At 42.5% G+C, this 122,560-nt stretch overlaps 1 protein-coding gene across 1 annotated transcript; it reads right to left on the minus strand.

Moving 5' to 3' along the window:
• Nucleotides 1-80,251: 80,251 nt before the first annotated feature.
• pwwp2a (PWWP domain containing 2A) lies at nt 80,252-117,395 on the minus strand (the record flags this gene model as incomplete). Its single annotated transcript, XM_084320678.1, has 2 exons — nt 80,252-88,822; nt 116,212-117,395. 2 exons carry the CDS (start codon nt 117,393-117,395, stop codon nt 86,422-86,424), a joined length of 3,585 nt encoding a protein of 1,194 aa, XP_084176804.1. The 3' UTR covers nt 80,252-86,421.
• Between the last annotated feature and the right edge of the window lie 5,165 nt (nt 117,396-122,560).

The following is a 122,560-nucleotide window of genomic DNA, read 5'->3' on the forward strand; positions in this document are numbered from 1 at the left end:
AACGCCAGTGTAGTGATCTAAACAGAAATATAAAAACATAACAGCCTATAGGCCGCCACAAAACACTAGTTTGACCCCTCTGTCGTCACCACCGGTGAGCTCAGAACGACTTCCGGGTCCCTGCAACATACTATCCCGTTCACCTAAAACATTATACAACTATTTTATAGAAGTCCAATGTGAAAAATTTTAAGTGCCTAACACATCCCCGTAATCCCAAGACACTATCGATCGACCTTATACATTTGAACCTACGCCTATTTGTCCGCCGCATCCTCCGGTCGCCTCAGAGGCTAATACAGTAGCTAACTGCTGCTGTGTTCCACCGGCCCCGAAAAACCGGCGTTATCATTACATTTCCCCACGGCTAACCGGTGACTTAAATTACATAATAATACAACAATATTCTCATACGTACCACCAATCACACCTAACCATAGCCATTCTCCAACCATTCAATCATAACTACTTAACTACAAATAAAAATACAAACCTCCATTCACGCACATATTATCGTCTCTCGAACGTCGCACGACAGCGCAACTAGTAAACACGAGATCAAACGTAATCGCACACACTTTTATACTGAATGTTTAAGCTTACCATAGCTTCATAATCGAATTCCCACTAAGTACTTATCAGTCATCTCGACCGAATGTTTTCTAAGTACTTATTCATTATTACAGCGTACGCAGTTAACTAACACGCCGGTTTTGCTCAAGATTAAAACGGGATCTCCGGACCCAATTCGATACTATGCCTAAGGACGAACATTATATCTTCATTTAATTCGGCCGATTGGTTCCTGCAGATACGTCCTGTCTATCACGCGATCAGTCAGCAAACCATTCATTATTGAGCCTTCATGAACACGCCGGCCCCTACCTTCTATTAATTACTACGTGTTAATCCTGTAATCGCACATACCAAGTTCCCTGATCATGCAGGTGCCAAACTCATCTTTACCATACCTGATTTGCATGTTCTAAATAGCAACAGAGCCCTTCTTATACACAGCTCTCTCCCCATTCAGAACAATCAAATCTTAATCAACCATTACCCGCGCCCTCTTCCTGAGAATAATTTTTAGGGAATTTATATACTCAGAACGCGCCCCTGTCGCACACACCAGATTGACGCGCTTCCTAGCCAGAAAAGCCTTTTATCTGCCGTCATGCGACGCTAATACCATTACACCATGATCAGATAGTCTGTGCACCCAATACGTCATCATATTACAACAATATGAGGTCTTTTAATTACTTCACATAATTCTACATGAAGCAATTGCTTATCCCAACCCCTTGTTGTTCGAACAGAACAGCCCATTCTCCTCCAACACTCACCTCTCTCCCAGGAACGAAGCTCCCGCAGCTGTGTCCCCGTCGTCCGCTGATGAGGTCGATGAGTGAAGGGAAAAAAAAATTCTCGTCCTGGGCCGCCGCTTGTTCATGGGTCGCGACACCAAAATGAAGTAGATTCCCAAGCTAAATAACGGTTCTGCTCTGTATCAGAACCGGGTGGTTAGTACTCTGCGTTGTTTCAATAACTCTAAAGCTCTGTGAATTACTTATTATCTTCTCAGCGGTGCAGGCAGAAGGAATCAGGAGGAAAAGGTTATAACAACAGCTGTTTAATCAAAGTTAAGAGTTGTATACAAATTACAATAAAGAATGCTATAATTGTGATCAAAGACACTATGCCGTCTTGAAAACAACCAGACTAATATTACAGTAAAGAGAATGATAGTTGATAAGTTGTTGATGGTCTTTGTTGTCTGGCTGACAACAAAGCATAGTTTTGTTTTCCCTCCAAAAGCGATGTCCTTTGTTCTTCTGCTGACCTGCCCGCCTTGAGTGTGGATGGGTGGTAAGAGGTGTTGTCCTGTGAGTTGGGTTTCCAGAGTGTCTCTCCCCATCACAACATCTCATTTTATCTCAAGGTCCAGCGTCTCGTGGTGATGACATCATAAGCTGTGGTTTGTCCAATCACCGCCTCTCTATGTTTGAATGCAAACGGAGGCGGTCCTTACACAGTCAACAATATATTCTTTCATTTGTTTCATTCAATCTAACAATCTACCTTAATACATTGCATTATTGATTTCATAACATATATATTTGAATTGTAATTGATCACCTAAACACAGAGATATTATACTTGAACACATTTCTTATCATAGTGACTTATTTTCACTTAACTAATTACCTAGTTTAAGTATGAACTCAGAATTCTTACCCCAATATAAACAAGCCTATTCTATTTATATTTTAACTTACATCATCTGATTTTACACAGTTTAATATGGCTTCAGAATTATTATCCCAATGTAAACACTCCTAATTATATTTCATATCAAAACTAAGTTGTGTGTGTGTGTGTGTGTGTGTGTGTGTGTGTGTGTGTGTGTGTGTGTGTGTGTGTGTGTGTGTGTGTGTGTGTGTGTGTGTGTGTGTGTGTGTGTGATCAGACCTTTGATGGTCCCATGCAGCCATCAGATACCAACTGCATGTGACCTAATCATTGTCTTTGGCAGACCAGTTGGCCCTTTGATGTCTCCTAAAAGGAGACACATGTTTCTCTAGAATTTCCTGCCCTTTGTTCTTACACACCCCCTAAGGGGAAGTAAGTATTACCCCAGCTGCCACTATATGCAAATGCCCTCCTGGAGTGAACACAAGGTCTCGGTAACACACTATGAAACTATAGTTTAAGGGCCAATTGTTTCACTTCGACTGTTGCTACACATTAGTTTGATTTAAAATCCTATTAATGATGATGATCTATGTCTCAAAATCTACCACAATACAAACCTGTAACGCTTGGTGTGCTATTGAAGATGAGAGCACAGTTAGCAGACAAGGGAGAATGAACGTAGGCAGAAACGAGGAGCGATGCTTGAAGAAGGGTGTTTACTTCTTATCCAAACGTAAATACAAAACAACACTACTAATAACACAATGACGGAAAACAAGAAAACAACAAAAGTATACAGGACTCACTAGACATCAACGGGGAAGGCAGGCACGACACGGGGAACACACAGGATACTGGAGGAATGTCGCCACAAGGAAGTGAGGAACTAACAGACACTTAATACCCACACTAATTAATAACAACCAACAACTGGCAGGGCCAGGCCAAAACACAGAATCACAAACACAAAAGCACTGACACACTAAACACAACTAGACACTAAGGCAATGACACACTAAACACAACTAGACACTAAGGCAATGACACACAACAACTCAACAGGGGTGTAACATCAAACACAGACAGGGATGGCCCAGCATAACATAATATTACAAATCATATCAACAATGTGCAACCAACACCAAATGGCCGACCGCACCATCGGGCTTAGGTCAGCAGAGGGAGCAATGTCAGGAGGAGAGCACTGTCCAATGTTATTCTCCTGCCGGTCAGCAGGACCGGCCCTTGGGTCGTAACAGTACCCCCCTCTCAACGGGGGGCTTCCAGACCCCCGAGAACAACGTCCGCACCCAGGCGAGGGAGGAAGCCGGAACCCCGGAGGGGGCCCAAGGAGAGGACCTGGAGACCAGGAGCCGGGAGACAGAGCGAAAACCCCAGGAGGGGCATAGCAGCCAGGGGGGCTGAAAACGGGCGCAGACGCCCGGAGAGGGGTGGAGGGGAAGGGAACAGAGGTCCGGAGAGGGGGGGTGGGGAAGGGAGCAGCGGCCCGACGAGGGGGGGTGGGGACGGGCACCGAGACCCGGGGAGGGGGGCTGGACCTGGGAACAGAGACCCGACGAGGGGGGGTAGGAACGGGAAGGGGAGCTGGACCCCAGAGCAGGATCCCGGACGAGAGCCCCTCCAGCCGCCGGACTAGGAACCGGTTCAGGGGAGACGGAACGGAGGGGCGGCGGCGGCGACCCCCGGAGCAGGACCCAGCGTAGACCACGGCGAAGACCACGGCGAAGACCACGGCGAAGACCAGGACGCCGGTCACGGCGTGGGGGTGGACCAGACAGGAAGCCAGGACCAGTCGAGGAGCCGGAGCCCGGCGTTGCAGCCGGACCAGTTGTAGAGGCTGGGCTGGGCGTGGAGACCAGTCAGGTCTCGGCAGCGATGCGTGGCGTAGAGGCTGGGCTGGTCGTGGAAGCCGGAAGGGGAGTGATGACAGCCGGGGCTACACCGAGCGGAACCAGGCTGGCAGCGACGGCCGGGTCAGCTGTGGAGGCCTCATCTGCTGCACCAGCCATGCAAGCTGTAGCGTCTGTGTCAGCTGGGAGGGTCTGGCTAGCTACAGAGGCTAAGCTAACAGTAGGGCCTGGGTTAGCTGTGGAGGCCTCATCTGCTGCACTAGCCACGCAAGCTGTAGGAGTGACGCTAACGGGCGGAGCTACGCTAGCTGGGGATGCACGGTTAGCTACCAGAGAGATGCTAACGGGCGGAGCTGCGTTAGCTGGGGATGCACGGTTAGCTACCGGAGAGATGCTAACGGGCGGAGCTGCGTTAGCTGGGGACGCACGGTTAGCTACAGGCTCTAGGCTGACCGTGAGTTGAATGCTAGTCGGCTGGCTAGCTGCGGGGGAGAAGCTAGCAAGCGGGACCAGACTGGTGGGTAGGGTACTAGGGATCGGCATAAACCCTTCCATGAGGGCGGAGACGTGGTCGGCCATAACCCGCATCGCAGGCGCCTGTGTCGGGCTCTCTCTTGCAACCCTGTCGATCGTCTGGAGCCAGAACACCCACTTGGCAGGCGTGTACTGCTCCAGATTACCGTCTATCAAGTTTTGAAGGATAACAAAAGTATCTACCACCTTGCCTGCTGTGCGTTTGATTGGTGGCGACATTCTGTAACGCTTGGTGTGCTATTGAAGATGAGAGCACAGTTAGCAGACAAGGGAGAATGAACGTAGGCAGAAACGAGGAGCGATGCTTGAAGAAGGGTGTTTACTTCTTATCCAAACGTAAATACAAAACAACACTACTAATAACACAATGACGGAAAACAAGAAAACGACAGAAGTATACAGGACTCACTAGACATCAACAGGGAAGGCAGGCACGACACGGGGAACACACAGGATACTGGAGGAATGTCGCCACAAGGAAGTGAGGAACAAACAGACACTTAATACCCACACTAATTAATAACGACCAACAACTGGCAGGGCCAGGCCAAAACACAGAATCACAAACACAAAAGCACTGACACACTAAACACAACTAGACACTAAGGCAATGACACACTAAACACAACTAGACACTAAGGCAATGACACACAACAACTCAACAGGGGTGTAACATCAAACACAGACAGGGATGGCCCAGCATAACATAATATTACAAATCATATCAACAATGTGCAACCAACACAAAATGGCCGACCGCACCATCGGGCTTAGGTCAGCAGAGGGAGCAATGTCAGGAGGAGAGCACTGTCCAATGTTATTCTCCTGCCGGTCAGCAGGACCGGCCGTTGGGTCGTAACACAAACCTAATAATACTTGAGTAAAGTACAAATCCCCCAAAACAGTACTTAAGTATTGTAATGAAGTACAATTACTCAAGTACTTTACACCCCTGTCTGTATTTAACATTACCTCAGGATACCACTGTAATTGTAGCAAACGTTGTCTGTATTTAACGTTACCTCAGGATACCACTGTAATTGTAGCAAACGTTGTCTGTATTTAACGTTACCTCAGGATACCACTGTCTATTGTATTAAGTTGGTTAGCTATTTAGCTAATGTTACTAGCATTGGATATCATCAACGCTAGCTGGCTACAGCTCAACACCAGCCATGGGAATACTATTTAATAAATTATGGAGGCTTTTAATCATCAAGGTAAGAGAGGATTTGTCATGATCAACTGAAGGGGTATGCAGGGGCGGACCTTCCTACAGGCGATATAGGCGGTCGCCTAGAGCGCCACCCAGAGGGGGGCGCCAAAAAAAATAATTTTTTTTTATTTTTTTTTCTGTGCAGTTTTGGCGCCCCCCTCTATATCTGCAACCATTATTTTTACATTAAAAAAATTCTAACATAAGGGAAAATGAGCCAAAAATCTAAAACGGTCGGTCGGTCTGAGCCTCAGCTTTAGGTGTTCACAGTCAGAACATGCTAGAGCGCTGTGCATTGATGGGTATCGGTCAAGTGGTTATAGAATTGAACGTTGAGGAAAGAAAGACTAACGTTAGAGAACTATGAAGAAAAAAGCAAAAAAAAAAAAAAAAACATTACAAAAAAATTAAAAAAAAAAAAAAAAAAAAATGCGCAGTGGTGAATCTCGCCTAGGGCGCCAAATGGGCTAGGTCCGCCCCTGGGGGTATGCTATGGAACACTATGTGCTTGCCTTGTACACTTCTAGCCAAGGACATATCTGGACATATAAGACATATGTATCATGTTTATTTTTTTTGTTGGCTGGGTTTTGCATGCGGATTAAGGGAGATGTCAATCTGTTGTCGACGGTGGTAGTACAGGTACTACTCTGTACATGGCATTGTTGTTTTCACACACAGGGTAAGGGAGGTAGCCGTTGATCCTGTTGACCGGCTTCTCTTGTGAGTGAGACAATCTCTTTAGTATTGTCTAAGGTTTTCGTGTGGAGCATTTCCAATTTCCCCTCCATGGGTTGAATGGCCGCTTTTATATCGGCTGTTACCGCCAGGCGGTAAGTCTCAAAGTGCTTCTTGAATTGCTTCTCGAGTAGCTCCGTGAGGAATACCTTGATATCATCCTTGCTAGGACTACTCTGCGTTCCGGGCGTGCTTGGCGATTGAGGTTGTACTCTGTCGGCTACCGGGGACGCAGCTCCGCGCCTAGTCATCCGTTTGCCTGCCATGTTTGTCTCAAAAGTACTATACTGTCGAAATCATCAATCAAAAGGGAAAGGGGAGCAGTTGCAATGTGCAGTGTGCAGTGTTTCAAATGTAGCTAAGACCCTAACCCTATCAAAACAGCAGTCAAAGTGTATATTTTCAGCACTACGTTTGTTTAGCAATGATTTTAAGTGTTATTAGCTAAATATGAGCTTATAAAAATATCTACGCATTGCATCGGAAACCAGATGATTTAGATGCAAGGACAGGAAGCTGTGATGAAATATTTGTAGTCCTAAGAAAGAGACTCAGGGCTTTTGATGGATGTCTAAATTTCATAAAACTACACGGCGTGAATGTCGTGTTTATATCTCACGGTTTGAACAAACGTATTGTCATAAAATACAACGTATATTGTTTATTTACCTTTCTGCGAACGTCTAGGAAAAAGACACGTCTCAAACCTGTAAAATTAAAATGGCGGAGCTATGGACATTATACAAAAGTAACTACTTACAGTAGATTTCATTCACGGTCTTTGCTGCCCTGTAACGGTGGTACTAAATCCAGATTTAACTCTGCCTTTGGAAAGTGGAGATTTGCTCATTATTCTTTATTCAATTTATAATTTATTCTTTGTTGTCCTGATGGAAAATATTTACTATTTAATATTTACGTCCCAAAGGACTTCAAAATTGCGAGAGTGAGACTTCCGGTTCCGATCCGCAGCGCATGGCTGGCTGATTTTATGGAGCTCGGTAACCAAACCACATTAACCCTGATTACGTTTTATTTTTTATACCATTTGATTTTCTTGAAGTTAGAATTATGTCTAAACAGACGCAGAACAAGATGGGAACCCTGAATGACGTGGATAAGGAACTCATCAGGTCGATATTCCGTGAGGAAATGGACGCTATCATGGCTAAGCTAGCCGGCAGGGTAGATGCACTACAGGAGACGGTAACCGCCATAGACGCACGATTAGCCATGGCGGAGGGAGGTATGTCCGCGGTCGTGGAGGTAGCTGAGACCAACGTCGCGGGAATATTATACTTGGAGGACAAACTACGTGATTGTGAGATGAAGTCGGCAGACCTGGAGGACCGTGGTAGAAGATGTAATGTTAGAATATACAGGTTACCGGATGAAACGGAGGAGGACGAACCGATAAAATACCTCGAGGAGATGATACCAAAATGGTTTCCGAAACTGGCTCGCCCCAAGATCGAAAGAGCGCATAGGATCTTCAGACCCGCTACCCAGTTGAAGGGCGAGCGTGCAAACCCTCGCACATTCATATTCTGCTGCCTGAGATTCCAGACGAGACAGCATATATTGAGAGAGGCCAGACTGAAACCTCCGGTGGTGAATGGCCGTACCTTGAGATTCGCCGCTGACTTTAGCGATTACACAGCTAAACGTCGCAGAGCTTTCGCCGGCGCCATGGATCTAGCACGAGAGAGGACGGTGGAGGTATATCTACTATTCCCAGCAACGCTGAAGGTGAAGACGGGATGGGGAGAGGTATCGTGCAACCGTCTATTCAAGTCACCATCCGAGGTGGAGGACTTCATTCGAAAAAGCAACACAGTCACTCCGACTGAGAGGAACAGACCGGCCACGGTGGAGCATACACCGAGCGACGGGCAATGAGGGGCCGACACGGGTACCTGAGGCTGGCTTCACGCGTGGCCTGCTAACATGCTAGCTATCCAAGCTAGCGGCCCTGTAGGAGTGGAGCTGGTTCCACACGTGGGCTGCTAGCATACAAGCTAACCAAGCTAACGACTCCACTGCACGTGAGCTATTAGCACACCGGCTAGCTATCCAGGCCAGCACTATGGTAAACACGTTCGACTGTGGCTTTCTCAATCCTCAGGACGGTAATACTTGACTTCTCTATACGGTACTGTCTCAATCACGAACATGATTACTGACTATTTGAATGTAATTCAGACACCCTGTACTCTTTTTTTTTATCCACTTTTTCTCCCATTTTTCTATATTTTCTCCCATCCCAATTTCGTATCATCCAATTCAACCCTCCCCTGTCACGAACGCTGTTTCTTGCCTCCCACAAGCCGGCTGCAATGTGGACTAAGTCATACATAGCACAAGTCCCCTCCGGTACTTGAGGTAACAGCAGTCGCATCTTTTCACCTGCGCAGCTCGATCTCTCAGTGGCGAGGAGTAACGCGTGGGAGGCTCACGCTGCCCCCGACACTTCCTGATTCTACTGCGCAGGCGCACCAACCGACCTGTAGGAGTCGCTGTCCACAACGCCTGATCCCCACCCATCAGTTTCCCACCCCCTAATACGGCCAATGTGTATTAGTATGAACGACCAGCTAAACTGAAAGCAATGTGGAGCGCTGGGCTCGAACTGTCGAGCCCAGCGTCTCCGCATTCGTGGCGAGCGCCTTGCCCACTACGCCACGTAGCCGCCCAGACACCCTGTACTCTTATCAGTTTTTTCTTTATTCTTTATGTCTTGCCTTTTTTATCATCTAACACTCGAACTATCCATTGAACGGTGCAAGGTTTGTTACGTATGTTTGTTGTCTTTATTCGGCTCTAACCGAGCGGGATGAAGATCACAATTTTCACTCAAACAGACTGAATGTGCTTATGATCCGTCCAACCGAGGGGGTTGATCCCCTTTGCAACAAACTGTATGCGGGTGGCAGATCGAGGCTATCCTACCGCTGCGGACAATACGTGCATTTAACTCTCTTTCTTATCACAGCAGAACACAAGACCATCACCGACGCTGCACTACCTCAACGATGGCAGCACGGTAATGATCGGGGTTTGTTTCCACAGTGGTATTATTTCGACATGTGTTAAGAGTACCTCACTTTAATAAAGTTCAGTTCGGACGAACTATGTTTCATGTGCCTTTATCGTCTGCATAATGTTCTATGCACTGAGCTCTATATAGATATAGATTGATTCTCTCTGTTGAGAGATGGGGGGTTCCCCTATTCCTAATTCGTTACAATATCCAATTCTGGTTAGAATGGTTAAGTTACGTAATGTTTTGGTTGCTGTGACCCGGTCACAGTGCCAAATGATGTTTGATCGACATCGGACAAGATATTTGAGGGGGGGCTGGGGGAGGGGAGGGGGGGATACAGGGATTTTAGTTTTTTATTTCTTTTGGCTCGCTCTACTGTATGTCTGCTCTCGCCCAACAGGACCTTAGCGTGGGGATGTGTATATGTTGTGGTGCTCTACTTCAGGGGGAATCATGTTCAGTCATACTGCAACCTGGTTGGACTATGGCTAATTTAAACATCTTGATCTGGAATTCAGGGGGGCTTAATATTCAACATAAACGCACAAGTGTACTAACATGGTTGAAAAGACAGGAGGTTGATGTGGCTTTGCTGAGTGAAACGCATCTTTTGAACGCTGACAGTGCTAAACTTGCAAACAAATTTTATCATAATATAAGCTCCTCCTCTTTTAGCACTAAATCCCGGGGAGTAGCCATAGTGGCTAAGCGGAAGTTGAATATTAAACTATTAGACGTGTGGTCTGATGCGGAAGGACGAATCACTATAGCGAAGATGGAATACACTAACAGGAAAATTGCTCTTATAGCTGCATATGCCCCTAATGTGTATGACGTGCAATTTTATACTGCACTCACTACAGATATGCTGAAACTACCTGAGTACTCATTTATAGTGGGTGCTGATTTCAATGCCATGTGGGATCCATTGATTGATAAATCCGGAGATGCTGTAACCCATGATCAAAAGCAAGCTGCCGCGGCCCTACGTGGCTGGTCTAAAGACACGGGGGTTATTGATATGTGGCGGTTACTAAACCCAACCTTGCGAGACTACTCTTTTCTCCGCAAGACATAAAACGTTCTCCAGAATTGATTATGTTTTTTCCTCCCCTAGGCTATTCGATAGCTTTGACGTTGACTTGAAGCCCATTGCACTGTCAGACCACAAATACATCCTCCTTAAGGGTTCGCTCAGCAAAATGACGTCTCGTGCCCCTAGATGGCGCTTTAACTCAACGCTGCTGAAGAACGAGGAATTTAACCTACAATTTAAGGAGAAGCTCATTGAATTCTTGCAGTTTAATGCTGGATCGGTACAGGACCCCAGAACTTTGTGGAATGCGGTTAAGCGGTTTATTAGGAGTAATACCACTCTATTCGCTTCCAATCTCCGCAAGGGGCGTCTCTCCAAGTTAGTAGAATTGGAAGAGCTGCATAAAACAATGATGTCTTCTATGCAGCAAAGATACTCTAGCCGACTGGAACTCCAAATTAAAGTGGTGAAAAAGGAGATTAACTCCATTTTAAGACAACAATCTGAATTTCAAATGCACAGAACAAGACAACACTACTACTTTCATGGCTCTAGACCCAGTCACCTACTGGCTATGAAGATACGGGCCAGCGATCAATTTGCAGATATCCCTGCCATTAAGAACCAACAGGGTGAGATAACCACCAACCCCAACAAAATCAACAATACATTTTGCTCGTTTTATTCCGACCTGTACGAGTCGGAAGTGGTCTTTGATCACGCCAAGCTGGAGGACTATCTTAGTCAAATTAACCTACCACAAATCTCAGAGGAGGACGCTAAACGGTTAGCTGAACCTATCACACTAGATGAGCTCAGGGAAGCAATTGCTGATATGCAGCGGGGCAAGGCTCCTGGTTGGGACAGCATTCCACCGGAACTCTATACTGCGTTTTGGGATATACTTGGTCCCTTATTACTTTCAATGATTTTACACTCAGTCGAGGAGGGCAATTTTTCCAGGGATGTCAATATGGCACTTATATCTGTTCTACTCAAGAAAGATAAGGACCCCACCAAATGTGGCAGCTATAGACCCTTAAGTCTCCTCGGAGCCAATCTCAAGCTATATGCTAAGGTGCTAGCCATCCGACTTCAAAAGCATATGACATTTCTGGTTAACCCCGATCAGACCGGCTGGTCACGGATAATATCAGACGGTTACTGCATGTGATTGATGCCAGTAAGGATGTTGCAGCCCCTACGGCTGTCATGTCCTTAGACGCGATGAAGGCCTTTGACAGATTGGAGTGGTCGTATTTATGGGCAGTACTAGGAAGGATGGGATTGGGCGAGGGTTTCATTCACATGATCAAAGTCCTCTACACAGATCCCTCTGCCATGATCTTGACAGGGAAGCTTTGCTCACCACTATTCGCTGTTTCGCACTCTTCTAGACAGGGTTGTCCTCTTAGCCCAGGACTCTTTGCTCTTTCACTCGAAGCTCTAGCTCAGTACATAAGACAATCCTGGGTTATGTCCCCTGTGTCAATTAAGGGCACACATCACCATATCAGCTTATACGCGGATGATGTACTCCTATTTATGCAGAACCCAGCCGTCTCTCTGCCCTATCTTCTCCAAGTAATAGATTACTTTGGCAGTCTATCTGGATTTAAGATCAACTGGCCAAAATCAGCTTTCCTTCCACTCAACGAGACTGCGAAGGCAACCATCCTTCCAGCAAACATACTTACTCATGGTAGAGCACTTTAAATGCCTTGGGATTGAAATATTCCCAACTGTTAACCAGACAGTAAAGTATAACTACTCCAGCTTGGCTGACAGGATTACGAAGGATTTTGACAGGTGGTCCAAATTAAAGAACTCACTACAGGCCCGCGCCTCAATAATTAAGATGAATGTTTTACCCAGAATTTATTTTATCAGCTCCATGCTACCGTTGTCTCCCCCTGTTGGTTACTGGCAAAAACTGCACTCTGCTGCATATAAATTCGTCTGGAATAACAAATGCCCACGCTTAAAGAGATCCACTGCACACTGTAAACTAGACGGGGGTTTAGCATTTCCAGAGTACTTCAAGTATTATTTTCAAGCTTACTCTTTGAGACCTCTTATCACTTGGTTTGACGCTCAAGCGGCTGTGTCCTGGCGTCCATTGGAGGAGGAGATGGTGTCCCCACATAGACTTCAAGATGTCGTGTATACCAACATTTCAATTAAGCAATGCAAATTACGATTTGGCCCTCTGATCACACATGTGATCCAGATTTGGCGTGACACCCAGAAAGCACGCACTAACCACCATAAATGGCACACGCATTCCCCACTATTCAATAACAATTTGCTCCTTATTGGACAACAACCCATTAGAATAGATAGAATAGAAATACTTTTATTATCCCGTGGGAAATTAGACACTGCAAATCGCTCAACATTTAAACATTTAGACAGGACAGGTCACAAATTAGAATAATAACTAGAGCTGGGCCGTTAACGGCGTTAACGTGCTGCGTTAACGCGATACTATTATAAATCTATGCCCACCTCGAATAATAACACAAATCAAATCAAGTTGCCTAGGATAAGAGTAGAGTAAAATAAAATAGGATCAAATGAAATGAAATAAAATATACAGAAATAAATACAGTAAGAATATACTGAGCATACTGAGCATGGGGTAAACAATTTGGTCAATATAATTATAATTTAAATCTAACTAAATGAAATATGAAATATATATTCCAGTATTCAGTGTCACTAGGTGCAATATGCTTTAGGTAGTGTATTGTCCTCCTTGGGTTCCAATAAGACTTAGATCAATGTCTGGCAGCCGTCGCTGCCCCCTGTTGTGGAGCCTGGAGGCCGCTAGTCGCGTCCTCCTGCCACTATTGAGCTGCCGCTCTGTGCTCAGTGATGCAGTGAGGCACAGTGATGCATTATATAGTCTGATGGCTGTTGGAATGAAGGACTTCCTGTGCCGTTCAGTGCTGCATTTGGGTAGTGTGAGCCTAGCACTGAACATGCTCCTCCTGTCAGCCAAGTCTGTGTATACTAGTGATGTGACGATTCATCGATTTGCATCGGTGCGCCGGCATACATGTTCACGATGCAAGTGCACCGGTGGAATAAGTCCGCGTCGGCAAAATGTCAGGCTGAACTCGCGATGCATCTTGTTGTAGCGTCTTTGCATCGGTCAAAAACCGATGCATTGATATAATTTCCTCTCATCCACTTATCAGCAGTGCACTGTGACTGCACACACACACACAGCAGATACTATTGCTTTGCTACTACATAAGGCGAGAGCCGCGTCACAGTTATCAACAAACAGTGGAAGTCGAGGAGACATGAATAGAATTGCTCAACATGCTAACGCTAGTAGCCTCTGGCTAACGCCAGTTAGCCGTTCAGCTAACGCTAAACCAGTGTCTAACTAAAGTGACTCTGCAACACAGTAACATTAGTGAGGAGCGGGGGGGGGTATATTGAAGACGCTTGACAACAGGGGTTCAAAGATAACTTCACATTTATTGGTTATTCATTTCTTAATTATATCGCTTCATGCAATCCATCCAGGCTAGCCGGCTGCCTCCGTGTTGTTGACATAATGCTACGGTCGCATCCTAGTGACCTAGTCTAGTGTGTGACATCATCAACTGTTGATGGCCGCTCAGACGGGGAGGGGCTCTCTCTCTCTCTCTCTCTCTCTCTCTCTCTCTCTCTCTCTCTCTCTCTCTCTCTCTCTCTCTCTCTCTCTCTCTCTCTCTCAAACTGTCAAAAGACAGTTTATGCAAAAGTCTTCTTAGGCACCCAAGAGTTTTTAATTATATAAATTGTCTTACAGTAGATTATTTTATTTTTAATAATAATATAAGCTGCATAAGGAATACAACCAAATCCTCTGTCATACCATAAAATTGTATTATTTATTATTATTATTATTTTGCATCATGTTGAATCGCATCGTATCGCCCCGAATCGCATTATGTTGAATCAAATCGTATCGAATCGTATCGTATCTCAACAGGGGGTGAATCATATCGCATCGCATCGCCCGGTGCTTCAAATGTATCGTTAATGTATCGTATCGTTGGCACCGTATTGAGATGCACATCGCATCGGCCTCAGTGAGGAGATGCACATCCCTAGTGTATAGTGGATGGGTGGGGTTTTCCCTGATGGCCTGGAGCTTAGCGAGGCTCCTCCTCTCCGCCACCCTCGCTAGAGAGTCCAGCTCAACCCCAACCACGCTGCTGGCCTTCCTGACCAGCTTATCCAGCCTGGTTGTGTCCACTGCTCTCAGTCCGCTGCCCCAGCAGGTCACAGCGTACAAGAAGGCGCCCGCCACCACCGACTCATAGAACATCCTCAACATCCTTGTACAGACATTGAAGGATCTCAGCCTTCTGAGGAAGTAGAGTCGGCTCTGGCCCTTCTTGTATAGTGCTTCTGCATGTTTTGACCCGTTCAGTTTGTTGTCGATGTGCACACCGAGGTATTTGTACACCTCAACCATGTCCACATCAACTCCCCTGATGGAAACGGGGGTCACGGGTGCACTCCTCCTCCTCCCCAGCTCCACAACCAGTTCCTTGGTCTTCGCCACATTTAGCTGCAGGTGGTTTTTGTCGCACCATGTGACAAAGTCCGCTACCAGTTCCCGGTATTCCCTCTCGTCACCGTCCTTTATACATCCCACTATCGCAGAGTCATCAGAAAACTTCTGAAGGTGGCAGGACTCTGACCGATAGTGGAAGTCGTTGGTGTAGACAGTGAAGAGGAAGGGAGAGAGGACTGTCCCCTGCGGGGCCCCGGTGTTGCTGACCAGTCTGTCTGACACACAGCTCCGTAGGCGCACGTACTGTGGTCTTCCCGTCAGATAGTCCACAACCCAGGACACCAGGGGGGCCTCTACTTGCATCGCCTCCAACTTCTCACCCAGTAGCCCAGGCCTTATGGTATCGAAAGCACTGGAGAAGTCAAAGAACATGATTCTCACAGTGCTCCCCGGCTTGTCTAGGTGAGTGTAGGCTCGGTTCAGCAGGTAGATGACAGCATCCTCTACCCCCAGTCGGGGCTGGTAGGCGAACTGGAGTGGGTCTAGGTGGGGTTTGGTCACCGGGCGGAGTTGCTCCAGGACTAACCTCTCCATGGTCTTCATTATGTGAGAGGTTAGAGCCACCGGCCTGTAGTCCTTGGACGTGCTGGGACGCGGGCACTTGGGGACAGGGACCACACAGGAGGTTTTCCACAGTGTCGGGACTCTCTGCAGCCTCAGGCTCATGTTGAATATGAGCTGGAGCACATCACACAGCTGAGAGGCACAGGTTTTGAGTACCTTTGGGCTCACCCCATCAGGACCTGCAGCCTTGCCTGCGTGTAACTTGCTCAGCTGTGTACTCACCTGATCTGCAGAGAGCCATACTGTGGGGGTTTCAGGTGTTGGGGGGGGGGGGAGGAGCGGGTCTTCAAGCCGCATGGGGCAGACAGGCTGCACCAGAGATGGGGGGGCGTGGGCAGTTGGGGGGATGGAGGGGGGGGGGGGTTGCTCGTGTTGAAGGGCTGAGAGGTGTGGGGGTGGGCAGGGCAACTGAACTCCATCCACTCCCCTTCCCCCCGCCGGTTTGATGCCGGTTATTGTCTGCATTCCAGACCACACTTGGCTGATGTTGTTGTTCTCCAGCTGCCCTTCCAACTTCCTCCTGTAATTATCTTTGCCCTCACTGAGTTTAATTCTCAGACGCCCCTGAACTCGTTTGACCTCCTCCCTATTGCCTGCATTGAAAGCCCTCTTCTTCTCGTTCAGAAGGGCTTTGATGTCCTTAGTGACCCATGGTTTATTGTTAGGGTAGCAGGTAACAGTTCTAGATGGAACATTGGAGTCCACACAAAAGTTGATTTAGTCTGTGATGCACTATGTGAGCCCATCGATGTCCTCTCCGTGGGGCTCACACAGTGCCTGCCAGTCTGTGACCTCAAAGCAGCCCTGTAGTGCCTCTTGAGCCTCCTCCGACCACCTTCTTACAGTTATTTTGGTCGCAGGCTGTCTTCTGACCAGAGGCACATAACAGGGGTTGAGGTGAACCAGGTTGTGGTCCGACCGGCCCAGCTGTGGTAGTGGTGAGGAGCTGTATGCCTCCTTGATGTTGGCATAAAGCAAGTCCAGGGTCCTGTTCTCCCTGGTGTGGCAGCTGACATATTGTTTAAAGTTTGGTAGTGATTTGTCCAGTTTTACATGGTTAAAATCCCCTGAGATGAGGATTAAAGCCTTTGGGTGTTTCGTCTGAAGACGTGCAATTGCGCCGTGAATGACGTCACACGGGGCCGTCGGGTTTGCCGAGGGGGGGATGTAAACGGCCATCATGATAACGTGGGGGATTTCTCTTGGCAAATAGTATGGTCTGAGTCCTACAGCTAACATCTCTATATCCGGATCACAGTGTCGCTCTTTGATCGTAATATGGCTGGGGTTACACCATCTCTTATTAATAAATAAAGCAAGCCCCCCTCCTTTACGCTTGCCGCTCCCGCGGTTGCGATCAGAGCGCACAATCTGAAACCCGTCTATAGAGACATTGCTATCGGGAATATCTGTGTGCAACCATGTCTCAGAAAAACACATAATGCTACACTCACGGTATTCCTTCTGACTGCCGGTAAGCACGGCCAGCTCATCCATCTTGTTTGCCAGAGACCTCACGTTGCCCATGACGACGGAGGGGAGATATGGTTTAAATCTCCTTCTCTCTCTCCTCGCTTCAGCCCTCTTCTGTCTCGCACGTTGCAGCGCGCCGGCTGGTTGCATAGCGACAACAGCTGATCTCTCGTGTAAACAAAGGACGCTCCGGTCAGCTGTTGTCCGCTCGAGAGTTGAAAGAGTAGTTCCCCCATCAGCCAGATGGACAAAAACTTTTCTAAAACTATTCTAAACTGCATGTCTAGAAGGGCACGACTTAAATAAATAAGGACTAGTGTCCAGGTAAAAAGAATATGTACAATAAAGACGTAGAACTTGACAAAAAGTACAAAACTGGTAGAGCGATCTTAGATATCCTAGATGGGAAGGGAAAGACATCCATACATTGGGGGATATTTTCAATGACTCAGGTATCCGGTCTTTTCAGGACCTATCCAACGGATTTGATCTCCCCAGAAACTCCTTTTTCTTTTATTTACAAATGAGGGCAGCTCTGAAGGCTCATGGAGTCCCATGGGACGCTCCACTAGAGCGACACCGGTTTCACAAATTATTTTATGACAGAGACATCAAGAGGCTTCGTCTCTGACTTTTATCGGCACTTACTTACGTCCTCATATAAAGACCTACCCTTAGATACGATTTGGAGAAAGGATATCCCTGAGTTGGATATAGATTTTGATTGGGATGCAGTCTGGGAAAATATTAGGCTATCATCACGCAACCCAGATCACCAACAGATTCATAAAAATTTTGTTCATAGGACTTATTTGACCCCCAGGCGATTGAACCTAATGGATCTCAGGCCTGACTCTCGATGTACCTTGTGTCCAGACGGTGCCATTAGAACATATATGCATATGTACTGGGAATGCCCTCCTGTGGAGATCTTCTGGGTAAATGTTACCACTCAGTTATCAGAGATTTTCTCTCTAACCATACCGGCCTTGCCTTCTGTTTTATTGGTAAATGATGTTTCTCAATTGCTGGCCTCTGTACATGTAAAGAGACTCATTTTGGCTGGTCTGACGGCTGCCAAAAAGCTGATTGCCTCACGCTGGATACAACCAGATAAGCTATGTTCGAAGGTATGGATTCTCACCTATCTTGATGTTATTTATTTGGAAATTTCCACTGCACGTGTCATAGGTGTTAATGAAGCCAATTTCGCGGTCTGGTTGGCTGTGGTGGAAAAACTAAAAGAACGCATATGACTCTGGAAATTGAGTACTGAATGGGGTATTATGTGGATGTCTCACGTTGGGGTCCTGGGGCGAGAGGGGGGGGGGGGAGAACGAGCGAATATTCATGTATGTTGGTGGTTATGGTGTTTTTTGTAGTTTTGTTTTATTTATTATTTTTCATTCAATGTTGATCCTATGTATATTTTCTGACCCCCTTCTGATCTGGGTCTGGTGATCGTGGGCTCTGGCTGGGATGGGCTGTGGTTCGGGGTCTCTGCGGGTCAAGGCACTAAAGAGGCGTGGTGCTTTGGCTCGCGGGGGGGCCGGGCTGTGGGTCCTCCGGGATTGTGGCTTGCGGTTGCCGGGCCTGGAGGTGGAGGGGGCTCGGTAAGCATTTTTTTATAGTATATATTTTATTTTATTATCCTTTTACTTTGTGACAACTTTATTGTCTAATCATTGTTGTGTTAGTTTATGTTCTTGGATGTCTTTTATGTATTATTGTTATTATTGTGTTGTGTTGTTTCGTGTTTGAAAATTGAAAATAAAAAAGATTTGATAAAAAAAATATATATATTGTGAGAGTGACCCCTCTGCACAAAAAGGGCAGTAAATTAGACCCAGGCAACTACCGCCCTGTTTCTATTCTTACCTCCATCTCGAAAGTCATGGAAAGAATTTTCTACTAACAGGTTGAAAAGTACCTAGCGGAAAAAAATCTAATCTACGAATTCCAATCTGGCTTCAGAACATCCCACTCCACTGACACATGCCTTCTCTATTTGAACGACCACATCAAACAAGAGGTGGACGAGGGCAAATACTGCGGCATGGTCATGCTGGACCTACAAAAAGCCTTCGACACTGTCAATCACTCCATTCTGATTGACAAGCTAAAAGCAATTGGTTTTGATAGTCTATCAGTGAGCTGGATGCAATGCAAATGACATGTCGTCAGCTTGTGACTGCAACTTGTTCTTGTTCGCAGACGACTCAGCCCTGCTGGTCTCTGACAAGAACAAGTTACAGGTTGAAAAAACCCTCAGCTCGAGAACTAGGCAAAATCTGCATATGGCTCGCTGATAACAAACTATCATTACACATGGGCAAAACAGAGTCCATTCTCTTGGGTTCAAATAACAAACTCAGCAAGGCCGACGGCTTCTCAGTTACAGTGGGTGACAATATTGTCACAAGGAAAGATGAAATTACCTACCTGCGTTCCATCCTAGAGGCTAATCAACAAAAAAGGCGAAGCAACGCCTTTACCACCTGAGACAGTTAAGGAAGTTCAGAGTATCTGGGAAGATACTCCAGTCCTTCTACTCCAGAGCTGTAGAGAGCATCTTGACTGGAAACATCACTGCCTGGTATGGAAACAGCACGGCACAGGACAAGAAGGCCCTACAGAGAGTGGTGCGCTCAGCCGAGCGTACCACGGGTATTGCACTACCACCCCTGCAGGTTCTATACAAGAGGTGCAAATCCAGAGCCTGCAGAATAATGAAAGACCCACACCACCCCAACAACAGCCTGTTCAGGCTGCTGAGGTCAGGCAGACGCCTGCGAACACCAGCTACTAGGACAGAGAGACTTCGGCTCAGCTTCTTCCCCCAGGCCATCAGAGCCTTGAACACTGAACTCTCCACACACAAGCACACATGAGCACACACACGACACACACACTGTACATGCTCACACACTAGCAGCCACTTTAACATGAGCAAGCACACACTCATGCTGCACACGCCCACACTTATGGCTAACGTATATTTCTATAATGTAACGTATTTCTGATCGATCGTTCTGAACTTGTATAGTGGAATTTCCCTTCTCTCTGCGTTGTTGACTCTGTTCATTCATTCAATTGGTTCGTTTGCAGGAATTAGGCAGGGACGAGAGCGCTCGGTTCCAACCAGACGATCTGTTTTTATTCATCAATAAAAGCCTCAGATCTTATTCTAAAAGTGGTTTCCAGCTGCTCCCCTATTGACAAGATACAGCTGGATTCCCTAAAGGTTCACAAAGATATTGTTCTCCTCTTCTATGCTGCTGCGAGATCAGAAAAGCCGTCTTCTCCTTTTTGTTGATTCGGGTCGGCCTGGCAACACGCGGCCGGCTCTTTGTTGTTTTGGTTGTCCCTGGCAACACTGCTCTCAGCGATCGTCTGGGGTAGCGTGGGTGCGCTTGTTTTTCCTTCTGCTTTTTCCTCTCTCCAACAGTTCCTGTATTTAAAGACAACAGCCCGCCCCCTTGCCGCGTCGCCCTAGTGACGATCGCTAGGGGCGTCACTTCTTTCTAATTGGCTAAGCTTGACGTCGGCCATTTTGAATCTTAAAGGGGGCTTGTAATTTCTATGTACAGGCTATTTTACCATTTCTTCTCCTTATACGGAAGATTCCAGTTTTAACGGGCCGTCTCTCCTGAACAGAAATAACCCATAAGTTGCTTCCTAATTTAACAGATAAAAGTACTTTGTCATGCTTTTATTGTCCTTAAACTTAGAGATTATTCTTTATTTTGACTAGACAGTTTCTAACAGTCTTTTCTTGAGTTCTTGGGCCTTCTAAATATATCTTTAAACCTAATTATTGATCTTTAACCATGCTTATTGTTTTCTGTCTATTCTAAAGTATTCTTTGACTTAGTTTTAACCTTTTCAAACACTCAAGCATTGTAACCAACTTCTAATTTTAGTCTATAATATATTTTATGTCTAACTTAACTTCTAAAAGATCAATCCGTATCCTTCTAGTCTTAAGATTCTGAATATTTCTGATAATATTCTGTATCTATTACAACTATTTATTGTATTTAAACTAAGGCTGTCAAAGTTATCGCGATATTAACGCGTTAACTCCCGATTCTATTAATGCCACTAATTTTTTTAACTCAAGATTAACTAAATTTTTTTTTTTTTTTTTTTTTCTAGACTTCACTCAGGTGTATTATTGATGCTCTCATTGATACTATGTTTGTTTCTGAAGTGTGTGTGTGTGTGTGTGTGTGTGTGTGTGTGTGTGTGTGTGTGTGTGTGTGTGTGTGTGTGTGTGTGTGTGTGTGTGTGTGTGTGTGTGTGTGTGTGTGTGTGTGTGTGTGTGTGTGTGTGTGTGTGTGTGTGAGATATAGAGAGAGAAGGGGGTGAGAGAGATGAGGAAGGGGCAAGAGAGCTGAGAGAGTGTGTGTGTGGGGGGGTGATTAATCAGCCCTTGTGTGTGTGAATGTAACAAGTTCCTAACGTTTTCTTTTTCCCCTATTATTTCATGCACACTTTATTCATTGTTTTAAATTATTATTTTCTTTTAAGTTATTTTGTGCTTCACTGTTTTGAATTTGATGCAAATTTGCAATGCATGAGGGTCATCCTTTTGTGTTAAATGGCTGCATAAAGCAAGCATTTGTTGACCATTGAAGCCATCATGTTGATAAGAGTATTAAAACTTGGAACTTGAAAAAGATCTGTTTAAGGTAAAACAAATAAAAAAATAAAAATGCGATTAATTTGCGATTAATCGCGAGTTAACTATGGACAATCATGCGATTAATCGAGTTAAATATTTTAATCGTTTGACAGCACTAATTTAAACCTAATTTAATCCAAATTCTGTTCTTCAGCTCATGTCTCTTCAGACAGCGCTCCTCCTACGGCATTTTGTACCCGTAAAAGTAACATGACACTGTCTTTGAAGCTTGCTACACCAAACGGTGTCTCCTACAGGGCCAGCTCCCAACCTTATCTTTATAGCATGCAACTGGCTTATCACTCCTAGTTGGCTTCCTGTGATAACACCGCCTAAGGTCGTTAACTGCTAAAATAGACCTCATGACCCCCGGTCTCTCTGTTTTAAAGATAGTAAGTGACTCTGGTGACCTTCTCCTTTTGCCAGAGAGACAGACAGATAATGTATTCTCTAATCAATGCTACGTTTAGTTACTTTGTCATTTAGCTTTATCACTTGATATTTTCCTAAGAATCTATTGAATGACAGCAGAATATGGCTTATTGGCTATCTTATACCTATGTTTTCTGGGAGTACTCTATTGTATTTTTAGCATGATCTAGTTCCTTGTACCTATTTATCAAGGGTTCTTGGCCAGATATAAATGCAGATGAACTGTTTTCCCTATAACCACTTACAACAGGATTCCCCTGCACGTGTACATTCCTTGGGAGCAGACATGTTTCATTTTGATAATTTACGACAGTCCCCCGTTTGGGGGTTCATACCCACATATAAACCGTATAATTCTAAATTAAACATCTCTGTTTCCTTATATCACCCATATTCCTGCTAACATTTCTTTAAAAATTAAAAAAATACAAAAACCGAAATACCAAAACCCTGTCTTTATGTAATAAAATCATCATTAACTTTTTCCCCAACCCTCGTTAGACTTCTCCCCAGTCACACACACCATCAGTTATTGATATGACTTCAGATGGTAATCAACCAAGAATTAGCTTCCAAATTGATCAGCTTCTCTGTTTATGACTATTTTATCCATGTAATTAGCTTAATGTGTCTAGTTATGCAATGCACTCTGCAAGAAAAGATTAATACATCACACCAAAAAAGATTAACATTCTAAAAAACACGAGGGAGACTTAACCAAGAAAATATATACAATTTTCTTTCTCGGAAAGACCACTTAAGGTCTCTTTTATCCTTAGCTTCAACCCTGTCAGTTATCCTTTATCGAAACCTCTGAGGTCTATTGATAACCCGTTGTGGCCGTGGCCTCTTCATTGGATTTACATTCTTCTACTGTTCTGCATTGACAATACATTTTTCCCAATTTATTTATCTATATATTCCATGGCTTCTTATGTTATTATTCAATTAAATCACCTTTCTCTCATTTATTTTGTGCTGTACTGTATTACTAGATCAAATGTCTCAAGTTCAACACAACACTACTCCACCCCCGTTTGAGAGTGGAATAACAAATTACACAATCATACCTTATTTCCAGACAGGTCCTCGGTCCGGACAGCCCAGCACTGACGGGTCCCATTCACCAACAGACCCTATGCATGGTAACAAACCATAGTCCCCTTAAACACACTTCCTTCACACACTCTGCCAGCCCCCAACAAGCTGTCACAGAGTCCCCCATAAGCCAATTATCAATTACTCATGTCCACACCTTACATTAAAACTATCTGGCCAATGGCGACCAAACATCTACAGAGCTTACCTATGTACAGAGAACCTTGTTTCCCCAACTCTACACCCCACACCAAAACGTGACACAACCTCCCAGATTCTACATCTGGACTCTTAATGAGCGGAAAACAGAATTATGAATCAGCTCTCATCCACTCTCCACGTTTCCAGCCCATCATATAGACATCCCTACCAGTCCCACTGTGTCACCACCAACCTGCTACCCTGACCGGCGAGAGTACCCTCTCAGCCCGTCAGTTCCTAAGATAAAGATAGAGAAAAGAAACGAAAACAAAGAAAAACGCCAAAAAAATATCCCTTCTCTTTTTTATTCTATTCCATCTTATGATTTAATATCTATCTCTATCTCCCTGAGCGTCATAGCGTCTCCTGTGCATTTCCTCATCGTTCTTGTCAGCCTGTGGCCTCTGCAGACACAACCCTTTTACACACTCCCTTTGATTATGCCCCAACAGGACAAGAAGGCCCTACAGAGAGTGGTGCGCTCAGCCGAGCGTACCACGGGTATTGCGCTACCTCCCCTGCAGGCTCTATACAACAAGAGGTGCAAATCCAGAGCCTGCAGGATAATGAAAGACCCCCACCACCCCAATAACAGCCTGTTCCAGCTGCTGAGGTCAGGCAGACGCCTGCGAACTCCAGCTACTAGGACGGAGAGGCTTAGGCTAAGCTTCTTCCCCCAGGCCATCAGAGCCTTGAACAATGAACATTGAGAGACACAGAAACTGAACTATCCACACACAAGCACATACACGACACGCACGCTGAGCACGCTCACACACTAGCAGCCACTTTAACACTCATGCCGCACACACGCACACTTATGGCCAGAGGAAAGGCCACTTAAAGTAGTATAGCATCAGGAACAGTGTATTGCACTACTAAAGCTACCTAGCATGTCCTATATGCTCTGTAAATACTAATGTACAGATACCGAGATGGCACACCATGTACCTGTTTATTGCACTGTTTTATTGGATTCTATTAATATGTTGTACCACTGTATTTTATTGGATTCTATTATATGTTGTACCACTGTATTGCACATCGTCGCGGGCAAGACCAGCCGCATTTCATTGTATACCTGTATGCCGTGACAATTAAAACTCTTGACTTGACTTGACTTGAACATCCCACAGTTCCAGCACGTCTGTCTATGACCCTTTCTTGGTGGGGCGAATCCACAAGCCCCAGGGGCCTCCTGCCTGTGTTCGGATGGCCCTGATACCACCCTTAGCAGGTCTGTCGGGCCCAGGTTCTGTTCTTGCTCTCTGCCATTACCTCCACGGCCTCCTTCTCTTATGGTCTCTCGACCCCCTTTGTTGGCTCTTTGGGCTCGCCACCCTTTACCACATGATCTGGCCATGTGTCCCAGTTCACCACAAAGTGAACATCCCACAGTCCCCGACAGGCTCACACCTCTCCGGTCCTCTCCAGGCAGGTCCTGCTGTATGGAGGAGAGATGCACATACCTGTTCTTTTCTGCCGTTGCCCCTCGGGCCTGTCTTTGGGCGGGGCCTGGAAACTCACCCCTCCTATGGTGTCCATCACCATGCCCTCGCTGCTCAGCTCCCCGTTCAGGTAACGGAGCAAGTGACATCTCTTGTTCACTGAGCCCTCGTTCTGCAGCACGAAACATTACTTCCAAAATTACATCACTCATGATCTCAGTCTGCTCCGCCAGTTCTCTCTCTAGCATTTCCCTCTCGTGTGCGACTTGGTCAACAGTCAGCTGCCTCTCCACCAGGTCTCTACGGACTGTCTCATGTCTTTCGAATGCTTCCGTGAAACGCTCTCTGTCTTTCTGGAGAGAGGCACATTAGCCTCTCTTCCTCCACCCTGGCGCTGGCTGTCTGGCTCCCTGTCACCGGGCCACTCCCCTCATTCTGGCTCTGGTGTTGGGGGAAATCTGGGCATGGGGAACTTGTGGGCTGAGAAAATTGTTCATGTAAATTCCCATACCTGTCGTTGGTCCCATGTCCCCGTGGCTCTGGATCGCTTAATATTGGCCACTCCATCTGCGACCCCAACCCCTGTCCAGTCTCTCTTCCAGCCGCAAGGCCAGGGTGGGCCTCCTGGGACTGCTGTAATAATGCAGTTCTCCTCCGTCTCTTTCTTTCTCCTTTTGTCAATTTGCAGTCACCTGAAATGGTTAATCCAGCGTCGACGGACACTGGTTGGAGTAAAACAGTTGTCTCTGGTTGTCTCTCCTCAATGACCCCCTGTGTTGGAATCAAAGTCATCATTCCAAGTCCCTCTGCCATACTGGTCACCTGAGGGAAGTCCATCACATCCAAATCAATCAAGTTAATTTCAGGTATCAATCCTATTTCGGGAGTGTCTGCAAAGGTTGTCGGCTCTCTCCCCCTATCGGCATTATTTTTTCCTATCGCCCTTTGTGCCTTCTTTTTCTGCTTTTTGTTTTGGTTATGCAGTCTATAGCGACCTCCTTTTTTATACTTAAATACAAGGTTTTGTAAAGGCCTGAATATTTTTAACCATTTCTTTTTCACCTCTATTGTGACATTTCCAATTATTGAAATAGACAGATTGTCAACCTTCGCTATTGTTATTTCATCTAAGCCTTTAGTTGTTCCTATCAACGTTTCACCAAGGTGAACCTGCTGTGTATTCTACATTCTCACCACTTTCAACCACTCCTGCAATATTACCGTTTGAAAAAACAAGTTTCTCTGTGTCTGCCTTATCTTATCACTTGAGTTAAAATCACTCACACTTTCAGATTTTTACCGGTGCAGACAGGGATTGATAATTTTCTTTTTCATTCATACTTATACCAAGGCTCCCATTTAGCCGTTAATCCCCAGTTGGTATTGAAATCGTCAGAGCCTCGTCTGTCCTCGCCGAGCACCTGTCGAGAAAGAAAGAAAAACACACGCACTTAATCTCAGTGGTATTTCCCTTTTCATTCCATCAATATTTTACGCATGGAAATGTCGGGCGTCTCTATACTAATCACACTTAGAGAGATTTGGTGCAATTTATTTGAACATAACGACACGGCCTTAGCTTCGTTTTGTCCGTTGTCCAATCGGAAAACTGGATGTTCCAATCACTTGTCGTGTATCCCCTCACACGAATCTCTGGGGAATACAAATTTGCATCAACCTCGCCCGTCCGTTCCGGTACGCTGATGGTCCTCCTTTAGACAATGAGAATTAGTTCCACAACAGCCTATCAATTTCTAAACCTTTCTGGTGGATATGGTCATTTATCTGTTCAAATTTCTTTTTGCCTTGATGAATTTGTCATTTTGATCCCATAAAATACTTTGAATGACAACATCAGCGTAATGACTATGTGTAAATGTAATGTTAACCTTTTCTTCTTGCTTTTTGTTTGCTTCTCAAAACCTACTATGGGAAATCAAAAATTTACTTCTCCCTATATTACAATCAACATTTACATTTTAACATTTCCTCACATACTTCATACAACATAATTTTCATAATTAATAACCACTTTCCCTCCTTTAACACCACTTTTTGGTGTTAACCTTGAAGTAGCAAAGGCTTCTGTTCTGGTTCAGAACCGGCTGGATCGTCCTCTGCGTTGTGTATGGTTCCCCTAAAAACCTTTGTACTACCAATAAGACCAAATGGTCTTTGTTTGACGACCAGCGGAGCAGCAGGAGAAATGGAGGAGAAGGTGTACTGACAGCTGTTTAATCAAAGTTAAGAGTGTATACAAATTACAATACTGAACACTATAAAAGATTCAAGGTACCGGAGCCCTATGCCGCTCGTCCTTACTAAGAAGACAGATTAAATAATGATAGTTTGATAAGTTGTTGATGGGCTTTGTTCTCTGGCTGATGAACAAAGAAGTCTATTCTCCCTCCAAAAAGTTCTTTGTCTCTTGAGTCTCCTCTGCCACGTCGTCTGCTGTGTGAAAAAGGTGGGGTGTTGTCCTTGTGGTTCCGTGTCAGAGTGTCCTCCCACCGTCACAACACCCGCCTTATATCATAAAGCCTAGAGTCTCTGCGTGATGTCACCAAAGTGACATCATCAGAGGTGTTCCTCCAATCCCAGGCCTCTAAGTTTGAATTTGAAATAGGAGGTTGGCCTCAGCCAGCCAACCCTATATTTCCTTTGTTTTCCAGTCAAAGAACAAACACTGTCTAACTAACATATTACTTTGGTTATTGATCTCACAATATATATATTCGAATTGCAATTGATTACATAAACACAGAGATATCATAATTGAACACAGTCTGTTACCATTAAGCCTAGTTTCAACCTAAGTGAAACTAGTCTTAATATGCAGGGGATTAAGTCTTCAACACAGTTTTTTTGGCTTTCATTGAATAGCTACATGAGGCCTAATCATTCTTTTACCTTACATCAATATCTCTTTTATACAGTTTAGTATGCAACACATTTAAGTATTTTCCAATGTAGTTTCAAACGTGGCCTAATTTCAAACTCTGTGATTCCCCGTCATAAACCTGGCATATTTTATATCATTAGATTCAAGATTCTGTCCACAATATAACAGGATTTTCTGTAGTTCATATTAAATTAATCCAAGTATACCAATAGTCATTTGAAAATGTACTTAGTGTTACAGAGAATGGAGACGCTTGCTCCTCCCCTGGCAGCTGCAGCATGTTGTAATCCTACCCGAGGACCTGGCCTGCCTGTTTAGACCTGGGGCATAAGATACCGGCTTCCTGTGCTATAATCAGCCACAGGACCAGTTTAACAAACCCTTGATCTATTGTTCTGCAGCTGCCAGGGGTTGTATGCAAATGACCTCCTGGTGTGAGCCCACGTCTCTGCAAGCACACACATTCTCTAAACTTGTCCCTCTGGGCACATCAGGTTTAATGATAACCTATTTTTGATTGACATGTTTCTACAAGACTAAAACACATTAGTTTGATTTGAACACCAGTTTCAGGCAACATATATCTAGCTATGGTTACCAAATACTACTACAGTCCACACTTGGATAGAGTTTAACTATCCTTAATTGGCTAGTATTATATGTTAACCATAGATCCCAACTTCTACATATTGCTTTCCACTACCTGGATATAAATAAACCATTTTAAATCATATTACATACAGCATCCCACACTTGGATCTTAAAAATCAACACAACATTATTTTTCTACATCTCTTTCTTATGTATACTTATCATCACCCATAAATCTTTATTTTCAGTCTATTTTCATTATTGTGCGCCATGTGCAGTCTTTGACACTCTCTTTCGTACCAGGATCAATTTCCACTGGTTTCAAGTGGAGGTTTGTCAAATTCTGACTTGGAGCAGTGAGAAGGGGGGGGGGTCAATGTTTTCTGGATTGACCTGGCCCCCCTCCTCATTTCTCAGAGCTGGTGCAGTTCAAGACTGCTGAATGCTACAACCAACTCTGGAAGGTAGAATCAGAAAGCCAGTTGCCTTTCGATCCCACCCCGTCTTCTGTCGAGACCTCGTGCCTCGTGCTGTTACTCGAATAGGGGTATGACCCCCTGCTGTATTGCCAGTTCAGTTGAACCAGGAGCTCTTCCCTCGGGTGTCAGTTGCGTCGATCTTAGGTGGGGTGATTAGATCTCCCCTCTGGCGCTGTCACGGCTGTGAGGAGGTTGTTGTTGTCTCCCGCAGTCGTCGCTGGCTCAACCCCCGTTGACCCTCGGATTAGTGGAAGAGGTTTGATTCTCCCCACCCTCCGCCTGGTCGTTGATAGGGGCGATAGCGGCTCCACCCTTTCGCTTGCTGACACCCTGGTCAATTGCTAAGGCCTTGCAGCCTGTTTGTTGACAGCCGGAGTTGATGATGAGGCCTAGCAGCCTGTCTCCTCGTAGATTGCCTGTCGTTTGGCCTCTCTCGTTCCCCTCCGAAGCCTCCAGACCCGGTCACTGCGTTGGCCGGAACTCTCAACGCTTGAGAGTTAGGCTTCTCCTGGATCTCTTGGTACCCGCAGTGTTGTGATTCCCCATGGACCTCTGGGTAGACACTAGCCAGTGTCCTGGATCAACAGTACCGCTGGAGTCCTTGGTCTCCCTCGTACCACACTCGGATGACTGCTGATTCCCCAATCTCCCATTCGTATCCTGCAGTGAATATATATCGCTTCGGTGGACAGCGCAGGTTACTTCTACCACAACAATTGATTGAGAGTCCATATTTTTCCTCCCTCAGACACTCTTTACTGGTCTGAGTTTGACAACTTTCTTTTCCAAATCATTTATCTATATATTTCATGGCTTCTAGATCGTTAATTTTCAAAATTCAGAAAAATTCACATGGCTCTCATTTTATTATGCTGTCAAAACAGTATAACCCACCACCCTTTGATGTGGAATAAAATTCTAAACATCATACCTTCGTTCTTGGACAGCTGCCTCCGGGCCCGGACAGCCAGTACTGACACGCCCTCTCATCCAGTAGTCCTACACGTACGGCAACAAATCACAGTCCGCCTTAAACACACATCTTCCACATGCTCTGCCAGCCTCTACTAAGCCGTCAGAGTCCCCCACAAGCCAATTATCAATTGCACATGTCCACACCCTACACAAAGACTATTTGGCCAATGGCGACCAAAACCTACTGAGCTTATCAATGTACAGAGAATCATGTTTCCCAACACTTCCACCAACCCCCAGATCCTAGATCCGGATTTTTAATGGGCGGAGAACAAAAATCCATGAACCAGCTCATGTCCATTCACTTTGTTCTCAGTCCATTATATAGACATATACTACCCAGTCCTGCTGTGTCGAGATCACTCCCAGCCTGTCAGGTTTCCTAAGAAAAAATATAGAAAAGAAACAAAAACAAAGAAAAACATGCCCAAAACAATAATTGAAAACAATAAACAAAACCTGTGAGCATTTCTTCTTCAACTCACTCTTAGAAACAAAATTAACCTATTATCTAGGGGCGTATCCACCCTGTATATACTAAGAAACAAAAATGGAAAAATCAAACGAATAAACAAAATGAAAGCTTCCGGCCTAAGTCAGGAATTGCTCGTAACACACTAGGAAAGAAAAAATACGCAGCAATACAATTAAACACCTATATCTATTACTCATGATTGTTGATGTCCATCTATCAATATCATAACAACCTAGGAACAACTATGGGTCTTTTTAATTTCTTAATCATGCAGTCCACCCTTTGACCAATCTGAATGTTGATCAAACATGGATAATCTACTGACCACTAGCTGCCGCAGTGTCACATAATTTCACTGTCTAATATTGTATACCTAATATTAACTGTTTACCATTTGATTTGATGTTCTTGTTAGTCCGATTAGTACACGCATCCGTCAGTTACTCCATCACGCCATATTACTCACACATCCATTTTAGTAACTTCCACTCATAACCTAATCCCCTAACCCCTCTATTTATTTTTTATTCTATTTTTATTCTAATCAGTAGCATATATTTTTTTATTCAATTTATTCAATTTTTATTCTAATCAGTTGTATATATTTTTTTATTCTGCCGGCGGCCTCTGCAGACATGACCTTTGAAAATGACCTATCAGTCCACAGATCCAGCAAACCTGTCCTTGTTCCCTCGGTTGTGGGGCCCGGTGGGCCCCCCGCCTGTAATCGGATGGCCCTGGGGTCATCGGGCCCAGAGTCTGTCCTTGCTCTCTGCCATTACCGCCATGGCTCTCACCTCTGACAGTCCCTTTCTGGTCTCGCCCCCCTTGAGCCTGTTCTGGGGAGAAAACCACATACCTATTTTGTTCAGCCACAGTTCTTTGCGCCTGTTGTTGGGAGGGGCCCGCTATCTGTCCGGGCAACGGGGCACAAGGCATTGCTTGATCACGGCGGCCTAACTCCGACGCCCGAAGCATGATCTCAATAGCTGTACCATCTAGCAGTGCAGTGTCTTTCTCGCCAGTTCTTGTTCCAGTCTCTGAGTCTCGTGTGCGGCTAATTCCGACGCCCGAAGCATGACCCCAATCGCTGTACAATCTAGCAGTACATTCTTTCTCGCCCATTCTTGCTCCAGTCTCTGCGTCCCGTGTGCGGCTTGACCAATCTCCAGTTGTGTCTTCATCAAGTCTCGATGAACTGCCTCGTGTCGTTAGAACGCTGCTATAAACGCTCTCTTTTGTCGTCTGTAGGTCGGCGCCCCTTCCCCCATCTCAGCGCTGGCGGTCTGACTTCCCATCGCTGGGCCCCGCCTCTCATCTTGGCTCTGGTGCTGAGGGGTCCTGGACAGGGGGAGCTTGCGGGCCGTGGACACTGTACTTGATACCGACCTTGGTTTTGCCCGTATCCACCTCCCCTGTTCCCCCATCGAGGGCCTCCTGTTGTGGATAGATAGTCCCGCTCACAGTCTTTAGAAATATGGCCGAGATTCCCGCACCTCCAACACACAATTGACTGTGCTTTGGATCCATTCGCACTCCCTCTTTTGTTTCCACCTCGTCCCTGTGACTGCCAAGGTTTTTTCCTTGGCTTTTGTTGTTGTTCTGGCGCAGGACCCCCCTGTGTTGGAGTTAAAGACATTATTTCCAGTCCCTCCGTCACACTGGTCTCAAGAGGGGAGTCAGTCACATTCAAATCAATCAGGTTAACGTCACTGTTCAATTCGGTCAATGAAACGTCTGCAGAGGTTATCGGCATGCCCCCCCCCATTGGCCTGACTACTGTTGGCCATTTTTATATTGCTTCTATTTATTACACTATGGCTTAATGAACTAGACTATTTGTCCAGTTTTGGTTACCCTATTTTTGCTTCTAATTGCTCCTATCAAAGTTAGTGAATCTGCTCTATATTAATCATTCACACGTGCTCTCATACACTCAAATTCCACCGTTTGGAAAGCAAGTTTCTCTGTATTTAAACTATTTTTACAAACTTGAGTTAATATCACTCACACTGTCAGAGTTATTGGTGCAAACAGGAATTGACAAAACGCTTTGTGTGATACTATACCCAGCCTTTCAACAGTCAATTTCCCCCGTTTGGAGTTTGGAACTGTCAGCACTGCCACCGTCCGCCCTGGAGCAGCTGTGAAGAGAGAAAGAAAAAGCATACACTTAATTATCAGTGGCATTTCCCTTTCACAATCCATCATTTATCTTTAAGCATGGAATGTCGGGCATCTTCTATACTAATATCACTTTAGAGAGCGTTTGTGCAATTTTCTTTCTAATTTTTAACGACACGGCCTTAATTGTTTTCTGTTGTCTCCATCGGAAAACTGGATCTCCCAATCCCGTTGTCATGCTCCTTCTTCACACGACTCTGGGGAACCCTATTTCGCATCAGCCTTTTCCTTCTGTTGATCAATCAGAAATTTGTTATTCACAGCCTATCATTTCTAAACATTTGTGCTGGATATGGTCATTTAGGTGAATAAAATCACTTTAACTCTTATTGCTCTGCAAATGACTATGTGTATCTTTAATTCTAACCTTTCCTTCTATGTGTAGCTTTATTTATTTCTATCTGAGAAAGCCTAAAAATGTATTCCGCTCACATCACATTTTACATACCAGTAATACCCATATTTCACACATAATTTTGCACATAATTACTACACATTCCCCCGTAACACCTAATCTATAGGCAGGGCCGCCTCAGGGGGTGTGCGAGCAGTGCGGTCGCACAGGGCCTCGCGGGAAGGGGGGCCTCGCGAGAAGATTTTTTTTTTTTTTTTTTTTTTTGCGAGGCCCTATGGGGTCTCGCACGAGGCCCCTTTTTATTTTTTTTTATATAAAAATGTAAATAAATATAACGTTATTTAACAATCACTTTCCATCACAGAACGAAAATCTAGTTTTGCTTACAGCAGCAGGTGTCTAAAATCTTTTTTTTTCGTTTTTTTTGCGAGGCCCTATGGCTAGGGTCACGGAAATTAAAATAAATATAAAGTTATTTAACAATCACTTTCGATCACAGAACGAAAATCTAGTTTTGCTTACAGCAGGTGTGACTTACATCATCATGATCCATCATGTTTATATAAACATCACTGTTTATTTTATATATCAAGACAAAAATGACATATGTGAAGTGTCAAAACTATTGAAATGTGTATTATGCTGTATTACTGTATACTGCTGTCTCACCTTAAAACATTTTTCAATCAATCAATCAATCAATCAATCAATCAATCAATCAATCAATCAATCAATCAATCAATCAAATACTACCTCTCAAAGAATGCTCAGTCAACTCAGAGTGTGCACGCTGCACCGTCCACCACCCCTCCCCCCTGCTCACAGCAGGTGGTTGGAAAAATGTATCATTTTGATTGAACTTGCAGACAATGTGTAGCCAGTGGGGGAGGGGTGCGCGACTGTGTGGCGCTGAGTTCACCTCATTTACTGCATGGGGACTGGTGAGGACGGCCCGGGCCGTTTTGATTGATTGATTGATTGAAAAGTTTATTAACAGATTGCAGAGTACAGCTCAAAACATACAATTGTTAAGGGGATGCAGACCAGAGAAAGACTTTCGTCTTGTTTACATCAGGGTCCCCCGTAACACATATTTCTCTGTATCTGATTTTATTTATTTTTAGTTTTTTTTCTCTTTTCCATGGCAGGTTTTTTGTTTGTTTATTGGTAGGCTGGTAGCTATCCTATAGCAATATTGTTATTATTATTATTATTATTACCGTTATTATTGTTATTATTAATATTATTATTATTATTATTATTATTATTATTATTATTATTATTATTATTATTATTATTATTATTATTATTATTATTATTATTATTATTATTATTCAATCATCATGGTCATATTATCATTATTATTTATTATTGTTATCATAGTTATGGTAATGATTATTATTATATTATATATGGTGAAGTAAGGTGCCGTGCACTTGAGCTGACCATTTATATTAAAATAATTATGAAATTTGGAAGAGGGCAGGAAACGTATGTTTTCTTCATCCTGTTTCCTGCAGCGTGATCTATCTATCTGCGCATATAAAAAGCTGCCATTACGCATGTGGTGGTGGTCACTCACAGCAGGTGTGTCAGGTGTGGATGACTCAAGACAAGTGATAAACATTTTTAACACAATGTCGACGACGAGAGAACGAGATAAAGGACGGAAATTTGTCTCTGGGTATTTACAGCGAAACAAGGCAAAAAAAAACGAATGTTCACAAATTCTCAGAAAGGATCATTTGACAAATTTATTACAAAAAACAAGGAAGCAATATCCCCGGGCCCTGCTGCAGGGCCTCGCAGAGGCGGGGGGAAGAAGCGCCCGAGCCAATGCACCAGCCGGGCTCTTCACCAGCCTCCGATGAATAGCAGTGAAGATGAGGATGATGGGATTGGCATTGGCGACAACGACGCATTGGCATGCAGCATGGACATGGTAGGTAGCCACTAGCCAGGTAGCCTGCAGCCGCATAGGGCTGTCTGCGTCACTCACATCTATCTAATTATCTAGCCATTAAGCCAATAAGCCCTGGCACGTGGAGTGGTGTGTATTTCATTGAGCTTGTAATTGTCAGGTCACAGGCCTAATATGAGTTAATCTATTTTCAGAATTTCAGTATAGCCAATATTTGGTGAAGCATTCGTTCGTTTATTTGACGAATGACTGATGATTTATCATGCAGGCAGGCGGCACTGCAGCATGGTAGATATGTCGCAGACAGGCAGCCCTAGCCGGCCATGCGGCTAGGCCTACCTCATTAGCCAACATTTGGGGAAGCATTCGTTCGTTTATTTGACGATGATGATAATAAATAATAATAACAATTTAGTAATATGATTGCCAATAATAATAATAGATTAATAATAACGAAAAATTCGTATGCGTCACATCATCTATCTATCTAGCCGCCATTAAGCGCTGGCACGTGGGGAGTGGTGGCGTGGTGGTGGTATTTAATTTCGCTTGTAATATGCTCCATTTATTTTGGAGACCATTTTGGGAAATTCTGCCTTTGCAACTAGTCTTTATTACCACAAACGAGAGACGGGCCTAATATGAGTTAAGCTATTTTCAGAATATCAGTATAGACAACATTTGGGGAAGCATTCGTTCGTTTATTTGATGATAATAATAACAATTATTATGCCAATAATAATAAAATAATTCGTTAGGCCTAATACTTCATTTTTTCTAAGGTCTTTAATTAATTTACCACAACTGCTACTATTTTCAATAAATATGCTGGCTGCTTGAATATAATTAAGAACACATCTGAATATTGTTGAATAATTGTGTTTTACGTTTTGTTTTTGGAAAAACATGAAAGCCCCTTATATGCAAATAATTAAGCAGGGTTTGAGCAAGCCCCCCTATAAATCATTACGTGACGTCTATTGATTGATTGATTGACACTGTACATTGGAATACTGACAAAGCCATACTTGGTAATTTACTGTACAACTGGGTTAAAGGGGAACTCCAACATTTTGGGAAATTAGCTTATTTAACATCTTCCCTGGAGTTAGACAAGAAGATACATACCTTTTTTGTCTCTGTGTGTGCATTTAGCTTTGGGAATAGACGCTCCGTTAGCATAGCTTAGCTTCATCACTGGAAGTGAGGCAGATCCGTAGCCTTACAGTGTATTGCAAGGTCTGACATTGACCAAACTTGATATGCATGACCTTGGTGGGCTCTAGGTCAACTCCTGAAAAGGGGGTCAATGTCAGACTTTGCAATCAAAAGTTAGGGGGCTAATAACCCTTGCCATAATTTCAGTGCGCCCCCTAACCGCCCCCTAACTTTTGATTGCAAGGTCTGACATTGACCCCCTTTTTCAGGAGTTGACCTAGAGCCCACCAAGGTCATGCATATCAAATTCTGTCAATGTCAGACCTTGCAATACACTGTAAGGCACTGTAAGGCTACGGATTTGCCTCACTTCCAGTGATGAAGCTAAGCTATGCTAACTGAGCGTCTATTCCCAAAGCTAAATGCACACACAGAGACAAAAAAGGTATGTATCTTCTTGTCTAACTCCAGGGAAGATGTTAAATAAGCTAATTTCCCAAAATGTTGGAGTTCCCCTTTAATGTGCACTGTCCCTGGGTAAAAATGTTGAATAACATAACTTACTTAACCCCTCAGGAGGAAGATTCAATTAATAGCAGCGCTGCCCAGCAGCACAAGCGGGTGCCAGCGATGGTCACAGCGAGCGCTGACGATGAGGAGCCAGGGAGGAGCCAGTTTACGGTAAGCAGCCAGGGACTACAGATAAACTAGCTAATTCTGGCACATTTACATGATTGATGTGGAAATGCACTATGTTTGTTAAAGGGGAACTCCAACATTTTGGGAAATTAGCTTATTTAACATCTTCCCTGGAGTTAGACAAGAAGATACATACATTTTTTGTCTCTGTGTGTGCATTTATCTTTGGGAATAGACGCTCCGTTAGCATAGCTTAGCTTCATCACTGGAAGTGAGGCAAATCCGTAGCCTTACAGTGTATTGCAAGGTCTGACATTGACCAAACTTGATATGCATGACCTTGGTGGGCTCTAGGTCAACTCCTGAAAAGGGGGTCAATGTCAGACTTTGCAATCAAAAGTTAGGGGGCTAATAACCCTTGCCATAATTTCAGTGCGCCCCCTAACTGCCCCCTAACTTTTGATTGCAAGGTCTGACATTGACCCCCTTTTTCAGGAGTTGACCTAGAGCCCACCAAGGTCATGCATATCAAATTCTGTCAATGTCAGACCTTGCAATACACTGTAAGGCACTGTAAGGCTACGGATTTGCCTCACTTCCAGTGATGAAGCTAAGCTATGCTAACTGAGCGTCTATTCCCAAAGCTAAATGCACACACAGAGACAAAAAAGGTATGCATCTTCTTGTCTAACTCCAGGGAAGATGTTAAATAAGCTAATTTCCCAAAATGTTGGAGTTCCCCTTTAATGTGCACTGTCCCTGGGTAAAAATGTTGAATAACATAACTTACTTAACCCCTCAGGAGGAAGATTCAATTAATAGCAGCGCTGCCCAGCAGCACAAGCGGGTGCCAGCGATGGTCACAGCGAGCGCTGACGATGAGGAGCCAGGGAGGAGCCAGTCCACGGTAAGCAGCCAGGGACTACAGATAAACTAGCTAATTCTGGCACATTTACATGATTGATGTGGAAATGCACTATGTTTGTTAAAGGGGAACTCCAACATTTTGAGAAATTAGCTTATTTAACATCTTCCCTGGAGTTAGACAAGAAGACACATACCTTTTTTGTTTCTGTGTGTGCATTTAGCTTTGGGAATAGACGCTCTGTTAGCATAGCTTAGCTTCATCACTGGAAGTGAGGCAAATCCGTAGCCTTACAGTGTATTGCAAGGTCTGACATTGACCAAACTTGATATGCATGACCTTGGTGGGCTCTAGGTCAACTCCTGAAAAGGGGGTCAATGTCAGACTTTGCAATCAAAAGTTAGGGGGCTAATAACCCTTGCCATAATTTCAGTGCGCCCCCTAACTGCCCCCTAACTTTTGATTGCAAGGTCTGACATTGACCCCCTTTTCAGGAGTTGACCTAGAGCCCACCAAGGTCATGCATATCAAGTTTGGTCAATGTCAGACCTTGCAATACACTGTAAGGCACTGTAAGGCTACGGATTTGCCGCACTTCCAGTGATGAAGCTAAGCTATGTTAACGGAGCGTCTATTCCCAAAGCTAAATGCACACACAGAGACAAAAAAGGTATGCGTCTTCTTGTCTAACTCCAGGGAAGATGTTAAATAAGCTAATTTCCCAAAATGTTGGAGTTCCCCTTTAATGTGCACTGTCCCTGGGTAAAAATTTTGAATAACATAACTTACTTAACCCCTCAGGAGGAAGATTCAATTAATAGCAGCGCTGCCCAGCAGCACAAGCGGGTGCCAGCGATGGTCACAGCGAGCGCTGACGATGAGGAGCCAGGGAGGAGCCAGTCCACGGTAAGCAGCCAGGGACTACAGATAAACTAGCTAATTCTGGCACATTTACATGATTGATGTGGAAATGCACTATGTTTGTTAAAGGGGAACTCCAACATTTTGGGAAATTAGCTTATTTAACATCTTCCCTGGAGTTAGACAAGAAGATACATACCTTTTTTGTCTCTGTGTGTGCATTTAGCTTTGGGAATAGACGCTCCGTTAGCATAGCTTAGCTTCATCACTGGAAGTGAGGCAAATCCGTAGCCTTACAGTGTATTGCAAGGTCTGACATTGACCAAACTTGATATGCATGACCTTGGTGGGCTCTAGGTCAACTCCTGTAAAGGGGGTCAATGTCAGACTTTGCAATCAAAAGTTAGGGGGCTAATAACCCTTGCCATAATTTCAGTGCGCCCCCTAACTGCCCCCTAACTTTTGATTGCAAGGTCTGACATTGACCCCCTTTTCAGGAGTTGACCTAGAGCCCACCAAGGTCATGCATATCAAGTTTGGTCAATGTCAGACCTTGCAATACACTGTAAGGCACTGTAAGGCTACGGATTTGCCTCACTTCCAGTGATGAAGCTAAGCTATGCTAACGGAGCGTCTATTCCCAAAGCTAAATGCACACACAGAGACAAAAAAGGTATGTGTCTTCTTGTCTAACTCCAGGGAAGATGTTAAATAAGCTAATTTCCCAAAATGTTGGAGTTCCCCTTTAATGTGCACTGTCCCTGGGTAAAAATGTTGAATAACATAACTTACTTAACCCCTCAGGAGGAAGATTCAATTAATAGCAGCGCTGCCCAGCAGCACAAGCGGGTGCCAGCGATGGTCACAGCGAGCGCTGACGATGAGGAGCCAGGGAGGAGCCAGTCCACGGTAAGCAGCCAGGGACTACAGATAAACTAGCTAATTCTGGCACATTTACATGATTGATGTGGAAATGCACTATGTTTGTTAAAGGGGAACTCCAACATTTTGGGAAATTAGCTTATTTAACATCTTCCCTGGAGTTAGACAAGAAGATACATACCTTTTTTGTCTCTGTGTGTGCATTTAGCTTTGGGAATAGACGCTCCGTTAGCATAGCTTAGCTTCATCACTGGAAGTGAGGCAAATCCGTAGCCTTACAGTGTATTGCAAGGTCTGACATTGACCAAACTTGATATGCATGACCTTGGTGGGCTCTAGGTCAACTCCTGAAAAGGGGGTCAATGTCAGACTTTGCAATCAAAAGTTAGGGGGCTAATAACCCTTGCCATAATTTCAGTGCGCCCCCTAACTGCCCCCTAACTTTTGATTGCAAGGTCTGACATTGACCCCCTTTTCAGGAGTTGACCTAGAGCCCACCAAGGTCATGCATATCAAGTTTGGTCAATGTCAGACCTTGCAATACACTGTAAGGCACTGTAAGGCTATGGATTTGCCTCACTTCCAGTGATGAAGCTAAGCTATGCTAACGGAGCGTCTATTCCCAAAGCTAAATGCACACACAGAGACAAAAAAGGTATGTGTCTTCTTGTCTAACTCCAGGGAAGATGTTAAATAAGCTAATTTCCCAAAATGTTGGAGTTCCCCTTTAATGTGCACTGTCCCTGGGTAAAAATGTTGAATAACATAACTTACTTAACCCCTCAGGAGGAAGATTCAATTAATAGCAGCGCTGCCCAGCAGCACAAGCGGGTGCCAGCGATGGTCACAGCGAGCGCTGACGATGAGGAGCCAGGGAGGAGCCAGTCCACGGTAAGCAGCCAGGGACTACAGATAAACTAGCTAATTCTGGCACATTTACATGATTGATGTGGAAATGCACTATGTTTGTTAAAGGGGAACTCCAACATTTTGGGAAATTAGCTTATTTAACATCTTCCCTGGAGTTAGACAAGAAGATACATACCTTTTTTGTCTCTGTGTGTGCATTTAGCTTTGGGAATAGACGCTCCGTTAGCATAGCTTAGCTTCATCACTGGAAGTGAGGCAAATCCGTAGCCTTACAGTGTATTGCAAGGTCTGACATTGACCAAACTTGATATGCATGACCTTGGTGGGCTCTAGGTCAACTCCTGAAAAGGGGGTCAATGTCAGACTTTGCAATCAAAAGTTAGGGGGCTAATAACCCTTGCCATAATTTCAGTGCGCCCCCTAACTGCCCCCTAACTTTTGATTGCAAGGTCTGACATTGACCCCCTTTTCAGGAGTTGACCTAGAGCCCACCAAGGTCATGCATATCAAGTTTGGTCAATGTCAGACCTTGCAATACACTGTAAGGCACTGTAAGGCTATGGATTTGCCTCACTTCCAGTGATGAAGCTAAGCTATGCTAACTGAGCGTCTATTCCCAAAGCTAAATGCACACACAGAGACAAAAAAGGTATGTATCTTCTTGTCTAACTCCAGGGAAGATGTTAAATAAGCAAATTTCCCAAAATGTTGGAGTTCCCCTTTAATGTGCACTGTCCCTGGGTAAAAATGTTGAATAACATAACTTACTTAACCCCTCAGGAGGAAGATTCAATTAATAGCAGCGCTGCCCAGCAGCACAAGCGGGTGCCAGCGATGGTCACAGCGAGCGCTGACGATGAGGAGCCAGGGAGGAGCCAGTCCACGGTAAGCAGCCAGGGACTACAGATAAACTAGCTAATTGATGTGGAAACTGACTGTTTGTTAATGTGCACTGTCCCTGGGTAAACATGTTGAATAACATAACTTACTTAACCCCTCAGGAGGAAGATGCATTGACGACCAGTGACGAAGAGGATGCGGAGCGCAAGGCCCCTATTCATAGCAGCAGCAGAGCGGAGAGTGAAATGGTGGATGCCACCATGATGCAGTATGACGATGTGGGTAATTGGCCAGTGAACTTGAATAGAGAGAGAGATCTGATCATTCGAAGAGGTCCCCAAAAGCTGAAACCAGGATTTTGTTATCCGAAAAACAAAGAAAACAAAAGACACTTTAGCGAGGCTTTCTTAATCCGAAAATTAGCAAATGGGGAAACGAATGAAAGAAAGTGGCTTACCTATTCTAAGAAATTAGACAAAGCATTTTGTTTTTGCTGCAAACTCTTCAGCTTGAACAGTGCAACACAACTATCTGATAAAGGCACCAATGATTGGATTCATATAACTGCTGTACTGAAATCACACGAAACATCCCCAGATTTCAAATGCATTAAAATGGAGAGAGGCAACAACACGATTGGAAACTAATACGGGCATAGATGCGTTGCAACAAAGGGAAATGAACAGAGAGAAAGCGCATTGGCAGGCCGTGCTAACCCGTATTGTTGCAGCTGTTCAATATCTGGCAGAACATAATTTGGCATTTAGAGGAACTAATAAGAAGCTTTATGATGAAAGCAATGGTAACTTTTTAGGCCTCATAGAAATGCTTGCCAAATTTGACCCAACTATGCAAGAGCATGTCAGACGAATTAAAAACAAAGAAACCCATCAGCATTATTTGGGATCTGAAATTCAAAATGAAATCATTCGTATCATGGCTGCAAACGTGAGACATTTCATACTTCACTGCTGTGAACGGAGCCTGGAACTCTGTGGAACTATTTTTTTTCCTGTTCCTTCCTTTATATATTTAATTTATATTATAACTTTTTCATTTAAATTATTAAGGGTCTTGTCATTATTATTATTGCTGTATCTGTCCTGTGATGTCTTGTTTTATTGTTGTGTTAACTATTGTGCTGTGTCTTGAGTTTCATGTAAAAAAAGGAAAATTAAAAAAGGATTTGATTGAAGAAAAACAAAACCCAGTGTCAAGGCTTCATTATAATAATCAAACATGTAACATGTGTGTACAGTTTTTCTCAATTGCTTTGGTGCATTTTTCTGATCAGGATTAAAGTTCTCATAACTGTTACATAGTTCAACCTCCACAACATCATAGTAGCAGTTTCTCATTCCTCCGAACAAATTGCAAATGCTTTTGGACATGCATCAATTGCTTTCATATAATTCTCTGCTGTTATATAACATTATCATTTGCTTATGTCATGTCAGTCAAAATGAACTATACTTAGTTATGAGTTATGACTGCTGAATAGCCATTCCCTATAAAACTAATGGTCCTCTTGAGTCATTACCTACAAAAATGTTGAACTAGTTGTCAAAATCTGTCAATTGTGGTTGAGTGAGCAATACAAAGCGCTGTTATAGAGGATGACTATCTTTAATATGAGTGCTCAGGGGAAATTAAATATGCATGAAACAATTGTACAATGTGCCATTTGACCGGAACAGCGACAAGAGTGAAGGACACCTGGCTGTCACCAGTATAATGTACAGGTAAAACATTTATGTGCGAGTGTTCTATCCTCTAATGTTCAGTGCTGTAAACTACATGAACTGTGCTATTATTTAAGAATACGTTGACTATGCAAAAATATATATATATATATATATTATAAAAAAAAAAAAAAAAAAATATATAGGGGGGGGGGGGGGCTCACGTTTAAATCTCGCACAGGGCCTCGCATTTCTCCCAGGCGGCCCTGTCTATAGGTGTTAGACCCACTTCTCACGAGAAAAGAAATTAATTTTCAGTGACTCATGTCACCGAATTCTCGTGGCTTGGAACAGTGCCGCACAACCTGTTTATTAAACCACAGGCGCAGACACCACCCCCATTTTGAAATCCCTGCAGACCAATGACATCTCACTGGTCTGCCGACTTGTAGCCCACGGCGTCCCCCCCAGTTTGCAACCTGGAACGCGAAACCCCGGGCTTCCTACTCAAGGATATCCAAAGTCCATACAACTCTCAACCACTGCTGCACACACACAGCACCTCCGACTCAAATTAACCACCGCAACCACCTCCACCTAAACAGCCACACATAATATGACTCAATGCGCGCAGCGTGGCAGCGAGCTTCGACGAGCGCACACATGGCGCATCCCCGTCAATGCGCGGAGGCAGTCAGCGAGCCACGACGAGCTGTCTACCACCCACACCACGACGTCCACAGTCCCCGCACCCCCGTTAAACTGAAAAGAAAAATTACACGCCTCATTCATCTACCAACACCGCCATTGCAGGTGCAGCCGAGCAGAGTGACCCCTCACACGCAGGTCCATCTGCGTGGAGAGTCCCTAACCTGTCCTCAAAGCATGCTCCGACTTACGGCCCACCATCATGAACGCAACATCCAAACCACTGGCACGGAGACCTGGTGAGAGCCAGAGAGTATGGCCCACCGCTGGTTGCTACAACATCATCGCCCTGACGCCGGCCAATACCACTACCAGCACTAGAAACCCCCAAAAAATAACAATAAACTGCATTTGAAACCTACAGAGAATAACAATAAACAATAAACAAGTCCAAATAGGAGAGAAAGAGAGAGAGAGAGAAAAAGAGAGAGAGGTGGGGGGCCGAGGGGGGAAGAGAAAATGGAAGAGAGGTGGAGGAGGGCAGGGAGAGAGAGAGAAAGAAGGGGGGGTGAGTGAAGGAGGGATGGAGAGAGAGAGGGGGGGGGAAGAGAGAGGGGGGGGAGAGAGAGAGGACTTTAAGAGAGATTAACACCCCATTGGCCGAAACTACACTAAATACCATATAGCTTGTGCCGCATAAACGGCCAACCCTCTCGTCAAATGACCCCACTCTTAAAGAATGACCTCCCAACCAGGACGGGAGCATCAACCTGTCCCATAGAGAGAAAGAGAGAGTGGGAGAGAGATTGAGGGGGGAGAGGGGAGAGAGAGGGAGAAATAGGGAGAGATGTGGGGAGTGAGGGGGAGGGAGAAAGAGAGGAAGAGAGAGAGAGAGAGTGACAGGTGGGGAGCGAGGGGAAGGGAGGGCGGAGGGGAGAGAGGGAGAGGGTGAGGGAGGGAAGACAGGTGGGGTGAGAGGGGAAAGGAGAGCGGAGGGGAGAGAGGGAGAGGGGGAAGGAGGGAGAGACAGGTGGAGTGAGAGGGGAAGGGAGAGCGGAGGGGAGAGAGGGAGAGGGGGAGGAGGGGAGAGAGAGATAGAGGAAGGGGGGAAGAGAGAGGGGGGGTTGAGGGGGGGAGAGGGAGAGGAGGAGGGGGGTAGGGAGAGAGAGAGAGAGACGTGGGGAGTGAGGGGGAGGGAGAGAGAGAGGAAGGGAGAGAAAGAGAGAGTGAGCTCATACCATCGTAAACTCGCATACCTGACCCAGCCTACCCCAGCTGCACACACACCCCGCATGGGTCACCAGGCCCACCTAACCATAAAGGTGGTTCCCTCACACGCTCTAACCCACAAGCCCCAGCAAATACACACTCATAATAGCGAGAGAGAGTGGTGGGGGGGCGAGGGGGGAAGAGAGAATGGAAGAGAGGTGGAGGAGGGCAGGGAGAGAGAGAGAGGAGAGAGAGAGAGGGAGAGAGAGAGAGAGAGGGGGGGGGGGTTCTAAAAGAGAGACATATTTTCAACCATACTTTCAATGCAACACAGCCACACACGACATAAACTGCACCAGCTAAACGCTTCCTGTATCTGCTTAGGACGGGAGTCTAAATATGCCTCCACCGCCCCCTAGCGCAGTTCCAACCACATCGCTTTGAAAATAATAATCCCTTATAATCATTACCCCTTGCCCCGTCTAAAATGGCTACCACGGCGCTCTACCTAAAATGGCCGTGCATCGCGAGACTTCCCAAGGATCTCGTCATGCTATGTCGTTAGCACAGGTAGCTTAGCATAATAGCTTCGTTAGCTTTAGCCCAGCACAGGTAGCCAGCCCGTCCACCGCTCCACGCACCCCTATGACGTCACAACCGGCGACCGCTTAGCAACATTAGCTCCTTTAGCGCGGCTAGTTAGCATTAGCTTAGCTTCACCCACAACACCATAATAACGTTCCCCAACGGCCCATTGTCCCGTTTCGCCGCGCGGGCCGACACCTCGCAATGTTAACGCAACACCACTTCACCCTACAACAGAACTCAAATCCTCTCAAAACGCCAGTGTACAGATTTAATCAAAAAATAAAAACATTACATCACACAGGCCCTCTCAAAACACTAGCTTGACCCCACCGCCTTCGTTTCCGCAGTGCCCAGGACGACTTCCGGGTCAAATTTTCACTCCATTCGATCCCTTAATACATTAAACAATGACTTTATCCGTGTCGAATTAGAAAATTTTAAAGTGCCTTACACATCCCCGTATCCCACGATACTACCGATCGACCACATACACTCAAAACTACGCCGCCTCGTCACTAGTATCCCCCGGTCGCCCCCTAGGCTAATGTAGCAGCTAACTGCTGCTGTGTTCCAACGGCCCTCGAAAAACCGGCGTTCAACTATTACATTTCCCCACGGCTGTTTGGTCATTAAAATTTCATAATAATACAACAATAAGCTCTTACGTTTCGTCAATCATTCCTAACCCTAGCCATCATTCAAACATACATAATATTGCCACACCTAACCACAAATAAAAACACAAACATCCATTCAGATTTTGACCTCTTGCTATTGTTACCAGAACGTCCGCGCGGCCATTTTAAAAAATTTCGTTTTACTTTATTCAATAACTTCCGCGCGACTATTAAAAACGAGATCAAGTGCAATCGTTCACTTTAACTATACTGAATGTTTAAGATTATAACCAGTCTTTCAACCGAATTGCTACCAAGTACTATTGTTCGCCGGTTATCACGGCGGACGTGCCTCGTAATATGTTCCGGAGTATCACGCACTAAAAAAGAATCTCCCTCGACTTTGGGGCTTCTGTAATCCACAAACTCAATTTGTAGACAACCCCCTCGCCGTCTTGATCTATTTGAAATACACCCTAATGTGGGCATAATCTTCATTTAGTTCGGTCGATATTAAATGCAGAGAGCACGATTCGTCAAATTGAAACAGAAACGGCTGTCTCTGCTTTAACATGTTACAACCTACGTATATTTCCAGCTAGGACCTAACGCCTCATATCACCTGACTCGCTTATTCCCCGTGATCCATAACAAGCCCCCTGTACCATATCGATCGCCTTCCCGCACTTACATCTTCTGATTTACATGATCCAAACAATGTTGAATTAGTGTATTAACGACCCTATGTCCCGCCGATGGATCAGCCCCCCGCCGTTTGCCGTTTGAGTTACGGCTCTAGGCCGGAATCCGTTCCATCCCGCCAGCATAGACACACAATTCACCCATTGTCCCGACACGTAAAAAAATTACCACCACCGCTGCGTCCGGTTCTGAGCTAAATGATTAGGTCTCCATTCCCCAGAATACGCCCTGTCGAATCTTGCCAACAACAGTTTATCGAGTCCACGATTCAATGGACTTTCCAACTCGATGTAGTCCGACGCTTCGACCCGCACTATGATTACAGTAGTTATGCCCCCCCCAACGCCTCACATATCTAATACTATATGAGGTAATATTCTCGGTCAACCCCTGGTTCGAACTGAGCGACCCCATATTCCGCCATTACACTCACCTATTTTTCAGGTTCTGATGCTGTCGAAGTCCTTCGGCAGCTTTTCTGAAATCATCCAGTGTTAGATTGAAGGTCGCCGCTGGTTCCCGGATGGTCGACGGCACCAAATTGAAGTAGCAAAGGCTTCTGTTCTGGTTCTGATAAGATCAGAACCGGCTGGATCGTCCTCTGCGTTGTGAATGGTTCCCCTAAAAACCTTTGTACTACCAATAAGACCAAATGGTCTTTGTTTTACGACCAGCGGAGCAGCAGGAGAAATGGAGGAGAAGAATGTGTACTGGCAGCTGTTTAATAAAAGTTCAGAGTGTATACAAATTACAATAAAGAAAAGATTCAAGGTTCCGGAGCCCTATGCCGCTCGTCCTTACTAAGTAAGCAGATTAAATAAATGATAGTTGATACGTTTTTTATGTTCTTTGTTCTCTGGCTGATGAACAAAGAAAAGTCTGTTCTCCCTCCAAATGTTCTTTGTCTGTTCAGTCTCCTCTGCCGCGTCGTCTCCTGTGTGAAAAAGGAGGGGTGTTGTCCTTGTGGTTCCGTGTCAGAGTGTCCTCCCACCGTCACAACACCCGCCTTATATCATAAAGCCTAGAGTCTCTGCGTGATGTCACCAAAGTGACATCATCAGAGGTGTTTCTCCAATCCCAGGCCTCTAAGTTTGAATTTGAAATAGGAGGTTGGCCTCAGCCAGCCAACCCTATATTTCCTTTGTTTTCCAGTCAAAGAACAAACACTGTCTAACTAACATATTACTTTGGTTATTGATCTCACAATATATATATTCGAATTGCAATTGATTACATAAACACAGAGATATCATAATTGAACACAGTCTGTTACCATTAAGCCTAGTGAAACTAGTCTTAATATGCAGGGGATTAAGTCTTCAACACAGTCTTTTTGGCTTTCATTGAATAGCTACATGAGGCCTAATCATTCTTTTACCTTACATCAATATCTCTTTTATACAGTTTAGTATGCAACACATTTAAGTATTTTCCAATGTAGTTTCAAACGTGGCCTAATTTCAAACTCTGTGATTCCCCGTCATAAACCTGGCATATTTTATATCATTAGATTCAAGATTCTGTCCACAATATAACAGGATTTTCTGTAGTTCATATTAAATTAATCCAAGTATACCAATAGTCATTTGAAAATGTACTTAGTGTTACAGAGAATGGAGACGCTTGCTCCTCCCCTGGCAGCTGCAGCATGTTGTAATCCTACCCGAGGACCTGGCCTGCCTGTTTAGACCTGGGGCATAAGATACCGGCTTCCTGTGCTATAATCAGCCACAGGACCAGTTTAACAAACCCTTGATCTATTGTTCTGCAGCTGCCAGGGGTTGTATGCAAATGACCTCCTGGTGTGAGCCCACGTCTCTGCAAGCACACACATTCTCTAAACTTGTCCCTCTGGGCACATCAGGTTTAATGATAACCTATTTTTGATTGACATGTTTCTACAAGACTAAAACACATTAGTTTGATTTGAACACCAGTTTCAGGCAACATATATCTAGCTATGGTTACCAAATACTACTACAACCTCTTTTGCCACCATCTCACGAGGAAAATTTTTACTTTCAGTGGTTTATACCACCAAATCCCCGTTCTTAGTATAGCGTCCAGCTACCTGTGTCATAAACCACAGAAGCGAACACCACCCTTATCAAAATCCCTACAGACCCTTGATCCCTGAAAGGCCTGCCATCTGCAGCCTAAAGCATCACCTCTCAGTAGCGACTTGAAAGAAAACCTCTAGGCCCTTTGCCAGGATTTCTAAGATCCACACAACTCTCAACCACATCAGCACCCAAACAGGCCAGCGCCCATGTGGCACCCACATTCACATCCATAATAACAACACCTCTACCCAACTAAAAACACATCCATCCAACTAAAAACACACACAACCCGGCGTAAAGCCAACCCCGTTTCCAAACACTCCCCCAACCCCCACTAATACACTTCCAACCCCACAAAATCAACGTACAAACTCAAGCTGAACTCCCCTTTCACCCCAGTGTCATGTGCACAATGAACAACTAGCACCCTAAATCAACACCAGTCTATCGCCCGAGCCAACATCTACTCTACAACCGTTTGAGAGTAAAGGGGCTGTGAGAAGTTTGGAAGGGGGGGCCACCGAAAAAGGAATTACCAAAACCATAATAGGAGGGGGGAGTAGGGGGCTGGTACCTTGTCCAAATGAAAATATATATACCCTGCCCACTCATCAACTGTCCCAAACAAACCTTAAACTAATGTAAAAACATTCCCATCTTAACAAACTCGACTGGACTTTGTACACCCAGATGAATTAAATATCCAACATCCAAAGCTGAATATAACCTCAGGGCCAGTTAGGGAGATGGGGGGCCTCTGAATGGAAAAATTACTTCAACACAACCATGCATTCCACAATCTGAACCGGAACTGGTTAGCAGAGCATCCAATAAAAAAAAGATGTTCCCCCTCCTTTTTCCTCAGATTTTTCTCCCATCCCAATGTTAGTCGTTATGCCAATTCCCAATCCGCTTCCTGGTCACTGCGCACTTACCCCCCACAGTCGGTCTGGGAGAGTGGAGGCTACCACGTGCTTCCTCCGACACACGTCCAGCCAATCAACCGCTTCATTTCACCTGGCAGCGCGGATTCTCACTGAGAGGGCGTAGCGTGTGGAAGGATCACACTATCCCACTTAGATCCTATCCGCGCTTAGCAGGCGCCCCGACCGAACTGTAGGAGTCCCTGTTTACAACGACCCGGACCCACCCCGCCAGCTTCTCCCACCCTCTAATACTGCCAATTGTATTAGTGTGAACGGCCAGCCAAGCTGGTGACAACCCCGGAGCTGTGAGCTGGATTCGAACAGGCGAATCCAGCCGCTCCGGGGTTGGTGACAAACGCAATCTCCGTTACGCCACCTGACTGCCCCCTATCCAATACAACTTGTAATCATTCGAAGGGCAAGTGTTGACGGAGAAAGGGAAAGAGGGGAGGCAGGCAGGGAGGGAGGGAGGGAGGGAAAGAGAGTGAGAGAGAGGGAGGGAGAGACGGAGGGAGGATGGGGGGGGGGCCCTCCCAAACAAATAATTTTACTATATCAATCCTATGCAATCATAATTTAGAATTAACTAGCAGACCTTACAGTACCACCTGGTCCAGTTTACAAACAGGGCTTTAAACATTACACCAGCATTTGCTGCACAACCTTAACTTAAATTAAACACTACTTTGATATGACTAATGGTTCCTGCATGGAGTTTCTAAAAGTTAACACTACCCCTAGGCCTTACTGTAGAGGCACTCCCATTTGAATAAACTCCATTGAGTACCTGGGAGGGAGGGAGGGAGGGAGGGAGGGAGGGAGGGAGGGAGGGAGGGAGGGAGGGAGAGAGAGGAATAAGGGGGGGACAGACACGCAGGGAGGGAGGGAGGGAGATAGAGACGGAGAGAGGGAGGAAGGGAAGGATAACGGGGGGGGACGCAGCCGTCCTTCACAGCAGACAATGTCGCTGTTCACTCCACTCGTCTGATCAACACCGCCCCCTGTCACACTTTACTGTTCACTGTCCTAACAAAAAGCTCAACTCCATCACCCATAATCCATCACCCTTGTATCGACGGCACCGTGGCGCGCATGCGCAGACCGACACATACCGTCTACACTTTCTTAAACATAACCGCCACCCTCCACACTGCTTACTATTGGTTTAAAACCTTCTGTAAAGTCACAACCACACACACACTCACCCGTCCCGTTTTCCCACTACTGCCATCATACTGGGCTAACGACAGATATAGATTGATAACCAGATATGTACATACATTCGTTCTTTATCCACCATCATGCAAACGGGAAAAAACGATAAAAAACTACAAAACTAAAATGGCCGTCACGGTGCTTCCTGTTAAAATGAGGAAGTTACTTTACTAGCACATCGCAAGATTACCGAGAGTTGCACAATGCTACATCGTTAGCACAGGTAGCTTAGCTTATTAGCTTCGTTAGCTTAGCATTATTAGCACCGTTAGCTCCGCATCGCTAGCTCAATTAGTTTAGCCTAGCCATATTATTGTCCGTTAGCCTAGCGTAGCCAGTTAGCTTAGCTTAGCATCAACCCCGTCACCCTAACAACGTCTCCTAAACAGCCTATTGTCCCGTTCTTTCGAGTGGCACAACACACCGCGACGTCAGCGCAACACGGTTCTACCCCGCAACAGAACTTTAAACTCTTTAAGCTCCAACTCACTCCCGATTCCTTCAATATACCTGATATCCCGACGCAACGTCCACATTTAAACCCAATTGCCCTCGCGGCTAACTAGAAGCTAACCCAGCAGCTAAGCTGCGTTCCAACGTCCCTGGGAAAATGAACACACTCTATACAACGGACACTTTCCTATATTGTCTTGCCGCGGCCGTTAGTCACTAGAGTTTCATAACGGTACAACAATAAACTACACACATTGGCACTCACTCTTAATTACTAACAGTCATTCACCAATCATTTCTAACTCCATGTTTTCACTCAATAAGAAACTACAACCCCCAGACTCCTTTTATACAGGAAGTTGCTCTCGGAGTCACTTTAACCGGACATCGCAAGGTCTCGTAGTCAGCCACAAGTAGTAGCATCACGCGAGATCTCGTCACGGGAGTTACGTTATGTTTACAAAAATAACCCACGCACCTCCTTTCATTCCTAACCACTAATCCATACCAAACACATATGTTATCTCACATCACCACAGTTATATACAACTCTTTCATTCAGTAACAGTGTTCCCAGTGCTTTACTTAATGTACTCAATTTGATCCTATTATAGCAACAACCATCGTGGTAACATTCATCATTATCATATAACAACAACATTACGTTTAAGTGCATTTCTTAACCTAAACCCCGCCCGTAATATACAAGTAATGTCCTAACCACAACTCAATGTCCTATTCTAGCTCAATCCTATTTTAGCTCAATGTCCTATTTTAGCTCAATCCTATTTTAGCTGGCCAGCTTAAGTGCTCCTCATTATTCATACACAAACCATGGCTTTTGGAACAACGACCCAAGAGAGAGAATTAGGATACGGTATGTGTCAACTTATGCAAAACACGCCCCTTTTAGTTTGATTGATTGTAGCCACGCCCCTTTTTGGAATTTGGAGCGTTCTGATTGGCCGAGAGGTTTAAGGGGGCGGGACTTAGGGTAGGTTATTTTGAGATGATTTATGACCCCCTAGGGCTTCTCTGATTGGTCTAGGATGTAAGGAGGCGGGACATCCGGTTTTGAGGGAGGGTCATCCGGTTTTCGGAAGGGGAGGAGTTTTTTTTTTATTTTATTTTTTTTTCAAAAAGAGTGTATTCCATGGTTTTACAGAATATGTATTTCTGTATTTCCAAACGTTTTCAGAATATATCATCACAATTAAGTTTTACAAGGTTGAATACATTATGTGTATTCCAAAGTCTTAAGAATATATATTCAGAATAAAAATACAATGTGTGTTTTCTTCAGAAAGTGCATTTATTTCAAATGCTAAATGTAAAATACATTTAGTGTGTTTTCTTCAGAAAGTGCATTTATTTCAAATGTGTGTGTGTTTTCTTAATATCAAATGCTAAATGTAAAATACATTTAGTGTGTTTTCTTCAGAAAGTGCATTTATTTCAAATGGTGAGTGTATCTTAAGAAAGTGCATTTTCTTCCAAATGATGTTTGTATCTTAAGAAATACCCTCTCTCTGTCTGTTTGCTGTTGGTGTGTGTCTCCACTCTGTAGGCTGTGTGTTCTCTCAAATGTCTCTCAGTAGATTGAAATGAAAAGCTGCAGCTTCTCTGAAAATTCTGATAGTGACAAACCCCGTAGATGTCATACGAGGCTGGTGAAAGACTAGGACCAATGAGATGACTCAAAACCATCTGTCAAAAGCAGATTTATGACTCTGCAACTTCCCGTTTCTGTAGAAAAACGGCCCCCAAGGTGTCTGTGTGTGTTTTCTTAATGCCAGATGCCAAATGTCACAATCTTTAGATAAGTGTATTCCAAATTACAAATGTAATGTGTCTAATGTGTTTAAGCAAAAGTCTAAATAAATGTAAAATAAATTGTTTGTATTCCAAATTACAAATGTATGTATGTATATTAGTTTCATGGATAAAGACATAATCTTCACTTGTGTTTAAGCAAAAAGAAAATTACAAATGTAATTTGTAAAATTAAAAGTGCACCATTACATTAGCATGCAAGGGTCTAGGGTTTGAATATTTCGTTAATACAGGTGTTTTATATTATGCACATTAATTATTTTAGAGTTATTATTAAAAGAGTTGGGCTAAAAATATAAAGTACAGAAAAGATCTATGTGTGTCTGTGAGGTGTGTGTCTCTGATCGGGGGTGTGAACAGGGCTCTCTCTTAGGTGCTAAAGCACAGCATGGGAGGCGTGAAGATTAGGGGACAACTCAATACACATTTACAGTCATCATTCAAATGGTTTATATCTTTGTAACATGTACAAGTAATGTATACTCATAGCATATTTTTTAAGATTAAGATCACACATATTTTAAAAGATTCCCCATAAACAGGCATATGTCCTAATAAACTAACCTACACTTTGATGAATATTGTTACACCGCTGACAGAGATGTATTATAATTATAATTTGGATAAAAACGTCAACTAATTGACTAAATGTAAAAGTAATACCAACTAATTGACAGTTTGGGTGGTGATTCTTATTTTCTTATTTCGTAAAACTAAAATTAAAAGGCTACAGATCATAAGACTTATGTCTTGTTTACATCAGAGTCCCCCTTTTTTCAATACATCCAGACATTTAGGACATAGCAGATTTACAAATACAACACTGTTTGTGAAAACAGTCCAGAAAATATATGTCCAAGCTGTTTTAACTGTTTAAATAGGGTATTTCAACCATCTCTTTAATTAAGACTTATTTTGGATATAGATCACTTCAAGGCCTGAATGTCCATACACTGTAGCAATGGTAAGCATGCATTTTCAGGTCAACTTCCCTTACCAACATGCACATCTAACCCCTCTTTTAATGTCACAGTAACCTGAAATAGCACAGAGTGTGGGGAAAAGGCCTTATTCAAAATAAAAAACTTTTAAACTGTACCCATTCTGCAATCTGTTAATAAACTTTTCAATCAATCAATCAATCAATATATGATTAGGTATAAAAGTTAAAGACATGATAGATTAGAGTTGGGGCGAAAATATAAAGTGTTGTAAATATCTGTCTTTTTGAGGATCTGGGTGTGAAAGGATCTGGGTGCTGCAAGGAGGTGTGAAAGATTAGGGACCAAACAACCTCTGTATATTTGCTTGTAATACTCTGCATTTACTCTAAACAAAACTAATAAAGTCTGTATTACAGCTAACTCTTTAAGTTTCAATAGTTTGGATTTAATACATAATTCATTGGTATGTTCTCTTGAATCTACATTGTGAACTATTCTTACTGCTCTCTTCTGTAATATAAATAAGGGCTTTATGTTGCTTTCATACGTGTTACCCCACACTTCCACACAGTAACTCAAATATGGTAGGATGAGTGAACAATATAATATTCGCATAGAATTATAATCAAACACATTCTTTGCCTTGTTCAAAACAAAACACTCTTGGCTACCTTATTTTTTTTATGTACATTATATGTGGCTTCCATGTCATTTTCTCATCCAACATAATCCTTGGATTCCTTTGTCAATACATAATGCCACATTGTCCTTCTCTCGATTAGTAAATATCATACATTTCGTTTTTCCAAATTTAGGGATAGCTTATTGTTATTAAACCATATCTTAAGTTTACACATTTCATTTGTAATTTGGAATACAGAAATTTGTATAGACAGCAAATAAAACAAATTGCAATATGTTTGACACTTCACATATATCATTAATATATAAAAGAAAAAAGTGTGGGCCCCCAGGACCGAACCTTGAGGGACAACACATTCAATATAGTTGGCTCCACCTCAAATGTAATGTTCAGAAAATGTGTATTTTTAGGTCTTTGCTGTTGCTGTCATTTTGACCATCTAGCTAAAAGAGGGGTCAATGATCGCAAATGAATACATGTTAAAAAGGTCTACCAATTGTCAGGCAAGAATGCACTTCTAATATGTTACACACTAGTAATACAGCCATAATATTTCCAAATAGTATTGTTCTAAACAGTGTATTACAAATACAGTGTATTTGTAGCTAATGTAGACAATAGGCAATTATATAATTGTCACCTGAAAACATATTGTTGTCTATTTTCAAGATAGCCACTTAACCAGTTCATCGTCACCCCTCTCACACAGCATGTTTGTAATTTAGAAATTAAAATGTGATGATCAATCGTATCAAATGCTTTTTTTAAGTGTATTTCCTATTCCTATTGTGTAATTCCTTTCATCTACGGTTGTGGTTATTTCTTCATATATATTCATTAAGGCTAAGGCTGTTGATCGATTTGCCCTGAATCCATACTGACTCTCACTCAGAATCTAAGAATCTAAGAATCATGAATCAAGAATCTTTAAAAATTGTGAAAGCAAAGACACAGGCCTATAGTTGGTAAAACTGTGTTTGTCCCCAGATTTAAATAGAGGAATAATAATTATTTGAAAAAATTAATAGCATTTTCCCACAGGGATAAGGTTTATCTTATCTAAGTGTGCTAGTGTTTAATAGTGTATAGGGACATAGTGTGTAATAGTGTAATATTGTCATAGGGTAGTCATATAATAGTATGTAATAGTGTTATATAGTGTAATATTGTGCAAATGTGTAATCATGCAATAGTGTAATAGTGTGTAATACTGCAATAGTTTAATACATTATTTTGTTTCCTCAAACAGACATGTTCATGTAACATGCATCAATCCAGTTTACAGTCACCTTTTCAGTCACCTTTCAGCCAACTGTGTTGAAGATTTGTAGCATGGTCCTAGGATAAACATAAATTATAGACATCTAAAATCATGAAACAGGTCGATTTTTAGTAGATTTAATCAATAGTCAGAAGGATAATGCTATTTTAGTCAAGGGGTGAGATATAGCACCCCCATGACACATCCCTATTTTGTAAGACAAACAGTTTGATGTTGTAATTTCAGTGATTAGGCTCGCTTGCCTGTATACATTTTTTATCAATCTGCTTTTGGTGTATTTTTTAGGTGTTTGGTTATGTTTTTATCTGTCATTTTGATCAGGTCTAGCTAAAAGAGGGGATTTATGATCTCAAATGACTAAGGTTTACCAATTGTCATGCATGAATTTCAACTCTAACGTGTTACATAAGTAAAACAGACTATTTGCAAACAACATTGTTCTAAAACAGTGTATCTACTACAGTGTGTATTTATATTTTAGCTAAATGTAAAAAAAACATGAGAACACAATCCTAGTGAATTCTGAATTTGATGTTTATTGGTTGAATGTCAAGGATAAACATAAATTATAAAACATCTAAAACCATGAAACTGACTGATGCACTTAAAACAGACATGTCAACATCGTTTTTTTACCTGTTTGCATAATGATAAGGTATAAAAACAAAATGCTTCAATACAAATGTATTTTTTAGAAGTTTAGTAATATCAAGCCCCAAATGTATTTTCTTTAACCTGCTCTAAGGTACATTATACAACTCATTTATGAATTACTTTGCAGCGTCTAGTTTTTTTTAGCCCCCCAGAGTTTTATGCTCTCAATATTATGGATATGCATTAAATCCTACACACGATAGGAAATATTCAATCAACTCAAAGATGATGGTTCTAAGGTAAATAAAATGTAATTCAGTCAACATAGTTAGTGTATAGTATGGCTAACATGTATGAAAGTTGTTGATACAATATTATAATTCATAATTCAATTCAAAATAATTACCGGTGAGGTTGTTTGATTTTTGTCCCGATGATTGAAGGAAATTCATTTTAAGAACTATTTAGCATGAAACATCTTAAAGATGTATTTTATTCATTATAACCATGAAAATAATGCAATGTTAGGTTTTACCGTGATTTTAGTGTTCACAGATAGGAATGTATCATTCACATTCAATTATCCAAATGTACTCTGAGTAAAATTTACTCTGTCAAATTTACTCTGTGAAATGTACTCTGCGAAATGTACTCTGCGAAAGTTCCCTGCAATATGCAGGGTTTTACATAGACTACTAGCAAAAACAATTCATATTGTTTCAGTGATGGCCTGGTTGATAGCTACATTATCGACATGTCTTATTTTTTATTCTTATTTCATGGTATAGTGAATCCAGGGGTATAGTGGAGCGATTATATTTTGTTTTTATAATATTTTATAATATCAAAACATGTCTTATGTTCTTATATATCTACAAGTCTTAGAATGCTGTAAAAAGAGTCCTACTAATATATTTCACTTAAAAAACTTGTACAGAAAGATAAATTTCCGACCCCCGGAGCCCTGTCAGAGTGTATACAGGTTCTGTACAGTATACCATATGCAAATCCCATATGGTCTAGCGGTAATGATGCCCTGCTTTCATCAGGGAGACGCGGGTTCGACTCCTGCTATGGGAATAACACTTTTTTCTATACATAACAAATGTGTTGGTATGTTTTATTGTAACTGTTTGACTGTTTGACTGTTTTTAGTGCAACACTACTGTCACCGGCATTTAAGAAGGGTCTAGGGTTATCTCCTCAACACTAGGTTGGAGATGCATTTAAGTCCTATAGTTTTTTCCATACTTTTGCAAGGATATGTATGACTGTGTTGCATTAATTTTATTTTTAAATTTGGTGGACTTTATGGTATTTTATGGTTTATTTATGATTGTGATACTTCTTATTGAATTGTTTACAGAATATGTGTTTAACCAGAGTATAGTAGGACCTTACAAATATGATTTGATCCCAACAACTGGTGACATTTCGAAGTCTTAAAGGGATCACATTCACATAGCTGAATATAGTTGCACAACTGGATAATATTTGTATTATTACTAGGATGAACTTAAAAAAGTTAGAGAAAAGGTAGAATGAAGCGCAGTTGTGTATATTATAAATGTTTTATTAAAGAATATTACAAATCATGCTGCAACCTTTTTTATCAATAATATAAGCGTGTATAACATCAATAATGTGATTAATATCTAAAGTTTCTAAACACTTATGATTTTTCAGCTTAAAAGCCGTAACATCCACTATTACTGTGTATAAACATAACAGGTGTGCTCTGTTAAAATGACCATTCATATGATCTAAAATAGTAACTAAGCCGTTTTCAGATAGAAGACTTTCATCCTCTGAGAGTGTCTCTATCATATATTGCCAATTATTTAACAAGCCTTTATCTCTCACCAGCTTCAACATATTTTCAAAAAGCCTTAAGCGCAGGCTATTGACATTCCCGGTTACAGTGTACAAGTGGGCATCGTTGACTTTATTAGCTATAGCATGCTTTAAAAGCAGTGCGATATCATAGTTTATAGAGGTCGTAATACAGCTGGTAGTCCTACTGAAGAAATTCCCCATTTCCTATGCTACGATCCTGGTACTTTAAACAACAGCTGATATAGGGTGTGTATTTCTGTATGGGGGTGGGGGCGTAGCTGCGGACGGGTGTATATGACTCTATAGATGTGTAGGATAGAAACCTATATATTTAGAGAGTTACCTCTTAGAGAGACCCTAAAAAGAAAAATGGCGGGCAGTCTAGCTACATCTACTGTACGCACGTCAGCCCCAGTAGCGCATTTTAAGGCAGAGTTACTTGCACCATCCAAATTTGGTAGCGTGTTTTATAAAGAGATATGGCCCCTCAGGGATGGGGTACTCGGATTCTGTTATGATGTTAAATTTGAGAGAGTTGTCTTCTACAAGACCTCCTTGGAGAATTTCCAGGGTGTTGGAAGAAGATCTGAGATAGACCTATCGGAGACGGAATTTTGGAAAATGAAAAAAGATTCGTATGAGGCTATGGATGGATTAGTGGGTAGATCGCTTAAGGATGGGGAGATATTCACCCTGGTAATAAGCTCGATAGACTACGGGTATGTGTATTACGGGCGGATATCTATAAAAAGTACTCTGGCTTTTGGTGTAGAGACTAATCTAACCATCTTCTCAAGGTTCCTTAATACAAGTCATGAGTATATCCTTTTCTCAGTACCGGTACCGGCCTGGTTAGAATGTCTACGGACTTGCGGATTGGTTACTAACGAAGGGATTAAGGTGAGGACAGACCTGGTTCATTTAAAAAGACGTCAATTCCCATACACCGACTCAGAGGAGATGGAGTGCGTTTGACCCTCATCGAAGGGGCGGAGGATGGGGCGTGTCAACCCTAAATCCTCCTTTAAAAAGACTTACAGTGCATTTGTAGTTTTAGATAGCAATCATGGCTTTGTATGTGGCACATGAGGCTGATCCTGCTAACTCTGCATTGGATACATTAGATTGCCTGTCTCCACTAAACACGCCTGACGATGTTGAGACACTACCCGCTGGCGGTTATAGATTCATGGACCCTCCTTCACAGCAACCAAACTTTGCTTGGTATGAGGCTGATCCTTCTAAGAATGGATTGGATACACTAGATAGCATGTCTCCACTATACGCTCCAGACGAGGAAGTTGAGACATTACCCGTACCCCTGTATGGTTCAACTAAAACTCCTTCATTGCAAAGCCTCCTAGACAGCTTTAGGACTAGATACAGCCCTCTTACAACGATTTGGGAGACTTCATCGCCGGATTCACCACCGTCAAACCCCGTCAGGTGTACGAATCCTAATAGCCCCTGGTACACGGGTCCTTGGGAGACTTCGTCGCCGGTTTCATCACCGCCAAACCCCGTCAGGCATATGGATGTCCCTCCTAATAGCCCCTGCTACACCCCTCCTAATAGCCCCTGCTACACCCCTCCTACATCAGAATCTGATGTATTCCATCCTGACCCCGAAGAAATACCTATCGTTGATGTAACCAACATAGCATCAGGACTGCCATCCCCAACCGGGGGTATGGTTAAGAGACTGTGTCCTACTAGAAGAAAAACCTTCCACTTCCCAATCAAAGTATCTACTCTTAAAGCCTTAGTGACAGCCGCGGAGCTGTCAGGACAATTGTACATCGATGGGTAACCGGGAATGTCAATAGCCTGCGCTTAAGGCTTTTTGAAAATATGTTGAAGCTGGTGAGAGATAAAGGCTTGTTAAATAATTGGCAATATATGATAGAGACACTCTCAGAGGATGAAAGTCTTCTATCTGAAAACGGCTTAGTTACTATTTTAGATCATATGAATGGTCATTTTAACAGAGCACACCTGTTATGTTTATACACAGTAATAGTGGATGTTACGGCTTTTAAGCTGAAAAATCATAAGTGTTTAGAAACTCTAGATATTAATCACATTATTGATGTTATACACGCTTATATTATTGATAAAAAAGGTTGCAGCATGATTTGTAATATTCTTTAATAAAACATTTATAATATACACAACTGCGCTTCATTCTACCTTTTCTCTAACTTTTTTAAGTTCATCCTAGTAATAATACAAATATTATCCAGTTGTGCAACTATATTCAGCTATGTGAATGTGATCCCTTTAAGACTTCGAAATGTCACCAGTTGTTGGGATCAAATCATATTTGTAAGGTCCTACTATACTCTGGTTAAACACATATTCTTTAAACAATTCAATAAGAAGTATCACAATCATAAATAAACCATAAAATACCATAAAGTCCACCAAATTTAAAAATAAAATTAATGCAACACAGTCATACATATCCTTGCAAAAGTATGGAAAAAACTATAGGACTTAAATGCATCTCCAACCTAGTGTTGAGGAGATAACCCTAGACCCTTCTTAAATGCCGGTGACAGTAGTGTTGCACTAAAAACAGTCAAACAGTCAAACAGTTACAATAAAACATACCAACACATTTGTTATGTATAGAAAAAAGTGTTATTCCCATAGCAGGAGTCGAACCCGCGTCTCCCTGATGAAAGCAGGGCATCATTACCGCTAGACCATATGGGATTTGCATATGGTATACTGTACAGAACCTGTATACACTCTGACAGGGCTCCGGGGGTCGGAAATTTATCTTTCTGTACAAGTTTTTTAAGTGAAATATATTAGTAGGACTCTTTTTACAGCATTCTAAGACTTGTAGATATATAAGAACATAAGACATGTTTTGATATTATAAAATATTATAAAAACAAAATATAATCGCTCCACTATACCCCTGGATTCACTATACCATGAAATAAGAATAAAAAATAAGACATGTCGATAATGTAGCTATCAACCAGGCCATCACTGAAACAATATGAATTGTTTTTGCTAGTAGTCTATGTAAAACCCTGCATATTGCAGGGAACTTTCGCAGAGTACATTTCGCAGAGTACATTTCACAGAGTAAATTTGACAGAGTAAATTTTACTCAGAGTACATTTGGATAATTGAATGTGAATGATACATTCCTATCTGTGAACACTAAAATCACGGTAAAACCTAACATTGCATTATTTTCATGGTTATAATGAATAAAATACATCTTTAAGATGTTTCATGCTAAATAGTTCTTAAAATGAATTTCCTTCAATCATCGGGACAAAAATCAAACAACCTCACCGGTAATTATTTTGAATTGAATTATGAATTATAATATTGTATCAACAACTTTCATACATGTTAGCCATACTATACACTAACTATGTTGACTGAATTACATTTTATTTACCTTAGAACCATCATCTTTGAGTTGATTGAATATTTCCTATCGTGTGTAGGATTTAATGCATATCCATAATATTGAGAGCATAAAACTCTGGGGGGCTAAAAAAAACTAGACGCTGCAAAGTAATTCATAAATGAGTTGTATAATGTACCTTAGAGCAGGTTAAAGAAAATACATTTGGGGCTTGATATTACTAAACTTCTAAAAAATACATTTGTATTGAAGCATTTTGTTTTTATACCTTATCATTATGCAAACAGGTAAAAAAACGATGTTGACATGTCTGTTTTAAGTGCATCAGTCAGTTTCATGGTTTTAGATGTTTTATAATTTATGTTTATCCTTGACATTCAACCAATAAACATCAAATTCAGAATTCACTAGGATTGTGTTCTCATGTTTTTTTTACATTTAGCTAAAATATAAATACACACTGTAGTAGATACACTGTTTTAGAACAATGTTGTTTGCAAATAGTCTGTTTTACTTATGTAACACGTTAGAGTTGAAATTCATGCATGACAATTGGTAAACCTTAGTCATTTGAGATCATAAATCCCCTCTTTTAGCTAGACCTGATCAAAATGACAGATAAAAACATAACCAAACACCTAAAAAATACACCAAAAGCAGATTGATAAAAAATGTATACAGGCAAGCGAGCCTAATCACTGAAATTACAACATCAAACTGTTTGTCTTACAAAATAGGGATGTGTCATGGGGGTGCTATATCTCACCCCTTGACTAAAATAGCATTATCCTTCTGACTATTGATTAAATCTACTAAAAATCGACCTGTTTCATGATTTTAGATGTCTATAATTTATGTTTATCCTAGGACCATGCTACAAATCTTCAACACAGTTGGCTGAAAGGTGACTGAAAAGGTGACTGTAAACTGGATTGATGCATGTTACATGAACATGTCTGTTTGAGGAAACAAAATAATGTATTAAACTATTGCAGTATTACACACTATTACACTATTGCATGATTACACATTTGCACAATATTACACTATATAACACTATTACATACTATTATATGACTACCCTATGACAATATTACACTATTACACACTATGTCCCTATACACTATTAAACACTAGCACACTTAGATAAGATAAACCTTATCCCTGTGGGAAAATGCTATTAATTTTTTCAAATAATTATTATTCCTCTATTTAAATCTGGGGACAAACACAGTTTTACCAACTATAGGCCTGTGTCTTTGCTTTCACAATTTTTAAAGATTCTTGATTCATGATTCTTAGATTCTTAGATTCTGAGTGAGAGTCAGTATGGATTCAGGGCAAATCGATCAACAGCCTTAGCCTTAATGAATATATATGAAGAAATAACCACAACCGTAGATGAAAGGAATTACACAATAGGAATAGGAAATACACTTAAAAAAAGCATTTGATACGATTGATCATCACATTTTAATTTCTAAATTACAAACATGCTGTGTGAGAGGGGTGACGATGAACTGGTTAAGTGGCTATCTTGAAAATAGACAACAATATGTTTTCAGGTGACAATTATATAATTGCCTATTGTCTACATTAGCTACAAATACACTGTATTTGTAATACACTGTTTAGAACAATACTATTTGGAAATATTATGGCTGTATTACTAGTGTGTAACATATTAGAAGTGCATTCTTGCCTGACAATTGGTAGACCTTTTTAACATGTATTCATTTGCGATCATTGATCCCTCTTTTAGCTAGATGGTCAAAATGACAGCAACAGCAAAGACCTAAAAATACACATTTTCTGAACATTACATTTGAGGTGGAGCCAACTATATTGAATGTGTTGTCCCTCAAGGTTCGGTCCTGGGGGCCCACACTTTTTTCTTTTATATATTAATGATATATGTGAAGTGTCAAACATATTGCAATTTGTTTTATTTGCTGTCTATACAAATTTCTGTATTCCAAATTACAAATGAAATGTGTAAACTTAAGATATGGTTTAATAACAATAAGCTATCCCTAAATTTGGAAAAACGAAATGTATGATATTTACTAATCGAGAGAAGGACAATGTGGCATTATGTATTGACAAAGGAATCCAAGGATTATGTTGGATGAGAAAATGACATGGAAGCCACATATAATGTACATAAAAAAAATAAGGTAGCCAAGAGTGTTTTGTTTTGAACAAGGCAAAGAATGTGTTTGATTATAATTCTATGCGAATATTATATTGTTCACTCATCCTACCATATTTGAGTTACTGTGTGGAAGTGTGGGGTAACACGTATGAAAGCAACATAAAGCCCTTATTTATATTACAGAAGAGAGCAGTAAGAATAGTTCACAATGTAGATTCAAGAGAACATACCAATGAATTATGTATTAAATCCAAACTATTGAAACTTAAAGAGTTAGCTGTAATACAGACTTTATTAGTTTTGTTTAGAGTAAATGCAGAGTATTACAAGCAAATATACAGAGGTTGTTTGGTCCCTAATCTTTCACACCTCCTTGCAGCACCCAGATCCTTTCACACCCAGATCCTCAAAAAGACAGATATTTACAACACTTTATATTTTCGCCCCAACTCTAATCTATCATGTCTTTAACTTTTATACCTAATCATATATTGATTGATTGATTGAAAAGTTTATTAACAGATTGCAGAATGGGTACAGTTTAAAAGTTTTTTATTTTGAATAAGGCCTTTTCCCCACACTCTGTGCTATTTCAGGTTACTGTGACATTAAAAGAGGGGTTAGATGTGCATGTTGGTAAGGGAAGTTGACCTGAAAATGCATGCTTACCATTGCTACAGTGTATGGACATTCAGGCCTTGAAGTGATCTATATCCAAAATAAGTCTTAATTAAAGAGATGGTTGAAATACCCTATTTAAACAGTTAAAACAGCTTGGACATATATTTTCTGGACTGTTTTCACAAACAGTGTTGTATTTGTAAATCTGCTATGTCCTAAATGTCTGGATGTATTGAAAAAAGGGGGACTCTGATGTAAACAAGACATAAGTCTTATGATCTGTAGCCTTTTAATTTTAGTTTTACGAAATAAGAAAATAAGAATCACCACCCAAACTGTCAATTAGTTGGTATTACTTTTACATTTAGTCAATTAGTTGACGTTTTTATCCAAATTATAATTATAATACATCTCTGTCAGCGGTGTAACAATATTCATCAAAGTGTAGGTTAGTTTATTAGGACATATGCCTGTTTATGGGGAATCTTTTAAAATATGTGTGATCTTAATCTTAAAAAATATGCTATGAGTATACATTACTTGTACATGTTACAAAGATATAAACCATTTGAATGATGACTGTAAATGTGTATTGAGTTGTCCCCTAATCTTCACGCCTCCCATGCTGTGCTTTAGCACCTAAGAGAGAGCCCTGTTCACACCCCCGATCAGAGACACACACCTCACAGACACACATAGATCTTTTCTGTACTTTATATTTTTAGCCCAACTCTTTTAATAATAACTCTAAAATAATTAATGTGCATAATATAAAACACCTGTATTAACGAAATATTCAAACCCTAGACCCTTGCATGCTAATGTAATGGTGCACTTTTAATTTTACAAATTACATTTGTAATTTTCTTTTTGCTTAAACACAAGTGAAGATTATGTCTTTATCCATGAAACTAATATACATACATACATTTGTAATTTGGAATACAAACAATTTATTTTACATTTATTTAGACTTTTGCTTAAACACATTAGACACATTACATTTGTAATTTGGAATACACTTATCTAAAGATTGTGACATTTGGCATCTGGCATTAAGAAAACACACACAGACACCTTGGGGGCCGTTTTTCTACAGAAACGGGAAGTTGCAGAGTCATAAATCTGCTTTTGACAGATGGTTTTGAGTCATCTCATTGGTCCTAGTCTTTCACCAGCCTCGTATGACATCTACGGGGTTTGTCACTATCAGAATTTTCAGAGAAGCTGCAGCTTTTCATTTCAATCTACTGAGAGACATTTGAGAGAACACACAGCCTACAGAGTGGAGACACACACCAACAGCAAACAGACAGAGAGAGGGTATTTCTTAAGATACAAACATCATTTGGAAGAAAATGCACTTTCTTAAGATACACTCACCATTTGAAATAAATGCACTTTCTGAAGAAAACACACTAAATGTATTTTACATTTAGCATTTGATATTAAGAAAACACACACACATTTGAGCATTTGAAATAAATGCACTTTCTGAAGAAAACACACATTGTATTTTTATTCTGAATATATATTCTTAAGACTTTGGAATACACATAATGTATTCAACCTTGTAAAACTTAATTGTGATGATATATTCTGAAAACGTTTGGAAATACAGAAATACATATTCTGTAAAACCATGGAATACACTCTTTTTGAAAAAAAAATAAAATAAAAAAAAAACTCCTCCCCTTCCGAAAACCGGATGACCCTCCCTCAAAACCGGATGTCCCGCCTCCTTACATCCTAGACCAATCAGAGAAGCCCTAGGGGGTCATAAATCATCTCAAAATAACCTACCCTAAGTCCCGCCCCCTTAAACCTCTCGGCCAATCAGAACGCTCCAAATTCCAAAAAGGGGCATGGCTACAATCAATCAAACTAAAAGGGGCGTGTTTTGCATAAGTTGACACATACCGTATCCTAATTCTCTCTCTGACCCAACTTGCAGACGGAACACTCCAGTTCTGCAAAGTCCCTGCACAAAGACTTTAAACGCAGGAGCCTCTCGGATTTAATCAGAGTTTGTAACTACCTTGTGCTCCCAATATCTTTACAAACCCCGATAACCCCACGCCATTCTCCAATCTACGAGTACTTTTTCCTCCGATTTGATCAAAATACGCAAATCAGAGTCGAATTGTTTCGATGTCTCGCACATCCTGAAGTTTTTGCAACATGTCGCAAAAAATGTCACGAGCATCGATTTAAAACAGTCCATCCTCACGAGTCGGATTCCCACGCTTTCCCTTTAACCTGGCGGCCGCACAATCTGACCCAGTATAGCCTTACTTTACCTTTCTTACTGACTACCATACCATTGTTTAATAGAGGGTTTGCAATTCATCATACTTGTATGGCACTCTTCCCACCCAATGGGGCGAACCCCAGAGCGAGCGGTACACTTCCGATAAGTGGACAGAGCCCCCACCAGCACCCTCTTACCAAACAAAAACATCCCAGTCAGTCCCGTACCATCCTCTTTTTCTACCTATCGGCAGCAGTCTGGATGGCCTTTACCCTATCCACATCGCTACTAGTCCTGTTCAACGCAGGGCTGATAGCGATGTAAATTCATTTCTACCCGTTACACTAATCCTGGGTATTTTCTAATCGAACGCACCTTAATTCCCTAACCCAAATCTGTGCTTCTTAGACATTATCCGTGCGGTCGAGACCAGAACCAAGGTTGTGAATATTGGTTTCTGGTGTCTGCCGACACCAATACATCTCCGGAAGCACGGTAATATTTACAGCAAACCCCATACGGAGACTGCTCGTCCCAAACCAATCTTAGACGCCCCATCTTCCCGTTTACTCACCTTCAAATTCGTTGTTGTATCTCGGCTGATGTTGAAGAAACCGTCGCAGGCTTCGATGAGAGAGAGCGATCCTCAGTCCTCCAAGTAGTAGTGCGTCTTCAATCGGTTTCGTACGAATATACAGCCCGGTGTCACGGTGACATTCAGTGTTGTGCTAGTTACTGAAAAATAGTAACTCAGTTACTTTACTAGTTACTTCATTTCAAAGTAACTTCGTTACTGTACTAGTTACTTACACCCAAAAGTAATGAGTTACTGTGAAAAGTAACTATTTAGTTATTTAAAAAAAAAGATAAAAAAAAAAAGATTGCTCCCGAGTCCCATGCCCTATAGTACTCAAAATCGGTTGATCAACTTGACAGTTTCCATTCACATCACCGAACTCTGCTAAGCAATGTGGTCTAGATACAAACACAAATCTGACACAAACAAATGTTGTCCCGAGTCATATAATAAGAAGTGCGCCGGTTGAAGGAACAGCCTTGATGTCGCCGGAGCGTTTCATTATAACCATTATAATTCAAGGGTACTACGACTATGCTTGCACCTCATGGTACCAAAGCAAAATTACAAACATCACAAAACAAACTGGTCAGACTACTACTTGACCTGAACCCCAGAACCCACCTCACCCCTGCCCACTTTGACAACCTAGGATGGCTTAGAGTAGACGACAGAGTACAGCAACTTGCAATGGGCCTGGTCTACAAGATACACTATACGACCGGGGTACCCATGTACATGTCAAAATACTTTCCAAAGGTCAGTGAATACCACGATCACAACACCAGAGGGAGCTCCACAAATCATGTAAAACCCAGATTCGGCTCAAACAAGGGACTAACGTTTCGCAATTATGCCACAACAATGTGGAACGCCCTACCCAAAGCTAGGGGTAACACTGAACAGTACTGTATATTTGAATACCGTTTATGTCACAAATGTATCAGTACTAAATACCTATGTCCCTATGCCATAAATGTCATGTATGTTGTGTATGTCATAAATGTCTATATGAATTGAAAATGGGGGACCCTGATGGAAACAAGACAAACGTCTTTCTCAGGTCTGCATCCCCTTAACAATTGTATGTATTGAGCCGTACTGTATTGTACCATTCTGCAATCTGTTAAATAAAGTTTTCATTCATTCATTCATTCACCATCTTGCAAGTTGCAACGTTGTTTAAGATATCAATCAAAGCATTGCAACGTTAGAATAGTTAGGATATCAATTGTGCATGAAAGGACTATATTTATATTGTTTGATTAGTATTATGAGATTCCCTGGCAGATTTCGTAAAGTCAAAATCCGTTGATCAACTTGAGTTTCAGTGAACACATTGCACTGACTCACCAAAGTCTGCGGTGGTTGAGATGTAGTAACGTTACGTTAGTCCAGTTGACTCCAGCAGCGCCTCAAACATGTTCTTTATCTCGTTTCCATGTTGTATATTAATTATCTCTCCAAGTAGTTGCTAAATGGTTTGTTAGTTTGTTACTGCGTTCTTTTTATGTCGATTCATAGCGAGCGTTTGTTTTGTTTACAATAGAGAGGGTCTATTTCTTTCCGTAGCCGCATTTCTTGCGCACTTCTGATTGGCCAGTGGCCAGACTCGCCTCGTATCATTCTACGCGGGTGGGGATGAGGATAATAATAATAATCACTACCGCTCGCTATCAATCTACGCCGTATATAACGCAAATAACGCAGTGACGAACCATTCAGTAACGTAAGTAGCGTTACTGAATTTCAAAAGTAATGCGTTAGAGTACTAGTTGCGGCAAAAAGTAACTTCGTTTCTGTAACGCGTTACTTTGTAACGCGTTAGTCCCAACACTGCATTTAACGTATATTTCTATAATGTAACGTATCTCTGATCGATCGTTCTGAACTTGTATAGTGGAATTTCCCTTCTCTCTGCGTTGTTGACTCTGTTCATTCATTCAATTGGTTCGTTTGCAGGAATTAGGCACGGACGAGAGCGCTCGGTTCCAACCAGACGATCTGTTTTTATTCATCAATAAAAGCCTCAGATCTTATTCTAAAAGTGGTTTCCAGCTGCTCCCCTATTGACAAGATACAGCTGGATTCCCTAAAGGTTCACAAAGATATTGTTCTCCTCTTCTATGCTGCTGCGAGATCAGAAAAGCCGTCTTCTCCTCTTTGTTGATTCGGGTCGGCCTGGCTCTTTGTTGTTTTGGTTGTCCCTGGCAACACTGCTCTCAGCGATCGTCTGGGGTAGCGCGGGTGCGCTTGTATTTCCTTCTGCTTTTTCCTCTCTCCGACAGTTCCTGTATTTAAAGACAACAGCCCGCCCCCTTGCCGCTTCGCCCTAGTGACGATCGCTAGGGGCGTCACTTCTTTCTAATTGGCCATTTTGAATCTTAAAGGGGGCTTGTAATTTCTATGTACGGACTATTTTACCATTTCTTTTCCTTTTTTTTTTTTTTTATTATTGCAAAACAAAAATTATTAAAAGTCAGTACTCAACACATAATGCATAATGAAACTAACAGACAAGGTGGCTAAAATGACATGCAAGTACAGAAACAGAAAACAAAAAAAAGTCTATAATAATATTTTAACGTATATAGTGTATATCCAACGAAATTACCAATTATACAAATGCCTTATACAGGATATACCCCTAATACCTATTTTCTAAAACCCTACACACATATGCTCCAGCTCGAACCCCCCCCCTCCCGGACCCCTCCTTGGATAGTACCTCCATTATCCCTCACTCTAACCAGACACTACCATTATAAGCTAGCTTTTATTCTCTCCACCACTTCTAACCACATTGACATTTTGGATTCGTTGAGACCCAGAATTCTTGCTGTAGATATTTCTTGATAAATCACATCGAGATATGTAAGAGACCAAACCTTCCTGCACATTTTTTCCGGTTGAAACCAGCGTGATGCGATCAGTTTTTTAGCTACTGTGATACCCGATAAAACCAATCTCTTTAGCTGTGGATTTACTGCAAACTCAAAAACATCATTCAATAGTAATACAGAGGGGTGTACTGGTATATTCCAAGATACGAGTTTTGATAATTGATGGGTCACATCTTTCCAGAATGCCTTAACTGGTGGGCAGTCCCAATACATGTGCATAAATGTCCCTTCGTCTCCATTTGTACACTGGGAGCATTTTGAGTCTTGTTTAAGGCCCATTCTGTTCAGTCTTACAGGAGTCAAGTATGTCCTGTGAATATAGTTAAGATTGATTTGTTGATGGTCCAGGTTCCTTGATGTAAGACGGACATTTGCCCATGCTTCTTGCCAATCAAAGTCACTTTCCAGGTCTGGTATATCCCTCCTCCAGACAGAGTCTAGTTGGAGGGTTTCATACGAGGACGTTAGTAATTGATTCATTTCTTTTCCTTATATGGAAGATTCCAGTTTTAACGGGCCGTCTCTCCTGAACAGAAATAACCCATAAGTTGCTTCCTAATTTATTGTCCTTAAACTTAGAGATTATTCTTTATTTTGACTAGACAGTTTCTATCAGTCTTTTCTTGAGTTCTTGGGCCTTCTAAATATATCTTTAAAACCTAATTATTGATCTTTAACCATGCTTATTGTTTTCTGTCTATTCTAAAGTATTCTTTGACTTAGTTTTAACCTTTTCAAACACTCAAGCATTGTAACCAACTTCTAATTTTAGTCTATAATATATTTGATGTCTAACTTAACTTCTAAAAGATCAATCCGTATCCTTCTAGTCTTAAGATTATCTAGTCTTATTATTTCTGATAATATTTTGTATCTATTACAACTATTTATTGTATTTAAACCTAATTTAATCCAAATTCTGTTCTTCAGCTCATGTCTCTTCAGACAGCGCTCCTCCTACGGCATTTTGTACCCGTAAAAGTAACATGACACTGTCTTTGAAGCTTGCTACACCAAACGGTGTCTCCTACAGGGCCAACTCCCAACCTTATCTTTATAGCATGCAACTGGCTTATCACTCCTAGTTGGCTTCCTGTGATAACACCGCCTAAGGTCGTTAACTGCTAAAACAGACCTCATGCCCCCCGGTCTCTCTGTTTTAAAGATAGTAAGTGACTCTGGTGACCTTCTCCTTTTGCCAGAGAGACAGACAGATAATGTATTCTCTAATCAATGCTACGTTTAGTTACTTTGTCATTTAGCTTTATCACTTGATATTTTCCTAAGAATCTATTGAATGACAGCAGAATATGGCTTATTGGCTATCTTATACCTATGTTTTCTGGGAGTACTCTATTGTATTTTTAGCATGATCTAGTTCCTTGTACCTATTTATCAAGGGTTCTTGGCCAGATATAAATGCAGATTAACTGTTTTCCCTATAACCACTTACAACAGGATTCCCCTGCACGTGTACATTCCTTGGGAGCAGACATGTTTCATTTTGATAATTTATGACATGGCCACTAAGGAAAGGTCACTTTAAAAATAGTATAGTATAACCAGAGATTGTTTAAATTAGCATGTACAGAAAGCCTCATCCGTAGCTAACAGTGTATTGCACTACCAAAGGACCTAGCATGTCCTCCATGCTCTGTAAATAACTCATGTACATATACCGATATGCCCTACTATGTTACTTGTTTATTGCACAAATGTTACTTGTTTATTGCACAATGTTGTCTATTGGATTCTTTTATATGTTATTGCACATCGTTGCGGGCAAGACCACCCGCATTTCATTGTATACTTGTATGCCGTGACAAATAAAACTCTTGACTTGACTTGACTAATCTTTCCTGTGACAAAATGGCATCCAATGTAATAAAAAAAGTCATCCAACGAACTCGATTCTTGTACCGGATCTCCTCTCTGGTAAACAAGAATACCCTGAAGACTCTGGCAGGAGCACTCATTCAAGGGTACTACGACTATGCTTGCACCTCATGGTACCAAAGCACCTCAAAGGCGCTAAAAACAAAATTACAAACATCTCAAAACAAACTGGTCAGACTACTGCTTGACCTTACTCCTAGAACCCACCTCACCCCTGCCCACTTTGACAACCTAGGATGGCTTAGAGTAGACGGCAGAGTACAGCAACTTGCAATGGGCTTGGTCTACAAGATACACTACACGACCAAGGTACCCATGTACATGTCAAAATACTTCCCAAAGGTCAGTGAATACCACGATCACAACACCAGAGGGAGCTCCACAAATCATGTTAAACCCAGATTTGGCTCTGTTAAAGTTAGAGGTTATATATGATTGCAAGTAACTGAGTAACTGTCTAATTAAGCATTACATCACGCGCAGGAGTGGTTTGTGAACAATAAACCATGCCTAGGGGTGGTCGTTAGACCCCCCTAGGCATGGTTTCTTGTTCACAAATCACGACTGCAAGTGGTGTAAAGCTTTTATACAACTGCCACATTCATCCAACCTTATTTCTATACAATAAACACACATTAATCGAAGATTTATTGAAAAAACCATCCGCCAGAAAAAGTAGTTCCCACAACTACAAAAAAGACAATTTGCCTCCATGTGGAAGCAGATCGGAAGTGCATCCAACCAACTAACACATCCAACTGTGTATTATTGGAATGATTGAGAGAAGTTGCCTCATGTGGAAGCAGCTTGAAGTGCATCCAACCAACTAACACATCCAACTGTGTATTATTGGAATGATTGATTGAACATTTTATTACCAGATGCAGAATGGGTACAATACAGTACGGCTCAATACACACAATTGTTAAGGGAATGCAGACCTACTTTCCATAGAACTTCATTCTTAGATGCTTCTATAGAAAGTAGGTAAAACAAATTAAAAAGTTTTCTTTGCCCTATAGGAAAAAAACGTTTTCTTCGCCCTATTTTTTTATTTCTTTTTTTAAACCTACTGTAGAGGGCCTAAACTTAACCAGTTGGAAACCAAGCGTACAGTAATAAAATTAGCAATCAATCAATCAACTCAATAGGCCATGCTCACTTAGAACAGCGCAGCACCCAGCTCTCTCTCAGTCTGACCCGCGTTGCAGACAGGAGTGTGTGTGTGTGTGTGTGTGTGTGTGTGTGTGTGTGTGTGTGTGTGTGTGTGTGTGTGTGGGGGGGGGGGGGGGGGGGTGTGGCGGTGGGTGGAGACTAGAGCTAGCGCTGACAGTCAGAGTCTCAGAGAGGAGGAAACAGAAATTGAAAAAATAAATGTAAATTAATCAATCAATCAAATCGCGATTTTTCTTTTGTTACACAATTATTCAAGACCCATCAATTACATCATCCAACATTGTTTAAACGACTAAGACATTCGCTGTGACAGAATCGCTTGATATTTAGTCGTTTAGTCGCTATCAACATATCCATTTGTAAAGATTATTGTCCACCTTCTTGTGATCCGGCGGATTGATGTGATGTGATTCGGTTGTGGGCGGGTCCTGGGCCAGCAAGTGTGGACTGATCACAATACATACGTGTAAATGGACTGTTTCAGCCAATCAGAAATTTGCATGCCGTTGTATAACTATGTATAACTGTTTCCACTGGAGGGCGCTATAGGCGGAGCTGTTAATGCTGCCGCCAGGTAGAGGGTATATAAGGAGATGTCGACTCCCCCTCTGTCTCTTCCACCTTCGCTCTCATAAGAGAAGGATGTCTCATGTACTGCTGTGGACCAATGTGAAATAAACCATGCCGTTTAATGGCTAAAGATAGAAACCATGCCTCATGAACATATTATTGTCGCCCCATAGCAGACTCTGTCAACAGGTTATGGGCCCAGATCACGCAGGGGCGAAATAATAAAGGGTAGCAAGTTTAGCTAAAGTATAGGCTAGGTTAGCACCGGGAGCACCGCGTGGCTAGACGCTAGGCCAACAAGAGCTAAAGCTATGTCTACCATCAACAAGAGGATGGCGACAAAAGGAAAGAGCAAATGGCCCTCGTTCAACGGAAGAGCCGAGGACTATGAGCTCTGGGAAGAGCGCATGTTATGCTGCATGCACGGTGTGGGACTGAAGACGACGATCTTGACGGCCCCCACGGGACCACTAACGGCGGAAGCGCAAGCCCTGGACGACAAGCATAATGCAGATGCATACTGTGAGTTAGCACTACTGCTCGACGACACAAGCTTGCGGCTGATATTCCGCGACACTAAGGACAAAGGCCGAGAAAGCCTGGAAGTGTTGAGAGAACATTATATCGGACAAGGAAGACCCCGAGTCGTGTCCCTCTACATAACACTAACAGCACTGAAGAAGGGGCACACCGAGACTGTGACCGAATACGTCATCAGAGCTGAGCAGATCATTACGGCGCTGAAGAGTGCAGGAGAAGCACCAAGCGATGGACTAATGATGGCGATGGTGATGAGAGGACTACCGGAGCTGTACAAACCGTTCACACTCCTGGTAACACACGGTTCAGCGGACATGACGCTGGGAAAGTTCAAGGCCAAGTTGCACAATTTTTAGACCTCAGAAGATATCCACCCAGCCGCCACGGAGGCGGGAGAGAGGGTGCTGAAGGCCCGAGCGACGCAGAGCAGGCCCACGACGGAGCTGGCGTGTTGGCGATGCGGAGAAAAAGGCCATCGGAAAGGTAACTGCACAAAGACTGTTTGGTGTAGCTTCTGCAAATCCACGGGGCACACAGACAAAGTGTGCATGAAGAAACGCAACCAGAGCGCGCGGTATGCGCATGGACAAGATGGCGGCAGCAAACAAGATGGCGGCAACGGTGGACGTGAGACGAATCGAGACGACACCCAGAGAGTAGCGGGGCAAGAAGACTTCATCTTCGGGGGGCAGACAGCGTACGTCACCAGGCCAACGCACGTGCAGCAGGCCCAAAGGAAGGGACTGATCGTGGACACAGGTGCGTCGTCCCACGTCATCAACGACAGGAGTCGGTTCAAGAACTTTGACAACACTTTCGACCCGGAGAGACACAGCATGGAGCTGGCAGACGGAGAGAGGAGACGCACAGGTATGCCTCATAGACAGTGAGGGGCGCCGGTGTACAGTGACGTTAAAGAACGCTCTCTACGTACCCTCGTTCCCACAAGAACTATTCTCTGTAATAGCTGCTACTGCGAACGGTGCCAAAGTGTTCTTCAATGAAGGTAAAAATGTCCTTGTAGAGCCTGACGGTACACGATTTAACATAAAGGTGTACAAGAGAATGTATTATCTACAAACAGAGTGTAATGACAACGACAGGTGTAATAATAATGATATGTGTAATGTGACTGTCAGTCACGATATTCAGACATGGCATGAGATTATGGGTCATTGTAATTACGAGGATTTACTGAAACTGCAAGCAGTGACAGAAGGCATGCACATCGAAGGTGAAAAGCGTAGACCTGACAAAGAATGTGTAGTGTGCATAAAGGGGATGTTCACTCAATCGAGAAACAGAAATCCCACAGAAAAAGTAAAGGTACCACTTGCGCTAGTTAACACAGATCTAGCCGGTCCAGTAAGCAACAAGTCTATAGGAGGCTTCAGAGTGACACACTCCAGGCCACGGAGAAATTCCTGGCAGACGTAGCCCCTTATGGTAACATAAGATGCTTGAGGTCCGACAACGGAACTGAGTTCACAAATAGAGAGTTCCAATCACTGTTGAGAAGGAACAAGATAAGACACGAGACGTCATGTCCATACTCCCCACACCAGAACGGAGTGGAAGAGAGGGAATGGCGCACTCTTTTCGAAATGGCTAGGTGTAAGCTAGTAGATAGTAACTTACCTAAGAGTCTATGGCATTACGCATTGCAAGAAGCCGCTTACACCAGAAACAGGTGCTTTAATAAGCACACAGGCACCACCCCGTATACAGCACTGACAGGAAAGAAGTGTAATCTAGCTAGAATGCACCAATTTGGATCAGTGTGTTATGCTTACCTGCAGGACAGAGGAAAGCTTGAGTCCAGATGTGAAAAAGGACTTTTTGTAGGGCACGACAAAGGAAGCCCCGCTTTCCTAGTTTATTATCCCGGTAAAGGGAGAGTGCAGAAACACAGGCTAGTCAAATTTGTCACAAAGACAACATGTGAGAACAAGACACAGACAGAGGAGCCAGAGCTGGACTCCAGAGTAAGGTGTGAAGAAACAGAGACACCTCAGCCTAGTGTACTTAGCACGGTCATGCAGACAGACAGTCAGCAACCCCCAGAGGACGATGACGAGGGGCACCCGAGGGTGACGTCACGTGCCCCAAGCAGTGGGAGGTATCCCTCAAGGGAACACAAACCCCCAAAGTATCTGACAGACTATGCCCGGAGAGAAAGTGACGAGGATGACAGTACACTTACCAGCATTGATTACTGCTACAGAGTAGTCAGTGGAGTACCTCAGACCTTTAAAGAGGCCATAGTGTCCCCTGAATCAAGTAAATGGGAGAGATCAATGGATGAGGAGATGAGGTCCCTAGAGGACAACCACACCTTTACTCTAACCAAGTTACCAGAGGGCAAACAGACAGTGGGAGGAAAATGGGTGTACTCAATCAAGGAGGGTATTGAAGGCCACGACAAGTACAAAGCCAGGTTCGTAGCTAAATGTTTAAATACTGAAGGAGGGTACTCCATGTTTAAATACGGAAGGAGGGTGGCTACATGCTTAAATGCAGAAGGAGGATACTCCATGTTTAAATACAGATCCCCCCTTGAATGGCCCTTCTAGGTTTCTCTCCTCCACACTGCCTGTGGTGCATTTTTCCCTATTGTTAGGTTTTAGTGAGTTTTTCCTTACCTTCGCGTGGGGTATGTCTGGGAGTGCTTGCATTCATTCATTTATTTGCATTTATTTTAAATTTGTTGGACCTTATGGTGTTCTTGTTTTATTCTTGACTTATTGTTATGTTTCTTCTTGACTTGTTTAAAGAAGACGTGTCCGGCCCATGGGGACATTAACGTGTGTTGTCGGGCCTTACGAATAAATTTGATTTGATTTGAGTAGATTCCAGGTTTAAATACCGGAGTGGATTCCATGTTTAAATACAGAAATGGATTCTATGTTTAAATACAGAAGTGGATGATTTACCAGATTCAAAATGCTTTAATTAAAACATTTTCTAGGCATGGACTTTGAACAGTCTGCCAATTGTGTAAAAATATCCCAGAAGAGATATGTGGAAAAGATCCTGAAACGTTTTGACATGCGAATGTAGAACAAGGGAAACACCATGTGATCAAAAACTAGACTACCACGAGGATGCTCAGAGATTGACAGATATAAAAATGTACAGAGAAGCTGTAGGTAGCCTCATTTATTTGACAACATGTACTCGCCCTGACCTATGTTTTGTAGTGAGTAAATTGTCACAGCATTTTGCTGACCCCACGGAGCACTGGATTACAGCTAAACATGTTTTTCGTTATCTCAAAGGTACAGCAGATAAGCAGCTTTGTTTCAGAAAGAGCAGCGAGGGCTTAAAGCCTACAGTGATGCAGACTGGGCAGCAGACACCACAGACAGAAGAAGTACCACAGGGTATTGTGTGAGTTTGAACACAAACAGCTCACTGGTTTCGTGGAAAACAAAGAAGCAGCCCACAGTGGCACTATCAACTTGTGAAGCCGAATATATGGCTCTAGCTATGACAATACAGGAATGTATTTATCTAGAACTGCTCGAAGGGATGGATACCTATGTATATAAGAAGACTGTTGTTTATGAGGACAACCAGGGAACCATTGCGATTGCTAGAAACCCTGTGTGCCGAGAGATGTAAACATGTCGATATAAAATATCATTTCATCAGATCTGTCATCAGAGAAGAAAGAATGACACTGATTTATTGTCCAACAGACGACATGGTAGCAGACGCTATGACGAAACCTGCTTCCAAACTGAAATTGAGAAGATTTGCAGAGGTCATGTTTGGTGTGTAAATATTGACTGTTATGTAGTATTGACTGCCATATTCTTTTTGATGCTCTGAACTGTATTATTTTCTTTGTAAAAAATAGTTTTTGAAGAAGTTGTACAGTGTACTAGACAACCATAAGTGGGAGCGTTAAAGTTAGAGGTTATATATGATTGCAAGTAACTGAGTAACTGTATAACTATGTATAACTGTTTCCACTGGAGGGCGCTATAGGCAGAGCTGTTAATGCTGCCGCCAGGTAGAGGGTATATATGGAAATGTCGACTCCCCCTCTGTCTCTTCCACCTTCGCTCTCATAAGAGAAGGATGTCTCATGTACTGCTGTGGACCAATGTGAAATAAACCATGCCGTTTAATGGCTAAAGATAGAAACCATGCCTCATGAACATATTATTGTCGCCCCATAGCAGACTCTGTCAACAGGCTCAAACAAGGGACTAAACACGTTTCGCAATTATGCCACATCAATGTGGAACGCCCTACCCAAATCTGTAAAGGAATGTGAATCACTACCCACTTTCAAAACCACTCTCAAAGAACACCTACGGGAGACTGCAATTCGAAACTGGCCCCTGTAAATGTCCTAACCCAACCCCCTCCAATGTACAGTAAATTACCAAGTATGGTTGTCAATATTCCAATGTACAGTTTTGCTTGTACAGTTGTAGTGTTCCCCCACCCCACCCACCCACCTCCAATGTACAGCCCCCCCCCCCCCCCCCCCAATGTACAGTTTTTACGTCAAATGTATATACTCTTTTCTGGACTCTTTTTGTATCACAAACAGTACTGTATTTGCAAATCTGGTATGTCATAAATGTATAGATGTAGCATTTACTGTCTATCTGTATGTCATATATGTCCTGATGAATTGAAAATGGGGGACCCTGATGTAAACAAGACGAAAGTCTTTCTCTGGTCTGCATCCCCTTAACAATTGTATGTATTGAGCTGTACTGTACCCATTCTGCAATCTGTTAATAAAGTTTTCAATCAATCAATCCCTGACTTTGTTTATTGTTGTTCTGCCTGGAATTCTTTTTTTGTTGAAGTTGTACGTACTTAATATCCCACTTCCTGTTTCTTCCCTTTTTTCTCTGGTTTTCTGTTGGTTTGATGTTTGTACGTAACTTAGTTAGTCTGTACTCTCCTGACCAGGATGCCTGAATACTTTAGACAACAAATGTTTGTTTCCGCGTCTCTGATTGGCCAGGTCATGTGACATGTGCGCCAATCATGGGACCGCAAGTTTCTACACTGGTTAAGCTTAGGCGCTCTTTCGAAGTTGGTTAAGGTTAGAGTTTGTCTTAGAGCATGACGATAGAACGCCTGCCCTGATTCCAAACTCTAACCTTAACCAACTGCGAAAGAGTCGCCTAAGCTTAACCAGTGATAAACTAGGCGTTAGGTAGTTTGCAGGCTGTTAGACCCGGAAATAGGCGCCGAACTTGCCGTCCCACGATTGGCGCACATGTCACATGACCTGGCCAATCAGAGCGCAAAACTAGAATGCAGAAACAAACATTTGTTGTCGAAAGTATTCACGCCACCAGGATACCAGTTTTTTGGACGTGTGCAAGATTATGTGCAAAATAAATCAGCAGTTTTTCGGTGAAATGCCCCTTTAATAAAGATGCTTCTGGATGACACATTTTTACCATTAACTGTTTGCAGGCAAGAAAACTGGTCCAACAGATTACTATTCCTTCAGTTATTCCACCCAGTAACACGTTTTACCAACGTCATTAGCCCTTTCACTACCACACTACAGGTTAACCCTTTACTATCACACTACAGACAGTTAACTGTAGTGAAAGGGTCAAAAACAGTGGTATCTTTTGAAAACAATACCAGCGTTTGTGGTAAGGCGGCACGCTCACACCATTTAAGTTTCCAGAGGTTGAAAAATGCCTTCCTATACCTACAAACTCAGGGGATATAAATGAACTTCTACGTTTGGAATCTCTCACCACAAACACTTTGGATGTCGATGGGAAAAAACGATGTCAAAAAAAGATGACTAGGTCGAGTTTTTGAGAAGTTTGACAACTTTATTTATACTTTTTTTTTTTTTCAAAACATCAGAAAAACATTACATTTTTTTACACAGGTAATTCATCAACTCATTTAATTTTTTTTTTAGATTTGTTTTGTCTTTTTCGGTTTGATTTGTTTTGTCGTCTTCAGTCATCCCCCCATCTCTTATCTGCAAACAGAATGGTAAAAACAGTCCCAACACAAACAGAAAGACCACATCAGGAGGGAAACCAAATAAACAAACAGCCATCATCAGTATCAAAAACAATGTTCAGTAACGATTCACATTAACTGCAGATTACTCACATATGTAAATGCATTCTGCTTGTGAAGTAAATTAGGCCAGGTGGGCGTACGACTCAACACACGTATATTAGGGCTACTCGATCAGCAAAGCAAAAATCATAATCACGATAATCTTTTATTGATATTGAAGTCGCAATTATTAAACACGATTACTCATTGATTTGAGGACATCATATGATGACGACTGAATTTATTTTACCTTTCTATGGCTGCCTTACAGTTACTTGTAATCTTCTACAATTACCAAAATAACTGGAGAAACATGTCGTGGCTCCCTCCTCTCTCTCAACACAAGCTGAGGGGGGAGAGGCACACCGCTGTGAAGGAATGGCGCGCTAAATTTACAACACAAGACAAAATGAGAGCAACACGACACAGCACAATAATCCTTTTATCTCGATTGTCTTGTTTTCATGATCGTGGGAAATACATAATTGGAATTTGATTAATCGCCCAGCCCTAACGTACATCATATGCTATACCACTGAACCCATCCTGATATTTCACAAGCATAATACATTAAGACAAGCAATGACTTTGCTATTAGTGTCTGAGCTAATGTGAATCATTGCCCAAATGTCCTGAAGTCAGTGTTTTCTACCGGTCTGTCAAAAAAAACATAAATCAAAAGCTGCGTTTTTTTCACGCTATGGGTTCAGAGACTCTGAAACCGGTGTTGGATCTGTTGAGTCACGAGACCAGGAGGGTAAGAGCCAAGAGGTTGTCGTCACTAGACCAGGAGGGAGAGAGGTTGTTGGTGAACTCTTGGTCCTGCGATAAATATAAGACACCCCATATGAAAAGGGGAACTTATTTTACCACAGTAAAAAGCATATTGTAAACAAAATGTCAAAATCAATTGTTAGAAGAGCCATGTCACCCGATCAAATCATACATGTTCAAGAATAATCTTTGACAGAGCATTATTTATTAATATGATCAGCTTTCGAAATAAGTTAAAAAAAATTATGGAATCTACCAACTTCTACTATAGTCTAAGTCCACCCGCCTCTTGACTTATAAGGTCAATCTTCTCCACCCTCTTGAACCGTGCTCATTAAAACACATGCTGGTACTCGTCACATACAGACCCCGCTAGTGAACCAGAAGACCACTGACACCATAGTATAAGAAACACCCTTTTTAAAGACAATGGATGTCGAGTTGGCCTTCCATTCTGATCTGGAGGCCCATTCATTAGAAAAGTACAGTAAATAATTGTGTGGTTACCGTTCCCCCTTACAACACCTCTCCCCCCTCGAAACAAGACAGAAAATATATAGATAGTTTCATTGTGTGACTTTGTCAATCAACCTCTGTGAAAAAAAAGGGGGGCATTGGACATGTAAAAGATTGAGGTTCACAGGTAGTTAACCCTTTCACTACCACGCTGCAGAAGGTTAACCCTTTACTATCAATAGTAAAGGGTTAACCTTCTGTAGTGTGGTAGTGAAAGGGTTAACCCTTTGACATGTGGCAGTGAATGGGTTGACCTTCTGTATTGTCGCTGTGAAAGGGTTAACCGTTTGGTAGTGTGGCAGTGAAAGGGTTAAGGCGAATCAGCATCTAGAGAGCAGAGCGGTCATTTTTAAAAGATTTTGAAGATGAAATTTTTCAGACCCTCCAAATGATGGTCAAGAAGCTTTCTCTGAACTCCCTCTATTCAGAAGGAACACAGAGAAACGTGTTAGAATAAAAAACGGCAGGTTTGAAAGAATTACAAAAAAGGAACTAACAATCGGCTATAATACGGCGAACCACTGATCCACCCCTAACCGTCAGCTTTTCAGCGATTAGAGGAAATAATTTCCCCCACTGCTACAGATTCCGCTAGTCAACCCATACAGAGTTCCTTTTACTGTACAAACTTAAGACCATTCGTTTGGAGTCGCAACGCAATCTTCACCCATGAGATCTAACATGAGTCTATGAGTCTAGCTGCTTTGATGTTCCACTTGGCTCTAGGTGTCCGATACAATACGGTCTTAGCCTGACGTCCCAGCACCATACCTTCTGCATACTATAGCCAAAGGACATGTGCACACAACTGAATCACACACCATTATCACCTGTAGTTGCACATGGTTTGACCCATCAGTTATATTTTTCAACATTTCTATCTCTGCTACGCATTTGGAATCTGCTCATATCTAAATCCTATACAATGTCTAATCTGTGGATCCTAGTCAAGTGTGTGAAGTGTTTCTGCATGTGTGACAGAGAGCTGTTCAGGTGATGTGATTCAAGGTTTTGCAGAGGAGGAGGTTGTAAACTTCAACATCCTTTTTCACCTCGGTCTGGGAGACACTTATAGGAAATTTTTTATTATTTGTTCTTGTGTTTTAGCTAACTTTGTTAACATTTCTTATTGGAAGCCCATAACCTCTAGCTACAATGTTATGGGCTAACCTGTGGCTAGTGTTAGGGGTTTTAATAAGCTAACCTGTGGCTAGTGTTAGGGTGTGTATTGTGTTTTAATGAGCTAACCTGTGGCAAGTGTTAGGTTGTGTATTGTGTTTTAATGAGCCAACCTGTGGCTAGTGTTAGGGTGTGTATTGTGTTTTAATGAGCTAACCTGTGGCTAGTGTTAGGGTAGGGTGGGTATTGGGTTTTAATGAGCTAACCTGTGGCTAGTGTTAGGGTGTGTATTGTGTAGGGCTGTACCGAAAGTCATTTTTTAACATTCGAAACTTCTATAGAAGTATTCGAACGAAGCTTAGAATGTCTGTAAAAAAAAGTTTGATAATTTTTTTTTTAAACTAAACCTCAATTTGAATAAAGTGATTAATCTGATCAAATTAGTATTATTTTTTTATTAAATCAACTTTCTTTAATGAATATAACTCATCAGTTTTGTCAAATATAAATAATCCAGAGGCAGCTGGGTGGCGCAGCGGACTAACCGCTCTTCACCAACGCGAGAGACACTGGTATCGAATCCGGCTGTCAGCGTTGCCTCCGGCTTGGCCGGCCGTCATACTGGCTCAATTGGCAGAGTCAGCGGGAGGGAAGCCGGTGGGTGGGTCCAGGTCGTTGTAAACAGGAACTCCTACAGTTCGGTCGGGGCACCTGCACAGCGAGGGAAGTGAAAAGAAGTGGTGGGCTGGGTACACATGTGTAGGAGGAAGGATGTGATAGTCTCCGCCCTCCCAGACCGACGGTAGGGGGTAGAATGCGCAACGACCAGGAAGGGGATTGGGAATTGGCATAACGACTAACATTGAGAGGGGAGAAAAACGGAAAAGAAGGGGAAAAAAGATCATTAAAAAAAAAGATATATATAAATAATCCAATAAGGGCACGGTTGGTATGAAAGTGATGGTGACGTATTATAGTATAATATTAGTGTAGCCTAAACTTTATCTGCAACTGTGAAGAAAAACCCCATTGGTTTAAACAGATTGAATACATATAAAAAAAAAAATATAAAAAAAATATTTTTTTTTTATTTCGAATGTTGATTTCAAATTTGAATGTCAACATTATGATCGAAGCTTCGATACAGCCCTAGTATTGTGTTTTAATGAGCTAAAATGTGGCTAGTGTTAGGGTGGGGTGGGTATTGGGTTTTAATTAGCTAACCTGTGGCTAGTGTTAGGGTAGTTATTGGGTTTTAATGAGCTAACCTGTGGCTAGTGTTAGGGTGGGTATTTGGGTTTTAATGAGCTCTATGTAGGAAAAAGATTGTTGAAGCAGTTTTCCTATCAGTGTTGGATTATGGTGATGTAATTCATAGAAATGCTGCTCCTTCCACTCTTAAATCCCTAGACATGGTCTATAATTCTGCCCTCAAGGTTTATTACTGGTGATAGATATGGCACTTGCCACTGCATCCTGTATGATAAAGTGGGTTGGTCTACTCTGCCAGAGAGGCAAAAATAAACATTGGTATTGGTTTATATTTAAGGGCATAGATGGGAAATTGCCACCTTATATCCCTACGATGCTGGATTGGACCCTGCTGTCTAACTGGCTCAAATGACTGGCTTATGCTTAAGGTCTGAACTTGGAAAGTCAGCCTTTTTTTTCTTTTGTAATGCCCCAGCTTCTAGGAATGATCTTCCAACGCACACTAAACATCAATTCTCTGCAAATGTATGGATCATTTGAAAAACACTGACCACAAACCTCCGTCTCAATTTGTAAAATGTGTTAAGTGATTGTATCTGTGTTCTGTATTTATTTAATTCATTAATTTATTGCAGCCTAATGTAATCTCGGCATCATTGAAAATGAGGGCCACCCTCAACTGTATTCCTGAGAATTTAAACGAAGGTTGAATCAATGAATGAATGAGTAAGCTAACTTGTGACTAGTAGGGTAACCATTGGGTTTCAATGAGAAATGCTAACAGAGAGCTGACCAGTTTTTTCTGCTCATTACGACAACTGCAGATGGCAGGTTTAAGGTGTGTTGTTGACAACACGCAGCCTGACCTAGAAGGCTGCGGCAACATAGAACACAGAGAGCAAGTCACCCGTTCAAACATCTCGACTGACCGCAGACCAGGCGCCATTTAGGCACATTTTCAAACTGATTGTTCTATTTCCAAGCACAGCGATTCATTTAGGCATTATTTTGAGCAAGTGTCGGCTCACTCAGGGATCAGGCACATTTGTTTAACATGTTTTACACCTTTTAAAAACAGCAGCTTAGATGGGGAAATGACCCTGAACCCTGGGTGACGTGACCCCTATAGACGACCAGGCTCTTAAACCAGTCATTCTGCCGTCTATGGTATATTTATGGTATAGTACTAAAGCCCTATGGAAAATATTAAACAGTTCAAATACATCAACAAATGTCAACCTTCTTAGTTACTCTTAATGTATCTATACAATGTTGCAAAATGCTTTGTCTTTCTTTTGCTTTACTTGAATGTATAGATGTTGACATTCAATAAATAAAATACAAAAAAAAAGTCACTCTTCATATATATTGTTGCTACTGAACTAAGGTTTCAAATGTCACAAAGTTGATATTAACTGATGTATTTTAACAGTTAATGTGGTGTCATGTGATCCTCTGTTCACAAAATCCCATATTTTCCACTCCATTTCCCAGGAGTTCAGGACTACACACAGACATGGCAGACACGCTGACTTTACAAGCTACAAAATTGTGTCAAGACTCCTACTTAAGTAAAACATCCCTTTTTAATGATTTTTCAAATATGAGTGTTTTTAGAGGCGATTGTTGCCTCTGAACCGTTTTAAATATCAAACCATGGACAGATTTTGCATTTCCTCAAACAAACTGAAAAATGTCAAGGCAAGACCCACTGCAAACAGACCCCCCCCCTCCCCCGGAACAAACCGGCCCAAAAAGAATCTGTGTGGTGGGAGAGAGAGGGGGGAGGGGGAGAGACAACCCCCCCCCCCAAAACAAAAAAAGCTTCCGTCACTGCTGCTACCGTCGTGATCCAGAAGCAGCTGTGAATCTCCACAACAGAAACGACAAAACAAAACAAAATAAAAAAATAAAACAAAACCCAGCAGACGTTTGTTTTTATTATCATCCTGCATCGTAGCTTTATTTTAATCATCCTCCCCAAAGCCCCGAATCACCACGTCTGGCAGAAGTTCACTATTTCATGTCTGAGAAAGGGAGACAGGAGTCCTGGGGAGGGGAAGGTCTGGCTTCTTTCCTCAAATTCTGTCTCTCTCTAAACAGGGAGGAGGTGAACAGGGGGATAGGTGGGGGGGGGTGACGGGATTGGCTAAGAGAAAGAGGGGTGGGTTGTGTGGTCTTTTAACCGCCTACCTGCTCTTACGAACCCCTCCAACACACACACACACTCGCACCGCAAACACTAAATGCCACTTATGTTGCCTCCCCCCACCTCCTCCTCCCTCCCTCGCTCATGTCTCAAACTGGGTGAGCAGGGCACGGACCTCGGGCGTCAGCTGCTTGGCCGCGCGTGCCGCCTCGGCGATGGCCCGGCGGTAGAGGCCCTTCCTCTTCTTGTCGAAGCGTGACCGGAAGCTCTCCAGGAACGGCGAGAGCTGCGCCAGGGGCAGGTAGGAGGTGGTCGGGGAGCCGAACCAGGAGACGCGCGCCTCTTGGCGGACGGTGAGGCCCGTGTCCTCGCGGCGGTTGACCGTGATGGCCACCACGCGCGCCGGCCACCAGGGAAAGCCGTAGATCTTGGCCCAGACAATGTCACCCACGCAGACGGCACGGCCGTCGACTCCCACCCACTTAGACACCGACTTCGAGAACACAGACGGCTTGGCGCGAGATGACCCGCCGGCCTCCTCTTCCTCCCGCTCTCCGTTGTCTCTGGCCCGCTCCTCGTCCTCACCTCCGGCCTCCTCTTCCTCCCGCTCTCTGTCGTCTATGGCTCGCTCCTCGTCCTCATCGCCGGGAGGAGGCGCGGCAGCGTGCGGAGGAAGGCCATCGATGGAGGAGGATGTGGCGGCGGACGAGGAGCTGGGAGGGGCCATACAGGAAACAATAGGAGGGGGGGTAGAAGAAGAGGAGTAGGAGGAGGAGGAAGAGGAGGAGAGCAGGTCCCCCCCCGGAGGAGGAAGGTCGAGGGTCTCAGTCGAGCTGCTGGACTTTAGCTCCTCAACATCCAGCAAACAGGAGAAAGACACGGCGGGCTGGGAGGAAAAGGAGGAAGGAGGAGAAGGTGGATCCTGGTTACTGGCTGGGGCAGCCGCCTCCTCCCCACATCCCTCCTCTCCAACACATGCTCCTCCTTCTCCTCCTCCCGCCTTTCCCTCCTCCCCTTCCTCCTCCACCTCCTCCCCGGCCCTGGGACGCTCCTGCCTCTCACCTGTGCATGTGGAGGAGGAGGAGGTAGAGGGGGCTGGGGAGGCGGGGCATGCAGGCACGTCCGGTATTATGGGTGGAGCGGGAGATGGGGTTTGACCTGAGGGGGCAGGGCCTGAGGCAGCCGGGGCAGGGGGCGGGACGGGGGTGGACCTGCCGCTCAGCACTCTCTCTTGGCCGACTTGGGGTTTAGGAGGTGTGGTGGGGGGGAGTTGGGGGGCCTGGGAGGAGGAGGATGTGGTGGGGGACTGACCATCCTCGGTACGATACCTTTGGGGCTTGAGGCGCATCCGGGGCGGCTGCGTGGTGGCGTGGTGCTGGTGAGGTCCAGACGAGCCCAACGCCAGGCCGCCGAGGTGCCGCAGGCGCCGCGTGAAGTGGATCTTCTGGCTCTGTCCGTTCGCCGCCTGCAGAGCGGCTGAACGGGTCACGGTCCTGGCTCCGTGGGGATTCACGGTTACGGTCCTGGGTCCATCTGTGTTCGGAGTAGCGGTCCTGGGTCCATCGGTGTTCGGGGCAGCGGTCCTGGCTCCGTGGGGGTTCAGGGCAGCAGAGGATGAAGAGGCGGTGTCTTTTCTCTGCTGTCTCCTGTGCGAAGGCGTCTGCTGCTGAGCGGTCTGCTGTGACCGGGTGGTGGCGGCCTGAGAGGAGGACCGGGCCAGCTGCTTCAGGACCTGCCGCCGGGCCTTAGTGCGCTCCACGCCGCCAGAGCTCTTACCACACAGGACCTTCTGTTTAGAGTTCAGCTTTAGACGGACGCGAGAGCCGCCGCCGCTGTTGGCAGAGTGCGATGACGATGAAGACGAGGGCACACCCCTCAGCACTCGGCTGGAGGAAGAAGATGAGGAGGAGGATGAAGATGAGACTCGAAGCCCCCCCCCTGACGACGACGACCGCTTTGATGTTTGGGCGTCCGCTCCTCTCGGACCATCGCTCCGTAGCCGCTTGCCGGCCACCCCGCCGCTATCCGCCTGCCTCCTGCGCCTGGTGTCTTCGCTCTGGGGATCCAATGAGGACGAGGAAGCAGCGGCTCTGCGTGTCTCCCGGTGGTGTCCGCCGCCGGACACCACACCTTTACACTTATCGCACAGCACCTGCCGCGGACGCAGCCTGATGGCGTTCATGATGGAGGTGGGCTCCTCGTAGCGGTAGCGCCGCTTGGGACGCTTGATCTTACGTGGCGGCGGCTGAGGTAACGACTGGTTGTAAGAATCCCTGATGAAGAGCGGAGGAGGGTAGGGTGCGCCCTCCTGGAACAACGGAGGCGGCTTGGAGACACAGAGGTCCGGAGGAGGAGGAAGGAGCGAGGACTGCACCGCCTCCCCCTCGTCTCCGTCAGGTCCGTCCTTCATGGCTCCGCCGGTCTCCTCTAGTCCCCGGAACGGCAGTTGTGACGTTGTTGTTTGGAGCTGCATAGATTGCTGGGGCCGGTCCTTGTAGTCCCTGTGGGGCAACACCGTGATGGGGATACCGTAGGGACCAAACCTGAGACAGATGGACAGAGAAACCCATTTAATTATGACAGTAATGCAAGGGGATTAATAAAAGGAACACTTGACTTAAATGAATCCTGTTGAAATTAAACGAGGCTTTTCCTGCAGAGAGAATTTCGAGACGGGCGCCTCCTTAAAAATACATCTGATGTCGTAAAGAATTATAAGATTAGGGCTGTCACGATTCGTCGACCACATCGACGAATACATTTAGTCGATTTGCATATTCATGATCAACAAGTCGTATTGTTGTTACTTGTATGCCTTTTGCGGTGGAAATGGCAGACGTTCAAAGTCATAACATGCACAACGTATAATTTAACTAGTGCCGAATGAATCACGTTAGAAATATAAATAACTTCTCTTAAACCACTATTCGTGATTCCTCCTAGAGCCAGGACTCGACAGTGTGCATTTCGCTTGCATTTGATAACTCAGGGCTTGACATTAAGGCTTGTCCTATTGTCCGGGACAAGTAAAAGAAATGGTCGGACAAGCATAATACAATTTAACTTGTCCGACTGGACAAGTAAATATTTTTTATATATATATATATATATATATATATATATATATTCCCCAAACGAATAGTAACGTTATTCCATCTGATCAGAAAGTGCCCGTCTCACAGTGTCACACTGGAAACTCTCAATCTCTGTACGTCAATATTACTTGTCCCGGACAAACAGTGACAGTCTTCTGGGTGCTCGCTTAGTTGACACTGACAGGGGCACGAGACCCGCGAAAATATCAGAATGTTTAATAGAATGTTTAATAAAAGTTGGTTGTTTTGTTGTTACCTGTTGATCTAATGTGCCTATTGTTAAAAGAAATTATTTCAAATAAAAATACAATTATTTATTTGAATGGTGTTGTTTATGGCAATAACAACTATACCGTAATAACAACTATACCGTAATAACAACTATAGGCGTAGACCAGGGTTTAACCCCTGGTCGTCAAGAGACAAGGGAGATGAGAAAGATGACCTGGTGCTGATGGGGAGTGAAGATGAGCTGGAGGACTGATCATACAGTATATACCCCACACACACTGTGTTTAAGTTATTAAATCATAATAATTGTCCAAATCTCTTGTCGGTTTTATACATTTTTTAATAGGCCTTTATTTTCACAAGTACATTTCGGACAAGTAAGTTTAGCTTTCGGACAAGTAAAATATCTGAGCGCTCAAAAAGTTAATGTCAAGCCCTGTAACTTCCGTGTTTCAAGTCAACTCCAGCTGGAAGGGAGGGGCTGAGCCTTGCATTTTAGAAGCTATGACATCTAGCTCTTCAGCCCTGCGTTCTACAGCCTGTGACAACTCCTCTGTTTCTATGTAAACTCTGCAAGCAACGGGTCCAATAAATGAGTCTAACATGCTTTACATCCCCGCCATTCCTGTATGCCCGTCGCGGGCACCTTAACTAACGTTAGCTGCTAAGAGTTCCAATAGTGAGGAAAGGGGGGTGGGGTGAGCCCGTCTGTCTCCAGTCCCTACTCCTACGTCCAATGATTTGAAGTAGCGTTACACTATAAAAACTAACTGGATAGTTGATAATGATAAACATTTCACTTCATTAGCAAAAATATTGTAAAATCATTAAGTCTGCTATAAGCTATTTCCTCTCTCTTTTTGACATCGATGAGGCTAATTAGCTTGAACAATCCTGATTCCTGAGCCTATTTTATTCAAAAGGAAGATATTGATTTAAATATACATATATAGCCTATATAAAAAATACATTTGAATCGTATCTCCTGTGCTGGCACAAGCACTACCATAGCATGGAGTGGAGAGATAACACACAATACATACATATAATAATTCATGGAAATATACTAAAAAGTTATTTATGGAAGGTAAAAATCTCTCTGGCTGGTAGTTTTTTAAATCTAAACAAAAAAGGATGAGGATACTAATTAAACATTTTGAAATATTCAATTGCGAATATAATACATTTTTCTGGTAAATTAATGGTTTAGATTAATCGACTAATAGATAAAATAATCAACTGATTAATCTATAACAAAATAATCGTTAGTGACAGGCAGCCCTATATAAGATTATATTAAAAAGGATGATATACATATACTATGCACTCAACACTGCAGCACCTAAGTTTCAACACTGTTTGATGAACATTGTTACTCGGCTGAAAGAGTTGTACCCTTCCTGCTGACTTTGTACAGAACATGTAACTCGCTTTGGATAAAAGCACCAGCTAAATGACTAAATGTAAATGTAATGTAAAATATACAACTCAATATCTTACTTTTGACTTGTCCTGTGTACTTATTTTTATTTACTTATACTTATTTGTACTTGCACATACTGCAGACTTTTTAATCTGTTAATTGTTGCTTTTTATTAGGGATGTTCGATATTGGCTTTTTTACCGATATTGTCCAACTCTTAATTTCCGGCACCGAATAATTTCAGGTTTAACATCACATACCTCGTCGTGGAATTAACACAACATTATGCATACTTTTGACAATAAAAGTATGCATTGATTTGTTAATTTCACTGGATGCATTCAACAAGGATTTCTAAATGTAAACATTATCTATGCAAAATATGACAACTACTTCAACTTAAGTTAGGCTAAAAAGTGGAAAAAAGTGCCATCCTGACAAACATAGGGCACATTTCTACTTCCTCACAAAATGTAAACAACATTGTACCTATACAACTGTGAGATAAAGTGCAAACAACTGAAACCAGATAAAACATTTTTTAAAGCCACACAAAAGGAGGCGTCTGACAGCACATGGGCAGGTTAGTCTGACTAACCTCAAATGAGAGCTCACACATTTGTCCTTTTTCCCTAGGCATAAAAGAAAATATTGTTTGGTTCCTGTTGGTTGTCAGTTAGGGCCATGGGTAGGTAGGGAATTTATTAATTTTTTTCCCACGGCGACGATGGATAGGGAATTTCTTTATTTAATTAAAACGTTCACAACAACATGGATGCATGTACCGTACTTTTCGCACTATAAGCCGCACCTGACTATAAGCCGCAGCAGCTAAATTGAATGATGTGTACATATATAAGCCGCACTGGACTATAAGCCGCAGGTGTTTTAATGTTTAATTACCATATGTAATTAGCATTGGGACACAATACTGTCGGACAAATAACAAGCATTAACTCATTTACAAGTTGTATTAAGTTTAGCAAATAAGGGAACAGATAAATAACATTTCAATGCAGTCAAAAAAGCAATATTTAGATGTTTACATTTTCGAGTTTGGTCACGTTGAGTCACATATAAGCCGCACCGTTATATAAGCTGCAGGGTCGAAAAATGGGGAAAAAAGCCGCGGCTTATAGTCCGAAAAGTACGGTACTCTGCCAGCATGTTTAATATCCATAATACTAAAGGTTTGACTAAGATTTTTATGAAACGTTATTGTAACGTTTTTTTTTACTCATAAAATAAATTGGGTCGCACCTAAATCGGCAGGGTCGGTCGGCAACCGGAACCAAACCATTAATTTTTTTAGGCCCTAGATGGAGAAGACTGGTGGCTGCCCCACAGCTAGAGCCATATGAAATCCGCGTTCACGGAGTCGCGGACGGAATTGCGGAATTGACCAATAAAAATGTAAAAACTGTAAAACGTGGAATATTGCAGAATTTGCCCTAATCTGGACTGAAATTCCGTGTTCGGGAGAATATGGAACGTTTGGTGCAACGCGAACATGATCGGGGACGCTACAGCGTGTTACACACAACGCGGAGAAATATCCAAGCGTCTGGCTGCTTCGGTGCGTCGTTAACGTTAACGTCAGAAGAAATTCCGCACTAAGCCCTAAATTCAGAGCAGAGCAGTATCCTAATGACTTTTATGCTTCAGTCGATAAGGTGTTTTGCAAATTCTTGTCAACATACCGTGGGGGACTGGACCCGCAAAAACACGTGCGAAGATCACTTCAAAAGCCATGTCAGGAACAAGGACCGTGCTTCCCAAAACACACCAACTCTCTAACGATGATCTCTGGTGATCACAATAGATACAGCTAGAGGGCGAGGCTAAATGTGATTTAAATAGCTATGTAACGTTACAGTACATAGGACTATAGATGGAAATGATAGCTTCTTGCTAAATCTGGTGCACCCATCTATTTGCAAATGATTGTCAGTAGGCCTACACACTGTCCTTTATAAATGAAATAAACTAAAGGTGCATAAATTATGCATTACTATATTCCATCACAATAGAATATATAGCTAGGCTACCGACATTGTGATAAAAGTAGCTAGCTGTATCTTGTTTACACTTGAAATGTGTATTTTTATTTTGTCACAATATTATTTGAAAAATATTGTGTCAAATGTAACTGTATTTCTGAGTTGCACTTAAAAACATTAAATGTTGTTATATCTTATTAAATTGTGGACATTTATTCATTCCCACTTATTAGACACTATTTCTGATGGTAAAATGGGCGTAAAAGGCAAAATACAAAATTCTGAAATATTAAAATGGAAAAAACGGAATTTGGGAAAAAATAAATCGAATTTGGAAAATAATAAAATGAATTTCATATGGCTCTACGGCCACAGCGTGACGACCGCTGGGACCACACGCCTGGACCGGCTGCCCCCCCCCCCCCCCCCGGAATTGTGTTGTTGCCCCAAATGGTGTTTCTCTAACACCACAACCTGTATCACTGTACATATTAATACTACAACTATGTACATACATCTGATTAGCATTACTCAATCAATACTAGGGATGCCCCGATCGATCGGCCACCGATGGTTATCGGCCGATATTCAGTATAAATATGCGATCGGTGATCGGTGATAATGTTTTATTTTCACTGATCGTCAAACCCGATCGCTGTCGCTGAGTTCCGTCTCAGACACCGGTGGTGCGGCGTCTGCTCTCGAGTCCAGCCCCTCTCGAGTCCAGCCCCTCCCGCACGCATGTAAACACGGGTCTAGTCTAATGAGCGGGTCTTCTCTATTTGAACGACCACATCAAGCAAGAGGTGGACGCGGGCAAATACTGCGGCATGGTCATGCTAGACCTACAAAAGGCCTTCGACACTGTCAATCACACCATTCTGATTGACAAGCTAAAAGCAATTGGTTTTGATAGTTTATCAGTGAGCTGGATACAATCCTACCTGGAGGGGAGAGAACAGATGGTGGAGGTAAACGGTACCCTATCCGCCCCCCCTCACAGTGAACTGTGGTGTTCCACAAGGAAGCATACTAGGACCACTACTGTTCCTAATTTATGCAAATGACATGTCGTCAGCTTGTGACTAGAGATGTTCCGATACCATTTTTTCCTTTCCGATCCGATTCCGATACCTAAGCTTTGGGTATCGGCCGATACCGATACTTATCCGATACCAGTGCATACATTAAAAAAAATAAATAAAAAAAAATATTATATAAATTATAATTTTTTTTTTTTTAATACAGCTACTGTTTTATATATACTGTTTTTTAGTAATAACTATAAAGTAATGGTATTTATTCAACAACAGGTGATTGTATAGATTAGTATTAGTATCAGTAATTGAAAACTATCTCAATGAGTTCACCCATGGAAAGGTTGTTGGCACATTAGTTCCACACGGACATTATTCGTTGCTGCACTTGCTTCCACAAGAAGGCTCCGTTTAGTAGCAGAGGCTCTGTTGTTGTGATTTTTGCACAATAAATATTCAACATTCTCTTTTGAGACTCCGCCTCAGACTCTTATCATTTGGCACTAAAAGCTAAACATTGTCGCCGATATGGCTGTCCGCAACATGTCATTAATTGTGTACGCGACGTGCAATTGTGCAATGACGACGTTACCGTGAGCTAGGTTAGCTAGCATGAGCTACCGGTATATGGAAAGACTAACGTTACTGGTGACATTGTGATTTAACTTGGAATACTCCTTTGCCAACTTGCTGTACTTTGCTTGCAGGTATGCAGCCATTATTGCTGGATTATGAATAGCCCCAACTTTAGCCAAGGTAACGTTATGGCTAAACCTTTAACGTTAGTTAATGCTAGCTTTCAGTTAGCTAATGCTAATAACATCAGAGCTCCCCGTCAACAGCGCTCTGCCGGGACGATGGCATTTTAAGAAAGTATCTGCTCTGCTGTTAAAATGACAAATGGCAATTGACACTTTAATTCACGGTCGATTAAGCACATGTTTTATAATGCTCACTCAGCGAGTAGGGTATATCTACAGAGCCCAACGTCCGCAGTGTTGTTGATAAATTACGTCATATGGTATCGGAGCGCAACATTAGAGGGTACTCGCCGATACCGATACCAGCATTTTAGGCAGTATCGGCGGCATTTCCGATACTGGTATCGGTATCGGAACAACTCTACTTGTGACTGCAACTTGTTCCTGTTTGCGGACGACTCAGCCCTGCTGGTCTCTGACAAGAACAAGTTACAGGTTGAAAAAACCCTCAGCTCGGAACTAGGCAAAATCTGCATATGGCTCGCCGACAACAAACTATCATTACACATGGGTAGGCCTGCCACGATAACAAATTTTGCTGGGCGATTAATTGCCCCCGAAAATATTTTTTTTGAGAAATTTATTTCCTAAAACTTTTATTTTGAAGCCCACCGCTCCGTCTTTTCCGGTGTTTTAGACTTTTATTTTGAAGCCCACCGACCGGACCGGAAGTATTGTTGTGATTATCCTAGCTTGCTGATGCTGCTGGTGGACTGGGGCCAGCTAACGTTAGCTTGCTGATGCTACTACTACTTCGACATGCTGCTAATGGGCTGGGGCCAGCTAACGTTAGCTTGCTGATGCTGCTGGTAGATCGACATGCTGCTAGTGGACTGGGGCCAGCTAACGTTAGCTTGCTGATGCTACTAGTAGATCGACATGAGCTAATGATAAAACAAATGTTGAGATTGTTGGTGAACAACTAACTTTAAGTTAGTTTTAACGTTAGCTACTAACGTTAAAACGCTAACGTTACACTACAAATTACGCTACTTGGTTAAAAGGAGCAACACTATTGAGAAATGTAGTTAAGCTATGTGGTGTTGCCCCACGGAGCTCCTGTGCTGTGCTCTCTGCTCTGTAGTAAAGCCAGCGGCCCGCCTCCCAACACGGACAGTGACTGACAAGGGGCACTGGTTCCGCCTCATTAAAACAAACACGCAAATAGCAATTAATCGCGCCCGTCAAAATCATTGCATTAATTTTTATTATCGCGGCAATTAATCGATTTATTGCTTATCGCGGCAGGCCTACACATGGGCAAAACAGAGTCCATTCTCTTCGGTTCAAATAACAAACTCAGCAAAACAGACGGCTTCTCAGTTACAGTGGGTGACAATATTGTCACAAGGAAAGATGAAATTACCTACCTGGGTTCCATCCTAGAGGCTAATCTTTCCTGTGACAAAATGGCATCCAATGTAATAAAAAGTCAATCAACGAACTCGATTCTTGTACCGGATCTCCTCCCTGGTAAACAAGAATACCCTGAAGACTCTGGCAGGAGCACTCATTCAAGGGTACTACGACTATGCTTGCACCTCATGGTACCAAAGCACCTCAAAGGCACTAAAAACCAAATTACAAACATCTCAAAACAAACTAGTCAGACTACTGCTTGACCTGACTCCTAGAACCCACCTCACTCCTGCACACTTTGCCAACCTAGGATGGCTTAGAGTAGACAACAGAGTACAGCAACTTGCAATTCAAAACTGGCCCCTACAAATGTCCTAACCCAGTTGTACAATAAAGACCAAGCATGGCTTTGTCAGTATTCCAATGTACAGCCCCACCCAACCCCACCCCACCTACCCAACCTCCTCCAATGTACAGTTTCCATGTCAAATGTATGTCAGTATTCCAATGTACAGTGTCCCCCCCCCCCCCCCTCCCCCTCCCCCCCCCCCCCCCCCCCCCACCTACAATGTACAGCCCCACCCCACCTACCCAACCTCCCCCAATGCACAGTTTCTATGTCAAATGTATATACTCTTCTTCTGGATTTTTTTAGTATCACAAACAGTACTGTATTTGAAAATCTGGTATGTCATAAATGTATAGATGTAGCAGTACTGTCTATCTGTATGTCATGTGTGCCATATGATGAATTGAAAATGGGGGACCCTGATGGAAACAAGACGAAAGTCTTTCTCAGGTCTGCATCCTCTTAACAATTGTATGTATTGAGCTGTACTGTACTGTACCCATTCTGCAATCTGTTAATAAACTTTTCAATCAATCAATCAATCAAGACACGGGAGGACGGCGTGTCGGCGTCTCCCTGAGCTAGCTCCCCCCTCTACTGATGGCCCTGGTTGTAAAGCCAGTGTCTCCTTTTTGTTCAATATCACTGCCTTTCTTATTAGGCTCCTAGTTGTTGGCTACAACTTTGCCATAGTAGGCATTAATCACTTAATTAATAGTTCAAATGTCTGTCCCATTCCCGTTTGCACATGCAGATGATACACACACACGCACACAGTGGGCCAGTGACTTTGGTGGTATGTGATATTGCACAGATGTGTCCCGTTCCCGTTTGCACATGCACGCACAGTACAAATATACATTTATTTTTGAAAAAAAAATAAACTCTGTTACTTGACATATTTTCACTGTGCTCCTAAATATTTTTGGGTGCTCCTACATTTTTTCATTTAGGAGCACCTGTGCCCCTAGTGAAAAAGGTTAGCGTAGAGCCCTGATAAGGCCATGAACATAAGGTATCGTTGTATGCGGACGATTTATTATTGTATACATCTGATCTTTATGTTTCTGTCCCCGCTGCCCTTATCAATATCGAATCCTTTGGTAGCCTATCGGGCTATAAACTGAACCTTAACAAGAGCGAACTGATGCCACTTAATATAGCCGCAAAAAAGTCTCCTCTATACAATCTGCCATTTAGGATTGCCCATGATGGCTTCACTTATCTTGGGGTACATGTTACAGACAAATTCAACAAACTCTTTCAGGCCAACTTTGCCCCCCTCCTAACTCGTACTAAGGATGATTTTGAACGCTGGTCTATACTACACCTCTCTAGCCGCAAGAATTAACTCTGTTAAAATGAACACCCTCCCAAGATTTTTGTATCTCTTTCAATGCCTACCTATTTTTCCCCCCAATGCATTTTTTAAGAAAATTGATGGCCTGATTTTGTCTTATATATGGGACAAGAAGCCTCCCAGGATAAGAAAGCAGCTCTTACAGAGGCCCAAATCAGATGGAGGCCTCGGACTACCGGATCTTAGGTCCTACTACTGGGCTGCCAACTAGAGATGTTCCGATACCATTTTTTCCTTTCCGATCCGATTCCGATACCTAAGCTTTGGGTATCGGCCGATACCGATACTTATCCGATACCAGTGCATACATAAAAAAAAAAAAAAAAAATATTATATAAATTTTTTATAAATATATATATATATATTTTTTTTAACAAATACTGTTTTATATATACTGTTTTTTAGTAATAACTAGAAAGTAATGGTATTTATTCAACAACAGGTGATTGTATAGATTTGTATTAGTATCATTAATCAATGAGTATGGGGCTTCAGCACTGCAGATATACCCTACTCCAATGATCCACACGGACATTATACGTTGCTGCACTCGCTACCCACTGGCTCTGCAGATATACCCTACTCAGTCTGTCTACAAGTCTCCGTTTCAGTAGCAGTCGGATCTGTTGTGATTTTTGCACAATAAATATTCAACATTCTCTTTTGAGACTCCGCCTCAGACTCTTATCATTTGGCACTAAAAGCTAAACATTGTCGCCGATATGGCTGTCCGCAACATGTCATTAATTGTGTACGCGACGTGCAATTGTGCAATGACGACGTTACCGTTAGCTAGCATGAGCTACCGGTATATGGGAAGACCATAGAAGACTGTAACGTTACTGGTGACATTGTGATTTAACTTGGAATACTCCTTTGCCAACTTGCTGTACTTTGCTTGCAGGTCTGCAGCCATTATTGCTGGATTATATGAATAGCCCCAACTTTAGCCAAGGTAATGTTAAAGCTAGCTTTCGGTTAGCTGTTCAATGCTAATAACACCAGCCACCAAGCGAACCCATGAGCTCCCCGTCAACACCGCTCTGTCGGGACGATGACATTTAAGAAAGTATCTGCTGTTAAAATGACAAATGGCATTGACACTTTAATCGATTAAGCACACGTTTGTTTTATAATGCTTACTCAACAGACCACAGTGTTGTTGATAAATTACGTCATATGGTATCGCCGATACCGATACCAGCATTTTAGCCAGTATCGGCGGCTTTTCCGATACTGGTATCGGTATCGGAACAACTCTACTGCCAACTTTAGGACCGTTCAGTTTTGGCTACAGTGTAGTGGGATGTCCTCACCTCCAGTTTGGCTGGAGATGGAGGCAGCCTCGTCCGTACCGGCATCACTGACCTCTCTCGCCCACGCCACTAGTTTAGGCCCTTATATCCCCTTTACAAAAAATGTATGTGTCAAATCAACAATGAAAATTTGGAACCAATCTAGACGCCACTTTGGCTTTCACGCAACATCTTTTGCTGCCCCGGTGGCCTCAAACCCGGCCTTCCCCCCATCTATGATTGATGGCGCTTTCTCAACCTGGACTAGTCTCGGTATTAGAACATTTAAAGATCTCTATATCGACAATACCTTTGCTACATTTGAACAATTATCGGTTAAGTACGGTCTCCCCAGAAGTAATTTTTTTAGGTTTTTACAGATCCGGAGCTATGTCCGCAGCTTAGATACCCAGTTCCCCATCCTTCCTGGTGAAACACAACTTGACTTTTTTTTTTACCCCTCTTCCCACTCTAAAGGGCTCCCTGTCGAGAATTTATAGGCAACTATGCTCATTACAGTCCACCTCCTTAAATATTATTAAGTCCTCATGGGAGGAGGAATTGGGGGATGCAATATCTGACGACATGTGGGAAAAAGCACTCAAAAAGGTCCACACCTCTTCCATCTGTGCTCGACATGGTCTCATCCAATGTAAAATCATCCACCAAGCTCACTGGACTCCAATGAGACTATCCAGAATTTACAAAAGTGTGAAACCTAACTGTCCACGATGTAATCGGTCCCCAGCAAACCATGTGCACATGTTTTGGAGCTGTCCATCCCTAGTGGACCTTTGGAAAAACATATTCAATACACTCTCTGAAATATGCAGTACTCAGGTGGAACCAGATCCTTTGACTGCGCTATTTGGTGTTTCCTCACCCTTATTACAACTGACAAATACTAACAAAGAGGTCTTGGCCTTTGTTACTTTGTTAGCGAGACGGTTAATCCTACTTCAGTGGAAATCCTCCTCACCCCCTTCCCATGCCCTTTGGGTTAAATCTATTCTTAACTGTATTAAACTAGAAAAAATCCGACACACACTCCGAGGATCTACAGACAAGTTATTTTCTATGTGGGCTCCCTTCTTTTCCTATGTTGAGAGGACCCACCTTCCCATAGTCCCAGACTGATACTCACTCACACAATACCCTTGGTACACTACTCACCCATCCCTCCCCTTCAAACTTTCTCCTTTGATGCACCAAATCAACACCAGAGTTGGTTGACCTATGAATTGCTGTACTCACTTTTTCAAAGGTATCGCCTTATTTAAAAAAAAAAAAAAAAAAAAAAATTTACTTTTTTTTTTTAATTATTATTATATACTTTATTTTTTTACTTTATTATGATTACTATTATTATATATATATAGTTTTCTTTTATATATTTCTTATTACCAACACTATAAATCTCTGTCTTTTTTGTTGTTGTTTGTCTGCATGTCACTTTGTCTTGATGTCTGCTGTTCTTTGTATTCTGTTTTTGTGTTTCAAATAGAACATTTTCAAGTACATATAATTTGTAAATGTTGGTTGCACTGGAAAAAAAAACAATAAACAGACATATAAAAAAAAAACTATTGCCTGTTTGAAGGATATCATCCTCAAACACATACACCACCTACACGCCTATTCTCAGTCCTTGCCCCACAATGGTGGAATGAACTACCCACCCCAGTTAGGACAGCCGAATCCCGTCCAATCTTTCGCCGTCGACTAAAGACGCACTTCTTCAACCATTATCTGAAATAAAATTAAAAAAATCTAACCCTAACTAACCTTACTGTCATGCACTTGTCCTAATAAACTAACCTACACTGTAACACGCAACACTTTGATGAATATTGTTACTCAGCTGATAGAGTTGTATCCTTCCTGATGACCTGTCGTACAGAACTTATAAGTCGCTTTGGATAAAAGCGTCAGCTAAATGACTAATGTAAATGTGAATGTAAATGCCTTGTAGAATTCCACACATAAGAAAGAAATATACTGGGATGAATAAACAAAATAGGAAATAAAATGTAGAAATGCATGCAATACATAAATAAATATGAATCTCCATATATGAAATAGAACATTTAGATAAGGTGCTACTGAGATGTTTTGGTGAGTTCTTTGTTTTTTTGTGGAAGTAGCCCTTCTTAAAAATGCATGACAGGGCTGTACACTGCGACGATCTCGTCGCAAATTTCCCCTTAATTTGGCCGTTGCGATTTAAATATTATATCTGGTAGCAACGTTGCGAGTAGAGATTTCAACCCTTCATTCGCATTTCACTCCTAAATTAATCCATACAAATTGGATAATTTTTTTTTAAACATTAGCCTACAACCAAGGCTGTACAGTGCGACACAATGTCGTGGTGCTATGAAAGAATCTGTCGGCAATGAATGAACTTACTGCGATAGCCTGAGTGAAAAAAAGATTTTCGTGGAGTGAATCTGGGTCACGCTATATACTTGGTACTTGTAGTCTATCGTGCGATTAAAGACCATGTCCCTGTCTGCGTAGTCTATACATCCAACACCAAATCCCATAATTCCTAGCGAAACTAAACTGAATGTGGCCGCTTCCTTGGCTTTAAATAATAATATGGCTCTTGCTCCGCAAGAACAACGGAGTGGATAATGGATATCAGTCCATTTTATGACAACCACGTCCGATGTGGAGAGATGATAAGATGATGATGATTGACGTGATGATGTGATGATTGATTGACGGGGACACGGAAACTTCTAACGTTCAGGATCAGCCATGCATTACGTGAGTACCCCACTATTAGGACGTGAAATACTGTCTACTTAAATTGACACCGCGGATCAATAAAGTATCAACCTATCTATCTATCTAATAATGAGACAATATGCAAATAAGATAATACTAATAATCCTCTGTTCCCCATATATGAAATGAAAGTGGCTTGCAACTTTACTGATGGTAAAATCACTGTTTATTTCTCGTTTTGCATAGTATTACATTCCACTTCTATAAACAATCAAAGTCCTACCGTAAGAGCCTCATACGGGTCAATTAAACCTTTTTTATTAGTCTTTCCTTCGAGCTAAGTTGGACTGAACATTTCACTGTCAAAAGCGCAAATGTAAATAAGGTTGCGTTGCAACAGTTTTCAAAATAAAGGTCATATATACAAATACCTCTCAATTCTTATAAAAAAAAGTCCCGGATATACATAAACATTAATTGGCATAGATCTCTATAAACGGCCCAACACATTGATCACTTTAGGCACACACTGAAACCAGTAACATCACAAATATGAAGCAGGTAATTACCCATACAAATAATAAACCTTTCATGGGGTTATTTACAATAATAATAATTCATTTGATTTCTAAAGCACTTTTCATTGTGAAACAAATGTATGCAGAGTTTCTTGTCCTCCTGATTAATGGTGTGTGTGTGTTGTGATGATCTCATTCAAGGAGCACTACACAAGCGCGCGCACACACACACACACAGTTTGTTGTTTTTGTTCTATTAGTGATTTACACACTCTCAGTTGGTTCATTATAAAAGATACAAACCTGAAAACAAACGCACTTAAATGTTAAATAAAAGGACCACAGTAATGAGGCAGGAGGAACATATTTTTTTAATAATGGTAAAATTGTTATTTAAAAATGTGCCCCTAAAAAATGTTTTGCCCCTAAATTTCTCATTTAGGGGCAAGTGTGGCCCTAGTGAAAAAGCTTAGCGTACAGCCCTGCATGAACATTCACTGATAATTGGTCTGTAGTGGAGTCTACAAGGTCTACATTGCCGGACCTTGTAGACTGACATAATTCTGTGCATAGTTTAGTCTACACAGGCCATATTTCAAATAATCAAAATCTTACTTCATTCATCTTAAACATTCTTGATTTGGGGGATTGGTAGTTCCCATGAAATCTGAAGTTGTTCAAACGACAACAGCGATCCACCTTGAATTAAATCACACAGCCGTGTTGGCTGTGTCACAGTCACGAAAGGGGCTACTTAATTCATTAATCCAATCCACTTTATTTATAGAGCACATTTAAAAACAACAAAGTTTACCAAAGTGCTGTACAAGTCCCACAACATAAGATAAAAAAATAAAATAAAAATATAAAAAATAAAAATAAAATTATTTTTAATTCAAAGCTTTGAATTAAAATCGAAGCTCGGCCCCGAAGCTTCGATTGCTTTTTAAACTAACTTTTTGAACAACAATTTATTGAACTGGAACACATGAGCACTGGGATTGATATATGTTCTCTCTTCCACTCCTCTCCTATCTCATCCCGTCCTCTTCTCTCCACACCTCGTCTCGTGTCCGCTCCTGTCTTCTCTTCCTACTCTTCTCAACTCCTCTCGTAATCGTAATCAAAATTAATCGTTGTGAGGTTGCATCGTTTCACCCCTACTACTCTTACTCTGTAAAAGCTTTTGTAAATCAAACTGGTTATAGTTATGAGAGCTAACGTTGGCTAGCTACTGTACCTGGCGCTGGCTAACTGGCTCGTTATGAGAGCTAACGTTGGCTAGCTACTGTACCTGGCGCTGGCTAACTGGCTCGTTATGAGAGCTAACATTGGTAGCTACTGTACCTGGCGCTGGCTAACTGCCTCGTTATGAGAGCTAAAGTTGGCTAGCTACTGTACCTGACGCTGGCTAACTGGCTCGTTATGAGAACTAACGTTGGCTAGCTACTGTACCTGGCGCTGGCTAACTGGCTCGTTATGAGAGCTAACGTTGGCTAGCTACTGTACCTGGCGCTGGCTAACTGGCTCGTTATGAGAGCTAACGTTGGTAGCTAGTGTACCTGGCGCTGGCTAACTGGCTCGTTATGAGAGCTAACGTTGGTAGCTACTGTACCTGGCGCTGGCTAACTGGCTCGTTATGAGAGCTAACGTTGGCTAGCTACTGTACCTGGCACTGGCTAACTGGCTCGTTATGAGAGCTAACGTTGGCTAGCTACTGTACCTGGCGCTGGCTAACTGGCTCGTTATGAGAGCTAACGTTGGCTAGCTAGTTAGCAAGATTGCACTGCTTACTAACTAACGTTGATAAACCCACGTTTACCACACAGTTAAAACACAGCTACTTACATTTGAGGATAAACTTGCATAAGAAGTTTCACTCAAGTTTCACTGTAGATGCCAAGGCTCCCTTGGCTCACCAAGTTGCCTGCATCAAATTCCAACATCCAATATACCATATAGGATGCCAAGAGCATGCTCTACAAGAGTGGTGCCCAACCAGTCGATCGCGATCGACAGGTAGATCGCGGGCTGATTTTAAGTAGATCTCGATTAATAAAATTAGATAAAAAAAAAATCAACTCTGCCTCTCTTTGTTAACTACAACAAGCAATGCTGTTTGGTATTTAATATGAGGTCGGACTCGGCACTGACAGATTTGTGTTCATTATGCTGCTTTTATAAAGCCTCAAATGACGGCTTACAATATAAGATTTTGGCTGGTAGCTCTCGGCTAGGCGGTAAATTAAAAAGTAGATCTTGGTTCAAAAAAGGTTGTGCACCCCTGCTCTACAACATGGGATCATCCATTTCTATCTACAGTAAAAGCTGTAAACATGTAAAGGGTTTTTATAAACTCATGTTAATTATGTGCTCAATAGTTCAATTTTATTACACATCATCCAATAAAAATGTTCAGGACAACTGTTTCTATTTCCATGTAATAGGTCACTTTTTCTCAGTTTCCATGCCTTTACATACCTGGAAAATGAAAAAATTAATCCCATGTTTTCCAGGTACCGTGGGAACCCTGTAACCAGGGAGCGAAATTAACTTTTTGACTCACCGGCCAGTGGCGGGTAGATGGGAAGAATCTACCCACCAAGCATATTTCTTACCTGACAATTTTTTTTTATTAAAATAAAATATATATATATTTTATATAATTTTTTTTTTAAATAAAATATATATTATATAATCATACTTGTAGTTGTATTATCTGCGAGACATCGCCACCACGCAATAAGTCAAAATGCTCGCTATCTGCAAACAGCTCCACTGTCTGTGTGTATACTTGAGTAGCCTCCAGCTCCAGCAAGGATTCTCCGGCCCTGCAGCTAGACCCTATATTCAGCTAGACCAGGGGTGGGCAATTATTTTTCCCGGGGGGCCAAATGAGCAACTGAAAATATGTTGGGGGGCCGGGCCAAAATTCCAAACTCAATTATGCATAATATAAATTTTATTTCTATATAAAAAGCAGTAAATGGCATTGGTTTGACCCCTGGTAAGAGTGTATGTTATTATTTGGCAATTAAAAGGTGAGGTTAGCTTTCAAAAATATAATTTATTCAAATAGAATTTATTTCCAAAATGATAAACAAAATGTGAAACATTAATAACAAAGGGCATTTTGAGTTTCATATACTATTGAAACAAGGATTTTCTTAGCTTTCTAAAGACATCACATCATCTTATAGCAAAAATAAACAAGACATGTCACTGAACTGTGTAAAGAAAAGTGTCCCAGTTTTGTAGCCTTTTTTACTTTACATGCCTATATTAAACATTTAATGTTTTCAGAACTGTGCAAAAAAAAGAAAAAAAATATCAAGTGTCCCATTTCACTTGTTATATTTCCACATTTTAGTGTTCTTCAGTTCTTTTGTTTTCATTCAGTGTGAGAAATCCAGTCTCTGTTGAGCTTTAACAAGTCCATCAAAGTCAGGTTGCATGTCTGAGGTGGAGATGCGAAGCACAGCTGCCAGATGTTCATCAGTGAGAGAGGATCTGTACCTGGACTTGGTAAACGTCATGACTGAGAATGTCTGTTCACATATGTAGGTGGATCCAAAGAGAACCAACATCTTCTGAGCATGTCTCCTAAGCGTATACTGTGCGTGTGAACGTTGACATGAAAAAAATAAAAAATAAAAATAAAAAACATTAAAAAAATATATTTGTTTTAATTTTTTTTTTTTTAAATTTAATTATCATGTAATCTTTCGCGGGCCGGTCAGAATCATCCCGCGGGCCGGATCCGGCCTGCGGGCCGTACAATGCCCAGGTCTGAGCTAGACCCTACATTCAGCATGCAAGGATTCTCCGGCGATGCAGCTGGACCCTATTGGTATAACGTTACGTTCTTTTGTCAAATCACATTCAACATGCACTCAGCTAGAATACGCATTCAATCAATGTTATAAGACATTGATATCAGGAGCTATCTGTAGCTACTGCTAGCCCGGTAGATAACGTTAAGACAATTTAGTTTACTGGGACAGATAGATCTAATGTGAGCTAGCTAACGTGAGCTAGCTAACGAGGGAACGGAGGTATTATGCACTCGAGTCGACTATTGCTGGAGCATTTGTTGATATCAGCAGCTATCAGTAGCTAGCCAGCTAGATACCGTTAGACAATGCCTCGTCATGTATTAAACTAAAAGTGAATAGTTGACTGGGTCATTGTTTAAACAGTAACGGTAGCTCATGGAGGTCCGATATAGACTAGAGCAGACTGCCCGCATATCGCAATGGTGGCGTTTCAGGAAGTAAACAAGCCAAATGAGAGCTTCCGATTGGTCATTTGCTTTCTTTCTCATGAAACCAGTCACGTCACTCTACTGTGATTGGACCGTTGACTTGAGTGCAATGTGGGACTTGTAGTTTTTTAACGATCTCGCGGCGGGGAAAAAAAAGACGAGAGGCTATAATCTGTACTCGCACAATCAAAATAAGAGTATCGTTATGAACTACACGTCTACACGCCACACGGCGGGCAGCCCTCTAAGTGTCAAGCGCCAAAGGTAAAAACTGAGCGCCCCTGGCGGGCGGCGGGCTTTAGTTTCGGTCCCTGCCTGTAACTGTGCTGTATAGTGTCTATAACTCTATTTAAACATATCACTGAGCTGTATAGTGTATCTAAACGAATCATAGTGAGCTGTAGTGTCTATAACTATCTAAACAAATAATAACTGAGCTGTAGTGTTTATAACTATATCTAAACGAATCATAACTGAGCTGTATAGTGTTTATAACTATACTTAAATGAATCACAACTGAGCTGTATGGTGTCTATATAACCATATTAAACTAATCACTGAGCTGTAGTGTCTATTCTAAACGAATCATAACTAGGGATGTCCGGATCGCCTTTTTTTGCTCCCGATCCGATTCCGATCATGTGATTTTAAATATCTACCGATTCCGATCGTTCCCGATCCGATCTTTCACATTAGTAATCAATTTTGACACATTTTTGTCAGAAACTGGCGGAGCAAGACAAGTCCCTCTGTTGGCTATAGTAGAGCCATATGAAATCCGCGTTCACGGAATCGCGGAATTAACCAATAAAAATGGAATCAACTGCAAAACGTGGAATATTGCAGAATTTGGCCTAATCTGGACTGAAATTGTGTTTTTGGGTGGAACGTTTGGTGCACACGCGACCGGGGAGGCGGGGACGCTATAGCGTGTTACACACAACACAGCGGTGCTCAAGCGTCTGGCTGCTTCAGTGTTAACATCGTCAAGAAGCTAAGAAATTCTGCAATAAGCCCTCAATTCAGAGCAGAACAGTATCCTAATGACTTTTATGCCTCCGGTGATAAGGTGTTTTGCAAATTCTGTCAACGTTCCCTGGACTGGACCCGCAAAAACACTTGCGACACTATTGTGATTAAATAGCTATAACTAGAGCTGCCGCGATTACCGCATTACCGCGGTATCGCTGTTACATCACGGCCACCGCAGAGTAGGCTGAATACCGCGTCACCGCTGGTTTTTATAATAATAATAATAATTTACCCTCCTCTCGTTGGGCTTGCGGCTCTGCAGATATACCCTACTCGTCTATCGAGGTTCCAAGCGACCCTATTGGGTACCAGAAAAGTCACGTGAAACATTGCAGACCACTGATTGGTCAGAAGAGAGACGCGTCACACGTTTTTACGTCCTGAATGTCAGTTCATCACAACAGCTAATAACGTTAGCTTTAACTCTCCGCCGGAGTGGACTATCATCGCTCTTCAGGAGTACTAAACGAGACATAATGATTTTACGGTCTGCAACGAATGTTATAATAAAAGCCCTTCGTTCTATACACTTGTCTGATTGAAAACGTTATTAACAGACCGCAGAATGGGACAACTCAGCAGTCAGCACGCTCTGAGCAAAGAAAGGAACTGAGATATGAATAGAGTATTGCTTGCTATGGTCCGGTAAATACGCTGATGTTATTGAACGCATAACTATATAATGTCAATGCCACAAAACGAATGCCTTTATTATAAAGTAGTAACTTTATAGTAATAATAATAAGAAAGGGTCGGGGGGGTGCCCGCGACACCGAGTGAACTGCGCATCCGTGTTTCACTTTCAATAACTAATGCGTGCTTGCCGAATCCCAAACAATATTCATGCTGCAAAGTCATCCTCTAAAGATAGACATTTAGACTAGAGGCAGGCTATAGGCTATATGCTATAAAGAGTAGACTACTACTAAAAAAAAAAATGCATTCAAACTTTTTTTTTAATTTTTTGTGTGCGTGCGGTAAAAACCGCGGCGGTAGGAAATATTTTGCAAATTTGTGCGATAAGGAAATAATCAATACCGCGGCAGCTCTAGCTATAACGTTAGGACATGATAGCTTCTAGCTAAATCTAGTGCACCCATCCATTTGTTTAATGCAAACGATTGTCATTATACACTGCCCTTTATAATCTAAATAAACTTAAATAGCTATGAAACGTTACAGTACATAGGACTATAGATGGAAATGAAAGCTTCTTGCTAAATCTGGTGCACTCATCCATTTGTTTAATGCAAACGATTGTCATTATACACTGCCCTTTATAATCTAAATAAACTTAAATAGCTATGAAACGTTACAGTACATAGGACTACTATAGATGGAAATGATAGCTTCTTGCTAAATCTAGTGCACCCATCCATTTGTTTAATGCAAACGATTGTCATTATACACCGTCCTTTATAAACGAAATAAACTAAACTAAAGGTGCCTAAATTATGCATTACTATATTTCATCACAATATAATAGATATAGCTAGGCTAACATTGTCATTGTGATAATGTCAGTAGTAGCTAGCTGTATCTATTGTTTACACTTGAAATGTGTATTTTTATTTTGTCACAATATTAATTGAAAAATATTGTGTAAAATTGAACTGTATTTCTGAGTTGCAGCACTTAAACACATTAAATGGACTGTTATATCTTATTCAATTGTGGACATTTATTCATTCCCACTTATTAGACACTATTTCTGATGGTAAAATGAGCATAAAAAGCAAAATACAGAATTCTGAAATATTAAAACGGAAAAAACGGAATTTGGGAAAATATTAAATGGAATTTGGAAAATAATAAAACGGATTTCATATGGCTCTAGCTATAGTCCCTGGAGGGGCGCGAGCGAGGCGGCTCTTTACATTAACCCTGAGAAATGTGCTTCATGAGAAATATTAAAAGTTTCAATATATGTTTGCACATTAGTATACATTCAGTGTTCGACTTACGGTCTGAAACGCCGACGATAATCCTTAGTCACAGCAAATAAATGACGTTATCCAGGTGAAAAGTTAGTCTTAAAAGTCCGCCTCCAGGCTCCAGCCCGCTGCTTCATGAGTTGTTCCTCCACACGGAATGTCGTCCTTGCAAACATTGCAATTGCTGTTGGACTGGCTTGACTTTCTATTTTAAAATGCTTAGTTCCAACTTCCAAACCTCTAGCTGTTCAAGTGAGTGGATAACAGTGTTTCGGGAGCAACGTGTTGTACTGTTGCAGGGACCGAAACTAGAGAGCGCCACTCGCCATTGGCGCTCAGTTTTTTACGTTTGGCGCCTCCCACTAAGAGGTCTGACCGTCGTGTGGTGGGCAATCAAATAGTCATGTGAAAACCGAAAATCATGGTCCAATTCTTTAGCGGAGTTCTCACTCACTGTCTCAGCACAGACATGCAGCGCACCGCGCACTGCTGCTGCTGCTACCCCTCCCCACCTGTTTCTGTATGCCTGCATGTAAACAGAGGCTATTGCCTCACCGTGACGTTAGTCTAGTCAGTGTGGGACCTTCGTGAGATAACGTTAGCTACCGTTACAAAATGACCCAGTCAACTATTCACTTAGTTTAATACATGAGGCATTGTGTAACGTTATCCAGCCGGCTAGCTACGGATAGCTCCCGACATCAACAAATCCTCCAGCAATAGTCCAGTGCATAATACCTCCGTTGGCTAGGTAGCTCACTAGTCACTACGAAATGTCGCAGTAAACTAAATAGTTCACTGAGGCGTTGTCCCAACGCCATCCAGCAGTAGCTACAGATAGCTCCTGACATCAATGTCCTACAACAACATGCGTATTCGAGTCCCTGGCTTACATCGCATGAGTGAGGGCTGCTGAATAGGGTCCAGCTGTAGCTCAGGAGAATCCTTTTGCATCCTGAATGTAGCATTTAGGGTCCAGCTGCAGCGCCGGAGAATCCTTGCTGGAGCTGGAGGCCACTCGAGTATACACACAGACAGTGGAGCTGTTTGCAGACAGCGAGGTGGCGATGTCTCGCAGATAACACAATCACAAGTATGATTATATAATATATATATTTTATTTAAAAAAAAATTATATAAAATAATAATAAAAAAAAAATTATCAAAAAAAAGTTGGCAGGTAAGAAATATGCTTGGCGGGTAGATTCTTCCCATCTACCCGCCACTGGCCGGTGAGTCAAAAAGTTAATTTCGCTCCCTGGTTGTTGTGATGTGAGCGTGTAGCCGGTCTAAATAAAGGGAATGTGTTTGTTGCAAAGGTGTAAATTAAAGGGAATGTTTTTGTTGTGGACAATTATTCTGCTCTGTGTGACAATAAATACATTAATGATATATTATATGTAATTTAAAACCAAAACTAAGGCCTCCGTATGAGTTTAAGACGTGAACATGGTCATGTTTGTTGAAAAAAAAAAATCTTTACTGCCGATTTTTATTTAATTTTTTTTTTCGATCCCGATCCTCTGAAAAGCACGTGATCGACGCCGATTCCAATCACGTGATCGGGACATCCCTAATCATAACTGAGCTGTATGGTCAGGGGGCGAAATTAAAGCCCGCCGCCCGCCAGGGGCGCTCAGTTTTTACCTTTGGCGCTTGCCACTGAGAGCCCTGCCCGCCGTGTGGCGTGTAGACGTGTAGTTCATAACGATACTCTTATTTTGAAAATCTGTGCGGGTCTCATTTCCGGCCCAAGCGCAGCTAGAGTCATAATATCGATGGCTCCGGCAGTTAGCAGCATTCGGTTCGTATGATATTCTTATTTTGAAAGAAACCGTGGCAACGAGTCATATCCACCCAGCCGGGCCAGCCCTGCAGCGGGATACTATTGGCTTCTGCTCGTATCAACACAGATGCCCGCAGCTCTAGTGCTAACGTTAAGCTCTCAGAATGGTAGCAGCTCGCCCGCAGCATCTAGTGCTAACGTTAAGCTCTCAGAATGGTAGCAGCTCGCCCGCAGCATCTAGTGCTAACGTTAAGCTCTCAGAATGGTAGCAGCTCGCCTGCAGCATCTAGTGCTAACGTTAAGCTCTCAGAATGGTAGCAGCTTGCCCGCAGCATCTAGTGCTAACGTTAAGCTCTCAGAATGGTAGCAGCTCGCCCGCAGCATCTAGTGCTAACGTTAAGCTCTCAGAATGGTAGCAGCTTGCCCGCAGCATCTAGTGCTAACGTTAAGCTCTCAGAATGGTAGCAGCTCGCCTGCAGCATCTAGTGCTAACGTTAAGCTCTCAGAATGGTAGCAGCTCGCCCGCAGCTCTAGTGCTAACGTTAAGCTCTCAGAATGGTAGCAGTCTGCTCTAGTCTAGATCGGACCTCCATGAGCTACCGTTACTGTTTAAACAATGACCCAGTCAACTATTCACTTTTAGTTTAATACATGACGAGGCATTGTCTAGCGGTATCTAGCTGGCTAGCAAATGATAGCTGCTGATATCAACATGCTCCAGCAATAGTCGACTCGAGTGCATAATACCTCCGTTCCCTCGTTAGCTAGCTCACGTTAGCTGAGCTCTATATGTCCCAGTAAACTAAATTGTCTTAATGTTATCTAGCGGGCTAGCAGTAGCTACAGATAGCTCCTGATATCAATGTCTTATAACATTGATTCAACGCGTATTCTAGCTGAGGGCTTGATGAATGTGATTAGATTAGACCAAAGAACCGTAAGGTTATACCAATAGGGTCCAGCGGCAGCGCCGGAGAATCCTTGCATGCTGAATGTAGAGTATTAGTATTAGGGATGGGAATCGAAAACCGGTTACGGTTGGGAACCGGTTCCTAATTGGCCGATGCCTGGAACCGTGTGGCTCCCGTGACTTTCGATTCCCTTATCGCTGCCAGGTTTTTCCTAGTTGCGCAATAATGTTAGCGTTAGCATGTAGCCATGGCAGACTCTATTTGATTCATTAAGGGCTCGAAATTGCCTGGGTTTTGGTAATATGCTCCCGAAATGCTCCCGCTGTTTGGCTACTTCTATGTGCAGTGAAAACTACTTGAATGCTTTAGAACCTAGTCATTGATTTAGTTTAGGGTGAGCTCAAATTTGCCGCGGAGCTATCGCTAGCTAACGTGAGCTAACGCTATTTAATCAAGCTCACAAAGAGAGATAAACAGCTGACAGCAGATAGTACAGGTACAAATACAATAAAACAGCGGGTGGGGACTGTTGTGTAAACCTTGTACTCTTTAGTTCACATATAATAAGAGCCGGATTGTTTGTTTACTAAGTCTCTACTCTGAGTCTGTCAGACAGGAAGTACCATGGTGCAACATACAAATGTGTCCGTGTAGCAACACAAGCCAATACCTTACAGGACAGGGGCCCGGGGAGGGAGCTCTGTGTGTCTGTGTGTGTGTGTGTGTGTGTGTGTGTGTGTGTGTGTGTGTGTGTGTGTGTGTGTGTGTGTGTGTGTGTGTGTGTGTGAGAGAGACAGAAGTCAGAGGAATAACGACCTGTTATTCAATAGATTAAATTAGTTTAAGAATAAAAAAATAAATACATTTTAAGAGAATCTCAAATACATTATTTTATTTAAGTGTAGGCTATAGTTAATGTTTTATTTTTTACAGTTTTTGTATTTTTCTGACATGGTAAATGGCTGCTTTTTTATATAGCGCTTTTATCCAAAGCGCTTTACAATTTGTTCCTTACATTTTATCCAATCACTCACACATTCACACAACGACGGCGGAGGCAACCATGCAAGGTGCCAACCTGCTCATCGGGAGCAGTTAGGGGTTAAGTGTCTTGCTCAAGGACACACCGACACGCTGCCCGGGAGGAGCGGGAATCGAACCGGGAACCTCCGGATTGCCAGACGACTGCTCTACCTCCCGAGCCACTGTCACCCCTGACATGGGGGCTCAACAATAAATGACAATCAGAAATGTCAAGTTGCATGTTGTTATTCTAACCAGCTTAGTTCTGTTGCATTTCCAATTTATTTATTTAAATTATAAATTGATCAGGTATCGATAAGCGAATCGATAAAGAATCGAATCGATAAGCAGAATCGATAATGGAATCGTATCGATAAAATCCTATCAATTCCCATCCCTAATTAGTATAGGGTCTAGCTGCATCGCCGGAGAATCCTTGCTGGAGCTGGAGGCTACTCAAGTATACACAGACAGTGGAGCTGTTTGCAGATAGCGAGCATTTTGACTTATTGCGTGGTGGCGATGTCTCGCAGATAATACAACTACAAGTATGATTATATAATATATATTTTATTTAAAAATGTTTTTTTTTATATAAAATATATATATATTTTTTTTTAATCAAAACAATTTGGCAGGTAAGAAATATGCTTGGCGGGTAGATTCTTCCCATCTACCCGCCACTGGCCGGTGAGTCAAAAAGTTAATTTCGCTCCCTGTGTATGGTGTCTATAACCATATTAAACTAATCACACATGAGCTGTATAGTGTCTATAATTATATTTAAACACATCACTGAGCTGTATAGTGTATCAAACTAATCATAACTTAGCTGTATAGTGTCTATAACTATTTAAACTAATCCCAACTGAACTGTATATAGTATCTATAACTATTTAAACGAATCATAACTGAGCTGTATAGTGTCTATAGCTCTATTTAAACTAATCATAACTGAGCCGCGTCTATTTTAAACTAATCATAACTGAGCTATATAGTGTCTATAACTCTAATCACACTAATCATAACTGAGCTGTATATTTTCTATAGCTTTATTTAAACTAATCATAACTAAGCTGTATAGTGTCTATAGCTCTATTTAAAATAATCATAACTGAGCTGTGTCTATAACTATATTTAAACTAATCATAACTGAGCTGTATAGTGTCTAGGGATGGGAATCGAAAACCGGTTCCGGTTGGGAACCGGTTCCTAATTGGCCGATGCCTGGAACCGTGTGGCTCCTGTGACTTTCGATTCCCTTATCGCTGCCAGGTTTTTCCTAGTTGCGTAATAATGTTAGCGTTAGCATGTAGCCATGGCAGACTCTATTTGATTCATTAAGGGCTCGAAATTGCCTGGGTTTTGGTAATATGCTCCCGCTGTTTGGCTACTTCTATTATGTGCAGTGAAAACTACTTGAATGCTTTAGAACATACTCATTGATTTAGTTTAGGGTGAGCTAAAATGAGCCGCGGAGCTATCGCTAGCTAACGTGAGCTAACGCTATTTAATCAAGCTCACAAAGAGAGATAAACAGCTGACAGCGGAGAGTACAGGTACAAATACAATAAAACAGCGGGTGGGGACTGTTGTGTAAACCTTGTACTCTTTAGTTCACATATAATAACAGCCGGATTGTTTATTTACTAAGTCTCTACTCTGAGTCCGTCAGACAGGAAGTACCATGGTGCAACATACAAATGTGTCCGTGTAGCAACACAAGCCAATACCTACAGGACAGGGGCCCGGGGAGGGAGCTCTGTGTGTCTGTGTGTGTGTGTGTGTGTGTGTGAGACAGAAGTCAGAGGAATAACGACTGTTATTCAATAGATTAAATTAGTTTAAGAATAAAAAAAAAAAAAAATTTAAGAGAATCTCAAATACATTATTTTATTTAAGTGTAGGCTATAGTTAATGTTTTATTTTTTACAGTTTTTGTATTTTTCTGACATGGTAAATGGCTGCTTTTTTATATAGCGCTTTTATCCAAAGCGCTTTACAATTTGTTCCTTACATTTTACCCAATCACTCACACATTCACACAACGACGGCGCAGGCAACCATGCAAGGTGCCAACCTGCTCATCGGGAGCAGTTAGGGGTTAAGTGTCTTGCTCAAGGACACATCGACACGCTGCCCGGGAGGAGCGGGAATCGAACCGGGAACCTCCGGATTGCCAGACGACTGCTCTACCTCCCGAGCCACTGTCGCCCCTGACATGGGGGCTCAACAATAAATGTAAATGACAATCAAAAATGTCAAGTTGCATGTTGTTATTCTAACCAGCTTAGTTCTGTTGCATTTCCAATTTATTTATTTAAATTATAAATTGATCAGGTATCGATAAGAGAATCGATAAAGAATCGAATCGATAAGCAGAATTGATAATGGAATCGTATCGATAAAATCCTATCAATTCCCATCCCTAATAGTGTCTAGAACTCTAATCACACAAATCATAACTGAGCTGTATCACACTATCATAACTGGAGGTACATTGGGTTATTTATTAAAGACTGTTTGTTTTGTAGCATCTTTTCTATGTGGACCTTTTCCTATATTAGAGAGGTCCATTAGAACACCTACCTCTCTTAGAGGTCCATTATAACACATACTACCTACCTCTTAGAGAGGTCCATTATAACACCTACCTTAGAGAGGTCCATCAGAACACCTACCTCTTAGAGAGGTCCATCAGAGTCCTAGCTCTTAGAGGTCCATCAGAACACCTACCTCTTAGAGGTCCATCAGAACACCTACCTCTTTGAGAGATCCATTAGAATACCTACCTCTTAGAGAGGTCCAATAGAACACGTACCTTTTAGAGAGGTCCATTAGAACACCAGAGAAGATCTTCTCGCCGACCTGGAACGACACCACCAGCGCGTCATCAATGATGTGGTCAAGCGACACCCGCACCTCTGAACCGGGCGTCAGCTGAGCCACAGAACCAGGCGGCACGGCGGGCTTCGACTCGGCACTACTCGACTCCGTGACGCTGGGGTCGTTTCCCATCTTATCCTGCTTTAAGTTCGTCTCTAGTAACTTACGTTTTGGCGAGCGGCACGGCGAGGAGGAACAGGAGTCCTGGCGACGCCGCGCCGGGTTATTAACAACCGAACCCGGTTGACACGCTAGGGGGAGGTCGTCGGTAACGACAGAGTTACTATGCGTTCCAACGCTAGAGGAAAAATCACAATTACTATTATAACTTGTTCCCACGTCCATGGGCTGCGGTCCCTGGAGCGACGAAGTCTCCGTGTTAAGATCCAGCGACAGAGCGCCTTCCGCGGCATCCTTGCGCCTAACGGAACCGGTCTCGTTACCAACCGTCTCGGGGCCCGGTTTGATGAAAGCTCTGTAACTGTCGACGTCCACAGACTGGGTCCTCCTGGAGAGTGAGTGACGGCGACACTCGTTCGCCGTCACGTTCGCGGTGGGCTCCGCCGGTTCGGCCAGGGACGGTCCGGCTTCCGTCGCGGGCGGGTGCGCGGGGAACGAGTGCAGGAAGACCGCCGACGGTTGTAGCTCCTTGAGGAGGATGCTCTTCTGATACACCGCCGTGACGTTACCGCTACTACAGCCGACCTCCGCCTCGACCGCTACCGGGGAGAAGACGTCCAGGGCCAAACGGTCGGACGACATGTATTCAGATAACAGTTCGTTGTTGTCGCCTGATGTGAGAACCTCGTTGCTGTCCTCTTCGCTGCGCGCGTCCTCCGCTACCGCTGCAAGCGAAGGGGCTTTTCCCGCCGCGGCTTGGAGCTCGAGCTCGGGCCTGACATGGCCGCGTTCCTCCTCCACCACCACATCCCCATCCTTCACACGGCGAACGACGAGGCCTGTGATCGGCGAGTATTCACCGGGCTTGAGGTCGGTCCCGACCGCCGATTCTCCCGTCCTCGACTCGAACTGGACATCGTCGCGCGCTGCCGTTGTTGTTATTGTTGTTGTTGTTGTCGGAACAACCGCAGCTCCTGGCTCTGCAGCCACGGCCGCCATTTTCCTTCCGCTGTGCTCGCAGCAGCCAGGACCCCCTCCCATCCTCTCCCCCTACGAGAGCGTCACAGAACCCGCCCTCCTCAGAAAATGGTCCCTTCCGATTGGTCGGCGAAATACAGCATTGTGTAGTTGTGTGGTTTTATAGTCACGCCGGTCAAAAGAAACCCCCCTGGAAACGTCCTCTCTGATTGGTTTGTATTGTTTGTTCAACCTTCTGACAATCAAAGGATGGAAGTATCCTTTTTTTTTTTTTTTATTATTATTGGTCTTTTTCCCCCTCCATTTTCCGCCGATTTTCTCCCATCCCAATGTTAGTCGTATGCCAATTCCCAGTCCCCTCCTGGTCGCTGCGCACTTACCCCCCACAGTCAGATCATCTGGGAGAGTGGAGGCTACCACGTGCTTCCTCCGACACACGTCCAGCCAATCACCGCTTCTTTTCACCTGGCAGCGCGGATTCTCATTGAGAGGGCGTAGCGTGTGGGAGGACCACACTATCCCCCTCACGTCCAATCCGCGCTTAGCAGGCGCCCCGACCGAACTGTAGGAGTCGCTGTTTACAACGACCCGGACCCACCCCGCCAGACGGCCAGCCAAGCTGGTGACAACCCCGGAGCTGTGAGCTGGATTCGAACAGGCAAATCCAGCTCAGCTCCGGGGCTGGTGACGAACGCAATCTCCGCTCGGCCACCTAACCGCGGAAGTATACATTATAATATATTTAAAACCCATCTGGAAACATTCTGTTAGGAGAAAAATATCAAAGGATGTAAATATATATTATTATTATAATATATTTAAAACCCATCTGGAAACATTTCAGCAATAAATTAAATCGTAGGCTATTGTGAATTTAATGTTATCAGAAAAAAACTATGAAGTGTACAAAGCTACTGCACGCATCTATAATTCCACCAGAATATTAGATTAGATTCAAATGTATTGTCATCATGCAGCACAAGTACAGTACAATGAAAATAAGTTTGGCATCCAACCAGAGTGCAAATGTAACAGTAAAGTAGTAGTAATATACAATGTACATGTGTCATGTGATTAAACTGGGTATACAATATATAAAGTAGTACTACTAGTGCTAATCACTGAACTCATCCATCCCTACACCAACACCCGCTCACTCAGATCTGCCGATCAGCACCTCCTGGTGGTCCCCAGGTCCAGGCTTAAAACAAGGGGTGATCGAGCCTTCCAGGTGACAGCACCAAGGCTCTGGAATGCTCTCCCCCTGGACCTGCGAATTGCCCCCTCTGAGAACTCTTTTAAAAAACAATTAAAAACACATTTGTTCAGACAGGCTTTTGGTCATGCATAGGCACTTTTTTTCTTGTCCTCACTGTTTTATAGTTTTTGTTTTAATTAGTGACTCATGATTTTATCCAAATTCTTTTATTCTACTTTTTATATCTGGTTTCACTGTTTTTAACTGCTGTTTGTTGTTGTTGTCATTTATTTCTGATTTTGTTTTTATTGTGTTTTTATATTAAGCTGTAGTGTAAAGCACCCTGTGCATTCGTGCTGTGAAGGGTGCTATATAAATAAAGGTCATTCATTCATTCATAATCAGATGTATACAGAGTTGTAGCATTATTATGTACAGTGTTACAGGTATAAAGACACTATGGATGTAATATATTACAATATACTTAAAAACCATTTAAAAACATCTTAGCAAAAAAACGTTTAAAGGATATTATGAATTTAATGTTATCAGAAATCAACTATGAAGTATTATATTGTTATTAATATGCATTTCTGTTTATACCTTAAGTGTATATAACCTATAATATAAGGTCCTATAATAATAACTATTCAAGTTATTATTGTTATTATTATAATACAGGGCGGCTAAGTGGCGCAGTGGGCAAGGCGCTCGCCTTCGAGCCCAGCTCTCGGCGTTGCTTCCGGCTTGGCTGGTCGTTCATACTAATACAATTGGCAGTATTAGGGGGTGGGAAAGCCGGTGGGTGGGGATCGGACGTTGTGGACAGCGACTCCTACAGGTCGGTTGGTGCGCCTGTACAGCAGAATCAGGAAGCATCTGGGGCAGAGTGAGCCTCCCACGCAGTGCAGGTGAAAAGATGCGACGGATGCCTCCTTGTGTACCGGAGGGGACACGTGATGCAAGGCTTCGTCCACATTGCAGCCGACCAGTGGGAGGCATGGTCTAACAACGTTCGAGACAGGGGAGGGTAGAATTGGACAATATACGAAATTGGGATGGGAGAAAAATAGAAAATGGGGAGAAAAAAGTAGATACAAAAATAATTATTATAATTAGGGCTGTCAGTTTATCGCGTTAATTAGATGAATTAATTACACAGCAAATTATCGCGTTATGAAAATTAACTCAAAATGAATTACAATTTTTTTTTTTTTTTTTAATATTTTTTTTTTATCTCATTCATTCCATAAGAACGTAGAATACACATTACAGACTTTTTTTTATATGGGCCATTTGCATGTTCTTGGTATCTGATTCTAGGGACATCTATGGATCTCAAGGAATGTATTCCCAGTGTCAGAAATACTGTTTCTGTTACTAGGCTTGAGTAAATTGTAATGAACCAAATGAGAATATCAATAATTTTTTTTTTATCTTTGACTGTGAATAACACTATGCTCAAATTGACCAGACCTGAAAAATCTAAGCAAATTAATAGATGGAAGATGATTAAACAGAAGGTTTTGTAGATACAGTACTGAATTCTGCCATCCGGACACATGCAATTTGAAATATGATTATAGAATATAGAATATCAGGCATAAAATGGTTATGCGATTAAAATGCGATTAATTAGATTAATTAATTACAAATCCTGTAATTAATTAGATACATTTTTTTAATCGCCTGACAGCACTAATTATAATACAAAGTTAATGCACACATCTAGAATTTTACCAGAATATGTAGGCTGTTGCCTGTATACACGCACGCACACATTGGTTATATCTATAGCCTATACACTCAGTGTAAAGTTCACCTTCTTGAAACCAGGTTCATGATTATCTGTGAACTGTATACATTTGTCAATAAAACACATACTGTTTGGTTTTATGTATACCAGTTGTAACTGAGGGGTACAATTCCCTGACTGTATTAATCAAGTATGGTATCATTAAACCACTACCGTCTTATGTACATTATACTGGCCATACCGTACACGAGTATATCTGATGAGAACACCTCCACAATGATACGGTTTCCACACAAAGTTGTCTTTAAGTATTTATTACAGCAAAAGATACATAATATACATTGAATATTAGGAATTATATCTATTGTACTGGTAGGGGGGTTCCACCGGTTGTAAGCCAGCAGGGGGAGCAAATGTTCGAATGCAAAGTCTGGTCAGCGGGTACTCAATATAGGCTCCTGGAGGCGGTATTACTCCCTGTATCAGCGGACGAAAGGCAGCCGCTGTAATCCCAGTATGCGCGTCGCACAGGTGAAAGCCGGTCAGCCTCTCCAATAGAGACGGGCTCGAATGATGGTCCTCACGGGCAGGTCCCACAGCAGTGGGTGTAGACGATTATTCTCCGCTCCAAACAGCCTGGTCCAAAGCAATAAGAATAATAATAATCCAGCCGGAAAGGGGCTCTGCTGGCGCCGGTGTAGATCCTCCGGTGCGCGGTACTTCACATTAACTATGTTGAACTTGACGTTACTCAACCAAGCTATGATACTCCACTATCCTATTCGCACGCGGCTATAAGTGCTCTATTTAGACACACAATTGCTCACTTCACTTGGTCTTTGACTCGTAATGAAGGCTTACTAGTAAGGAGCGAACGATACGTTGAACAAACGTATTAGGATAAAACAAGACTATTTTGGGGCAGTACGGGCCCACTTCACCGCACGTTGCATAGCGGGTGAGGCTTCACTTGGGTAACTCGAACTCGAACTGAACGGACTGCGGACTGAACTGAACTACTTCTGTATCCACCTGCGCCATATTTATATGTACAGGGAATAATCTAGTGCCAGCCTCCTCTCTGTCTCGTAGTCCTGGGCAGAACCGGGCATGTTGAGACAAGCCTTGACGGTAGCTTTGAACTCGACTCTGGGGGTAAAACACTGGCGCTGGTGGCACGCCATCCAATAAGAGAACGAAATATTATGGTCTGTAGTAGGTTAAAGGGATATTCCGTGTATATGTACAAAGAATACACAAGGGATATCAAACGATATACAAATATTATGCAATATATATCAATCAATAAATACATATATTCGGTTTAATCTGACCCTTTGTAACACCAGTGTATGTTTTCCAGTATAGCATCCAGCTTGTTCAGTTTATTAGTGGGTTTGCAGGATGTAGTGCACGCTTCGGTGAGCTCCGTGGACCCCATGCTCTGAGTTACGGTAGTTTTGTACAAATAATGTAGGTTACGTTTAAGTTTGTTTATTTGCAAAGGGGACAGTGTATATTAATCAACAATAAATGTAAATATGCCAGATTTAGCCAAAAGGCTAGATTTTTCTTTTTTTCAGATCCCCATTAGTCACTGCCTCAGCAGCGACTATTCTTCCTGGGGTCTGGATCCAAACATATAAAATTAAACAAGAATAATCAATAAAACAACATAAAAACAAAACAAATATCAATAAAACACCAATAGAATATACAAACAATTATAGAACATTAAACTAATCAAAATTAGACATACAAACAAATATGTATGCCACATTTTCTAATATTGAACAATAACAAATATACAAACATATAGAACAAATCAAATATCAATAAAACAAATATCAATAAAACAACAAACGGAGACATCTCAGAGAAAACTAAAACGTGCTCAAAAACAGCATGACATTCCATACACTCATACTCTAATACTCATCATAACCACAAAGACATTCCAAATCAACACATAACCCAACACAAGAACCCATTCATTAGACACAGATTAGACCCAACCAAAATCAATCTCTTTCTGCATTACAGCCACTCTTAGTCTCCTCTTGAATCCCACCTTACTGGTCATTGAAACCAAATATTGTGGAAGTCTATTCCAGTAGGATTTCATCTGTATAGTGCCTGCCAAGATGTTAAAAAAGGCATCAACCTAAAGTGATAACAAAGGTTATCATACATAACATACATCAAATATGCCTACATGTGGTGTTCTCCATT

The sequence above is a fragment of the Notolepis coatsorum genome, assembly GCF_963971535.1.
Source record: "Notolepis coatsorum genome assembly, chromosome: 8".
Taxonomy (NCBI): Eukaryota; Metazoa; Chordata; class Actinopteri; order Aulopiformes; family Paralepididae; genus Notolepis; species Notolepis coatsorum.